Below are 144179 nucleotides of genomic sequence, written 5' to 3' on the forward strand. Positions count from 1 at the left end.
ACCTAGGATGAGGTTTATTCACCACTGCAAACTCTTTAAAGAGCTGAATCTATTGGTTTGTTAGCAACAACTGGACCTACATGACACAACTTAATTGGCAAACTCTATAGTGTCTCACTCAACCATTCTACATCCAGATCTGCTAAGTGTCCATTTAATGGAGTTGGAGAAGCACCCTTTACTATGCAACAGTTATTGGTCCAGCTCACTAATCAATGATATCCAAATGATTGGGAACTGTGAGCTTCTTTGTTGAATTGTATCCTTGCCTCTTTAATCCACCCCGGGCAGAATTTATTCTCCAGAGACGCACTACAGACAATGTTCGGAAAAAGGTCCCCCATTGTACACCAAGCCCAACTACAAGTGACCATCTTATGCTTCTAGATCTAGATACATATATATATATATATATATATATAGATTTTTTACCTGTTATTATTCTACTATTTATATGCCTTTATCTTGTTTTTCCTGATTTTATATTTACCAGCAACTAGTTTTACCTGTTATTATTCTTGCCTATTTCCATTGTCCTTATTACCTCTCCTTCTATTATTCTTTGCCTTCCACGCCCTATTTGGTTATTGTCCTCCATCTTGCTATTGTCTCCCTGCTTATTCTTACCTGTTATCCGCTGTCCTTATTACCTTACTGTTCTGCTATCATTCTTACCTGTCTTCATTGTCCTTATTATCTCACTGTACTGTTGTTCCATACCCTCCACGCCCTAATTCGTTATTATTTTCCACCTTTTCATTGTCTTCCTGCCTTTGTTCTTACCTGTTTTTCACTGTCCCCACTATCTCACTGTTCTGTTACTCTCTCTCCCTACTATGCCTCCCCGCTCTCACTCCATACCCATACTCTCCCCCCGCCCTACCTCTCCCGTTCCTCCCCGCCATCCCCCGCGCGCTGCTCATCTTGCTAACCTCATCCCCATTTCCCCCCTCTCCTCTCCCCCTTTCTTCTGTGCCCTCTGGAATGCCAGATCCGTCCGCAACAAGCTGACTGCTATCCACGACCTCTTTCTATCCAACTCCTTTAACCTTCTTGCCGTTACTGAAACCTGGCTCTCCGATTCTGATACTACTTCCCCCGCTGCCCTCTCCTATGGTGGCCTCTCCTTCACCCACTCCGCCAGGCCTGGTGCCCGCCCTGGCGGTGGAGTTGGCCTCCTCCACCTGTACTTTTCGTGTCATTCCCCCTGAACCCTCCCTCTCCTTCTCCTCTTTTGAAGCTCACTCCATCCGCCTCTTCTACCCCATCCATCTCCGCGTCACTGTCATCTACCGCCCCCCTGGCCCCACCTCCCTCTTCCTTGACAACTTTGCTAGCTGGCTTCCTCACTACCTCTCCTCCGATCTCCCCTCGATCATTCTCGGTGACTTTAATATCCCCATCGACAACCCCACCTACCCTGCTTCCAGCAAACTGCTCACCCTCTCTTCCTCCCTTGGTCTCACCCAATGGACCTCCTCCTCTACCCACTGCCTTGGTCACTCCCTTGATCTTGTCTTCTCCTACCTATGTAATCTCTCCGACTTCTCCATCTCTCCCTTTCCTCTATCCGACCACCATCTCCTCTCCTTCTCTCTCTCCTCTTCTCCTGCTCCCCCCCCCCTGCCCAAACCTACTCTGTCCATACGCAACCTCGATGCTCTTGACCATGCCTCTCTGTCCTCCTCTCTCGATACCCTCCTTTCTCCCCTTTCCTCCCAGGCCTGCCCCAACCAGGCGGTCTCCCTCTACAATCACACCCTCACCTCCGCTCTGGACGCGGTCACCCCTGCCCACTCCGTCCACCCCCGCTGCTCCAAACCCCAACCCTGGCACTCCAAATTTACCCGCTTCCTCCAAAAATGCTCCCGTTCCGCCGAACGTCACTGGAGAAAATCCCACTCCCTGGCTGACTTCCTCCACTTTAAATTCATCCTTTCATCCTACAGCTCTGCCCTCTCACTCGCTAAACAATCTTTCTTTAAATCCCTCATCTCTTCCCAGTCCTCTAACCCCCGCCGCCTCTTTGCCACCTTCAGCACTCTCCTGGCCCCCTCCCCTCCCCCCACCCCCTCCTCCCTGACTGCCTCTGATTTCGCCTCCTTCTTCTCCTCTAAAATCGAGGCCATCCGACTTGAAATCTCCTCCTCCACTCTTCCACCCCTCCCACTCTTCTGTCCTCCCCCCCCAACCACCTTCCCCTCCACTCCTTCCGTCCCACCACCGGCGAGGAAGTCCACTCTCTCATTTTATCCTCCCCCCCCACTACCTGCCCCCTGGATCCCATCCCCTCCCACCTTCTTCGCTCCCTTTCCCCCACCACCTGCTCCCACCTCGCTCACCTCTTTAATCTCTCCCTCTCCACTGGCATCTTCCCCTCCTCCTTCAAACATGCTCTCGTATCCCCCATTCTTAAGAAACCTAATCTCGACCCCACTTCTCTCTCGAACTATCGCCCCATATCTCTTCTCCCTTTTGCCTCCAAAATTCTTGAGAGGCTCGTCTGCAGCCGTCTCACCTCCTACCTTTCTGAATACTCCCTCCTTGATCCTCTCCAGTCTGGTTTCCGCCCCCTCCACTCCACTGAAACTGCCCTGGCTAAAGTCACCAATGACCTCCTCTCTGCAAAAGCCAGGGGCCACTTCTCTCTTCTCATCCTCCTTGACCTCTCTGCAGCCTTTGACACCGTTGACCACCCCCTCCTCCTTCACACCCTCCAGTCTTTCGGCCTCTCCGGCCCAGTCCTGTCCTGGTTCACCTCTTACCTTACTCACCGTTCCTTCTCTGTCACCACCTCTGGGTCTCTCTCCCCCCCATCCACCCTTCCAGTTGGGGTCCCTCAGGGCTCTGTTCTGGGACCCTTACTCTTCTCTCTATACACCTCCTCCCTGGGTGAACTCATCAGCTCCTTCGGCTTCAGCTACCACCTTTACGCTGATGACACTCAACTATACCTCTCCTCTCCTGATCTCTCTCCCTCCCTCCTCTCTAGGGTGTCCGCCTGCCTCTCTGCCATCTCCTCCTGGATGTCCTCTCGATTCCTCAAACTTAACCTTGCCAAAACTGAGCTCATAGTTTTTCCTCCCTCTCATACCCCATCCCCTTCTGACCTCTCCATCACTGTCAACAATACCTCTATCTCACCTGTCCCCCAACTTCGCTGCCTTGGTGTCATCCTCGACTCCTCTCTCTCCTTTGGCCCCCACATCCTCTCTCTTGCTAAATCCTGCCGCTTCCAGCTGCGCAACATCGCTCGCATCCGGCCCTTCCTCTCCCAAGATGCCACCAAATGCCTTATCCACTCTCTGATCATCTCCCGCCTGGACTACTGCAACCTCCTCCTCACTGGCCTCCCCCACTCTCATCTCGATCCCCTTCGATCCGTCCTTAACGCTGCAGCTAGGCTTATTTTCCTCTCTCGCCGCTCCTCTTTTGTCTCCCCCCTCTACCTAGCCCTTCACTGGCTCCCATTCCCCTTCAGAATCCTCTTTAAGCTCCTCACACTCACCTACAAGGCCCTCGCCAACTCCACTGCGCCCTACATTTCCACCCTCCTCTCTATTCATGCTCCATCCCGCCCTCTCCGTTCTGCCTCTGACCGTCGCCTCTCTTCCCCCCTTATAACCTCCTCCCACGCGCGTATCCAAGACTTCGCCCGCGCTGCCCCCCTCCACTGGAACAAGCTCCCTCCCTCCATCAGAACTTCCCCTAATCTGTCCGGCTTCAAACGGGCCCTAAAAACCCACCTTTTTCTTAAAGCCTTTCTGTCTCCCACTTAACTTCCTACCTTATCTTCTGCCTCTGTCCCCCTACTCTCCCTCTCTCCCCTGCGTCTCTCTGTCTGTCCACCCCTCCCCTTAGATTGTACGCTCCTCTGAGCAGGGCCATCTCTCCTCCTGTTTCCACCACTTCTAACTCTGCTCTCCAGCTACTTAGCCCTCCTCCTCAAAGGTCCTCCACCCCACGTCCACTTTCGCTCCCTCCTCCCCCCTGGGGGTCTCCCTGTCTTCCGCGCCCCCCTTCTTGGGCCCCGTCGTTTTCGGATCCTCCCTCCCCTTTCCCCGCCCTCTCTAGCTGTGCATTGAGCGTACTGAGTTGCTGTGTTTACTGTACTGTGCTGTCTCCCATTGTATTGTGATTTTGTTTGTCTCTGTACGGCGCTGCGGATGCCTTGTAGCGCCTTATAAATAAATATTAATAATAATAATAGATACATAATATGCATTCAACAAAGTGGACTGGAGAAATATGAAGGCTGACTATGTGCCTTTTTTTACTGTGGAAATCAGCTACTGTTTGAATAAACTTCAAAGGATAAACAACCGGACTGGTTTTTGGGTACCCTGTATAATTTCCTATAGCTAATGTCACAAACAGGATAGCATCCTATCCCCCCTGTTGTTTGCTCTCTGTATAGAACCTATGACCCAACTGGTTCATTCCAACCCAGACATACTAGGCCTTCAGTTTGGAGACCATAAATATGATGTCTCACTATTTGCCGATGACACACTACAGTTAATCACTAGGTAAATGTCCTCCCTATCCCAACCTTTTCTTTTTTTTGAATAAACATTTTTTTTTGTTTTATTAAAGAAAAAGAAAACATAGGAAAGAAAACAAGCGAGCCAAGCATACATGGTAACGATGCCCAGTGGAGAGAGAAATCCCCCCAAAAAACAGACAAATACAAGGCTCAAGACACAACACATAATGTTATGCATAGGCAATCATCATCATTTATTTATATAGCGCCACTGATTCCGCAGCGCTGTACAGAGAACTCTGTCCCTGCCCCATTGGAGCTTACAGTCTAAATTTCCTAACATACACACACACTCACAGTCAGAGACAGACTAGGGTCAATTTTGATAGCAGCCAATTAACCTACTAGTATGTTTTTTGGAGTGTGGGAGGAAACCAGAGCACCCGGAGGAAACCCACGCAAACACGGGGCGAACATACAAACTCCACACAGATAAGGCCATGGTTCGGAATTGAACTCATGACCCCAACACTGTGAGGCAGAAGTGCTAACCACTTAGCCACTGTGCTGCCCCAATGTGACAATGGGGGGAGTGTGAAGAGAGAGAGAGGAGAGAGGAAGAGAGTAGAAGAGGGGAAAGTCACTGTTTGTTGAATTGCGAAGATGGTTGAGGCAAGGAAGATGTTGACTATAAGAAAAAGCCAGGAATTTAGAATGCCAGAGGTGGGGGGGACCCATGATACGCAGTCCAGGGACTCCATACATTGGTAAATTGGACAGAGGAATAATGTAGTATGCTTGTAATGTATTACATGTGGTAAACCTGCCAAATGCGATTGATAATGGAGGGAAGAGGAGGTGGCTCTGGATTTTCCAAAATAGCGCAATTTGGCATTTCACACAACTAAGAATCCTATCTAATCTCCTGTCTAAGCTAGATAGGTATTTTTATTTCCACTCCATTTTAACACAAAATTGAAGGACACAATGTTATCAATATTTCAATAACATTCTAAGTTAACGCTTTCTCTGATTAATTGAGTAGTAATGACTGTATGTGCAGGTCTACTACTTCTAACACTACTAGGTCCCCACTCTGTGATAGCACTTGCTTCCTTCATTCATATTGGAGTTCCTACATCGTCTTACTGAAATCAAGGGTTGACAACACTTAAAAATAATTTTATAAAGATGTCTTGACAACCAACATTTTTCAGACATATTATCAATGTAGTTTCCATTACTACTACAATAACTGTATTCCGGCAGGATCAGTGTTCCCAATGACAGTCATTGGAAAGGATTCCATGACGGCCATTAGAACGCACAGAACGATAACGACAATGTAACAATGACCTTTATATGGGTTGTCTTTTACTTATGGGCAGTTTGGCAAATTGCAGTGGGTGCAAAAACAACTTGCCCTGACACTGTATAGTGCCCACTATAAGACATTATTTGTTGGGATTCCTGTTGACAGCACCTGAGCAGAATGCTAAATCTAGGCACTGCTGGGCATAATATGGTGACTGTCTGTCAGAAAATTTACTTAAAGTTGGCTACTATGATCAGCGCTCATTGCTGTCACTTCTATGGATTTCTACACCCCTCATGTGCTCAGTTCTACATGTACAACACTCATCCACAAACAGTGAACATATGTTTGCGTAAAGACAAAGATCCATGGTAACAGATCTGTAGGTTATCATGATTCTTGTACTTCCCTCCTATATGTAGTACAAGAACAGCAATAGACTACTAGTGTTTCTGTGAAGGAGTCCATCAAATGGGAGCATTTCAAACATCATTTCCTTGTGTTCATTATATTAAAGACACAGAGAACCGCCTTTATTTCAAACCACATTCTGATTTAAAAGTGTCTTTATTGGGAAGAGTGTCGATTATCAAGAGCATAATTTTCCCTAAACTTACATATTCTGCAAATGTTCTTTCAGTAATTAACATTACTGAAAGAGATGCCCACGTGTACAGCTCTTTTTAACAAATATATACGGCAGAAGAAAAAGCCTAAAATAGCGAGACACAGACTTTATTTACCAAAGCAGAAAGAAGGAGTGGGCTTCCATGATATTCTGACCTTAAACAGGGCAGCAATGTTTAGATACATCTCGGTTTGGTTACTGCATCTTCAGCATTTCAGGAACAGGGTTCTGGAGATCTTTTTTCCGTATGCTTCAGCTGCACTTCTCCCTCTTCCCAGACATGATGTTCCACCCACAATATCCCAAAATATTCTATTTCAGGATACGTATTCTGCCTGGTTAGTAATAAAAAGCTGAATAATAACCTGAAATTCACTAAGTATCTGCCTTCATGGTGTAATCTTGAGTTCTCTCCCTCGCTATCTAATGTACACGGTGTGGAAGGAAAAGGGGTATACTATCAGTGAAAGAGGTTTTCGATCCTGGAGGTGTGATTTACACTTTGCAGCAGTTACAAGAGACACATGCGCTTCGTTGTTATCATTTTCATCTGTATTTGCAAGTTCATTATATTCCAAATAAACAAAGAGCTATATCGCAGGACCACAAATCTCTTGTGGAGAACCTTGAATCCTTATTGGGTTTCTTCCGAACCCACAAATTTAAAATTAGATATCTATACTCTGATCTGATTACTACAGACATAGCTTCCGTGTGGTCAAGGGTTTAGGAGGATGGAGACGAGCTCTCCCGGATCTTCGACCTACGGATGATGCGTTGGCCTATACGGAAAACACTATGAAGGCCCTAAGTTCAGTGAAGCTCCAAGAAATCCATTTAAAGACAAAAGAGCATATATATCACAAGGGCAGAGGAGACATTTGGTGGATTCTGAATCTGGCCTTTGCTCTAAATGTAGGATACACAATGCTACTTTACTACATATTTGGACTTGTCCAAAAATCGTTAATTTTGGAATAGAATAGTATCTTTCCTTATCGTTACCTTTCATTTACAATTACAACCTCACCATGAAGCATTGCTTTTTGCTTCTTTCGACACTTGTAAGGAGAATTTATCAGACCTTAAGCTTGTACCTGTATTAACGATTATTGTCACGCTTGCAAAGAAAGCCATTTTGGGGAAATGGGTCTCACATGCGTCTCCAACTGCTACAGAAATTAAGGTAGAATTATTAGATATTTTGTATTTTGTTAGGCACTTACATTCTCTGATCTGGAGAAGGGTATTAAAAGTTGTTATACTAAATGGGGCATATATATTGAAACTTTAGATAGCCACACACAAACCCAAATCATTAAAGTATTTGAAGGAACCAAGTGGTTTCTTTCAAGGCAATTACAGTGATGTATGCTGAATTGTTATGTTAATTAATGTTGCTTAATTTAATTTATGCTGATGTTTTACATGGTCCTCCTTCTTTCTATGGCCGTGAAAGTTATATAAAAGCATATGTCTGAATGTATGAAAATAGGCTAATTGGAATTTTGGTTCTCTTTCTATCTCTTCTCCTACACCCTCCCTTCCTTACTTTTCTTTATTCCTCACTAATTCCCTTATTTTTTTCCATCCCCCTTTCTCCTACTATCAATACCCCTTAACATTGTTATTTGTACAGTTCATTATTTTTCTGCATACCAATGTATGTTATTAGAGTATTACTGTTACAGTTCAATAAACAGGTTTTGTGTTTTTTTAAAAAAATGCATATTCTGAACTATATTAGGGGTCATAGGGATTGTCAGCACTTGTAGCTGTAAATCAGAGAAAAAGTAAGGTACAACACATATCCAAAACTAAGGATGCTAAAAAAATATCATTGGGGAAAAAAGTGCAAAATTATGTTACATTAATCTACAGGAGAAATACAGAACATTATACCTCTTTTTTTATTATTTCTTTGGGAACAGAATAAAAAGTCAAGTATTCCTTCTGTTGAAGTTGTAGCTTTATAGAGCACTTGTTGCTACACATAGTGTAGGCATTCATTCTGTGGGTTCATTTAATATGTCAGCTATTCATTTGGTACTAGTAATATAACAAGCACACCATGACTATTATTCATGAGACAATTGAGGTCATTTCTGAAAGTGAACAAATGTAGGTTTTACACATTATTTACATACTTGTGTTTTACAAAATAGTTTGTTACGTGAACATGGCAGCATCTACAGTGGGTACATGGTGCACCTTCTGAAGACATTTAGTTATCCCTCGTCAGGTTTCACGCCAGACAATTCCAAAATGTTGTTTCGCATCACAATATTAACCATACATGATATTCAACAGATGGGGACCACACAGGTACAGGGATTTTTCCAGTTTATGGGGCCTCAGAGCATCTTTCCTTGCAAAAGTATTTTACCTGCCCTCAGAGGTGGCAGAAATTGTATGTACCATCATACTAAAAGAAACATTTCTAAAATGGGAGAGATGCAAAACACTTCCACCTGCAACTCCAATGTGAGTACACCTATGTATGCGAAAGGCAGATCAATAGGTACATTTATAGGAAACTGGGGTCACAGATTCGATTTCTGTGTGGAGTTTGTATGTCATCCCTGGGTTTCCTTCCACACTCCAAACACATACTGGTAGGTTAAGTGACTGCTGTCAAAATTTACACTAGTGTGTGTTAGGGACTTTAGAATGTAAGCTCCAATGAAACAGGGACTGATGTTAATGCACATCGCAGAGGAATAGTTGGCGGAATATAAATAAATGGTGGTGATGACGATTTATACAGTTTATTATTCTTATGAATATTGATTTGGGCCAGACCTAGGCTGCTTCCCCTATGTTTAGATGACGCGCACCTTGATAGCCCAGGCGGGCTTTGCATTTACATATTGTTTTTTTTTTCCTGATGACTAGCCTGAGGGAAGACCAGATATTCTGCACACAGTAAGCCCTACCTTGCAACTCATCAGGAAATATGAATCTCTTTGGATAATCTTTAAAGCTTGTTTGATGCTCACTTTTGACCAGCTATAAAAACCGCATTACTATTGACACAAGACATACATTTGTTAGGGCTAACTTTGCCTATCTTACAGATAATTATGATGTCAGCTGGTTGTCAGATAAGGTTGATCAGGTAGAACATATATAAATATGACCAGATTATTACTTTGAAATGTAAGAAACTGGTTCTTATTTCCACCCCAGCATTGTTTCATTTAAATGTAAGTGATAAGTTTTGCCAAAATGGAGTGAATTAGATCTTCAACTGAAATTTACGTTTATAAATGTACTGGAGAAACTCACGTTGTTCGGCACATAGGTTAAACACGCGCTACATTGAAGTAACTAATGCATGCTTTACCTATGCAGCCAAACATCATGTTAATTTAATGTGTTTAGTTTAAATTTCCATTGCAGCTTATGTGTAGAATGGATTATTTATTAGCCATTCAACACAGGTTCCTTTTTTTGCATTGTTTAAAAACCGTTTTTTTTTTTTGTATACATTTACCATTAATATGGGAAACTCATAACTAAGCAAATTGTGTGTTTATTTGAAAGTAATTGGCCATGTTCATGACCTAAACTGGCAGAGTATCTTGGAGCATTGATTTAACAACTATCAAATTACAAAAACAAAATGTGTCATCAGAAAGGACAAGTTTAAAATGTAGACATTGCACTTTGATCCAATTATACATTCATACTACTTATTTCGAAACCTGCAGTATTTCGGGCAGAATACCATTCATGTATGAGAGTTTACAAACATACCACCTAGTTTCCAACTGGTGAGTGGGGTTTAGCCTAATAGGGCTTAAACACGTCTAACTGGGGTACAGATGTATTTGTCCTCATTTTGCAACGTTGGGAGATATGCACAAGTAAAACATTTACAAGTTGTTAGTTTATTTCACTAATGGTTAATGATGGTATTCCTTATTAACTAATCATTTCAGAAATGAACACAAGCAAATCACTGAGCAGCATTCTGAATAATATAACTATAAGACACTGGTAACTCAGAGTGAAGATTGCTTGCTGCAGATGTGTGTAATAACAGTACTGGTCTGTCAATGATTTCTCTAATCATGTAACAGTTTAAGCTTCTAAACAAGGTAAAACATTCGTTATATATATTTTATTCTATAGTCTAAAAATGTGTATTTTTAAAATTCATAGTGACATCACTGCTATTTAGTGACTAGACATTCCAAAGATAATAAGAACCTCCCAAGTAATAAGAACTGTCACTTAAATACGAAGTTCTCTATAAATGTCACATATGAATAACATGTACATTTGAAACTGAGGGCTAAAATAACAAAAGGTGACACCCCATTTTATATAGAACAGTCACTTTGCATGGTAATAGCTGCTAACAGTGCAGGCTTCCCCACTCACCTTGAACTTGGGAGACATCCTCATTCCCTTACTGGGGTTTAGACCGTATCACCAAATCACGTTGAGTGAGAGGGGGGAGACATCGACATCTAATTAGCAGGAGAATCTGTTTGATAACAGAACCCCTACACTGTTAGGCAGCCACCAGAATGAGAAAGAAGTTTCTCTTTTTCTTTGTTATATACTGCCCACAGACAGTACATTGCTCACTTTAAAAGTATTATTTATTTTTACATTGTTTGGGCGGAGAGCCCCTTTAAACCAAAGTACTTTGCAATGCTGTAATCATTTTATGAGGAGTCTTTGGAAAAATATATTTTCCTTTCATACACGGTTACTCATTTACAATAGAAATATTCAACAAAATACAATGGCTTATGTTTTTCCCTCCCCCTCATGCATATACTTCTAGCCTCTACAAGGTATTATATGCCTTTGGTATTTAATGGTCACTGCTTCCAGACCTATAGTGTGGGCAGCTATGTCTCAAAATACAGTATTAAGTATTCTTAAGCTAAAACCATGTTAAAACTGTAAAAAATATACATTAAAACTGCTGCCTGAATACGTCACGAATAGCAGTTGTCCACTACAGAAAGAAGAATGGATTCTTTCAGCAGATACTTTGTAAATGAGAAGAGTTTCACATCTCCAGCTGAGGACATTCACCTCCAGACTGACACATGAGCACCATGTTAGTTGGACGATTAAAGATGGGTCTCTGGAGCTGTTAAACTCAACTACATCATTTGGGGGAAAAGAAGAAACAAAAGTGTGTAATATAGGTCTCGATCTACAATTTCTAAGTGAGCCATGTATCCTAAATGAATGTTTGAGTAAAGCAGCATGAATCTTTAACTAGGACCTCTGTTAGAGTCCATACCCAGTTATGTCTTCATACATTTTCTGTATTGTGTTTACAATGCACCTTGGTAAACAGTCAACACTGCATAATGCCATGCACTATTATTGAGGATTTCTTCTCATGTCAGGTTTCATGTGTTTGCCATTGGGAAAACTACATAGGTTGGTATAGACCCTTAAGGGAAGTCTTCTAACAAAATTAAAATAAGACACATACTTCAAATGATGAGAATTATTATATTGTAAAGAATATACTCCACAAGCATAGTAATGCAGTCAGCTCCGTCCCTAAGAGGTTTCACTAAGGCATATCTTATCTTGTAGGACAATGGACTGCAATACTTGCATAATGCATGCTGGGTATTACTGAGACACAGTCAGGACACAGGATATATTTCTTGATGAAATCTGTGTGTTTTAAGGAATAGATACCTTAACCAGCATTGAAAAAGTAAGGTATGAAGGTGTCTCTTTGTGTTCAAAATAAATAGGTTTCTTTTTCATATCACCGATAAAATGTATCATGTGTAATTAGCAATGGAAGGGCTACCCACTGACATATTACATACAAAGGCCCAAAGTGGGGCCATCTTAAGATTACTGCATGCTGAAAATGAAAAAAAAAATTGCCGACACCTCCTACAAACAGAGCCTTAACCATCTTGTAACATGGCCTAGCCCTATTATTAATGACAGGTAGGTTCAAACCCGTGCCGCCTCTTTTCAATCACTTTATTGATGTCACAACTGCAAAAGAAAGACTTTGCCAGAAGTGAATGTTCCATGCATCACTTTACATTGTTTGCAAGAGCGCACTTACTGTTTTAGCTACCATTTATTTACCTTCATTAACATGTTCCTTCTCTATAATAACATGTAAAGATCACAAACCATAAGAATAAAATTCTGCATAGCACTTTTTATAACTAATAATGAATGGTATTACTGTACAGAGTACACGACACGGGCGCTACAGGATTGTTTTTATGGATGAGAACTATTCTTCACATCTACTCCATGAAATGTTCTTTGTGACTGTACCGAGATCAAACAGCCAGAGCGAGTAGAAAGCCGATAATAAAGGCATAACATACAAATGCTGTGGTACACGTCATGCTCATTTAAGAGTTGTTTCCATACAATTCTTACTTTGTCTTGTTGCCTAACATATCTACCATGGATACATGTAATGTGTTTAGATTTTCATTAATTACTAAGTGTTGTACTAGGGCATGTAACAACACCAAAGCCCTTGGAACACAGACTAACATGTTACATAAAAAAAAAATATGGAAAACTGGATATACATTATCCATCCCCCAACACCCTCTCATGACCAAAAAACAAAACAAAAAACATGAATATTGGTGAAAGGTGCATCTTTGGACAAGAGAAGCAATAAGGAATGGGAGCACTGCCCTACTCTATTCACAGGGTCATGGAAAACCTTGCAACCCCTGCTCATTACATTGCCCAGAGGATAGTGTAATTTCAATCTTTGGTCCACAAATGGCTGTGTGAGAGGATCACAGAAGGAAGAAATTAGACTAATTTGGCTCCAACTGTATTCTACATCAATTCTGATCCTGAGCAGAGAGGGTTAAAGGCTTCCAGTTTGGGCAGGTAGGGAGAGGGTTTATTACAATATGATCCCATCTACAGAGGCTATTGTTTCTAACAGAATAGAAGAACAGGACCTATATATTCTCTAGAGATAAGTGATTGGTATTCAATTATGTCCTGCTGAAGACTTGTGTCAAATTTTAAAAAGGGTGGACCGAATGTGGGGGAGGGAGAAATAAAAGAAGAGAGGAAAAAAAAAAAAAGTTGCAAATTGACTCATTCCCACCAATGATTGTACTTTCCAGCTCAGACCCTAAAAGGGTAGCATGTGGGGAATGTAAGAAAAAGAGGGAGAGAATAAATTTGCCAACACCAGTACAAAAACAAGGCACTTTGAAGACAGACAGAGGAAATGGATATATAGAATGTAAATAAAAGTACTGGTATATAGAGCTAAAGATAAAGGGTTTGAATATGGCCACCAACATACAAACCTAGCAATGTCAACTGACTCCAAGATGAGGCTACTGGTCTTTCATGACATTGCATAGATTCCCATTTTATGAAATGAGTGGCAGACTAAACTTCTCAAGGAACGGCAGTAGCTGGGAGCCCATGAGTCTGAATTTTGCAAAGGTGTCAGTACACCAGTGGCCAGAGCTGGCATCTCCTCAGTATGACATGTGTCTATGCCACCACCTGTCTTTTCTCTTAGTTTGAGGACATTTAGGAAAGCGAGTAGCAGAAAGATACAGACACAATGTAACAACTCATGGAAGAGTCCATTGTTAAATTAGAAGCAATGGCTTGAACTCTATTAGGGAAAGGGCAAAAAGTGTCCATTAAGAAAAATAGACAAGAAATGAGAGGCTTTGAAAAAGACAGGATAAAAGGAGAAAAGTGGCACAGAACAGCTGGCTGTAAACGTTTCTCTTTGTTAATAAATCTAACAGTTTTCTAAAGTCAAGTTACAGAGTTGAACATTGAAAGTGCGGACTAAAGGCGTTGGGGTTCTCCCGTCTCAGGAAGCTGATGCAAGGTTCGCCCTTGGTTTACGTTGTGGTAGGGCCTTATTATCAGGATCTAAAACGCCTGTTTGGACGGACTCTGAGGTGGCAGCAGGTCCATTGGCCCCAGAAGGATAGGTGGACGTCCGGTCACTTGGCTGTCGCGGTGCCTGGGGATAGTAGCTCTGGTTACGGGAGTTGGAATGATACCAGGAGTTGTTCCGGTTGCGATTGGGGTTATCGTATCTCATGTTGTTCGTGTGGTAGTTTTGCCGTGGGCCCTGAGGTCGATAACCCTGTCCTGGTCTTTTATTCATTGGAAGTCCCTTAAAAAAAAGTGAAATTGGGAAAAATCCTAAGTCAAAAGTCATCTGCACAGAAATACCTATTGATCTGTACAGGTGACAAACATAGGGACAAATATAGGTCACTCACAAAGAATAGTTTAACATTACTTTATATGTACATTATCTAGTATGTTAAGATGTCATGTAGGATTAGATAATTGTCAATTAAATTTTGAAACACATATAAATCACTGAACAACAGTTACTACAGTTCAATAATGTTCATTAGCAACTACACAATCATTAGAAGACAATAGTGCGTTATCTGTGGGAAAAAAATAAAATAAAAAAATGCTTTTCCAAAAAAATAAGTGGTACCTGTCTAGGTGGTGGATTCTGCCTAGCACTAAAATGACTGGTTGATGCCGACAAGTCTCCTGTGGCTGTAGGCTTTCGATTGGTTGAAATAAGGCTGGGTGTAGAAGACGGTTCTGGGGTAGACGGAGTGGAGGGGTCACTAGGACTAGTCAGAGAACAGCATCGAGACCGAGTAGAGTAATTGTTCTTTGGGTGGGAAACTAAAAGACAAATAGGAGATACATTCAGATCACAGCATGCAGTATGACATTACCAAACATATCACACACAGTAAGAGATGGAGTCCCCTCCAGTCAACATTTTGCACATGCTGTGCTAACCTGACTGCTGTTGTGTCAGCATTAAACCCCATGCTGCTCGTTTGAAGAGTTAATTCTTTCTATACTGTCTGTGGGCTTTTTCAATGTATAAAGAGGACAATAAGGAATGTAGATTGTGTCAGTTATAAGTCTCTGTCAAATAATCTGAGCATTAAATAGCAATGTATAGTTTAAAATGCAGTTTGTCAAGGATTGAGGCATGTTATTAATACATAAATCTACACAGTTCAGCCACACGAGGATCATGTGATTTCTACTTTAAAGCAGCTTGCAGTTTCCTAGTCATGAAAATAAAAAAAATAAAAAAAAATATATTGCAGGTTACAATAAACGTGGAATAAAATACGGAATGTTACAGTTCTGAGTGTCCTAGCCACCCCTACATATTAAAAATATCATCTTTAAAAAACAACAACACCCCCCCCCCCCCCCTAAATGTGCATTCTAGAGAAGCCATAAATACAAAAAGGAGTTTTGCGAATAAATGTGTATAAATCCTAATCATGTTTTTCTAATCCTTACATATCTGGTAATATTTTCTTATACGTTAGTTCTCTGCTATAGATATTTATTTTATTATGCTATACGTAATTTTTATACAATTGGCCAACCAAAATAAAAAAAATACATAAATAAACAAAAAGGAAAAAAAAAGAAAAAATGTGGACAGCACATGTCAGCCTTCTGGAGCAGTCTATATTCACTGGTTAGAATCAGAGGATGTCTTTCTTAATGTGCTTCAGTAATGTCGCTAGTTCCTGATGAGTTCCAATTGATATTGGTTCATAAAATGTAATTACTTGTGAGGAGTATTATAAAATGGAAATCTGCAAAACGTGGGGTTGTGTAACCTGCAAAAAAGTGTATTGTTTTACATGCTAACCAATTAGCTTATGTTTAACTGCTATTGGAGCGACGAGATACAGTATCAGTTCCAGATCAGAACCATAAAACACCTACACATTTCTCTGCATAGACAGTGAGACTGTGATTAGACTGGTGATCTCAGAGAAATGTACTCTAGCAGCTGCAGTTAATGGGTGATGAGCTCTGTATCTAATACACATACACGCACATTGCCTGGGGACGTTCATCACTTTTATAGTAGCAGAATACAGGATTTTTATCACTCCGATAATGGAAACAATTAGGGAAACATAAAGCTGTCAGGGTAATGTAAGCAGCAATAACAAATATCTGATTGATGCACAGTGGGTGGGGGCTGGGTAGTTATTACTTCAAGACTACAGCAGCAGCTGCATTCAGTAAGAATTTACTGCATCCACAATGTTCCCACGTCAGATGGTCACACATACTGCAACTCAGCATGTTTGTTATAGCAGTTGTCTGGGCGTTACTGGTGGTACATAACCTAATGTTGGAAGTTACACACCGAAATGTATATAGACTCAGGGGGGTATTCAATTGTTAGCGAGACGGGTGAAAATCCCGCGCTCTAAAAATATTACCGTTAATACGGTAATTACTCGCTGAATTTCAGCTCGCAGCAGCTGAAATCCAGCGAGTAAATTACCGTATTAACGATATTTACATGCAAATTACCGTATTAACTGTAATATTTTTTCGAGCGCGGGATTTTCACCTGTCTCGCTAACAATTGAATACCCCCCTGAGTGTTAATATTTACCAAATTTAGGCAGCGGTGGTCAATATGTTTTTTTTTAGAATTAACAGAGAATTGTTATTATTTTCACCTACAGAAAATGGACTATGGACACTAACCTTGTCCAAAAGACTCTATGCTCTTCTTCAGGGTTTCCAGGTCTGCGGTGAAGCGTGCAGCGCGGCCCAGTTCCTCATCATACTTCCGCTCACTGACAAAATGCTGAAAGACATAAGCTGTGATGAAGCAATTGGGGCTGCATTTAAGGTGGGTGTTCAAATGTTGCATGATGGTGTATAGACAGATGAAATGGTCTGAAGAACCACTTGTGCGACTGGTAGTCAGCGTGTCCCACTTACAGCTAGTTGTCAATCTGCAAGGCTTAATGCCAGTTTTCTTGCTGAAAAAACATGGCATATTAAAATGCCAGTACAACACCAGCCAGTTGTCCTGGTATAGTACTATAAATATTTAGCACACTGACAATGAGTAAAATTCAGAGCTTGATTACTTTAGACCACAGAGCACTAGTAAGCTCTTCAGGTCACAGATTTATTATCAAAGATGGCAAGTCCCATTGATTTTATACAGTAGATCTTGAGCCTCATGACCATAAACAAAAAAATAAACAAACCTTGTAACATTCTACATTTTCCCTAGGATTTAATGGCATTTGAAAATATAACAGTACAAGGCATAGGATCATATTCAACATCAGGATTCCCAACCTTAATTTCTGCGCGTAGTTCTGATAACTGTTCCTCAGACAAACGCACAGCCACATCTGTGAGCTTCTTCAGCTCCTCTGCCTTCTTCTGTCGGCTGTCCAGGATCTCCACTGGGGAAAGATGAAGGTGGAAGAAAGGTCAGAGAGGAAACAAAGTTGGGACTAATCCTTCTTAGCGTTTGCTGAAGAGGAATGTTCTAAAGTTGTTAAAATAAGGAACAGCTTTTCTCTCTTTGGAAATATATATTTTATGCTTTAACTTTGCTAATTCATAAGACAAGCTCTGAACAGTTGAAGGCAAAAAATAACTCCAGCCCTCCACCCCAACTACTGGAGAATATGGTGTACTATGTCTGTAAGCTTGTGTGATGGGAAATTAATGCTTTGAGCAATAGGTGCAGACCAAAAAATGACAAACAAACCCCCCCCCCCCCCAAATCTTCCCTATCCTTTACAAATTACTCGAAAGTTGGTGGTGATTTAGTACGTACTTGCTTCTGCTTTCACCTTGTCCATTTCGCCAAGAAGTGTCACTTCTCTGTCCATGAGGCTGGAAATTTAAAGAGAAGAACAATAGCCATTATTTAAGACCAAACAATAAAGAACACTATCTTTTCAATAAATATACTATTGGACAAGCCAGTAGGTGGCAGCACACCTGCAGTTTGGGAGAATGAATATAGCCAATTTTTCTTCCAGGCAGAGAAAAAGAAAGTTTGCAGCTAGTCTTACTGTTGGAAAGATAGATCTGCACGTGCCTCAATGTTTTCTTCTAAAAAAAGATATTTGAAGACCCTTACCCTTAATTGCAGCAGAAAACAGCAGGTCACAATAATCCAGAGAACATCTTATTCATCTTATTTGAATGTAGTGACAAACTCAAATCACATTTGGCGCCACAGGTCTGTCCAATAAGTAACAATGGCATGTCAGATCGACATCTCCCATCTTGGTTGTCAATGTGGGGACTAGAAGCATTGTGATGCTGATGGAGCGCTATAATCAACTTTGTGGGACCAGGAAACGGAACCCCACAATTCTGATAGTTATCGGGAGGTAGGTTTTAAGTGTACATAAAAAAAAATTGAATTAAAGAAACTCATTTGATCACTTCCTGATGAATTTTGACCATTTTCCACCTATGGGGGTTAGGAGCTGCTATTTTTCCAGTATTTTGGAAACACAAACTTGGGTTTGACTATATATGCACATTGAAGGTTTTTCACGTGGTAAATGCCATCTAGACAATATGGTCATGAGGAATATTTTTTTTTTTATGTATAACAAGCTAGATCAGAGATATCATTGGTCTATATCACCAACTTGCTCTAGTCACTTCACGTTACAGAATGTTTACTACATCACTGGTAAAAGTATTCTGCTTCTCAAGCTGTTCTTGTATCGTGGCCAGAGGCAGATTTTCACACAATTCCCAAAGAGCAAAATAAAACCAAAGTTTACCTTCAGTTTGAATTAACAATCGACTTTCTCCAGAGCCTGGACACGGCTGAAAGCTGTTTCAAAGAAACTACCTCAACATCAGGTATCAGACATACATGAAAGGAACACCTGGCTTAGCTTCAGCATGCTCAGATATTGGTGAGATGTCAATTTACTGGTTTAATCTAAAAATGCAGTCTTTAATTATTTGAGCAAACATGCTGCTATTGTATCCATTGTGCAGAAAAGGGCAAGCCACCACCCTTACTGGAACAGCAACGCTATGAAATCCGGCTTGTAGTTTGAGCAAAAGGAGCTCTTCCCTTAATATTTATTGAAGGAGGTTCCAAGCTGGCAGAGTGCCAAAACAGCTGCTAGAAGTTTAGTTTTCTCCATTATAAGGAACTGGGCTTCCTGGTTCATACTTGCTATGTATGTTAGGAGCTGAAGCATCTGACAGTGCACTGGGAAGCACAGATGTCTGCAAGCATGAAAAAAAAAAAAAAAAAGAGAAGAGGTACATCCCCTTCCAATTTTATTTTTTTCTTTCAATAATGCAGGAAATACAGCACCTAGCCCTTACAAAGTCTAAAAGTTGCTCACCCTAATCTTGTGTGACAACAAAAAAATAAGCCAACATACAGAACCCACCACCTCTATATACAAGCTGAATGTTTTCAGCAGTTCGGTCTGGAGCATTCAGATGTGTTAACTCCATGCCAAGGAGAAAAGACATCTGCAATTGATGTAAGAGAAGCAACTTTTGCTGCTCATCAGTCTGGAAAGGGTTATTAGGTATGTCAAACTACCCAGGTAGTAGAACAGTATAGAAAAAAATATCTAAACAATACTAATAAATCAATCTTGTGATAACATGTAGATTGGTGTTGATAGTAGAAGGGTATATAGACTTAAGGGGAGATTTTGTCTCTGGAACAGTCCATGTAGACACACTGACGCAATGTTCACACTGAAATCTCTGCTCATTTTTCCTGGCGGCCTATAGAAATGAAGGGAGATTCCTTAATCGGCAGCAGTGCGCAGATCCAACATAGTGGAGATTTCCAGCCCCCTCCAGCATTTCTAGTTTAATTTCTCCCTTAGGGGTCTATATCAGCTTCACCTAGAAACTAAATGGGACTGGTAATCCGGACAATGCAATGCACTAAAGAACACTGGTATGTTGAGGATAAGGCAGCAACTATGAATAATCTGTTTAGAGAAAATCATAGGTTAAATCGCAGATTGTCCAGGTCAATAGAACATATGTTTTGTTGTTCATGTTTGTCAATGTGAGGAGGCGGAGGTTATCATGGGTCATAAAAATACTCCCTTGCACAATGCAGTACTGGCGTGGCAGGTTCGTGTAACAAAGGTGCTGAAGAAATGTAACAGCCCAAGGCCATGTTTCCTGACAGTCAACACGTGAGCAGCAAGAAACGAAACAGAGGAAACAAACCGTGAAAAGAAACTGAGGAAAAGAATGCTGACAGCAGGAGTTCCAGAAAAAGCGGATTTATAGCTAAATGGCAAGTACATGATAAACAGAAGAGCCACTGAAAAGGACACTGCATTCAATGAAACAAGCTTTAAAGCTCAGACGACTACACTGGTCCATCACGTCTAACTATCGGGATACATATTTTAAGGTGCATTATTTTTTTCATTTTAGTTTTATTTTCTTTTTAAGGCCATGAGTCGTACATTGCAGAATACTGGAGTATCATGGAACAACCTGATGGAGACTAGTACAGCAAAAATTCAACAGTCTTATTACCAGTCTTATTAAGTGCAAAATGATTATCTCAATTAAACACAAAGAATGTTTTAAGAATAATCCAGTAATTTGAGGCCAGAATAATTGGAATGGGGATAATAAATCCATATACACCACAAATTATACAAAAAGTAACTTATTGTGGTAAACACAGTTTTCAGAATAACAAACCTGTAGTTGATATATTTAACACTTAGGTTAACGACCATTAAGGCCAGGCTAAATTTCCTTCCCATTGCCTGCATACAGCATGTTCACCAATTTATCATACCAGATTTTTCATGCTATCTATGCAAACTTCTTCTAAAGAAAAGCAATGGCAGAAAGCCTCTGGCTACCGGACCCACCGGTACCCAGAGCGTTTGCTTTGCATAAGAATGATAAAGTGATGCGTGCTCTAGGTAACAGCAACAAGAAAAACAGTTTTGTATAGCGATACCAACATACACTCTGCTTAGTGCACCACCAGCGAGGAGCAATGTTTACCCTCTAAGATGCTCTCCTGTTGAGGCACACAGTGTAGTATTTTGTAGGAATGTTCTTCAGAAGACAGATATATGCTACCCTGTGTAGTGTTTTCTATAAAAGGTAAATTATACACTTTATCTCAGCATGAGGGCAACAGTCATGTTTAGTGGAAGAGGAACATCCAGACATACACTATGTCCTGAAGTAGAGGATTTTTATATATTCTGAGTGAGGATTATCATTTTACGGTGTATATTTACCATAGTAAATGATCAAACAGCATTGCAGAACTTGTTAGTTAAAGAAAACATTTTCAACACATTGGAGGCACCTGCAGGCTTTTTACAGATTTCACTGTGTAACAAATGTCTAGGGTCCCAAAATGAGATGTAGATGCTTAAAGCAACTTACCAGCTCTGCAGTTCCGCAAAGGTCTGCTTCATCTTCTTGATAGAGGCGTCCATTTCTTCCTTCACCACCATCCGATAACGTGCCAGAGACACTGAGCAACGCTGCAGGTCTTTCACAGACTTCTCAATGTTGGCACCTGTGAAATACAGTACCTTAACATAACAAAGCCATCATGGAAAGAAGTATTAAAGCTCAACCCCCTAATTACCATTGATATTAAAAGCTATGCATTACTAGCTGAATAAAATGCCAACAACGGGTGAATACATTTAACTAAAAAAAGCCCTCCATGCCCTGTCTCAGCCCTTTGTAACCATCTGCGACATGAAATAAGGGTGATGATTCCCTATCTACCATCATTCTGGAGCAGTAGAGTGGTAGGCTTATATTCAGTACTGCTCTGTTAGCTTCCTGTGACCTCTGATGTTATCCATGGGCATCAATCCACCAAGTGACAAGCTGTGCTTTAAAGTTTAAGATTCATCCTGCATCATGCTAGATCTGATGGGATGTGGCTTAAGAGGTCTTTAATAAAGTGGGAGGGACTTGCTTAAATACATTTTACTGTTCAATAATGCTGATGTGGAATGTCAAATAACAATGAGCAGTGCATTTGCTCTCATGCTAATTACGTAGAAAGTTTTACATTTGTAGGTTATGCAGTCCTTTAAATTTACATACAAACCCTGGGAGCTGACCTGTGTCCGTACATAAAACAAAATGAAGTGAAGGAAGCCAGTCATTAAAATGATTAATACTGGCATAGATAAGTGTTTCTTGAGCAGAAGGTGGCGACTAAAGCAAAGCTCCTCCTCCGTCATCAATGTTTATGTGGCTGCAAATATGACTTGGGTTCAAATTCTTTTTCTTTCAAAAGTTTCAATTAGACCCATCACATTGAGAGGTGACTGCACAAGCTCTGAACAATTCTCATTGCTCCCTCACCTTGTGATAGAATAGCTTGTTAATATGTAATGAAAATGGTGCTAAGCTGAGAAATCAGTCACCTCTATCAACAATTCAAACAACCTGGAGAGGACCTTACAATACTGGAGTGTGGGATGTGAAAAATCGAACAATAACAGTAACATCTAGTAACATCCAGTGACCTGAAGTGACAAAGTACTTGTGGACCAGCTATCTGAAAGCTTAGAAAAGTGCAAACAGATGACAAAGGGGAAGTCTCAGTGTTCATATTTGCTTATAATTATTATTGTTTATTTATAGGGTGCCACATGAGGTCTGAAGCACTGTACAGAGGGAAAACAACAAGACAGTACATCACAGTAAACAAATAACACTACAACTCCCAACACAGCTACTGACTAGCAAGGGATATATTCAGCACAGGCTAAATCCTGTGCCCATTCGTGTGGATGCAACAAACAGGTTTAGAGCCACAGAAAGAGGTGCAAACACAATGGAGGAGAGGAGTCAATGGGCAGAGAGCAGAAGGGGGAGATGCACAGTGTAGCAGGTGAGGAAAAGTTATAGGTAATGAGAACAGGAGGGAAGAGGGTCCTGCTACTAGAGCTTACAAGTTAAAGGGAAAGAGGCAGACACATGGGGGTGAGACAATGTAAATGGACAAGAAGCAAGAGTGGAAGAGATGGAGGATGAAAGGGTGAGGTATACCTACATGACGAAATGGAGGACTGGTAGGCTTTTCTAAATTGGTGGGTTTTCAATGACTGGTTAAAGCTATACAGGCTAGGGGATAGTCTGATAGAATGAGTGAGATAGTTCCAGTGGTGGGGGGCAGCACGGGAGAAATTTTGGATAAGGGAGTGAGGTGTGGTTACCAGAGTGGAGGAAAGGCGACTGGCCGACTGATTATAGGTCACCATTCATATGTATATTGCCTTGCGGCTTTAGTATCACCCCTTTGCCATTCCAGGCCTTTTTATCATCTTTTATTCAGAAACGTTCATTTTGGATTCTTAAGACCAAAACCATTATTTCAGCCTCTGCCTAAAACCAATGTCTGCCTTCCATTGTTACCAGTTACTGTCCGCCCCCTAATCCCACTAAATTAATATGTCATTATCTCTTACCAAGCTTTTTAGATCCTGAGGATGAGTGAGTATCCTCTGCTACAGATGAAGCCAGTGACTGAGAGCTTGATACACTCCCAGATCGGACTTTGTTTGAGTGCCTATGGTCAGATGGAACAGACTTGTGGTGGGAATTCTGAGGAAGGTGAGAAGCTGTCAGTTTCAGCTCCAGATCCGGACGGCCATTATGAAGCAACAGGGCTGTGGAATGAAGACAAGAGGTTTTGTACACACTAGTAATGTTGGTTAGAAGTATTTAAAGAACAGACTTTATGCGATCACTGTTCCTGAAATCCAAGGAGAAATTAACTGAAGATATTGCATATTTAAACTTGTCTATTTCATGACCTTGCTTGCATTCTCCTTAATTAGACAAATGACAAAACTTAGCTAGTATTGCAGAAATGTACATAACACTATTTGTTTAGGTATAAATGTTCACCATCTTTTCTTGTACATGGCCCTTATGTAAACAGTACAACACAAGCATAACCTTGTCATATTATCCCCTTTGAAGTTTTTTTTTATTCAAAATTGTGAATGGCCAGTCTTTTTGCCAATGTTAAGTAAAAAAAACAAAAACAAAACAAAAAAAAAAAAACAGATTCATCCACTTAAAACAATGCAGGTTGTACTTCTCAGCGTTGGCACGTAATTACATTTCCCTCTCACCTGGAGGATCTGACACATCAGGTGTAGATGGCTCAGAGTCTTCCAACTCCCTAGCATCTAAAGAAAGAGTATCCAAGCCCTCACTGAGGGAATCCGCTGACTCCGTGTCATGAGTAGAACCATTGATGTGATAGCCATTGAGTCCACCTTTCTCAGAGGAAGCTACGCTTTGTTCCCCCTCAGGTGCTATTTTCCCAGTATCCACTGCATTGGTCTGAGCAGCCGCTTCTGCTTTAGGCTTAGTCTTCTTCTTTTTGTTCTAAGGATGGACAAAGCAGAAATTGGAACAAGGCTCATGCTAAGAAATAGATATAATATACTGTCAAAGTAAAAAAATAAAATAAAAACCGAGTTTCATAAATGCAAACATGCAGACTAACAGCAGGTTGAACCCTATAAGAACACAGACGAAAAAGCTCATGTAAACTATTTAACAATACAGAGAAGCACTAGAAAACATCAACATATTGCCATAAAGATCACCTAGTGAACATGTATTACGTTTAGACACAGGTTCAATGGTATCTTCCCGACAACCAGTCTAAGAAAAGTGCCAGTAGACTTGTGCAAAACATTTAAACATCAGTACATACAACATAACTTTGTACATATGAAAAGCAAAATAAATCACTTATTACTTTAGACAAGCTCACTTGCACAGCATTCCAATAAATAAGTGTGAAACACATGTATGACCATTACTAAAGCCGCAGGAACACTTTAGTTACAGATTCCTATAAAGTGGGTGCATTTAGAAGTGGATATAGTAGTGACAGGAAGGCTTGTGTCTAGTATACTAAAGCAGAAAGAAACGATAATAATTCTAATTGTCTTAATATACCAAGGAAATAAAGACATAAGATCAATCAATAGGATTATAGAAAATGGCTGTGCAGTGTTATTCAAACATTATTGTCCATACTGCCCCATATTAGATGAAACTGCACAATCCCAACATATACAGACATTTTATAAATAAAAATGGTAAGGATATTAATAAGCACTGCTCTGTGAAGACGATGACACAAATAAGTTGATAACGTTCAAAAGATAGGTATAGACTTATTTTTTAATATCTGTTAATGTTTTTACATATATACAAATATTCTTTAAGCACTTTTTGTCTTTGTCTTTTAAATACTGTATGTGTAGCATCACCATTCTGTGATTGGTTCTATATGATTTTGAGATGTAATTTAACTTATATTCCGGTAGTGCAGTTAATTGGTGAATAACTACCAGGTGATTTCACAGTGGTATGGTGGGAGAGGATAGAACATGTATTATGCTTCACTTGTTTTGTATGTCCCAGAGAGAGGGTTCAAAGACATCCAAAATGTCTGAATAAAAAGACTATTTTCAATGTTATGCTGGAGAGTGACAATCATATCAGTAATGCAGTGCAAGGTCCACTGGAACAAAGCAAGTATATCATCTTATGCTGAGCCCTTCACAAACATTGTGCAAAGCATAACAAGTAATAGACTATTTCATGCACAATCATGGTAAACAGGATGATACTTGAGGCAAATCAATAAATATATCTAACTTTATTAGCTACCTGCATGGAAATGGAGGACTATTAAAAGCAAACTAAAGAAAAACTTCCAAGATAACCAATATATACTTAAAAACAAGTACATATAGCCCTTTCTAGAATACAGGGATACCCAAACATGTTATTCGACTTACCATGTGAACGAATGGCTGCCTCCACTGTGTATAAACCACGGTTATGCTTTAAAGAGGTATATACAAAAAGTGTTGTTTACCTTTTTCTTGCCCAGCACAGTCCACTCTTTCAGTACTTCCACTGCGTTACCTGTGGGGAAAAACATACAGAACGGAACAATGGAAATATGTAGCGATATATAGACAGCATGGAAAACAAACTACTTCTATTTATGTTGTTAGGTTTTTCCAGTACTATAGGATATGATATACGAGTCAAACAAACTGAATGCATTTTAAATTATATATGTTTTTTAGAGTGGATACATTGATTGAGGAAATTGTTTTATTCCCAGTGACAATATTAAGAACATGTGTGGAACTCTACTTTGACCATTGCAGATATAAATGAAATACAAATAGTAGGGAATAACCACTAGTGGGGGCTTTGAAGGAAGGAGTCCCCCATAAACTACATAGATAGGGCAGGTAAGGTAAATAATGGGGACTTATGAAGTGGACTTATCACGCCATTGACTTTAAAAGGATATGAGAATATACTTACAGAACATGATCCTAATTCTGTGAAAGTAACCTTCTGGATATGTTGCAATGTACCTCATTCAACGCAAGGCAAGTAAACGCACTACATTTATAACTGTATATTACTTTAATACTGCAGTAAGATCAAATTATGTAATCTACTATTTAAAGGAGGAAGCAGGGGTTGATCTTCTAACAGCAACTTGTTTTCATAAAACATGTGTTATCCCCAGCAACAAATTCATCTCACTGACCTTCCATGAAGGCTTGCACTGTCCTGTCCACGCAGTTATCAAAGTGTTGGAGCACCAAGATGATCTCATTGTTACTCTTGTTGGGGACAATGGCACGTACTGCATTGATCTAGAACAAAAATGTGAAACAACATTAGAGACCAGTACTGGAAGGCAGTAGTTCATTGCAAAAAAAATGATGTGTTCATTGTCATATAAAGGAAAAGTTATTACTCACTACAGAAATGTAGGATTTCAATTTTATCTGACTATGGAGTGAATAGAAAACAATGAGGCTTTCTATATATGCTAGGACAAAAATAACCTTGTGGAGCCTAAATAAGAACTGAAAATCACAGACTTCTGAGACACTAATTACTAAAATTATTAGATTTGGTAGCAGAGTGGCACAATGTTATGATGCAAATAAAAGTGGAGAGTCTTGCTACAAATGAAAATGTACTGTTGGTTGGGAGACCGGTATTGCTGCAGTTGTCTTCAATCAGATCAGTTATGAAAAAGCCACAGATGTGGCAGTCACATTTGCAGATTTGGTTGTCCAAGACGGTTCCATTTTTTTAATATAAAAAATTAATATTTCATTAACAGTCAATTATAATCTAAACATTTCCAATATAATCAAATGAATTGACATGCAATTGGGAGGCACATACAGGGCCATTCACAACCAATTCCTTATACAACAGCATAAATGGGCACCAAAATCTAGCCTTGTGTGTGACACAATCAGAAACCAATATTTTATGTATTGCAAGGTTATACTAATTGTTACTAGACAATCTCAATGGATTTCAGCCAACACCAAAATACATACATCAGGAGGATCTGAGTATCTTACAAAGTTTCTTTAAATGCAGTTGAATTAATATTTACTAATCAAGAACAGCAGCGATTTGACATTATGGTCCTATTAGAACAGTCTCTCCTGCAAACACAGTGGAGATGGGTCAGCTGAGAAGTTTGATCTGGGTCAGATGGTGCGAGTGGGACCTATAGTACCTGGTTATTCAAAACACCACATTTAAAGTAAAAGTTGTGGTAGGTGTACCCACATTAAAGGGAACACAAGGCTTGATGCTGTGAAGGAGGCCTGCGGACCTGCAAGAGTGACCTGTCACAAGTCATCTCTCCCCATGTTACATAATTGCTTTTAGGGGAGAGCTTTTCTTACGTGCAAAAATAAAAGCCAAACCTTGGTTTAAAGCACTTAACTGCATCAATCCTTGCATAGGTGCACATATAGCTTATCCCTCTGCTCGCGAGAACTACCCAATTAGATTTTAGGGAAAAATTACCTGGTATTGCTATAACTGTGTAAAAGACCACAGGAAGAAACATGAAATATGCATTACTTGTGCCCATTTTGTCTTTTATAATGTACTTAAAATAAAAAGATGAATTCCCACATTTTACGAAAAGAAAGTTCTACTTATCCCTCCCCAAAAAACAGTGCACAATTAATTTAATTTTGGTACACAATAAAAGGTTAGAAAGATATAAGAGATATATAATTTTGTTCACATTCAGTAATCAACGATAATTACACAATATAGTTAAAGTTAAGTTGCTGTCCATCGACAAGCATGCACCTAGTTACAAAGCAAAACCCTCCTAGACACTGAACTACTGTTATCCAGCACAAACCGCCATACAAATCATCCTTTTAATTGTCAGAACAGAAAGTTATACAAACATGCCTTAATATACAGTACATAATATGCAATACCACAAAAAGTTACATTAGTTATTAATCAATAAGTGTTCATGTTAATTCATACAAGTTCAGAATGTTCACTGCTATACTTCTTTCTTCATTGAGACATGTATAATAGTGATAGCATCCCTTCAAGTATTTTGTAATTTTACAGTTACTGGGTGGAGGGAGGATGTCTGCTCAACCAGTTGCCCACAAAATGCAGCCAACAAGGTTCTTTTGGAAGCACCAGACTCACGGAACCCTATAATGATTCTATTGCATGCAGTATTTATAAGAGTCGCTAAAGGAAAGACTTTAAAATATGAAAAAAAGTTAATTTAATCCCCCCTGTACTTTTTTTCACACATCCTCACAACAGGCTTGTATTTACTTTTAAGCCATGACCACTGACCAAGGACTTACACAGATCATTTTAATAAGTACATTGAGATTATTTACCATGAGGAATGCAAATCAGGAAGAAGGCACCTCAGGTATGAGGTAAGAAATATCACAGAGGGGGGGGGACTGTAAACGCACCATTCTGGCATCTCCACAGAAGATTGCCAACGCTTCCATGAGTACTATTTCGAATTATTCAAACTTGGTGCGGACGTTCATTCAGATAATCAGCATGACAGATCTCCCCTGAGGAACTCACTCAGGCTATTAAAATTCTAAAAACACAGGAGGTCCTAATGTTGTTGGATTTCAATAAATCAATATTAAGAGGGAATAAATTGAATGAGGCCGCCAATAGGGCAGCCATTTGCGAAAATACTGTCCACCAGGTTGGCTCTAGTCATAGCATCATTTGTTTACTCAGGTTAGGTCGGTTTTGTTCCAGTCCACCAGACATCAGATGATATCAGAAAAGCTATAGACCCTGGGGTAAATGTATCAATATGCGGGTTCTTCAACACCCGCGTGTTCAGCCTCTTCCGCGATTAAATTTCAAGCGGCGCTGCATTGTAAAGGGAAGTTAACCCTTAAATTTAATCGCGGAAGAGGCTGAACACGTGGGTGTTGAAGAACCCGCATATTGATACATTTACCCCCCGATCTCTAACCTCTGAACTGGTGATGGGCCTGGAGTCAGAAGGCCTTTGACAAGTTTGCATGGTATTTTAAGTGTCATACCTTACTTTTAAGTGTCATACCTTACTTCCAATAAGCCTTGCTGGTCCATTATTCTGTGGTGTTTCAGCCCTCTACTACAAACCCTCAGCATTGGTGCTCTATACTTAATTGGTTCCCACGTGACGTATTTCAAAATAAAAAAACGGGACAAGTCGGGGATGCCTCCATTTTCCCTGCTAATGGAGCCGTGTGCCATCAAGAAAAGCAAAAATCAAAATATTGACAGACTGAGAAGTTCAAAAATGGAGGTGCAGTAAAACAAGGACATTTAAACAATTTCCAAAATCTATAACTTTAAAGAAGTTGGACATTCTAGAAGTGTACATTTAAATAACATTTTTAGATTAGTAAAGTTATTCCTACAATCCACCCACTTTTCACTGAACTCACTACACCACCAACAGTAAACAATTCCAATATGATGCAGCAGTGTCACAAACGCTACTCCCCCGATGGGTAACTAATGAAATCTGATATGTACAAAAACCCACATCCCATAAACATATCCTTAACTGAAATATCTTTCATTCTGATATTCCTAAAATGTAGAGAGTTTAAGAACAATAAACTGGGTAATGCCATGCTTGCGATTTATATTGTGCGATTTGTATCTATTGTGCCTTTTGAGGAATAACAGGGATCTTTTGCTACGGACTATGTCCTTAGCAATGACATCATAAGATGCAGTCTGTCACAATGATTCGATTTGGTGAGGTAAGGGACAAGTAGCATGAGTGCATAACTCCCAACACTGAGAATCCTGAAAGCAGGACAAACTCCACCCACTTTCTCATTAAGCCCCACCTATTTTGTGGCCACAACTTGGGACATTCCGCCAAAATAAGGACAGTTGGGAGGAGAGTAAACTTAACATGCGTTATTGTTACAGGAGCCAAAATCCACCGGCATAAATGCATCATACCAACCTTTTCTTTCATATTCTCGTAGGAGCCTCCTTGAGCCATCACAGTGTTAGACTGAACATCAAAGACAAAGCCTATAGGATCTGTGAGGAGGAAATGGTAAATTTTTTTAATGTATTTATACAGATATGACAAATGTATAATATGTACGAGACATATGCAGTCGTTTATTTTTGTTTTGGAATGAGAAATAAATAAAATGTTAGAAATTAGCAAATGCCTGTAGCCCACAGGCCAAAGTTTTTAGATCTTCTACTGCTAAAGCTTGGTGTGTTCGTTCATACAACACAGCTCCTCCTCAAGGGTTAGTTGATCCACCAGCAGCTTAGATGACGTAGAAACTGCTGCATGCGTGGCCAGACTATAGCACAACCTGGAAAAACTGGACAGTTCTGTATTCCATTAACCACCTACATTCCCCTTCTCCAAGTTACAAAGCACATTCATGTCTTGCTCAGAGAGGATCTTCTTATTACAACCAATAGCCAACATCTCACATATTTTGGTTACGCATAGTGAAGCATTTTAACTGTAAAGAGCATTCACTGTGTACACAAAGTAAAACGGCAGCTGGTGCAGCCACTTATTATATGTAAAGAAGCAGAGAAAGGCAATAGGAGATTGTTGCCCAAACAGCTGCAACTCTATGGCTCTCACATATTTATCATGTTGTGTGAAGCACTGCAGAAGAACTACACTGCTGAATGTTGTATAGTTATAGAACAACAAAACACCAACCCCTTACCCCCAGAAAATAAGACAGACTATACTAGTGCTTATGGACTACTTTTTAAAAAGAGATATAACAATTTAAAAAAATCATATTAAACATACAGTTGAAAAGTATACACTAAATAAGTGGATCATCTATACATAGTTAATGAAGTCTAACATGCCCTATCACTCCTCTGCAGCAGGCTGCTATGTTAGGCAGGAGCTGCTCTGCCAACATGACATACAGAAAATGACTGACAGTTTGGCAGACTTGGTTTTCAGAAATGCACTGTGGGAATTGGAGGATTCATACACAGACTCAGGACCAGTATTTTACCTTCATGCTGCATATACAAACATTTCAATTTGGGGTTCTTTAATATTTGTTATGTAAGCAAAAACATTTTGGCTCTGGTGCAGAGTTTTTCATGGTTCATTTTTCCAAATAAAAGTATTTCCTTGTTAGGTCATTATTGACCTATCTACTCTGCATGCCTCTTTTATAAACATATTGGACTTGCACACAGTGATTCTAAAGCAAATGGAGATAAGAAATATTAATTCATTATTTTTTTTTTATCATTGATAGCAGGTCTGAAAAACATACAATTTGTCGGCAGATAAGAACAAATTGGTCCATCTAGTCTGCCCATTTTTTAACCTATGGTAACCTCAAAACATATTTAATTATTTGTAAGGTTATCTTTATGTCTATCCCAAGTATGCTTAAATTGCTCTACTGTATTAGCCTCTACCACCTCTGATGGGAGGCTATTCCACTTATCCACTAACCTTTCTGTGAAGTAGTTTGTTCTCAAATTTCCTGTGAACCTACTTCCCTCCAGTCTCAGCGCATGTCCTTGTGTTCTAATAGCACCCTATATTCAATCAACTACATTTCTTTCTCAAATGGGGAAAAGGAACATCAAAAATTTGACAGTGGTGGTGGTCTGCTTGTGCATATGCATCTGTTTTATAGCACAGTTATGTTAAACATGGACAAACGTGGCCAGGACATGATTTTTAGTTTATACTACAGTATGTTCATTCCTGCTCTAAGAGCAATGAAAAGGAAGTAATTGTAATGTAAACACCTATGTTTTTATTTGTACGGCATAGTTGCCATAGTTAGATTTGACGTAGCACAAATGCCCCAGGGTTATGTCTCCTGTCACTGGTGTCATCTACACTGTCACATCTACCACAAACCTGACATTCTGAACAAGAACGCGCTTTAGTTACAATGTGTGCACGCAACAATACATTTTAGGTGTATAATAAATCATATCATACACAGACGGGAAGAGAAGTATGAAGGAAAACTGGAATGCAGGTGGGCAACTTGTCAAAATCATTCTTGCAAATATAAGTGCAAAGTCTTAAAAACAAAAATACAAAACATGACTTATCTGAAACAAGAGGGGTGAGAAAGAAATTGGAAAAAACTAGCATTGATTCAAAGTAATTTAGAGGAGGGTTGGAGTCCGAACATGCCAATTATAGCTGCTCATATTTACTATTACAAAACTGCATGAAGAAAGAGTCCAAAGAGAAAATTTGCATGGGGTTAATATTCACACAATTGGCTAGCCACTGAACACTATAGACCTAGGCTGCAATCCAGTTAAATGCTTGCACACATAATACGTGGCCGGTGTAGCTGGAAGGAAAGGCAGTTGTAGAAAGACCTCTGAGGAAAGAATATTGGTAAAGTGGAATTAAAGATAACTAGATGATATTGTAGAGGGAGGTTTCTAACATTAAGCAGATATTACCTGAAACGCACAGCACAGCTCTGGAATGTCCAGTATCTGCAACATGTCTACATTTATAGGACACTGCTAGAGGCAGTGTACAGTAATCTTAAAGACCAGGAAATTGCATAATTCTAACAAAAACAAAAGTCTATACAACAAAATATATGCAGCTGTCTGTGCACCTGCAAACCTCGTAACTCTCTAATTCAATCATCTAGCATTACATGATTACTACATGGCTAAACAAGCGATGGAAAAGCAGAAAAAGACCCTAGACAGTCACACACATACAGTTTTATATAGGTTTGTATTTTTTTTTACATTCACCCTCCCTCTACCAGTGAGTTATTAAAAATGTTACTGAAAAAATGGCAGTCATTAATTACAGTACAACTACAGAATGACAGACTCCAGGCACCCCAGTACATGCTGCTGCTACTTACTTACCACTGAACAGTGTCTGACGATCTGCCTGGTGAAATTATGAAATCACAGCAGTTTGCTGGGTGACAAGGTACAGTACAGAAAAAGTGAACAAGTGAACGGTACCTTCTGCGTGCACTGTGCTGTAATGGAACGTGTCACACATTTTTACAGGCTGATGCTTTTTCAACCACGCCTCCTCTCCTGTCAAAAGTTCTCCTTCCTACCATCACACTGGTCACAGTCAGAAGATAATCCGCACCCAAAGTAAGCACAACTATCCCTCATCATAAACGCATAGCATGCTTGCTGACGTCAATTCAGCTGGGAGGAGGCGTGGCGTGACTTATAAAACACTGGACTTGGAAACGCAGGTTCAACTCCAGCTGCAAAACCTTGTATTTTAGAAGTAATCTTATATTCTGTGCTCAGAGGTTCGCAGCACAACTGCAGTAAACAAAATGAACAAACTATTTTCATTGCAAAGATCAGCCAACATTTATAATGATATAACAGTTACAGGATGTTCAATTTACAACTCGCTTATGTATTAAGAAAACATTTGATGAATGTGAATGTCTAAAAAGTATCAAATCAGTTGTCGACAAAAAAATAAAAAATAATACTAAAAGAAATATCCATCACACATTGCCCGGTGGCACCTTGCCTTTGGATGAATGAATGCTCTGAGAATCTTGAAGTAGGTGATCCCAAACACAATTTAATGCACACAGCAAGTGCCCATCTGTCACATTTGTGCACCATGTGAGCCATAACTATGAACAATTCTTCTCACATAGGGGTACATCTATCAATGTTCGCATAAAGTGAAAAATAGTTTTTAATCCTTATCGCATTGATAAGGATTGAACCATTTCTCAAATTTATGAAGAACCCAACACAGAAACAGCAGTTCCGATAAACTGCTGTTTCTGTGATAAAAAACAAAAAAACAAAACATACTTACCCCGCCTCTTCAGAATGCGCTGTCTCCGGATCTCCTCCTTGTCCTCTTTCTTTTCTTACTGCAACAGCGCATGTGCAGTTTGAAGAGCTGCACATGCGCACAAACATCTCCGCTCTGTCTCTGCAACTGGTGAGTGACAGAGAGGGATCATGTGATCCCTCCACACATGCGCTGTCCAGCTCTGCTCTTCGGAGCAGAGCTCACAGCACTGAAATTTTTTAATTATGTTAATGTATGCCAGCTTCAGCTTGTTAGATTGCGTGAGGGAATAGTCACATTACTATTGAATGGTGACTGCTCCCAAAAACAAAGCAGAATGCAAAGCAGCAGATATCCACGATATCTGCTGCGATGCACCGTTCTTAAATATGCGGGACACACAAAGGGCCGTGGATTTTACGGTAAGTGCACGATATGTGTACCATCACTAGTTGTTAAATATGACCCATAGACCTACAAATCTGGGATTTTTTTATGCAATATCAAACTGAACAATAAATTTAACCTAATATTTTTTCTTTTAAGCAATGTCAGTGGGAAAGACCCTAACTTGGCATAAACAGAAATGACACAGCATATGAAATGCAACTGTCTGAGACATGGTGGTCGACAAAAACTTGTATGCGAGTGTCCTTCACTGACCCCAATGTGCCTGCTCCATTTACTTTTGTTTACCACATGTGAACAGTGTCAGCAATACGTGCAAAAAATGCCCAAACCCAGGTATGGATCATTAGAGCCAATGGGTTCCATTCTAATACAAATGAATATGCCATTACTACCGCTAGAAAAATGCTAGTGAAAGCATGTACATTAAACCAATAGATATGAGGCTCTATTATATGAGCATTTATGTCATCGATGCTTCTTGCAGTTATGGGCAGCACTGTGATTAATACTGCTGCATCACAGCACTGGGGCCACGGGTTCAAATACAGCAAGGGTACCATGTGTGGAATTTGAATGCTCTCCTCCTGTTCACATGGGTTTCCGCTAGGTGCTCTGGTTTCCTAGCACACTAGTGTGTGCACACAGGTGCCTTCATATGGTAAAGAATACAGATTGTGAGCTCCTGGGACAGGATGTGAATAATAAAATATTCTCTGTAAAATGCTACATAATGTGTAGGCTATAATTTAATAAATATATATATATATATATATATATATATATATATATATATACACACACACATATACACACACACATACATACATACACATATATATATGTGTGTATGTGTATATATATAATATATATGTGTATGTATGTGTGTGTATATAATATATATATATATATATATATATATATATATATATATATATATATAGAGAGAGAGATATTGCTTATAACATTCTACCATATTGTGACAAATTGTAGGTGACAGGTCAACTTTAATGCTGTATTTACACAAACAGCGGAGGCAGCCATTTTGAGGGCTAAATATTGTTGAGAATGTGTTCAGTAGAAGTCAGGCCTTGTGAGTATTAGTCAGGCTGTACCTTAGTGAGGCCACTGCTTCTCAGCAAATTGATAGACTGCACATTGGCCTTTCCTACAAAAATGAATTCCTCAAAAAGCATAGGTCCATTTTCACACCAATGTGGAACTCCTTCCTTTGTAAGAGGTTGTACATCTTCAGATAACTAATTTATTGGCTTATACATTTCCTCCTGCAATTATCTTAAATATATTGCTTGATCTTTCTGAATTCCTCGTGCTGTGTGTTAATACCAGGCATGGTTACTTCTTATAATGTTAGTAAAGGTGTGTTGTTCCCAGTGTATTTAGAAGCAGTTATCACATGCATCTGTTTCCTCTTAGCCAAGATCTGCAAACTCCTGAAATAATCGGTGCTGCTGTGAGAATTCCGATAAGTGGATTCACAAGTTGTTCTATTCCTGTCCATTCCAAAACGACTACACACAAAAAGATGAAAATATATAAATATATATATATATATATATTTATTTTTTAAAGTGCTCTAACCAAACTCAAAAATGCACCTGAAAAGCTGAAAGAGGGCACATACAAGCCTATAACTTAAGCCATCTGTTTTTTTGGGGTTTTTCCCCAACCATCTGTGTTCCTTATCAAACCCTCAACACTATCAATATACTTTTTCAACTACAATGCAATAAACTGTCTTTATAATAGTAACGAACAGAGTCCACTTAAAATAATAAAACATACATACAATAATGCAGCAAAGCCTCAGATATCTTCGAGGAGGGTCGGAGGAAAAGACAAATGTATTTGCAATGACCTGAACTGAAACAAAACCGGCAGCAAGTTTTGGTTCAGGTCAAAACTAATGAGTAAACAGAACCAGTTTTTCTGCTGGGCTGTCTTTCTGCAGCAGGTCACAATGCCCACAGGATGACTTGGCATAGAAGTACTGGATTCACAAAATAATGCATCATTGAATACACAGCAAAGTTTGCTTCACAATACAACTTTGATAACAACAAAAAAAATATTCACTGAACTAAAATAAAAGCAAACGCTAAAAACGTAGAAAACACACCAGAACACCTCAATCAAAACTACTTATTAGAGAATCATGTAATACATACTGTGCACAAGGAAATAGACCTTGTAAAAAAGAAGTGAAAACACCCTAGATAGAAATTTGAATATTCAGGAGACCCTATTTTTAGTATGCAAAACAAGATTTTGCTAATCTAGAGACTAAAAATTTACAAGCAGAAATCACTGCATAAAAAGTTACAGAAACAAAGAATTATGTACTTAACTGCATAATGTAAAATTACATAAGATAATTCTGAATGTTTTATATGTAAGGCAACATTAGTGATATCCTGAGTTTTTAAAAGAACGCTAAAGGTAACATACAATATATATCTTCCCCTTCACTCCTCCTGTATCTGAAGAGTGCACTGCGACTATAAAGACTGGTGGACCACGTCCATCTATAGCTGAAAAGAGAGCTTTCTGGACAACCTTTACAACAAGTTTATTGCAAATATCTTCTGAAAAGGACCATAAAAAAACAAAAAAAAACCACAAAGAATATTAGTCTCAGAGGAATCACATCCTAGTCACTGGTGTAATGCAGGATACAAATGTTAGAGTATACATAAACCATAGCAGATTACGGAAAGGTAAATTTGTTGTCAGCTTTGAATAATGAAGGTTGTTCACGCAATATACAGAGAGTAGATGAAAACACTTGTGTAAAGTAGGGACACCAAGCATGTGGACAGCAAGGGCTTCCTGGTGTGGCTCATGGTTAAATTAAGCAAATATCCCAGCATGGTCAGGTAATATAAATGAATCCTGGACCGTCATGATTGCCTACAACAAGGAGAGCATGGCTGCAAGAGAAGACTAGTGACTTTGAAAGAGATGTGATAGTTGGGGCGCTGCGAAAAAAATCCATCAATGGCAAAAAGCAATAAAAAGTGCTGCATGACTCTTGTACAACTCATGCAGTTGTATATCGACAGCACTATTAAATGACTATTATATTGCCATTTATTTTTTAGCAACTACCAGTATATACAACAGGCTTTTACATCACGTTTGTTTTCATACAAGTATTTCAGTAGAAACATTGCATGGATAACATGAAAATGGCAGATTTTATAGTGAATATTTTAAATTTGATTTTGGTGTGTTACAACCACACAAACTGTTCACTGGAAACCTAAATGGCTTAGTTTAGAGTCCACAAACTGGACTCCAAAATTGCCTCTGTTACATCACAGGTAGGTCACCCTGACCTATCTGACATAAAAAAAACAATTTACAGGCTACGTGATCAATCAAATCAGCAAGTGTGGAATTTTTAAAGAAGTACACAATTGTTTTAGTTATAAGGTATTATTTTCTTTAAAATGTTTGTTTTCGAACAATGCTAAGAATAGTAAAACAAATCAATAATTAATTCTGCCTGTTTCATTTACAGAAAAGATATTACATGTGTAGCTATCACCGGTCTGTTTCTGAACCCCAGGAAAATGTAACAAGATAGGAAAGGAGAATGCTATTATTGTGTTATCTTTTTAAAAATAATAAACCGGTATGAATCACGATCATTCAACATCATGTTACGTGAACAATAGCTTCATTGCAAAACAAGTTGGGAGAAATAGGCATAATGGATACAAACTGTTATAATAAACTTCAGCAACACTAAAAGGATACAATAATCCAATGAGGGGCAGTGTAAAATAACTGCGCGGCCCTCCAGCCATCAGAGAGAACGCACAGATGTCACACGGCATACCAAGAGGAGGGAGTGCTCACCCTGCACTGGGGGGCTGCTTGTTGCCCATTGGTGCCATAATTCTTAAAATATGGCTTTGCAGACATAGCAAAAAGCCAAGATAACGATACATCATTTGAAGAGGGTCAGGAGCTTCCCAACTGCATGGCAATTGGGAATTTATTTTTCACAATAGGAGTGGGGGGATGGTAAGGGGGATTGGTGACCAGGTTACAGTGCTAATGAAAGTCTCAAGTGTTGCCCAAAGTGGTCTACAGCCAGTTCATCCGAAATAAATGGAACATTTTAGCCTTGAATAAAACCACTGATGGAGGGGAATCCATGATTGGATGATTACCTTATAAGCTGCATTACTGATGGCTAACCAGAGCCTCTTCCCTCCCCTAGTTATTCTTTGCCACAGTGGGAAGACTGTGGATTGCCCAAATCTTTAAATCTTTTACCTATCACTAAAGTGTTCTGCTCAAGGTGTATCCCCATATGCAGTAGTCTAAGGCAGTTGTAACGTGACTGCATTTAAGATGACAGTGGGAATTTGAGAGGCCAGTCAGGAAGTGTCTATGAGCGGCAAAAATACCTTGAGAAAAATGTAATTTTATGTACTGGCTAGAAACACCTTGGACCTAACAGAGTGCACATAACAAAATTTTTATAGAGTGTGATGGAAAATAGTCTAACCATTACGCTATCCCCATACGTATGGTGACAAGGTCTACCTGTTCCTGTAAGTAGTGGTAGTGGGTTGCTTTGTATTTACTGGGAGAAAAGGGGATTATGCTAGTCAAGATCTAGGAATATTCTAATTCCACTGATGCAGCACGGTGACTAAGTGGTTAGCACTTCTGCCTCACAGCACTGGGGTCATGAGTTCGATTCCCGACCATGGCCTTATCTGTGTGGAGTTTGTATGTTCTCCCCGTGTCCCTCCGGGTGCTCCGGTTTCCTCCCACACTCCAAAAACATACTGGTAGGTTAATTGGCTGCTATCAAATTGACCCTAGTCTCTATCTCTCTGTGTCTATATTAGGGAATTTAGACTGTAAGCCCCAATGGGGCAGGGACTGATGTGAATGAGTTCTCTGTACAGCTCTATGGAATTTGTGGCGCTATATAAATAACTGGTGATGATGAGGAAGGGATTGTAGCAAAACCCCATTGAATTAGGGTGTATAGTCCTATTTATAGCCTGGACAAAAAAAAAAAATGTTTCCTTGTTGTTATATCTATGAGGCAATAGGGAAAGATAGGCTGTCATGCAATATCTTTTACATTTTTTTTTAAAGATAAAACATTTATTCTGAAACATCCAGCACAAGATATTTTTGCTAGAAAGCTTGAGAACGTTTAGAATTTCTGCATAAATTGGACCTCAAGTGTTCAGATCTTAATCTAAAAAGATAAAAAATAAAAAATTAGAGCCCAATAAATCAAAGAACAAACAAAGGATAAATGTCTTCATTCATTTTTTGATCAAAATGTACCAACATTAAAATTTGTTTGTCAGAAAAACCTCAATCTTTTCTGCACCGCTATATATATATATGGTCATATGGATTTAAAGGAGGCACAGTAGTCTGGAGTCATTCTTGTGAATTTCCTCCAAATACTCTGGTTTCTTCCCACAATTCACAAAATACACTACTAAGTTAAATGTGCATGCTCACGATAGAAAACTATGTTGTACGCTCAACTGGGGCAGAAACTGAGGTAAATGAAGATATTCTATGATTATATTATTAAGTAAGTCTATCACTTACAACCCCTTCATAAAAGCACAAGAGAAAACTGCATACTAATAAAAGTAATTGCAAAACAAACATCAAGTTTGTTTTGGGAACCGGATATTCACACAGATCATAGAAAGTGAAGCGTGTCCTAGTTTGTCATATCTAAGTCCTGTAATCTTTACAAAGAAGCCAGTGTGCACTGTCATTCCATTTCTACAGAGATCGTCAACAGATCTGTATCACACATAAAACAAAAATACAAATAGAAACTAACCTCCCACATTCAACAGCAGTCTGTAATATCAGGATACTGGAAGCAAAGTAAACCACCTCCCATTACTTTAATCAAAAACTGTTCATAGCATTTCACATGTATGGAGGGAAGATGATAGGAGAAGAAGAAAAAAAAAAAAAAGGTACTTACCATCTACATGACTAGCCAGATTTATTTACTTGTGTACTACCGCCACTGTTTATAGCCTCACACGACTGTTATTTAAATTTTCAAAAAAATAACCCACCCTGCTTCTTTGTTTATATATCGCTTTTCTACAATGTGTACTTTGAAAACAGCTAAAAAGACAAAACACGTTGCTGTAACTGTTCCCTGGGCACTTTTTGCAGTGACACTTGCTACCCCTAGGCATACCTAGGTGCTTGCCTAGGCCACCAATGTTTAGGGGCGCATAACACACTGAATGAGTGACATACCCAAGAGCATCCACATACCCGCAGAAATCTCAAGTCAAATTAGCTTTCTACATCTCTCCATGAGTTCTCTGATCAATTTCCACATTATCCTGTCCTTATCTGGCAGTCCCAAATATTAAATCAAATCTTAGTAAAACAGCCCTTGATAGTGGCTTTAGCTACACTCTCTCTGCGTCAACCAAGAGTGCAACCGTGGACCACTAAGCAAACATGCTGCCTTCAAAAACTCTCCTGTAGAGTATAACTTCACTCTGCGTATATCTCAAGATTTCTAAAAATATATTACCTTCTACCAGTAACTCTGGATACTGCAAAAAAAAAAACAAAAAAAAAAACCCAGACCATACTATATGGACAAAAGTATTCAAACGCTTGCCCATTACACCAACAGGGATTGTAATGACATTGTATTCAAATGCATACTTTTTTTTTTAAATACATTTTATTAGTAACATCTTATCTTGAACAAATGCATATACTTAATATGGAGTTGGTCCCCCTTTTACAGTGATAACAGCTTCCACTCTTCTTGGAAAGCTTTCCACAAGATGCTGGAGTGTTTATGTGGGAATTTGTACCCATTTGTTCTGTAGAGCATTTATGAAGTCAGACACTGATGTTGGAGGAGAAGGCCTGGCTCACAATCTCCGTACCAGTTCATCTCAAAGGTGTTCGATGGGGTTGAGGTCAGGGCTCTGTGCGGGCCAGTCATGTTCTTCCACATCAAACTCATCATACCATGTCTTTGTAGTCCTTGCTTTGTGCACTGGGGCAGTCATGTTGGAATAGAAACGGGCATTCTCCAAACTGCTGCCACAAAGTTGGAAGCATAGCATTGTCCAAAATGACTTTGTATGCTGAAGGATTAAGATTGCCCATCACTGGAGATAAGGGGCCTAGCCCAAACCCTGAAAACAGCCCCATTCCATTATCCCTCCTCCACCAAACTTCACACTTCAATTCTTCTCCTGCTCCACCTTCTCTTCATTTGATCCCAAAAATAAAGAGTATGCATATACTCTTCACCTCGTACTGTACTAGCTGTCCACTTGACACTTTTCCTCACAATTCAGATGATTGCAGTCTCCTATGCTCAGCCAAGTCTTAAATTCTGTAACATCTAATTCCACTGATAGCTCTCCTTCAATATGAGGTAATTACTATTATTCTGGAAAAAGTAATTTTCACCCAAACTTACAAATCACCATCCCAGGTCTCAACTCCAATGCTCCTCAAAGCGTCTTGAGGGACTTGCATATACTCTCCTTACACACTTTTCCTCACACAACCTATTGGAACTTCTTTAGTTAGTCAGTTTCTGCTGATTGTTGGGGAAAAAAGCCTAAAGGTGATAATCGATTTCCTTACTGCTATATCTAAAATGCTACAGAGGCCCAGGAGAATTTGATGTCACCAATTGCTTTGAGATTGTTGACCAGTATCCTCTCATACAAAACACTATATTCTGTTAGTCTTCAATAGAAAGTCCTATTCTGTTTCTCAAACCACTGCTTTAGTGTTTGTTTCTCTGGATCTAGCTTCTCTCTGCTTAGTCTATTAGTTGGAGAACCCCAAGGTTCTGTGCTAGATGCTCTGATATTGTCCATCAATACCGCTTCTCTTGGAAACCCAATATGCCCCTTTGGGATTTCATCTTCATCTCTATGCAGATGGTACTCAAATTATCCTCTCTTGATCTCTCACTATCTGTATTGGCCTGTGTTATGGAATGTCTGTCATTTCGTCTTGGATGTCCTCTCTCCACCTCAAACTCAATTTTTACAAAACCCCAAAACAAAACACTGAGCTATTACCAATCAATATAAGCAGTCTACTTTACCTATCTATATCTGTAGACAACACAAAAATAAACTCATGAAACCCACTGCCTAGATGTTACCCTTCACTCAGAATGGTTCTTTGTTCCAAACATCCAGTCTGTACCCAAACCCTGTTACTTACATCTACAAAATATTCAAACACAAAAAATAAATAAAAAATAAGATATATGCACTCATACGATGCTGCAGTTACCTCATTACTGGTCTTCTCCTAACCAAACTTTTCCCCTCTATTTTGCAGCTGGACTAAATTTTTCCCTTGCAAAATACCCTACTACTACTGTTCCACTCAGTCACGCCCTACATTACCAAATCAAATACGAAACAGCCTACTTCTACTAACACACAAGCCATTAACAAAACTGCAACATCTCCTCCCGTCTCAAAATCTCAAGCCATAGATTTGAGCATCGCATACACATTACCTGCTTCCATTATAGATTACAGGACTTCGTTGGGCTGCACCGCTTACAGCATGCCATCCCTCAACAAGATTTTCCTTTGCATCCAAACCTTCAAGCGCTCTCTGAAAACTAATTTCTTTAGGCAGCTTAAAAAAAGAGTCTTCTTAGCCTACCTAGACTATTCTATCAGATTACCCGCACTCTATACAGTCCACAGAAGCTTACATATATGCTCCTTCCATATTCAAAAACACTTTGACCCCTGACTGGATCTCTTTGCCCTGAAGTAAGGACTTCTTCCCAACACGCAGTCTGGCTGGACCAATACGCAATAGATGACACACATGCATCAAACTCCCATTCCCAAAAGATTAGAAGCTTGTAAGCAAAACCCTCTTTCTGCTCTATTCTTTAATATCCATTTTTAAGTATGGTGTTTGCAGAGCTTTACAATCTGGGAACAGGGTATGCTGCACTATATAAATAAATTATTATTACTGTTACTCATCCAGTGTTCTTAATTGCTCCGCAGAGCTTCCCACAGGGAGGTCAGGACACTGATGCAGGAGCAGCATCCAGCAGCTATTTACATGTAAAGGTGCTGGCTGCTGCTCCGATGACTGTGATGGTCTGGAATTGTGACACTTTGCTATGTGCTAAGTGCCAGACTATCAGTCCCAGGGAGAGAAGATTGCACCTCCACCCTCCATACAAGAGGGGTGTGATCAACTTCCAAAGGGTAAGGGGGAGCACACCAAGTGCTTGCACCAGCCCTGACTTTATGCTTATGATGTAATCAAAGCTTTTATCTGTCTGTACGGTCTATTCTCTTGCATAGATAAGCTTCATAACGGATATTTTTTTTTGTTTTTACACACATATTTATATTATATACACACTTGCATCATAATGATATGTTTTTCCTAAACTAATGTTCTGATACATTTATATAATTTTATGTCTACGAAGAACTTTCTGCATTCATATTTGTGAATGTCTTCATGGCAGTTTCAGGCACTGGGGGAGTTAAGTAACCAAGTAAAATGCTGCTCATAAGGGAAAATACTCTTCAGATCCAAAGTAACAGGACACTCACAACAGTCCAAATATTTACCCTAACCAGTGTGATTACCAACTCCAACAGTCTCTCCCTCCCTGTAATTGCATTGTGCTTCCGCCCGCTTTCCAATTTATGTCAGGCACATTGTTCCAAATGTATTTAGTTGAAACCCAAAACTAGCACTGAAGAGGAAGCTGTAAGAATCTCACAAGAGACTATTGTATACGCAGAGTTTATGATCCATTTAACAATTGTGATGGGCCAAAACAAATTGAAATCCACAGACATTTGCAAATTATAACCAAGGAAACGAATGACATTGTAATACAATCCCATTTTAGCAGCTATACCTGTCACATGTTGACTTATAGATGGTCAGTACAGTACTTGTGTTCATTAGACATTTTGGATGCAGAGGATGAGTAGGACTAGCAGAAGTTAAGGTTTAAAATAAAAACCCACAAAAAATAAACACCTTGTAAGCTTGTAATGACATACTTTGTTTTCAAAAGATAAAATAAATAAATAAAAATAATCGTAATAAAAAAAGGGCGGACTTCTCTTTTTCCCTTCAGTGAGTTGTAATAACTCGGTAGCAAAAAGGAATTCCTACAGCCAAGTGGAATGCAACAAATCCAAAAAAAGAGTACCCAGGAGGAACTATGACATACATACAGTATATATCAACAATTAGTGTTTCAGATACGCTTTTAAAAAAAAAAAACCAAAAAAAAAAACCCACCCACACACAACCATCTAACAAGCCCACTTTGGTTGCATGTAGATCTTCAGGACAAAAAACTAAAATCTTTGCAGTCAGTTTACCCATCTGGCAACAACAGTTCTGTAAAATAGAATGGTCAGGATTCAACAATACGTTGTGAAACTTGCACAGCTGGGAATTTGCATCTCCAGATGCTCTGAGACTGCATACAGAGACCATTGCACAGTTCTTTAATACAGAATTATACATTGCAGACAGTCAGTAGGTGATATATTGCCTTCTAACCATGCTCCTCTAGAATGTGTTTTAAACAAGATTGCCTTTGTATACATTATATGGAGGGTTTCTTTTGGAATCTATATCTAAAATAGATCAGATATCTCCTAATTTGTTCGGAATAAAATAAAAATAAATATTGGTCTAGACGTAACCTTAGGCAGGAGGAGTGAGGCTATACATCAGGAAACTGGTGTATGAATGGCTAAGAAATTAATCTGCCTGCTGAAAAAAAAAAGCTCAGACACAAAGCAAATCGAATATAAAATGAAGTAACGGTTTATATGTTTATTAGGCATGACCTGAAAATCAGAAACATACTGTGCAGGGAATTTGGGAATGATTGACACTTAAAGGTTTTGCTAATACGGACTCACTATAGCAGGAAGCCTCAAAAAGTTACCCTATCCTAAATTGTAAAACAAGCCTTGACTATTAAATTCCATACAAAATGGAAGTCACGAAAACGGTTTCTCAACTCCTTACAGGAAATCCACCATGCTGGATTTCCCCTCTTTACTACATGACAAGACCAGCAAACGTCTTCACCTCACTGTGCGTGAAGATGCACTCTCACCTGCTGTTCCTAAACAAGCTCTGCACTGGTGGTGCCCTGATCCTGCAGCTGAATCAAATTTAGGAGATGGTCCTGGCACTTGCTGGACGTTCTTGGGCGCCCCCTGAAACCTTCTTCACAACTATTGAACCTCTCTCCTTGACGTTCTTGATGATCCGATGAATGGTTGATTTATGTGCAATCTTACCAGCAATATCCTTGCCTGTGAAGCAATTTTTGTGCAAAGCAATGATGATTGCACGTGTTTCCTTGCAGAAAACCATGGTTAACAGAGGGAGAACTATGATTTCAAGCACCATCCTCCCTTTAAAGTTCCAGTCTGTTATTTTAAGTCAATCAGTATGGCAAAGTGATCTCCAGCCCTGTCCTCATCAACACTCTCACTTGTGTTAACGAAAGAATCACTGACCTGATGTCAGATGGTCCTTTTGTGGCAGGGCTGAAATGCAGTGGAAACATTTTTGGGATAAACATCATTGTAATGTCAAAGAGGTACTTTGATATTAATTCCAATTCATTTGATCAATCTTCATGACATTTTGGAATATATGCAAATTGCCTTAGTAAAAACTGAGGAAGCAGACTATGTTAAAAATAATATTTGTGTCATTCTCAAAACTTTTGGCCATGACTGTACTGTAACATTTGTAATAGGATATATAAACAAACAGACACTAAGTCAAACAGGCGCAAAAACAATCAACGAAAGGCAGCTAGTAGCAAATAAAAATAGGTAACACCAAAACCTATCAAACCAAAAGATATAAAAAATAATAATTTGCTGACAGACGCCAATCAAACTAACCTATCGAAAATATGTAAAATACAAAAAACAGTAAAATGTCCCAAAAAGGAAAAGAACAAATATAAAAACAAAAAAATTGTAGTTTCAAAGAGGTACAAAGTCCATGAAGTTCATCAATGTCCCTCAATCCTGGAGCGAGGACAGCTCTTCAATAAAGTTTCAAGTACTTCATACTCTTCTCATATGCATGTAAAGAAAAAAAACAAAAAACAAAACCATAGTGCAACCTGTAGATAAAACGAGGTTCTATTTAATCCCCTTTAGTGCCCGTGCACTGATAATGATAAAATGAACACCACGTGATCTGTAGGGTAGGTTTAACCCCTCAAGGGTATACACTCACCAGATCATGTATATAATTGAGCGTCTATATCAAACAAACTGCTCCCATAGGGTAGGTCTTCCAAAATGAAATTCCGCTTAGGTAAAGTTAGTCCCAAAAGGAAAGAAAATACTTCAGTGTAAAAACATTAAACACTTTATTGAAAAAGATATACAAGCTTCCTAAATATAATTTTGATCTGGCGGTTTTATATAAGGAAGCTTGTATATCTGCAAGAGTAACATGGTAATACATTCTTAACTACCCAAGGAGTTTTCCCTTTGTAATGTTACAGCAATAGGAGACATCATGCAGTACTTTAGTAAAATGCAATTACATATTTTGCTGAATGGCAAGCCAAGAGTGGAAGCGAATATTGCCAACTCCAAGCAATGCATGTCATTTGGAAAATATTGAGTTTTAAGAGTTCTGTGACTATTATAAAGCATCCTGCACAAAGACCAACATGCTTAGACAAGTACCTAGGATGGAAAGGATTTATGCTCTAAAAGCACTGTATATATCAGGTGTTTGTGGCCAAATAAAACAGTGCCTTAAAAAAGTTTTCAGGCAACACATTTTGTTGTTGTAGATTCTTGTGTCAAAGAGACAAAATATTAACTACCATGTGAAACTAAAATATTTTCACTTTTCCACAAATTACTAAAACTGAAAAAGCAGAAATTGGTAAAGTATTCATACCTCTTGCTAACGCCTCCTGAAATCTGCACAGGCGCAATACATTACTTACAGCAATTTGTACATAGAAACTAACTGTGTAAGAAATGAGTGAGCCACCTGTTGCCAAAAAACTATACACAGTTAGATTGGGCTTCTTGAAATGCTGCATCCTCTTTATTTTCAAAGGGCAAAGAAAAAAAATGGAGGAAGGGTACAAGACCTTTGCAAAGGCTTTGAGCTTCTGTGGGAGCTCTGTACAGTCCACTATACAGAAGTTTAGGGAGGTTTAGGTAGTATGGCTGCAGTTTCATACTGTTTCCACTTAACTGCCAGACAAGAAGGCAGCTGGTCTCTGTGGGAAGCCATCAGAATTGCAGGGGAATGCTGTATACAGAACATTAACAGATGCAACAATTTCCCCATGTCACAGGGATTTCAAATACTCAGCACTATTAGCTCTATGCGCTGTTTTGAAACCCCAAAAGGCATCACATAAACGATGTGGCAGAAAATGTTGCCTGTATACAGAGTTTCCGGCAGTACAAGTTTTTTTTTTTTCTCTCAAAATAACACACATATAGAAACAGAAAACCTATTCGAGAGTACATCTAACAAATTAGAAGTGCCGGGTAGGGAAGGTCTTTTATATGAAACACCTTTAAGTCCTAAATCATTTAAATTATATATTGATAATGAAGTTAGCTTTTAAATATAAAAGCTGTTTGTCACCTGTTGCCACATAAGCCTGCTTTGTATACAGAGTTCCTCTGTGGTACTTTAGAAATCACAAAATGCATATTCTGTAACATTCTGATTAGAATTTGAAAGAACTTATTTCCAGCTTGGCAAATAAAGGCATGAGGTAGGGAAGGTCTTCAGGGATCAATGCTGCTAGTCACACACAGGTCTGAATAAACTATTCACAAGTGATTAGGGATGGATTTCCTTTGAGCTACTTACAACGTAGGCACTTTTTGGTTTTCTTTGTTACTTGAAATCTATCAGCAGAGTTAATCTGATCTGTGATTGAGACATTCAGAATGAAAAACAGTTACAGGACGACAAAAAGCCCAGAAGTTGGAATAAATGGGCATTGTATCATATTCTGTTCAGTCATGTTCCAAAGCAGAGCTTTCCTTCCAGATAAACTGTACTAACCCTTTACAACACAAGGAATAGTGCTCCAATGTGTGGTTTGGTGAAAACATGTTTTTGGCAGCTTTGCAAGTGTGCCATACACTATATGGACAAAAGTATTTGGCTACACCTGTTAATATGGAATTGAAGTGTTTCCAATCAAACTTGTTGCCAGAGGTGTATAAAATCAAACACCTAGCAATGCAGTCTCCATTTGCAAACATTTGTGATACAAAATGAGTTTTTCTGAAGAGCTCAGTGACTTCAAGCGTGGTACTGTAGGATGCGACCTTAGCAATAAGACCGTTTGAGAAATTTCAACCCTGCGGGATATTCCACGGTCAACTGAAAGTGATATTATTAGAAAGCGGAAGTGTTTAGGAACAGGGCAACTCAACCACGAAGCGGAAGACCACATAAAATAACAGAGCAGGGTCAACGACTGCTAAGGCGCATAGTGCGTAAAGGTCGCCAAAGCTCTGCTGAATCCATAGCTGAAGAGTTTCGAACTTCCACTGACATTAATGCAAGCAAAAAAACTGTGCGACGAGAGCTCAATGGAATGGGTTTCCATGGCCGAGCAGCTGCATGGAAGCATCACATCACCGCGACCAATGCCTGGCATCAGATGGAGTGGTGTAAAACACACAGACACTGGACTGTGGAAATGTGTTCTGTAGAGTGAGGAATCACGCTTCTTTGTTCGGAAGTCAGATTGGCGAGTCTGGGTTTGGCGGATGCCAGGAGAACGTTACCTGTCTGACTGCATTATGCCAACTGTGAAGTTTGGTGGAGGAGGGATAATGGTATGGGGCTGTTTTTCAGGGTTTGCGCTAGGCCCCTTATCCCCAGTGAAGGGCAATCTTAATCCTTCAGCACACCAAGTCATTTTGGACAATGCTATGCTTCCAAATTTGTGGCAACAGTTTGGGGAAAGCCCTTTTCTATTCCAACATAACTGTTCCCCAGTGCACAAAGCAAGGACTACAAAAACATGGTTTGATGAGTTCGGTGTGGAAGAACTTGACTGGCCTGCACAGAGCCCTGACCTCAACCCCATCAAACATCACTGGGATGAACTGGTACGGAGATTGAAAGCCAGGCCTTCATCCAACATAAGTGCCTGTCCTCAAATGCTCTACAGAATAAATGGTCACAAATTACCACAGAAACACTCCAAAATCTTGTGGAAAGCCTTCCAAGAAGAGTCCACTTGCTGTTATCGCTGCAAAAGGGGAACCAACTCCTTATTTAAAGTATATGTTTTTGAATAAAACATCCTTACAGTATCTGATGGTGTCCGAATACTTTTGTCCATATAGTGTAGTAAAAGTGGATAGCTTTTCCAGTATGACAAAAAAAAAGTAATGTACTCAGTGTGGTATAATAAAAAAGTGTGCATTAGATCCAATGGTCCTCTCACATGCCACCATATAGCTTATATACCCCAATAGTCTCCCATGTCCCCATACTTATCTTATAGATACATGGCCCCATAAGACTCCAGAGAGTCTCATGTGCCTCCAACATAGGCCAAGGTACTAGCATCTGCATAGCTGCCCGCTGGCTCTATATTTAAAGAGTAAGTCCAACTTTATCCCTGTGATTGGCTTTACAATGCTACAAGGCTGCACTTCCACAAATTCCAGATGGGCTGAAGTTTAGTAGGAATTACTTGCACTGCATTGTGAAACCAATCACACTGTTTTCTTCAGTATCAAACGCTTTTCTGAGAGACAGATACATTGCCCCAATCCATGAGGGACCATATGACTAAGCAGGTCTACATTAAAGTGAAAGTAAACTTAAAAAAATTAAAGCATTTCTGTTGTAAAAAGCCTTGTATGAATTCATATATGTTGAAGTGGTCTCAAAGTCTGTGGAACTTTGAGTAAACTATTTTAAGTTTTTGAAAAACATATAGTGAAACAAAAAGACTGCCAGTCCAGCAGCACAAAAACCATTTAAACCACAGCATGACTTGAGAGAGGACAATAGTATACAAGTCCATACTGGGTCCTGTATGGCATGGTTAATGCAGTCTAATCTTATAAAAGGTACACCTACTACCCTTACTTTCAATAGTAAGTTAAAACTACATTTAAAAACAGGGACAAGTCAATCTGTAATAACATATCAGTAGAAATCTTAACTGTAAGAAACAAATCTGACAACTTAACGCAACTTCCGGATGATCAGATCTTCCATCAGCTTTTGTAAATTAGGCTTAAGGTTGGAACAGGCAAAACACAATTCTGATGAGTGGTTTCCATCAGTCCACCTGCTGAGCTTTTTGTTTTTAATGTATCCCACCACAGAAAATTTTGTACACATGCGTAAATGCGAGGAATCAGAAACAGCTTTTCAGCATATATGATGTCCTGCCTAAAAATTCCTTACATTGCTTAAATGAAGTAAGAATCACAGAGCTTGTTCACATGGTGGAAGGTGGGAGACTACATGGTGCAGGCTGCATGCCCCTCTTCCTTAGATGTGCTGCTGCCGATGCATGACTTCTCAGCACGGTGTGGAGGGGCCCGCATATATTCAAAGGACTCTAAGGTAAAAAAGCGTCAAGGCAGGCATTTGGATTCAGCATGTAATTTAGCTTCTGCTTAATGACATTAAGACTTGTTTCTAGGAGGATGTCATGAAAAAATGTGTGTGTATATATGTGTATATATATATATGTGTATATATATATATATATATATATTATATATATATATATATATATATACACATATATACACATACACACACACACATATATATATATATATACACATACCGTATTTGCCGGCGTATAAGACGACTTTTTTGCCCTGAAAAACATGCCTCCAAGTGGGGGGTCGTCTTATACGCCGGGTGCAGGCAGTGGAGTGGTTTGATACAGAAAGCTGTGCAGCAGAGGGCGCTGCATTCGGGGCACACCGCGCATGCTCCTAATAATAATGGCTCCTACCGGTGATAAGAGGAAGCGGGAAGACGACAGAATGGCGACAGCGGGGATGCGAAGAGCTCACTGGAGACACAACATCCCCTCTCCGGGTTCCGACTCAAAACTCTCCTGAGAGAGTCAGCACGGGACAAAACCATCTTCCTGCACGGACAGGTACCCGGGGGAAGAGTTGCGGGGTTACACAGCTGACTGAAGACAATGGGCGGCGTGTATCACTGGCGCGGCGCGGGGGGGGGGGGGGGGGGGGTGTGTTATGTCACCCCATTGCTGTCCAGAGGTACAGATCAGGGGTGGGGAGCAGTATCTGCAGGACTGGAGCAGCAGCTTAAATAGGGCTCAGATCAACTCAGCTCTGCTGCATGGTTCAGATGGAGATGCCTGCACCAGTTCTCACCCTGCACTGTGTGGCTGAATGATGGTGGTCCTAGTACATACACTGGTGATCACACTAATAGCTTTAACAAAACTTTTCAATCATTTGTGAATAGGACAGCTGATGCCTAACATATTACAGTCATGTCTATTGATATAGTAGATGCTCAGCTTTCCAGTCTCCATAACACAGAATTACATGTCACACCAGCCTGTCTTACCACAGATTGACGTCATTACACGTTGTAATGAGAGAAACGCGCTCCTGCCCAACATCCCCTTGTTGTCATTTTATTAGAACATATGGGGGGTATTCAATTGTCCGAGGTTTGTTTTTTTCATCCGCAGCTGTACCGTATGGTGTGCGTAAGAGGGGGTAGTCTTATACGGCGAGTATATAACAAACTCTATATTTTGAGTGGAAATGTTGGGGGTCGTCTTATACACCGGCAAATACGGTATATATATATATATATATATATATATATATATATATATATATATATATATATATATATATATATATATATATATATATATATATATATATATATATATTTTTTTTTTTTTTTTTTAAAGATAAGGCAATGTAGACAATTTGCAAAAGGACATCCTTCGGATCGTACATGGCGGTTTGTCACATCATGTGTATTTCTGCACGAATACACGGGTTATGCAAAGCACACGTAGATATGTCAAAAATGGCAGCATCTTCCAGTAAGGGTGCAAAGTTTTGCATCTAAAATAAGAAATATGTCAGTGCACTGTATTGATAAATAAATCAGTGCCAATCAATATTTATGTAGCACAACAAAAATAAGGCGGCTTTGGTTAATGCCTTAATCAAACTAGTTAAGATCACAAAAATACAGTTAAAAAAAAGGTTTAATCCCCCCCAAAAAAAGTGTTAATTTTTAAGCCATACCCAAACAACTTTTTATAGGCTGACTAGATAACAGACATTAGCATGATCTGATTGGAGGAGCTGAATGTGAATGAGCATTCAGAAATAAATGTGAGCTAGCCCATCGATGTTCCATGGTTCTGCCCATATTCAAAAGGGACAAAATTATTTAAATAAGATCAAAAAGTAGAGACTGTGCATATACAGGGCCACCACCTGAACCTGCTTTTTCTCTGGGACAAGGCTTTTAATGAGACACCATAATAATGTATGATAGCAATACAAATATAGTGCAGACATCAATTCTCAATCATAATGTAAATATGAATTAACTGAGCAATATTTTAGTAGTAAAATGGAAGATTAATGAACTGTAATCCTAAAGTGGCTGGACTAGGTACAGTTCCATCTAGAACCCGTTTATACACAAGGTGAAGAAATAGCTGCATGTACATATTATCATGTTCCTAAATGACCTCCAGTGCCCTGTAATTAGTGGTAATGAAAATTAATACATGTCAAGTCAATGGTTTTCTGTTTTACAGATATCTAGATCTCTAACAATGCTTTTAAAGCAGCTTGGTCCCACCTGGTGATATCTATTGCTTCATTCACTCAACTAAGCACAGTATTCTGATGACTATTTGTTAGATAGAATGGCAAGTGACAGTTCCTAATCCAATTGCCTACTATACACATGTGCCACCATCTGCTTGTTTGTAAGTCTACAAACATCATTGATGCACAGTACTAGGGATCTTTGTTGAATCTTAACATTTTGGGCATAATTTGGGCATACAGACAAAAGGATGATTGTTCAACCCTGCCAATATCTGTCAAACTATTTTTAACTATGAGTTTTGGATCTGCATCAACCTTTTCTGTACTACACCCACCAATAACCAATTATATGAAGAAAAAAAAAAACAATTGAGCAGACATCTATGCGTACAAAGTTTTTGCTGGGCTCCACCTAACCCCGATTTAAACATTATAAGCTAATTAGGGGAAATACAGCAACCTACTGCTTTGCCACATTGAGAAATGAGACAAGCCATTGAAGCAGAAAACGCTGTAGGAAAAATTAATAAAAGGAAACCCCAAAAAAACAACACTACAAAAACGACAGAAAGCAGGGAAAAAACCTCAAACACTTTTGTTGAGAACAAACAGATAACCATGTCCGCCTTTAAGCTAGATTTAAACATCAAATCATACGTAATCCCGATGACCATGTACACTTAAAGGTTTATATTGCTCTTAGGGACAATAATGACTAATCTATAATAAATGTATTAATGGTATTTATTCAAACACTCTTACTTATCATTCCTAGATAAACCGGTCAGTGGATGCCAGCCAAGACCTCAAACAACGTAAACCTTGTGCTTGGTCATGTAATACCTAAGTTAGAGGCACAAAGTAGCGAGCCAACTAGTGCCATCATTTGATGCCTATTACACCATATAGTCAAATACGATCACAATTCAAGCCAAGTAAAAGGTGGGGCTGAGGAATGGTTAATCAGTAGATGTGCAATTTTTAAAGGAAAAAAAACAAAAAACAAAAAAAAACCCCAAAACAAAACCCACAAACCTATAAAGAAGCTGTGTATAGTTGATTGCTATTCTGAATAATATAATTCTTAACCAAAACACAATAAGAATATTACTCAGTTTTAGTTAAGAAACCCCAACTTACCCTTATTACTATGCTTCCGAGACATTTTTAGGAGTACAGTAGCAACCAAAAGCAGAAAGAAGTGGCCTCGTTCACACGCTTAACTGTTGAGATGTCAAGTCTGGGGGAAAAGCTGGGACAGCTGCCAGGAAGGTGCATAAATGCTTCTTTACATTAGTCTGCTAGGTTCTTCATCCGCGTCTTCTTGGGCTCTGCAAAGAGAAGATCCATTAGTCTCTTCACACTTCTCAAAAGTAGCCTTAATGTCTAGATTTTGGAGATTATTGGCTAGAGTCAAAGTCTGCTACATACACTAAAAACATATACAGGAACAATTTGATACGAAACAATAAACAGTGCTGCAATACAGTCAATGAAAATAACTAATTTTGGTAATAAATTATGTTAAGTAACAACGAGAATTTAGAACAATTTAAAAAACAAAAACCAAGTGAGAAAGCCACTATACACACACTGAAATGTACATTCTGCTCACAGAACCCACTATACATGGTGAAACGGGTTTAGTACCTACCTACACGACAAGAAAAGTTTTACATTTCTATTTGTATTACTTTTATTTTCATTTAATTTTACCTTACATTTTTATCTGTATTTACCTGCTTATCTCTTTAGGTTCATCATATTTAGTCACAATTTAATTTCTACAACTATTTTCTTTTTATAAACTGTAATTTATATATGCTATTCTATTACTACTAATTTGTTTCTAATTTCATTTGTTAGTTATTTTTATTTTTGACCTTTACTGTTATTTTTATTTCTATTTGTAATTTTATTTACACTTTACATTTTTATTTGCATTTTTATTACTCCTTACTCATATATCCTTTCACCTCCATTCACTTATATTTGTGGTAATTTATATTGTGTGCATCTTCAGTTTTTTTTTTCTATTTCTCACCTCCTCCTACATTCTTTACTCTGTCCTATTTTACTGCCACCTACCATCTGATTTATTGTCACTCCTAGCCATAACCTTTATCTATATATCCACTCCTGGGAGTAAATGCATTAAGGTCTGATTTCTGCAAGTTTTGCGGTTTTAAATTTTGACTGCAAAGTCGACGAATATCGTCGATTTGCAGAAATCTAATCTTCATACATTTACACACCCCCCCCCCCCCCCCACCCGATCTTGTATTGGCATGGTATAAACGTACTTGCATCTACACTTTTGTCTTCACTTCACACCTACTTCTACTCCATTTAAGTTTCTACCTATGACCACATCCCTACTTTATCATACACTACAATCTCCATATATCTCAATTTTCACTTCTCTGACCCCCTTATGTTCACCTCTATCGACTATATATCCTGCACCACCACATTCATTCAAAGCAAAATTAGACCCTCCACTCCATTTACACCTCCCTCAGGAGCTCAACACCAAGCTCCAAGAGACAGAAAATAAACCACTTTCATACAGAGTGGAAAGATTATTTGTTTACTATACCCAAAACAAAAGGTTTGTGCCTGACCTGTCATTTAAACGTAGCTATTGAAAAGGAAGGGTATTTGGAGAGCCATTTAAAGTCTACATATGCAATATGATATGGATTTTCCTGTTGGAGTAAATTACAGAAGATTAAGCATTAAAGACGCCTCTAACGCATTTCAATGCCAACTGTAATTGTATCACTTCATGGGAGCAGAATACTTGCTAAGAAAAAAAACCAAAATTTACAAAAATTATATTTATATATTTTCAATTATTAAGATAATGGCCAGAGGCATTTTAGAGAAAGCAGAGATGTGGTTTTAGGATTTATTTTTTATAATGGTTCCATTATTTAGAATATTCAGATATTCAGAGCAACTGAGGATGGACCCCAAAAATAGGGTTTTATTTTCGCTTCATTGAGACAACTGACCTGAATGACACATCAGCGCTTTGCGTTTTGCTAGAATGGTACGTCTGCTAAAGAGGGGCTCAAAATCCTACTGCTCGTGGGGTGAACATTTTTCAGCAATTCAAAGACATAATAAAACATCTAAATTGCCAATCTTTTCCATAACCACTGATGGAGCCACATAATTCATTGCTCCATGCAAATTGGAAATTCAGGAAGCTGGGAAACAATCAACTGGCTTTGTGTGGTAAAATGTGGAATATGAAGAGAGTCATGGATATTCCACTTAAAATTGTTAATTCAATTCATAATTACAAAAAAGTTTCCAGTTGTAAACCCTTCGGTCAAAACTGTAAGAAGACCAAGCAAAACACTATGTCCTATGGCTAAGCAGGGGAAAATTTCTGCAGAGGTATCTATTGCCTGAACTTAGTTTCTGGTCTCCAGAAATGTGGAGAACAAGCAGTCTAAGTATGGCTGTAAATTTAGATTTTCCTTTAAACTGATTGCATTCAGTTCATTCAAAGCAGCTATAAACAGTTACAAGGAAAAAGTGAAAATGATGTTGAAATAATAAGGCTGTAAAATTCTTTTAAACAGCTGTGTTTGAAAAGTGTTTGAAAAGTTTGTAATGCTGCAGACACAAAGATCCGATATCCAAATTAGACCGTCAAAAGAAAGATCATACACTGCTTGACATTGGTAAATATACGGAACAGATACATTACATCAGGAGACCTCAACAGATGGTTCCAGGACTTTGCGATACTTGACCCACAAGTAAAATTGTTATGCTCCCCTCCCCCTTTGAGTACATTACATAAAGATGACATCATGATTTCACATGGATTCTTCAGTTAAGAATGAGATGATAAACTTTACAAAATGACATCTACATAGTCAGGGCCTCTGGGGTAAACATACCTACTGGCTGAAGACATGTATAAACATAATAGTAAGATACAGATGTAAAAGGTGCTCTCACAAGAAAAAAGTCAGAATACTGGCCATCTCTAATGACCTAGAAGCCTGGTTCTGGTTAGGAATCAACATGTGTCCTCATCTACAGATGGAATTAGTCCTTAAAAGATGTGAACTTTCACCATATGGATGCCACATGGAGTAACAGTTACTTGCAGTGACTTTTACGAAGTATTAAAATTAACAAAGCACAAAGTCTGAATCTGTAAGAGAGCGAAGGTTTCTTTCCTGTTATGGGCACACATATGGAAAAGTAGGTTTCTTAGTGTGACGAATTTCTCTATTTGCATATGATAGTGTTTATTATAAGTATATTATAATGTATTATGTGCATAAACTCACACAAGTTTGTGTTGCAAGGTATGGTGTTTGCAATTGTGCATACAGTGCACAGAAACCCCTCTATACTAAACATTTCTGCCTCAATATGTAAAGTCAATATATGGTCTTCACATGCAGAAATAGGTCTAGGTGCAGACTAACTTATATTTAAGCCAGCATTTTAGCAAAAGTATTATTTACCTCTGTCCATCAAAGAAATTCTTAAAAGACAAAAAAGCCAGTAGCAGCACAGAGACAAATCACTTTGTATACTGATTATTATGGTATGCAGTACACTAATTAATGCTGCGTTCACATTGCCCCAGCAATATCCCGGGTATATAAACCGACCACTAACCGAAGAATGTGGGCCAGACCCCGCAGTCACAGAGAAGCTTTCTGGTCTACTGTGGAAGCTTTGGAGGATGAGCAGAGGATGGCACACTTTCGCATGTCACATGGGACATGTACTGGACCTTATCATCCCATCACTTTCTAGATAGACCACAAACTGCAGAAACCCATTGCACCCAGTAGGAGACTAGGATTGTATTGAGGTGGTATGCTATCCCTGGCAAATACAAACTCCTGCTTGTTTGGATGGCTGTTCGATAGAGAGCGCCCGCTCTTCCTCCCTCTCCACACACACTAATAAAGTGTGTGTATAAAATAAATATATATATAATGCTTTTCTCAGCAAGCTAATGCAATTATGTATTTTTTGCCATTTGTTTATGGTTCCTGCCCATCTGTAGATGTACATCTTTCCAAATACGATTCTAAAATAGACAGCAGGTTAACTGTATCCTGTACCCAAAATATGTCTAGCGTGTATATGTTGTGGTTTTATTTGGGCAAGGTGATATTGATTTGCAAGATCCATAGGTGTAGTGATTGTTGTCAAAGTTCTAATATTCTCTGTAATGCACTGCAGAATATGTGTGCACTACTATAAATTTAATCTGTTGTACGGCTTTACAGAAATCCAAGACAGTTAATGGGGTGGAGATCCCAGTACACATCATCAGGGATGCAGCTTACGCATTGCGGAGATGGTTGATGAAGGGCTTCACCCAGCATCATCAACTTTCTACTGAACAAATTCGCTTCACCCATACCCTCAGCTCTGCTCAAATGTCTTTGGATGACCGAAAAAGGATGTTGGCGGTGTTTATTGAAGAGAAATGACATTGATACCAAGCTACTGCCTCATGTAGTTGCTGCATTTTACATATTTGTGAAACACAGAAAGAGCAGTTTCTACTTAAGTGTAACGTACACGAGTCTGAACTATCTGAGGTTTCTGCAGATTCAACAATATGTATCTCTTATTCCGGCACTGAGGAGTCTGTGTGGAGAGGACAGGAGCGATGCACGGAGCTCCGCCTAACATCTATACATCCATGAGAGGAAGAAATATATAAATATATCAAGGTACTGGTCTCGTGAAACATCGCCAGGAGTTGGTAAGAGACTCTGTTACCTTTGACATTTTTCCATTGGAGTTCCATTAGTATCCACGGAGGTGATCCTCCCCCATTACATCGTTCACAGCTCCACACTACCAGCTTTAACAATAAGGAAGCGATATTCCCCTGAGGTCTAGATCACAATCTTCACATCATAGAAGAGGAGCGGTTTTGCACAGTTGCTGGACTGTTATATATACAAAATCTGCATAGCATGTAGGTGCACCTACTTCGCTACAAGTTGAATCTGGCACCGATTTCGGCACACATGTGGTTCTAATTTGCAATTAGCAATTTTGGTTTTTAATATATTTTAATAAATACCTTTATAATTGTATACTTTGTGCATGATGGTTTTTGAGGCAGACCCGGTTATACCATCGCATACCTTGGTTGTTATATTTTTCTGTAGATTCAACAACGTGAGGGCGAGTGTACCGATACCTGTGCAGAAGTCATTTGCACTACCATCACCTCCAATCTATCATCACTAATCGAGCAGACAAAGGGTAACCAGCAAAAAAAATATCTTTTTTATTAAATCTTTCAAAGATATTTTTTACAGGTAACCTATTTAGTCATATGTACCAATATAAATACAAAAAAGTGTGTTTGTTTTTACAAAAGTGTGTACAGTATATCTTAAAAAACCTGTACACATATACAGTTTTGACAAACCTATGCCAACAAAACTAATGCCAGGTAAGCTATTGTGCCAGCGCTTCCTATACAAACATAGGTAACATTCTAAAAACAAATGCTACATAAACATTCAAACATTAGAACTTTAAAATATATAGTGCAATTACCTATAAGGGACAGTAATGGGAGTACTTAGGGTTATGTGGAGGAATTTGTTGAGGATGATGTGGGGTTTTTAGTGATGTGCCAGAGTTTGGGGGGGTAAAAAAAAATAATAATTTGTTGCCCTCTGTCATAGACGGGGCAAGTCTCGTCTAGGTTGTATGGAGTGTGGTGGAGGTTGTGCAAGCCCTTGCACTCTTGACAATAGGCGATCAATGAAAGCCTTTTCAGATTCCAGATTTTCCCTGCTAATCCGCTCATGTATAACCATTATTTCCGTAAGGAAAGAGTTCTGCAGCTCGCGTTCATTATCAAAGCAGCATTGGGGATGTGCGTCTTCTTGCGCCTGCATAGCCATATGCATTTACTTGAGTTGCTCAACCATTACCGAGACCATGGCTTTGCAGCTTGTTCCATCTTTGTGAGCCTTTTCTTCCGTTGAGCAACATTGTAAACTAGAAAATGAGAAAAAAAAAAAAAAAAAAAAAAAAACACATTAGGGCCACCGAGGAAGAATGAATGTTGCTGCAAAATAAAATAGCAGTGTCATAAGCCGATATGTGCTTGAGGCCTCCTCCCTCCTGTACACTAGCTTCACACTGCAACATATACATTTTGATATGTATTTATGCTTAGTTTTTTTTAATGTTAAAGCTAATAAAACTTACTGTTGAAACGTAACAGCTGGGTCTTTGTTGCTCGCGAAGATTGTCTCGCTGGCAATGGTTGTGTTGCTGGGGAAGATGGTGTCGCTGGGGAAGGTTGTGACTCTGCAAATTCATCTGCAAACGTATTCATGTCGTTTTCATTCACAGCACAAGAGTCCTTTTCAGCATTTTCTTGCTGCGGAGTCACTAATCAGCAGTGAGGACACGCTTGATTGACTGCTTTCAGGTGTTGGACCGTAAGCACCAGGGCAGCTTGAAGAGGACAGTGCAATAGAATTACCCAGGGCAGAGTTGCCAAACACCATGTTACACTGCTCATAAAATGGCCATTCCATACGGCCAGCAGCACTCTTTCTGCTCTTTTGAATATTGCTTTCTTAGCTTCTTCAACTTGTTCACTGCCTGCTGCTGGGTGCACTTTATCCCCCAGTCAGTCAGTCAATATTTTAGCAATATTGTAGTATACTGTGGCACCCTTTACAGTTCCAGTAATTTGCTTCTGGATTTCCTCCTCTCCTCTGACTGCAAGCAACTCCCGAACTTCTTCCTCTAGCCAATGTACCATGCTTTCTCCTCTCCTCTGCAGCATTTAAATGACGGCATGTCCCAGCGTCCCTAATCCCCCCAATTAGCTCCTTTCTGTGAGATCCAAGTTGAGACCCTCCATTCAGACTACCAATACATACCCAGGAATAACCCTGCAAAAGACCCAGGTAGATGCTGGCACCCCCATTCACACTTAGCCACGACCTGGGTCGTCGGGACAAGCGCTGGCAATATCCCAGATTTTTAGGGCAGTGTGAACGTGGTATAAGATTTTCGGACATATTAGCAACAAACAAATATATTTGTTAGTAAATGCATTAATATGTCAGTGTACCGTAATATATGTGTAAGCATAGTGGGAAGGCATTTCGGAAAAAAATGGTGCTAAGGCAGGGTTTCCCAAACCCAGTCCTCCCCAACAGTGCAGGTTTTCTGGACATGTGACATAATTAGGAGCACCTGTGGATCTGTTATAATGTGTCAGTCAGTAATGAATTCACCTGTGCTCCAGCAAGGAGATATGGAAAACCTGAACTGTTGGGGAGGCCTGAGGACTGGGTTTGGGAAACCCTGTGCTAAGGAATAAAAAGGTGGTATAAATATATGCACAATGCAAGTTAAACGCACATAAAAACGCTACCTATTACTTTATAAAAAGGTCACTGGAGATTTAGCAGCGAACACTGTTTTGCTCTTCGGCTTAAAAAAAACCCACAATGTCTTGTGGTAACATCTGGCTAATTGGCTTTTGAGTAAAGCTGTCCCTAAACAAGCTATTTTCAGCTTGTTGATCGAGTACTGGAAAAAAAGCTTGACATAAATATTAACTGTGCTGTTAATGCCATTGTAAATATCAATCTGTAACCTGAATATGGCAACTGAAAAACAGCATTGACTTAAGGCTTCTGAGCAGCTGGATTCAGATGACATACTCATGCAGCACCCCCACAAATCATATTATCAGCAGGGGTGTCTCCACATGAGCACCAAACACAGTCACCAACGTACATAACAGGAGTTACCATCATTCTTCGCAGGGCCTCTGGAGAAAATAAAACCAGTTCTGGTTAGTTTAAATGTTTCAGAGATCTCATAACATTTTGCTTATTAAGTAGTTTTGTACAAATTCAAAGACATTGCTGCCTGATATTATGGTTGTTCATGAAACAGAGAAAATTATAGCTTAACCAGGCTAAGTAGGAAATTAAAATAGTAATTTGGTCATGATACATCCTAAAATCTGAAGTGTGTTTAGATAGCTTGGTTTCCAGTGACCAGACATACATGGGGGCATATTTTTCTCACAATGTTTTATTTACTCAGATGTCCTCTTGTCATAAAAGAGTAATTAACCATTTTTATTGCCTAGTTAAGAGTCCCAAAGACCATAAAATCTTGGCTAAATTTATTTGGCCAGACACGTTGGGTCACAAGTTGAGTGTATAGTCATTATGAGAAAGAAAAAGGATCAAAGCAATACTTTTCATAATTCACAGGAAACCTATAGGGATAAATGTATCTACCAAAGAATCAGAACATAATTAGGTTTAAAAAAAAATAATATCTCTCTATACACACATACATACATGCATACACACATGTGAAAATACCAGGTTTAGTGAGATAAGTACCATATCTCTGCTATGTTCCAGAAGAGTCTTAAGATATATCTGTAGAACCCGTTACTGTGCTGCACTTGGATACAAGGCAATAAAATTGCTGTAAAACAGATTAGCCAGCAACATACCTCTTTCAGTGAGATTACAATATTTTAAAGAACCTATTTTGCTTGCATATTTCTGCATGTCCATTTGCTGTCCCCTTTTATTAAATAGGCATCGAGACACATATTAAGCTTTTTTTTTTCCTCGTTTTTTTTTTTTAAAAAACATTGCATTCCTGAAAAATTCACACATCAAATGAGCTAGGTTTTGAGGACACTACACTTATGCAGTATTTTGTTTACAGTAACTGATTAAATTAGGTTGGGATTCAATTTTAGAGACTGTTTGCTATCAAACTAAAATTTAGCGATAACAGGACTTTGTATTTATTAGACAGATAAATCCAAGCGATTTTGTTTTGAGTAACCCTGGTGGGTTGGGCCATGACACGTACTAAAAGATTTCATGACAAGCAACCACTGACAAATGCACTATATGACTGGTGCAGAGTGTCCTGCTTTGAAGACCTTACATGTATGACACTGATATGACAGGCTGCGTGAGAGAGGATGATGCTGGGTCCCGGTGCCCGGCGGATTGGTAAGTGTTTCTGTTTGTTTGTTTTTTTATGGCTGGCGCGCGGCACCCCTGGGAGCCGCGGCGCACAGTTTGGGAACCGCCGCACTAGAGTCCTTTTTTTAGCAGCCAATTAACCTATGTTTTTGGAGTGTGGGAGGAAGCCCACACAAACACGGGGAGAACATACAAACTCCTCACAGATAAGGCCATGGTCAGGAATTGAACTCATGACCCCAGTGCTGTAAGGCAGAAGTGCTAACCACTTAGCCACCGTGCTGCTCACAGGAGAGAGGTTCCCACTATAAACAAGATTGTTGCCTGGATGCAATGGAACACCACGTATCTGTCCTCCACAATGTCTCCTGTATTAACTACATGAGGATCCATGAGAAGGCTCAAAACTGTAATTTAAATAAAAAAAAAAAAAGGTGCTAAAGTGCTTCAGACTTAAAAGGCGTTTCTCTCACCAATACAAAAACAATAAAAACTATTGACTTAATCCCCAAAAGACGAGACAAGGTTGCAGCTCTCAATACAGGAAGTAAAAAAATAAACGTAAACTGCAAACTCTAAGGACCCCTCAGTTGGAGCAAATTAAAGCAAATCACAGTGTCACTGAGAAAACAAAATAGTCGTCACCTTAAAAATATTTTAATAAAATAAAACAGACTATTGGACACAAAATCGATCTGATAACCCCATTACAAAAATATCTAGTGTTCGCAGAGTTTCTTTAAAACGAACAATCCTCTTATTGCAGTAATGAACATTAATATTGCACTATCCAGAAATTAAACTAAACTTACATAAGTAATACGTTTACAACTTGCTCAACAACATTAGGAACACAAAATAAATGGCAAAGATTTAATACAAGAAGATTTTATTATCTTATTTAAGTTATCAATGGATAGATGTCCGTTTATTGGGAGTAGGATAGCACTCAGAGGATGTAATACAAGTCTGTTGTCCTGGATGAAATATATAGCCATACACCACCACATAAAGATGGCAATATTATATGGATTTTTTTCCAGAGTACTAAATAGGATCTCCATATTAGAGCCCTGTATTGGCAATACCGCTAGCAGGTGAAAGGTTGGGGTGGGGGGAAGCTTCCAAACACGGATGTAAATCAGTCCACCTCAAACAAACATCTTAATAGTAAAAGATACCCGACAATCATGGGAAATATCCAACATGCCGTATAGACCCCACAGTAATATTATGCGATTATCCTGTACCGCTTAGAGGGATCCTGGATCCGCTGTCCTTGACTGTTTCAAGCAGAAGTTATTCCATTCATTGGAGTTAGTCTCATCTCCTTCACATCCCATTCCTGGGTGTGGGAGGATAATAACCAGGTGTGCCTGGCTCAGAGGTCAGCCATCAGACCTCCTCATCATCATCAACATTTATATTGCGCAAGCAGATTCCATAGCGCTTTACAATTGGGAACAAACAGTAATAAAACAATACTGAGCAATACACACGTAGAGGTAAGAAGGTCCTGCTCGCAAGCTTACAATCTATGGGACAATTGTTTGATACACAAGGGTAAGTGCTACATCACATTGTGGTCCAGTGCGTGTCCTTTTCAGTGTGTGACTTATTGCTTTCAGCACACACTGTTTCCAGATAAAATAACAGACAGATGTAGAGGTCTACAGATCTCTAAATAATATCTGTGGTCACTTGCTAAATACTCCACACTAGCTTGACGCGTTTCTTCACCTAGAATGGCATGAAACGTATAGCTTAGGCAAGTTTAATATTGCACTATCATCATTTATTTATATAGTGCCAGAAAATTCCGTAGCGCTTTACAATTGGGAACATTAATAAAACAATACTGGGTAATACATACAGAGAGGTAAGAGGACCCTGCTCGCAAGCTTACAATTTATGGGACAATGGGAGTTTGAAACACAAGGGTACATGCTACATCATATTGCATATTGGTCCAGCTAGAACAGGCCTGTCCAACCTGCGGCCCTCCAGGTGTTGTGAAACTACAAGTCCCAGCATGCCCTTCCAGCTATCAACTGGTTGTCTACTGGTAAAGCATGCTGGGACTTGTAGTTTCACAACACCTGGAGGGCCGCAGGTTGGACAGGCCTGAGCTAGAATGTAAAGGTAAAAAGTATTTAGTGGGCTGTGTGATCAATCACAAAGCAATGTTGGTCAGAGGGTGGTTGTCTTGTGTTAGCTGTGTAGAGGGTGATAATAGGGTAACCTAGGGAGATTAAGATTCTGGCTGAGGAATATTATAAGCTTGTCTGAAGAGGTGGGTTTTCTGAGAACGCTTGAAGGTTTGAAGTCTAGAGGAAAGTCTTACTGTGCGAAGGAGGGAATTCCACAAAGTGGGTGCAGCCTGAAAAAAGTCCTGTAACCGGGAATGGGAGGATGTGAGGACAGTGGAAGAGAGAAGCAGAACGGAGGTGTCGAGTTGGGAGACAAGTGAGGAGATGTATGTTGGTGCAATTTTGTTGATGGCCTTGTATGTCAGTAGAAGAATTTTATATTGGATTCGTTGAAAAACAGGCAACAATGTAGAGACTGACAGAGTGGCTCAGCAGAGAAGGAACGGTTTGCAAGGAAAATCAATCTAGCCGCTACGCGCAAAATAAATTGTAGGTGTTCAAGTCTAGTTTTGGGAAGACCAACAAAGAGGGAATTGCAATAGTCGATGCGGGAGATGAGTGCATGAATTATGGTTTTTGCAGGGTCTTGTGTGAGATATGTACGTATTCTGGAAATGTTTTTTAGATGTATGTAACATGATTTAGATATAGAGTCGATGTGGGGAACAAAGGATATTGTGAGTCAAGGGTAAGTGCACCTAGGAGTGAGCTTGCGGGGTGGGATTTATGGTGATGCTATCAACAGAAATAGAAAAGTCAGGCAGGAAGCTTCTGTTATTTGGGTGGTATTATTATTAATTCAGTTTTTGAAAGATTGAGTTTGAGTTGGCGAGAAGACATCCAAGGTGAAATGGCAAAAAGACAGTCAGTAACTTGAGACAGCACAGATGGTGAGAGATCAGGAGAGGATAGATAAATCTCTATCATCTGGATAGAGATAATACTGAAATCCAAAAGGAGCGCATTAATTTACCTAAAGAAGTGATCTAGATAAAGAATAGCAGAGGACCTAGGACTGAGCCTTGTGGTACTCCAACTAATAAAGGAAGCGGAGCAGAGGTGGATCCAGAGAAATTAACACTGAAAGAGCGATTAGATAGGTAGGAGAAGAACCAGGATAGGACAGTGCCTTCAAGACCTAGAGAATGTAGCGCTTGTATGAGGAGAGAGTGGTCAACAGTGTCAAATGCAGCAGAGAGATCAAGGAGAATTAAAAGAGAGTAATGGCCTACAGTTTTTGTTGTGATGAAATCACTGACAACCTTGGTCAGCACAGTCTCTGCGGAGTGTTGAGAGCAAAATCCTGACTGAAGAAAATGCAGTAGGTTGCTTGCTGTAAGAAAGTGTGTAAGGCGAGTGTGGGCAATTCTCTTGAGAAACTTGGAGGGGCATGGGAGCTGAGAGATGGGGCGGTAATTTGAGAGTTTGTCAGATTTTTTTTTTTTTTTTTTAATCGGTGTAATCTGTGCATGCTTGAATAGTGGAGGAAAAGGGGAGAGGGGGGAAGAGAGGAAAAGGGGAGAGGGGGAAGAGAGGAAAAGGGGAGAGGGGGAAGAGAGGAAAAGGGGAGAGGGGGAAGAGAGGAAAAGGGGAGAGGGGGAAGAGAGGAAAAGGGGAGAGGGGGAAGAGAGGAAAAGGGGAGAGGGGGAAGAGAGGAAAAGGGGAGAGGGGGAAGAGAGGAAAAGGGGAGAGGGGGAAGAGAGGAAAAGGGGAGAGGGGGAAGAGAGGAAAAGGGGAGAGGGGGAAGAGAGGAAAAGGGGAGAGGGGGAAGAGAGGAAAAGGGGAGAGGGGGAAGAGAGGAAAAGGGGAGAGGGGGAAGAGAGGAAAAGGGGAGAGGGGGAAGAGAGGAAAAGGGGAGAGGGGGAAGAGAGGAAAAGGGGAGAGGGGGAAGAGAGGAAAAGGGGAGAGGGGGAAGAGAGGAAAAGGGGAGAGGGGGAAGAGAGGAAAAGGGGAGAGGGGGAAGAGAGGAAAAGGGGAGAGGGGGAAGAGAGGAAAAGGGGAGAGGGGGAAGAGAGGAAAAGGGGAGAGGGGGAAGAGAGGAAAAGGGGAGAGGGGGAAGAGAGGAAAAGGGGAGAGGGGGAAGAGAGGAAAAGGGGAGAGGGGGAAGAGAGGAAAAGGGGAGAGGGGGAAGAGAGGAAAAGGGGAGAGGGGGAAGAGAGGAAAAGGGGAGAGGGGGAAGAGAGGAAAAGGGGAGAGGGGGAAGAGAGGAAAAGGGGAGAGGGGGAAGAGAGGAAAAGGGGAGAGGGGGAAGAGAGGAAAAGGGGAGAGGGGGAAGAGAGGAAAAGGGGAGAGGGGGAAGAGAGGAAAAGGGGAGAGGGGGAAGAGAGGAAAAGGGGAGAGGGGGAAGAGAGGAAAAGGGGAGAGGGGGAAGAGAGGAAAAGGGGAGAGGGGGAAGAGAGGAAAAGGGGAGAGGGGGAAGAGAGGAAAAGGGGAGAGGGGGAAGAGAGGAAAAGGGGAGAGGGGGAAGAGAGGAAAAGGGGAGAGGGGGAAGAGAGGAAAAGGGGAGAGGGGGAAGAGAGGAAAAGGGGAGAGGGGGAAGAGAGGAAAAGGGGAGAGGGGGAAGAGAGGAAAAGGGGAGAGGGGGAAGAGAGGAAAAGGGGAGAGGGGGAAGAGAGGAAAAGGGGAGAGGGGGAAGAGAGGAAAAGGGGAGAGGGGGAAGAGAGGAAAAGGGGAGAGGGGGAAGAGAGGAAAAGGGGAGAGGGGGAAGAGAGGAAAAGGGGAGAGGGGGAAGAGAGGAAAAGGGGAGAGGGGGAAGAGAGGAAAAGGGGAGAGGGGGAAGAGAGGAAAAGGGGAGAGGGGGAAGAGAGGAAAAGGGGAGAGGGGGAAGAGAGGAAAAGGGGAGAGGGGGGAAGAGAGGAAAAGGGGAGAGGGGGAAGAGAGGAAAAGGGGAGAGGGGGAAGAGAGGAAAAGGGGAGAGGGGGAAGAGAGGAAAAGGGGAGAGGGGGAAGAGAGGAAAAGGGGAGAGGGGGAAGAGAGGAAAAGGGGAGAGGGGGAAGAGAGGAAAAGGGGAGAGGGGGAAGAGAGGAAAAGGGGAGAGGGGGAAGAGAGGAAAAGGGGAGAGGGGGAAGAGAGGAAAAGGGGAGAGGGGGAAGAGAGGAAAAGGGGAGAGGGGGAAGAGAGGAAAAGGGGAGAGGGGGAAGAGAGGAAAAGGGGAGAGGGGGAAGAGAGGAAAAGGGGAGAGGGGGAAGAGAGGAAAAGGGGAGAGGGGGAAGAGAGGAAAAGGGGAGAGGGGGAAGAGAGGAAAAGGGGAGAGGGGGAAGAGAGGAAAAGGGGAGAGGGGGAAGAGAGGAAAAGGGGAGAGGGGGAAGAGAGGAAAAGGGGAGAGGGGGAAGAGAGGAAAAGGGGAGAGGGGGAAGAGAGGAAAAGGGGAGAGGGGGAAGAGAGGAAAAGGGGAGAGGGGGAAGAGAGGAAAAGGGGAGAGGGGGAAGAGAGGAAAAGGGGAGAGGGGGAAGAGAGGAAAAGGGGAGAGGGGGAAGAGAGGAAAAGGGGAGAGGGGGAAGAGAGGAAAAGGGGAGAGGGGGAAGAGAGGAAAAGGGGAGAGGGGGAAGAGAGGAAAAGGGGAGAGGGGGAAGAGAGGAAAAGGGGAGAGGGGGAAGAGAGGAAAAGGGGAGAGGGGGAAGAGAGGAAAAGGGGAGAGGGGGAAGAGAGGAAAAGGGGAGAGGGGGAAGAGAGGAAAAGGGGAGAGGGGGAAGAGAGGAAAAGGGGAGAGGGGGAAGAGAGGAAAAGGGGAGAGGGGGAAGAGAGGAAAAGGGGAGAGGGGGAAGAGAGGAAAAGGGGAGAGGGGGAAGAGAGGAAAAGGGGAGAGGGGGAAGAGAGGAAAAGGGGAGAGGGGGAAGAGAGGAAAAGGGGAGAGGGGGAAGAGAGGAAAAGGGGAGAGGGGGAAGAGAGGAAAAGGGGAGAGGGGGAAGAGAGGAAAAGGGGAGAGGGGGAAGAGAGGAAAAGGGGAGAGGGGGAAGAGAGGAAAAGGGGAGAGGGGGAAGAGAGGAAAAGGGGAGAGGGGGAAGAGAGGAAAAGGGGAGAGGGGGAAGAGAGGAAAAGGGGAGAGGGGGAAGAGAGGAAAAGGGGAGAGGGGGAAGAGAGGAAAAAGGGAGAGGGGGAAGAGAGGAAAAGGGGAGAGGGGGAAGAGAGGAAAAAGGGAGAGGGGGAAGAGAGGAAAAAGGGAGAGGGGGAAGAGAGGAAAAAGGGAGAGGGGGAAGAGAGGAAAAAGGGAGAGGGGGAAGAGAGGAAAAAGGGAGAGGGGGAAGAGAGGAAAAAGGGAGAGGGGGAAGAGAGGAAAAAGGGAGAGGGGGAAGAGAGGAAAAAGGCAGAGGGGAAGAGAGGAAATAGGAAGCAAGATCCTGGTCACTGATGGCAGTCAGAGGGTTTGGGGTGGGTTGGATTGGAAATATATTTGTTTTGCAGTGTCCAGAGCATTTCGATAGGAGTGGTAGATAGCTGTATAAGTGATGAAATCATTAGAGATACAAGATTTACGCCAGTGACGTTCTGCTTTATGAGAACGTTTTTGGAGAGTTCATGTTACTTTAGTGTGCCACAGTTGGCAACGACGTCTACGCAGAGTATGAAGAGTCGCTGGAGCCACTTGATCAAGGGCAGTTGCTAGTGTTTGGTGAAAATGAGACACTGCCCTATCAGGGGAGGAGAATGTGGAAATTGAGGAGAGGTGTTGAAAATCAATAGTTCGTATTCCTCCCGGTGTGAGGAGGCTTGGAAGTGTTTGACAGCGGGGAGGGTAAAGAACTGGGGGTGAGTGAGTAGCTAATAAGGTGATTATCTGAGAGGGGAAAGGAGTGTTAAGGAAATGAGAAATTGAGCATAGTCTAGAGAGAACAAGATCAAGACATCCTGATGAGTAGCGGAATCAATCCACTGGGAGAGGTCAAGTGAGGATGTTAGAGAGCAATTTTGAAGCAGGGAGGAAGAAAGGTAGGAGAGGATTGTAAGATGTACCCCTTTTAGTTTCTGGTGACAGGGTGAGGCCGTTAAACTTATTGAATTTAAATAGAAAAAGAGTTCATGAGTGTTAACTAGAGGTGAGTGAAGTAATAAAGGTGCAAAGTGGATAGAGGTGTGTGTTGCAGGACAGGTGAAGAATGATATAGTCCTTAAGATAATGCCATGAAAGGAGATGAAGAAAAATAATTTGGCAAACATTGGGATTTATGAGTAAAATAGGAAAAAATGAGGGAGTTAAAAGAATTACCTAATGCAATGTTCAGTGCTATCAGAGAAGTAGTGCAGAGTGAGGCTGCAGTAGATGTTTCCGGATGTCTGAATAGCATGGAGTAATGGATGTTGGGAGCCATGTGGGGGAGTAGGTGTAAGTGTTGAATGGAGTAATAAGGCGCAGGTGATGGAGTAGCTGAGTTATTGCAGTTAGAGAGGAGAGTGGTTCAAACTCAGTTTCATTTCTTCATACTTGTGATGGCAGAAAGCCTTGACTAGAATTGAAAGTACAATGATGAGAGAGACGTCTGAAATAGCTGTAGCATGGGTAGGGAGTGGATGAGCAAGTAATACAGTAGGTTGGTTAAACAGAAGGGATGTTGCAGGGAAAATAAACCAACAGATAAAACAAACTTCCATGAGCTGAGTAGACCATAAGATCAGAGTCGAAAACAGTCTTCTTGGGGTGTGAAGCTTGTATCCAGGGAGGAATAAACATCAGGAGTAGAATGTGGAGTTTTAGGTGAATACTGAACGTTGTCTTTGTGTAGCTGTGGTAATAGGCAGAATTACCTTCTCCTGTTTCCTCCTGTTTAACTCCGGTATAAAGTTTTTTACACTTAAAACTATACACACAGCTATTCTACAATGAATATATATGGCTAAAAAACACAGTTGATCAGTGTTCTTCAATTATGCCTCCCCCAACAAATACTAGCAATAAAAGTTTTAAACAAACAGTGAAAGGACAGCATACCATTAGAAATAAAAATGCACTATCCAAATATAAAATGTTCATTACTATAAAGCTATCCAATAAGAGGAGTGTTCCTTTTAAACATGAATTCTAAAAACACTAGATATTTGTAATAAGGGCATAAGATTTGTATTAAATGGTCTATATATTATTAAAATATTTTTAAGGCAATTGTGTTTTTTTCTCGATGACAGTGTGTTATTTTGCTACAAATTGTAATAGCAGCCATGTGAAATAGCCTACTATTCTTTCAATTTTATACCAGACTCTAGAAAAGTCAATCCTGTCTGACTTCTCAATGATTGAGTCATAGTTTAGGGACCATCACAGAGGGAATTCACACCAGTTTTGCTTTCTTTTTCAACTGCTGTGTTTCTACGGTACGGCCGGGTCTTCACTTCTGCTACCTAAACAACCTTATGTTCAATGGTGCTCTTCAGTAGGTCATGAGCATAAGGATATTTCGGGCTGATCCTTATAAAATAATCTCTGATGTACAAGAGATTCAAATGACCAGCCCCATCTTACTCTCTGAAAAATAGGTTAAGCTTTTATTACACTGTTGGCAGACCACATCATTCATACTAATGTGTACTCCATGTACCCCTTGTAGCAGTGGTTCCCAAACTGTACAACTAGGCTCCCTGGGGTGAATTCCCTCCACTGTGTGGCATAACCATACAAAAAAGTTCTAGGTATGACATAATTTGGTATGTTGTACTTAATCATTGAAAGCTTTGCAAGGCCTGGACAAATCAAAAACGATGGAGCCTGCAATACAAAAAGCAAACTGAAGGCCCTCCAACTTTGCATTTAGGTTGAAAATGTGCACTAAACCGTAGCACCCAGACACATGTTTTCATTGTATATACTGGCACTAGACAGATAAAGCCAAGTGTCTACTGTGGTTCAGTGTAAGTGGTGCACCTAAAACGCAATGTAAATAATGTCTAGCATAGATATTCACTTATGCATAATTAAAAATGAAATTTTTATTATTTTGTCCCAGATAATTAATTATCTTGACATTGTTTGTATTTGGAGAGCTTTAAATGAGGCATATCAAATATTACAGTGTCAACCTTGTAAGGAACATAAAATCTGACATTTTACTGATTTTTTTTTTGGGATATGGCCACTGGTAATGTAAAACTTTTTTCCCAGTGCTTAGGAAGACTAAGTGCTCTTTTTAGTCCTCATCTAGTGCAGAACTCAATATCCAGCTAGTAAGACAACACAAGATAGGACACTATATGTTACAGGGCTAAGGCATACTAGACTAGACTAGACTCAGGGACACTAGAGCCAGGACTCTGTGTGTGTATGTATAAGTGTGTGTTTTTTCCCATTAAGTGTATAGATTTATTTATCTCACAATGACACAGGTGCCCTGAACTCAGAGAAAAAAGGGTGCTAGGGTTACAGTGAAAAAAAAATGTATACACTTAATTTTTCACACAATTGTACAGACCACTGAGAGATTTACAACTTTCATTATGGATCACCGTTAAAGAATCATGTCCACCATTGAATCTTTATTAGAAGAATCGTATAGATCTATTAGTAGGATGGCACAATGGAGCCTAAACTTCTTCCACAATAGTAATTGTGCTGGTTACCAAGTGACTAGAAGTTAATTAATGAGACACACCAAGGGCTAGATTTACTAAACTGCGGGTTTGAAAAAGTGGAGATGTTGCCTTTAGCAACCAATCAGATTCTAGCTGTCATTTTGTAGAATGCACTAAATAAATGAAAGCTAGAATCCGATTGGTTGCTATAGGCAACATCTCCACTTTTTCAAACCCGCAGTTTAGTAAATATACCCCAAGTGTATTCACAATACAATCCACAATGGAGATCTCTTCTCCTAGCTCACTTCGATCCCTCTATATGTCATCCAGCAGCATGGCCCAAACCACCACATCAGCAAGTGATTCTTTTACAGTGCTCTTTCCAGCTCTCCCACGGCTGACACCTCTTGCATCCATACTGTCTGGTAACACAGGCTGGCTACACACTACAGGTTTTTCAATCACAAAATAAACGATCGTTAGGTCAGATATCGCATTAGTGTGTACGCTCCCATGATCATGTTTTATAATACCAAATCACATCGTATGGTTTCATATGATTTTATAAACAGACTAAAGGGGGCATATGCGAAGGGAAAGCCATGTTGTTGTGGTACCATATTAACTGATGGCATGTGCAGCCATGGCACAACTGCGATGTCCGCAGGTAATTGAATGTGCCTAAAAATATCTAAGCGATGGAACGATGTTGGGCAAATTCTGAAATGTGTAGACACTCACAACCAGTAGAGTAGGCAAATCTCTAGACTGAAATTGTGTGTAATGTATACCTAGTTTAACACACCTATTTTTCCTCACAAACACACAACTGAAGATTTCTTTTTGCAATGATATTCTCTCTCATCTAAGGTAAGCTCATTACTTCCTTACAAATATATTTGTAATATTTAACAAGCTGCAAATGGAAGATATGTATCTCTAGCAACATATTACAGTACAAGTTAACCCGTGCATGATACTCATGCATTCTAGTCAAATCAAGCTACTTAAGGTGTTAAAAAGGTTCTTGTCATGCATTTGGGCCATAGCCCAGGCCTCAACCACCAACCACTCCCCACTGTCACCCCCGGCAACCACCAACCACTCCCAACTGTCACTTCTCCTTCAAGAAATATATAGATATTTTTTTAAAATCTTTATAAACACTTTTAACAATTAACAAATTAAATTAACAAATTAAAAACATCTTAGTATACCAAATTTGAGCCCTTTCTGAGTTTTTTTTCCCACACACACACTAAGAATTTAGTAGGTCAGTGTATAACTCCGCCCAGCAGGTGGCGCTGCAGCTTGGTTTTATTTTTTCCACACACACACAGACAGACTAACACACGCCACTAGACATTTATATTATAGATTATACCCGAAAATCCAATATGGGGGGCTTTTGCACCTGAAGGTACTGTCTTCAGGCACTTTACTTCCTTATCCTGTTGCAAAGAGCTCCCCTTGAAAAATAATTGGAGATTTAATAGGCATAATTGATCCCCAATGGGCTGCTCACAAAAGGACACAGAAATACTGCAATACATTTAATCTACAAGGTGTATAATTCTCTGGTCTATGGCGTGTTGGCTAGTTTATATTAATACACAAAATTATACCCACTGAAGAGCTCTTGATCTAAATATCATTGTGCACCAAAACATGACGATACAAAAAGCAGTTTATATAATATATAATGATCATATACAAATTCGTATCTCTACACCTTAAAATAAAAACTGGGGCTTGGCTCCATCTTAACAGTACTTCGAATTTACAGATACGGGGGGAGACTTCCACTGCTAACTTGTGAGAGTGAAAATCAAAGGGAACAAGAATGCATCATGTTCCCCATTAAGTGAAATTGGAATTGTTAGACAATTGGAACCATCTTTCACAAAATGATCCTTGCTCATAGTTAAGGTAATTTGGGGAAAAAAAACAAAGAAAACAAAACATTATTATGAAGACCAAGTGAATGTTGGCCATATACTGCAAGCTTCTTGAGAGCACAATCAGCTTCCAATTTGGACTCATTAAGAGGAGAGAAGGAGTACCATGGAGGGCGAGAGTAAAACTGTGTGCAATGTATAAAAAACATTTAGGATAACATGATGGTTTTTTCCTAATGCCTGGTCGGAACAGCTTTTATTGATGTCAGATGCAAATAACTGCATTCCACCACCACGCCTCCCTACCCCCAGCTAAGGCGTTACAGAAAATTTCCATACCTGGATATGTCATGAAAATGGAGCTACAGCATCCAATTGTACTATTAGGTTTCCCCGTTCACATGTAAACAGCTAGGTGGAGTGAATGACAACAGTCAATAAAGACCAGCATTGTGTGAACTGCTAGAGACACACTGACATATACCTTTTAACTTGGGAGCCTGTAGCTCCTGTCTTTATAGCAGGGGTGTCCAACCTTTTAGCTTCCCTGGGCCACATTGGAAGACGACGAGTTGGTTTGGGCCGCACATAAGATACACTAACAATAACTATAGCTGATCATCCAAAAAACCATAGAAAACATAAAGTGCATTTAAGCCAGGCATTGTATATCAGGGTGCCCTGACCAGGCCTGCGGTACCTGACATATACATCACTGTGACCCCAGATTGTGACCTGTTTTGCTAATTACACCACTATGTTAGTTAAGGGATAACAACTTATAATGGGCCAAAGAGAATAATATATAATGCCCCATTAGTATTACAAGTAGAAGTATGTAGCAGGGAGATAAGGTCCATGATGCTCCAGGACCAGGTGACTGTTATTCACTGGTCAGCGTCCCTTGAAATAATAAAAAAAATCCCCCTTAACTTACCTTCTAATCGGCATGTTCTCCTGTCCTCTTCTCTTCCTTTCTCCAATTCTGTGCTGCTGATTGTTCTTCTCGCGCGGGTGACTTCTCTGTGCTGCGCTCCGCAATGGATGTTGGACGTGATGATATCACGCCCGACATTCACTGCGAGCACTGCACGGAGGAGGAGACAAGGGAGGGAGCCGGAGTACCAGCTGACGTGACCGCGTGACCGCAAGGTAAGTATTTTCTTTTCTTTTTTGCAGGATTTTTTTTTCCATTAACAGTGCTGCCCACTTGCCACAACCAAAACTCCTTTTGGGCCACATTTACAGACGTGCTGGGCCGCATGCATCCCGCGGGTTGGTCAACCATGCTTTATAGCATTCACACAAATGGAATGGCTATGTAACGGCCCTAATAAATGAACCCTTATTTAAATCAACGATCTGCTGATGGCACAGATCACCAAATTTAGTGAGAAAAATAGACATTCCTTAAAATGAACAAGCCTAGAGATTAAAACACCCCTCTTCCGCTGGTACAAACACTTTGACAAAAGGAGCGGTCAGGGAGAGAGTTGTAAATTTGGAACATCTAAACTTCATCTTCAGAATAACAACAAGGAAGTTGAATGTCTTACTGTCACGAAAACGCTCCCAGTTGCCGTGACTTTGGGGGTGTTTGCTATATGAGGTCACACAAATCCAGCCAGAGTCTCTTTTTACCTATCACACAGGTTATAGACCTACTGAATCACCCCAAACAACACTCACACCTCGCACACTGCAGGTTTGCCACCACCTATTAATACGGGCAATAGCACCCCAATATACTGTCCCACAAGGCTACTAGCTATCCACAGACTAGCAAGACCCACACCAGCAAGCAAAGGGTTAACTCTTCACACCTCCAGACTGTTACACAAATGTAAATGCAAGCACACAGCTTGTTAAATAAATGTATTAACAAATCACACACTGGCATTCAAAGTGTTAATTTGGTCAAGCTATATTCTTCTTAACAAGCTAATGGATTCGCTAAGAATATCAAGGACGCAACATATTAAATTATAGATTTAATATACAAAAGTTCAGGGCATACAGATTTAAAAAATAATGAACAAACAATAGATTGACATAACCAGCAAAACAGTTTAAAATAAAAGGGGTTATATTCAGACTAGCACTTACGTGAATTGCCTTTTCTGGCCAAGGGAAATTGGCTTGGAAGATGGACAGCTTATCAATGTGAATTGATTTCCCAAAAAGTCTGATAATTTGCTGTAACTGGTTTCAGCTTTTTAAAGACACTTACACACCTCTTCCTACCCCCATGGGGTTGTGGCCTCTGACTTTTTCAATCACTATTTGCATGTTGTCTGATTTACTACTCAATTCTACTATTCTAACTTTTCTGCGGCACGTCACACAGACCCAAATTTTATTATTAATAAATCCCTTATGACCTTGTCCATCTTTTGATACCAAACATGATGAAATTTTGAGTGTGACATACCTTTTCCAAAGATATGCGATTTTAGCTGTTCACGGATAGCCCCCGTACCTGTCATTCACAACCCTGGTGTGATTTCTGTTCCTCAGTATGGAGTGGCACCCGGATTTCCCAAAATATTAACTATGAAGACATTTTCCTTTGAAGCTCATATTTCTATGTACCTGTATAGGCCTTCAAAATGCTGCTTTGGGCTGCAAGGATGTCCAGCTGTGACCAGCCCCACAAAGTCTATTCAGGTGTCTAAAAACTAACTTGTGTCAGGATATATCTCACAGCAAGAGTTCTTTGAAGCTGCCATAGGTGACACTCCTATCTTCTCACACTGAAATGTGCAAATACGCATACAACAGACTTTCTATCTTCACATTTGACACTTTAGTAGCTGAACTTCTCAATGGATTCATTTGATATAACATATTTACACTGCAGTTATGATTTATCCCTTACTCCCCACAATTATGTGATTGATTGACCCTTAGAAATAACTGTAAGCTCTCTATGTTCACAACATTTACACTTACTTAAATGTGCATTATAATATTTTGCATTTTCAGTGTTCTCCCTAGAAAATTTTGCCAGCCGGGTGGCATTAAGAAGCAGTCCAGTAGGGGCAGATGTAATACTTTGCAATAATAATGAAAAATGTTGGAGGTCACTGCCCACACCTGCCAGGACTGGTCAGGCTGGTGGTCAGTGGTCTAACACACCCTGCTGGCTGTAGTGCTCACTTAGTGTCTGTTATAATAGGAGAAACAATGGTATATTCTATTATAATAGGACTCTGTTGGGCTCCAAGAGCCGGGTGGCAAGTAAAAACATCCAGGTGGAGCACACTGGAAAAAAAGGTGCTGGGGAGAACACTAAGTTTTAGTTTATATACACCTTTGTGGGAGACATGATATGCAGAGTTTCTTGGCTCATAATACAGGAATGAGATCTATTTTTCGGAAAACTTGACACTCCAGGTTTTCTGGATGAGATTTTCCCCCATAATTTGTAGCACAATGCATAAAACGTAATCTAACATTCAAAAAAGTACTCATATCTTCCCCAACACTGCCTGACATTTTCATCCTCATTAAATTGTTTAGCAGTGCTGCTCAAGTAACTGTAAGAGGATGCACTTGATTGATCATGTCTGATTTGTAATTGAGAATTGCCCTTTTTATTAAATCCATTAAGAAATGTTTCATTCTTCATAATTTGGCACAAATGAATGTCAAGGAATTCAGAATATGAACATCAGAAAAACCAATGTTGTCATGGTGGTTGAAGGTAAAAATCGAAAGACAAATTATATAATGTGTGTATACAGTCATTCAATAATTCCAAGTTTCCAATAAAACATATTATAAAAAAATAGAAAATGTTATTAGTGTAGTTGTGGCATTAGACAGTATGTCTAGACTCAAAATCCTTTTTCTGCAGTCTTACACAGCGAAATGAAACATTGGATTGTTTTAGTGGTCTAAAAATACCTCAAGTAAAAGCATCATTGCTCTCTGTAACAACAGAATGCTCCAGTCATTTTAAAAATGGCACTTTGTGGGTGGAGCTAAGCGAATGGTTATATTACCAACTGCTTGCAGTAATCAAACAGACAAGCAACACTATTTTCCACATATAACCCCCATATCTTGTGCACCCTGACTGGCAGTCTGAGGATATAAATAAAGAGGACTGTATTTGACTGCAGGGAAAACAGATGAGGAATGGGGAAACAAATAATCTGCCATACTTACAAGGAAGTAGCCAAAAAGATGAGCAGTTGATTTAAGGCCTTGGCTTGTACAATACATGTAGAGTAACAATGAATTAAATTATATTTCCAATGTTTAAATCTTCTATTCAACAAAACAATGGTGTCATATATAATATATTATATAAACAAACCACTCTCACCACCTGCTATTTATATAGCGCCACTAATTCCGCTGTGCTATACAGAGAACTCACATCAGTCAACAACCCATTGGAGCTTACAGTCTAAATTCCCTAGCACACACACACATAGACAGAGAGAGACTAAGGTCAATTTGTTAGCAGCCAATTAACCTACCAGTATGCTTTTGGAGTGTGGGAGGAAACCAGAGAACCCGGAGGAAACCCACTCAAACACAAGGAGAACACATAGACTCCACACAGATAAGGCCATGGTCGGAAATCAAACTCATGACCTGCTGTACTTCTGCTGTGAGGCAGAAAAATACTAATCAATAAGCCACAAAGCTGCCCACTGATAAACTGTCCATTTTCCATGGCGATTTCCCTTGGCGCAGATTATAAAAAACACGTATGTAAACTGAAATACTGAAATGTAGCCTTTATTTTTCGATCTGGTTTGCAATATATTTTGTCATCTTTATTAATTGTTTTATAACTTGTAAGCATTGTACTTTTTTGTGCATTAAATCTAAAATTTTATAAGTGTTGTCCTTATTGCTCTAAACAAATTCACTTCCTGTTTAGAAGAGATAGATTGCTTGGCTTTGTGAACCCTTTAGCTACCAGCATGTGAAGTGTTAACTATTTTAGCTACCAAAGCAGAGAGAGTGCGCAATTGGATAATTAAGTCATAGGCGTTCTACGGGCCTTATACTAAAATGGCGGCAAAACAGAAGTGTGTTAGAATTGTGGGAGCGGGTGCCTGTGTTGGGGAGGGACCAGTTAAATCTGTAACCTTAGAGATGAAAACGAGATTTAGGCTGCAATTCTGTGTCCCCCTTACAGCTAGCTTGCTAGTCACGAGTGCACAGAGGGTGGTTTGAGACAGGTAAAGGCAGTTAGGAGCGGCTTCCTGACAAAATAGAGGTGATGTATTGTATAACCGTTTGAATATATGAAAAGATATTAGATTAGGGAACGGATAGAGGCGGCTATCCCTGACAATTGGTTGGTCTTTATTTTCCTTACTTTTTTCCTCAAGCTGTTATTAATTTATAGATTTGTCATGTTACTGGTATGCAAACACAATCATATGGAACATACTGTAATGAGGTTTGGAACACCCCTTATGAGCATGCATGTTCTCAGCACAATTCACCGGCCCACCTCATTCCTCTCACTCAGATCAGGTGACCCGCTCATAAGGAACAAGCTTGAATGCGAACAGTCAAATGCGTTCCAGCTCAGAGACTATTTCATACAGCGGCAACCACTCCAGCGTCTCCCATAATCTTTTCAAAGGTAAGACCGTTCTGGAGAGGCATCATAAAAAGAAAGAAAAAAAAAAAAAAAAAGGGTCTATTCGGCATCATGTTAAGCAGATACAAAAGACACACACGCGTATGTAAGGTCGCAGCTGAGATATATCGCATTGCCTACATCCCCATACATATTGATTCAGCCCGCAAAAAGAATGCTTCCTCAATGTAATATTGGGGACCATCTGTTCAGATATGCAAACAAACATAAAATAAATCAGTGGATACACTATTTTGGTTTCAGAATTACAGTATTTAAAATATTAAGAATAAATAAAATGACACAATGACCATTAAAAAATTACCTGCAAACTTAAAGCCGTATAAAACTGCAGCCAAATAATAAGAGTTTGAATATCATAACCAGTAATCCCACAGTTGGCACATAAGGGTTGCTAAAATACAAATCCCGGACAGCATCCCATTGAATTCAGCTCTCATTCTTCAAAACATGTTAAGAGGGAGGGGGCTTTTTTTTGGAGGGAGGGGGGGGGGGGGGGGGTCGTCGCCATCCTTCTGCCCCTAAACTCCCATTCAATAACCATGACTGGGAACACATCGCTCCTGTCTGACTGAGCAAGAAAGCTGAAACCAGAGGCACTGACTGCCCAGCTGCACAAAGAAGGCTTGTCTAGAACTAGCCAGTCTACCTGGAAATAATCCCAGCTGTGTCAAAAGGGCTAGAGAAGTTCAAAAGTAAAAGGAGCTTTTCTTAACCTGATATCTGCTGGAATGGCCATCATGTGTTAAACTTAGTAAAGAATATTTGCAAATGGCAGAAAAGTAATACTGGAAGAGATTAGCAAACTATGACTGTGCTTTTTTTTCTTTTTTTTTTTAAATAATGATGTGGAGTTTAATGGCACTGCTCTATTCCAAAGGGGTTTACAGCTCAAAATCTTAGCCGCCCATTTCTAAAGCTCTTGTCTGCGTGGCAGTTCTCAGCATAGTAAGGAGGCAGCAAAATTTTAATACAAGTCTAACAGGTAGACATACAGAGCCAGAGGGAAATTAGAGGATTTAACTAAAGTCACACAAAGGATAAGCGTGACGCAGGGGCAGCCTTTTCCAATTGCTATTTTGTAATATAAGAGAGCTGCATGTCTTTGTAGAGGATCTAAAAACAAACAGGAGACAGACAAAAGGAACATTGCTGTAAAACACAGGCATCTTAAGAAATCATTGCTAAGTACAGATTTTCACACTATACTAGAAGCAAGTGTTGGCAGATCTGACTGGATCCCACGAGACAAAACCCTGCACGATCACAACAGGGATCGGTAGTATGTTATATCCACAAGACAAAAGTGTTCAAAAAAAAAAAAGTTTATTTTGTCAGAGTAATCTGCAAACATATTTGGTACACAAATAACATCAATAGACATAACCAGACCATCACAGTGCTTTACATTAAATTTTCCAGGATACAATCAAGAATATGACTAGCTCCTAACTTTCATATAATCCTCTGCACCCATTCTATAGCTGCATATGGACTGCAACAACCCTACTCAATTTGGCTTCTATCCAAAACAGACTGCAGTTACTAACAAACTTCAAATACATTTTTATCCAGAGATTGCAAAAATATCACTATATTAATATGAACAAAGCAACACACACATACCAATGTTCCTCTGGTCCCTGGAGTGCAACAATAATTTCAGAAAAACTGGTTTCAGATCCTACAGAAACCAAATTTATATTTGCATGAGTTTCCTTAAATAGCCCATCTGTAAACTCACTAATGGGTTTTCCCATGTTAGCCAATATTTACTTATTAATATTTCCAATGTCCAGCAGACAGCTAATGACATCACTTGGATGAGTGGAAGACATTTTATGGAAACAAGAGAGCTCAGTGTTGAAGGTACAATTATGTGTCTAAGCCCAAATAACTTACTTGTTTAAGCAAAAGTAGCAAAACTAGGACCACAAGTTACAACTGCACCCAAGAATAGTTTATCAGAGTAATATAAAGAGAGATATGAACATACAGTACATTCAGTGACACAAATCACATACTATATCGAGAGGCAACTTGTAATGCCATAAAGGTGGAGAGCACAGTGTGGCCTGGTACATCTAAGGCAGATATATGCCTTTTATGTACTATACTAGAAGCTTACAGGCAGGAATAAAAGAGATTCAGTATGACTGCTGTGCAACAAAATCCATAGCTAGTATAGCCCCACATTTGGAAGTTCAACAGAATTATCATTCAGTGCGTGAGCCAAATGACCAGGTGACAAGGGATACAATATAATATAACCGTCAGCTGATGAGGGTATAGTTCAGTACAATCGTATGGAGACATAATCTATCATTTTACATGATATGAATGTCATACAATCAGAATGAACGGGACAATTACTTTGATTACATAGTTGGTTTTGCTATACCAAAATTTGCCTAAATACGCCCAACTGTTTAAAAAAAAGATCATTAACATGCAAGAGATCAGATATAGGTTCAATTTTATTTAAAATAAAATAATCTTGGTGGACATTTTAGGTAATAAGCCACACATTAAGTAACCCTAGCTTAAAACAAAAAATAAATAAGTTTGCAGTGCTGCTTATATTAGATGCACTGCACTGACAGAAGTTATTCTTTCACATTATATCCTTATTTTGATTAGATTGCACAAGCTCTCAGACAAGTCACATTGTCATGATGAGGATCAGTGTATTACAAGGGCTGTCAAAGGAATTACCCACAAACACTTAAGACTTTTGCTGCTGAATCCCGGCTCACACCCCCTGCAGCCCCATGCAGCAGTCACTGACAGTAAAACGCCATATTACACACAGGTACCTAGCTGACAGCCCCTTATAATAGAAATCACAGTCGTCTTGTCTGACACTTCGCCATAGTCGCGCCTCACAGGATTCTCCCAGCTAATGCAACAGCAGCAATTCCACATTAACAACGCACCAAGTCCATTTACAGCCAGGTCCTTCTGCCGCCCTCTCACTGCCTTCAGCCCATGCACCTCAGCCTGGACAGGATGAAACAACAACGCCACCCATAGGACCAGTGTACTGAGGGCTCTGCACCTCCATCCTGCCCTGCAGCATCTTCTGCCCTTCCTCCTCCTCTTACACCACCACTCCCTCCAGCATCCTCACAGCTCTCCTGCAGCACCTCGCACAATACCCTGGAGCACGGCCCGCGGTCACACAGCGCTGTGCGCGGCCTGCTCTGGCGATCTGTCCCACTGACCGCGCTCGGTGATAGGCTCAGGCCACAGCTACACAACACAATTGAAATACCGTGATTAATCGGTGAGGGTGCGCTGGGTCTTAGGAGCTGGATTGGAAGCGCCTCTACCGCCTACAACTATAAGCCCCGTACAGCAAATACCTGGCTCATACCGTTAGCCGCCTCCGTGGTGTCCGAGTTGCCTTAAGGGGAGGTCCGGTGCCGGGTCCTCTAGAGCGGCTGAGGTGGAGGTTTTTTTTTTTTTTTTTTCAAATTGGGAGGAGCTGTGGGTGGGGCGATTGAGTTGCGAAGGGGGCGGGGGAACACATCCCACCAATTGAAACACTGCATTACTCTACGCACAGGAGGCGTAACTGACACGAGAACAAAAAAATAAAAATCGTAGTCCCACTGGCAATTTTAAAAGGAATGATGGTATTGGATGGTGTGTCCGGAAATAGACGAGGATGTCCGAGTACCGCCGAAGAGTGGCGGAAATAGCCGAAGGTGTCCGAAGTGAGCTGGAGGACTGTAATCTGCTCCAGAGGAAACAAATTGAGGAGCTGTAGACAGTTTCCTTCATATGAAAGGAAGCGTCTGCCTATCCTGTAGGAAACTGAATGTGTATGTATTATCATAATGTCATATGTTCATTCACTTGATGGATCCAATTCAGTGTATTAAATAACGTTGGATAAAGGGAACTTATAGATAAAGTAATTATTGCTATATATAATTTCATAGGTTATTGTCAGGGCTTCAAAATTGTGGCCACATCATTTCAGTGTGGAAATGGATCTTGCTACTCCAGTGAACACTGAGGTAAATAATTATGTAATTGGCATACAGAGTGGTCACCTCTACATTCAACTTCATGTGTCTCCAAAAATATTGTGATCTAGCAGATTTGGTGCCACTCCCATTATTTTGAATATAAAACACATGGATACACCTTTGGCACAAATTTTAATTGGTCTGTAAAGCTCTCATTTGAGTATAGCTTGCGAAGTACTGAAAAACCTGTTATTTAACTTAAAACCACTACTGACATACAGTCCATTCAGATGTTGTATTCTGTAGTCACTTGGACTGGGACTGTGAGCATAATGGACTAATCTTGTCATTGGCATTGGAATTCATTTAAGAGCCACCATCAAACTAACACCTTCCTACTTTGGGGTAAATTTCTGATAGTGTCTCCATAAATAATTACTATAAAACATGAATTTTAATGCTATGTCAAGTTTTTGCTTCATCCCCATTGAAAAGCATCCTTGGGCTTGTCCCATATGAAAATTATGTATACACATCTGAAAAATACCATGTTCATGACGCTCAGTAATGGCAGCATACCAGGGGAAGCTCTTCCAGTCTTTCTATTTATTCCACCTATTGGATTATAGTAAACTCCCACTCCCACAAGGAAAGTGGACAAATTAAATATAATAAGGGTGTTTTGCTTTTTAAATATATGTAGCGCTGTTGCCCCTGGGGCCTGGAGCCTGCAATTCTCAACACCCAGATACAGCCATAGTCGCACCTGCCAAATTTCCTGATTTTTCAGTACATCACCATTTTGAGGAGACTATTTTATCAGTCTGCAAGTTTGTCCCATTGTCCCAACATGGAAGCAGGGAGGTATATGTACCCACTCACCAATCTTTTTTGCATGTTACATAATAAGAAAAAGATTGAAAACCCCTGATATAGACATAAACTTAACTGTATCTAACTTCTGTAAGTACTTTTCATTCCAAATGTATTGTTTAAATCATAATGGAGAAGAAACAGCTTTTGAACCAGACAGTCAAATAACCCATGATTGTGCTGATTAAAAGCCATTCTAGTATTCAAGCTGTACAAGCCCCCATTGCACTGTTCTTCCATACATTCAGGTCATACCTGTTTCAAAAGTGATGATTCTGGCACTGGTGTATAATTGAACCTTTGTATATGTGAAGGGGTCAGGGATATCTGGTGCTGTGGAAGCTTCGCTATGGAGATGGGTGTTTGCTTTCCATTTTCTCCTAATTATACAGCTTGGTATAGCCTCATTTATGGTTTAAGCATGAGAGTGAGATGACATCATAATTGTCTTTATTACCTGTGCCACTTTTTGTGTTTTTACTTAGAGACATATGTTGCCACATGTGCGTGCCAAATAACTGGATTTCCTGTCTCACATAGTGTGTGTGTGTGTTGGGAGTTGCTATAGATCAGGGGTCGGCAAACTTTTTCTACAAGCGCCAGCAAAAATCTCCTCATGCCCAGGAGTGCCAGTTGTTTATACACATACACACATATATTGTGGTCGCAGTTTGATTGTATACAGTGGTCTGCCATACGCCACTTCTCTTACTGTTTTGATCGTAAAAAATATTAAATATCCTCTTTGCCCTCTATGTATATATATTTATTTATTATTTAATTATTTCTTATTTTATCACACTAATATCATTATAACATTAATAGTAATGGGACCTACAAATAAACATTCATGTTATACCACACAATATTGTCCCCAGTTAATATTATGCCACATAGTTGTGCCTCAGATCCTATTATGCCTCAAACCTGTGCCCCCCCAGTTTTATTCCATAGAGTTGTGCCCCCAATTCATGTTAAGCCTCACAGTTGTGCCCCCAGTTCCTCCTATGGCTCATAGTTGTGCCCCCAGTTCCTCCTATGCCTAATAGTTGTGCCCCCAGTTCCTCCTATGCCTAATAGCATGCGCAGCAGCTTTGTTTTAGGTATCTTCGGCTTCTTTAGCCTGACAGCTGCAGCGCCCGCGTGCCAGACAGAAGAGGTCGACGTGCCACGTCTGGCACACGTGCTGGGGGTTGCTGACCCCTGCTATAGATAGTAGACTCAGTGTCGCTTTAGCAGTTATCAGCTCACATGTCAGAAATTTATGACGGTTCATACTGAATTCAGAGAACATGATCATATCTATATTTTCAAATAAGAAATGTCCACATCAAAGCAATATTCTTCATAATTCATAACTGAGGCAACCTCTGTAGGTATGTACAATCAGTATGGATAGGTCAATCAAACATGCTGAGTTCAGAGATCCGCTTAATAGCAAAAATATATACAAATATTTTGCCCAAATAATCCACATTTTCTAGTGATGTTTCACGTCTACATGTAGTTACATTTATGTTTTGTTCATTGGAGGTAAATATTTGTAAGATGTACAGGGCCAAAGAAATTCCCATATAAAATCATAAGTAAGAAATGTGGTTTGAATAGATGTGTCATGCCCCCCACTCACATACACCCATACGCTACAAAGAAATGGGGCATTGGGGGGGGAAATGTGTTTTAAAATCCCAGAGACTGAAAGCAAAAGTGTTCATTTACTCAGTTTTTTCATATATTAAACATAGTGAGTATTTTCTCATATTAAACCTCATTTACTAAGCTTCTGTCTTTGTGTTCTTACCTGAAAACAAGGATTTTGTGACTTTCATGTTAATCTAGATACATGAAAATATTGAATGAGGCACATGCTGGAGAATTTCAAGAAGTATATAAGCATTTAACAGATTCCGGTGTAAGCCTGCAGTACTATTAACTTATAATGCAGCATAGTATGTAAGCAGGTAAGCCAAGTATTTTTTAAGAAACATATTATTGAACATCAAACAAAAGAGTTACTGTAGCAAGCCAGTCGTACACATGCATGCCCATATGGCCAGGACTTATGTGCCTACCTGCTGCATAGTCTTATGGTGCATGTATGAGTCACAGGGCGTGTGCATCCCACCAGACGTTTGAGGCTCCAAGTTGGCTCTTGGCACCATTTGTATGTAATAGATGCCAAAAGAGTCTGCAGACACAGCCCAATATAATGTAGTACCTGAAAACCAATGACCTTTTCTGTAAACACCTAAAACCAGGCTTATTTCTGTGCTGCACCTTTTTAGTTCCTGACAGAGGATAGTTAGTAGTACTCTGTTGCCCCTAGAACTTTAGTACAAAATTTCAGGTGTTTACTGCTTAGGGTCAGAGTGCATGCAAGTGATGAATGGAGGAGAAGGCAAGGTGAAAAACTGCAAGAGACCCCTGGAATGTTGGTTATCACCTAGTCTGAAAATATATACAGTCATTGCCAAAAGTTTTGATAATGAAACAAATATTATTTTTCACAGTTTCTTATTTTTCTCAGTTTTTTATTATGGCAATTTGCATATACCCCAGAGTGTCATAAAGAGTGGTCAGATGAATTGCAATTCATTTCAAAGTCCCTCTTTGCCATGACAATAAACTTTTTCACAAAAACAACATTTCCACTGCATTTCAGCCCTGCCACAAAAGGACCAGCTGACATCAGGTCAGTAATTCTCTCATTAACACAGGTGAGAGTGTTGATGAGGACAAGGCTGGAGGTCACTCTGTCTGGCTGATTGAGTTAGAATAACAGACTGAAAGCTTTTAAAGCAGCGTAGTGTTTGAAATCATTATTCTTCCTCTGTTAACCATGGTTAACTGCAAAAAAACATGTGCAGTCATCATTGCTTTGCAGAAAATGGGCTTCACAGGCAAGGATATTGCTGTTAGTAAGATTGCACCTAAATTAACCATTTATCACATCATCAAGGAGAGAGGATCAATAGTTGTGAAAAAGACTTCAGGGCACCCAAGAACGTCCAGCAAGCGCCAGTACCGTCTCCTGAAGTTAATTCAGCTGCGGGATCGTGTCATCACCAGTGCAGAGCTTCCTCAGGAATGGCAGCAGGCAGGTGTGAGTGCATCTACACACACAGTGAGGTGAAGAATTGAGGATGGCCTGGTGTCAAGAAAGCCAGCAAGGAAGCCACTTCTCTCCAGGAAAAACATCAGGGGCAGACAGATATTCTGTAAAAGGTACAGGGATTGGACTGCTGAGGACTGGTGTAAAGTAATTTTGTCTGATGAATCGCCTTTCAGATTGTTTGGGGCATCTGGAAAACCGCTTGTCAGGAGAAGGAAAGGTGAGCGATACCATCAGTCCTGTGTCATTCCAACAGTAAAACATCCTGAGACCATTCATGTGTGGGGTTGATTCTCAGCCAAGGGAGTGGGCTCACTCACAGTTTTGCCTAAGAACACAGTCATGAATAAAGAATGGAACCAAAATATCATCCAAGAGCAACTTCTCCCAACCATCCAAGAACAGTTTGGTGACAAACAATGCCTTTTCCAGCATGATGGAGCACCTTGCCATAATGCAAAAGTGATAGCTAAGTGGCTCAGGGATCAAAACATCGAAATTTTGTCCAGTAAACTCCCCAAGCCTAAATCTCATTTAGAACTTGTGGTCAATCCTCAAGAGGCGGGTGCACAAACAAAAACCCACAAATTCTGACAAACTCCAAGTGGCCTAGAAGTTGATTGACAGCATGCCAGGGCGAATTGCAGAGGTCTTCAAAAAGAAGGGTCAGCACTGCAAATATTGACTCTTTGCATAAATTTAATGTAATTGTCAATAAAAGCCATTGACACTTATGAAATGCTTGTAATTTTACTACAGTATGACCATAGCAACATCTGACAAAAAACACTGAAGCAGCAAACTTTGTGAAAACCAATGCTTGTGTCATTCTCAAAACTTTTGGCCATGACTACTACCTGTTCTTCATTTCTCGCAGTGTCTCCTCCTCCCTCCACCTGTCTGCACTCTGATCTAAAACTCTGTACTAAAGTCCCTGACAGAGTACCAGTGAGCATTGAAATTGGGAAAATAAACTGCTGTACTGCTGTAGGTAAAAACATGGATAAGACTGTTTTTTGAGGTTTACAGGAAGAATCACAAATTAGTAGAGATTATAGTTATTGAAAGAAAGAACCACATTCTCGTGGAAAGTATGCTAATGGTTGCCAATCTTCCAAAGAAATTCTGCAGAGAATCATAAATCACATCAAACTTCTTCCAAAATTTGTATGTGAACAGAAAGTAATTTAATAGGATACAATGAACACAGCAAGGCTTACAGAATTCTTAATCCTAAATCCTGCAATGTGACAGTATGCTGTAGTATATATTTTGAGTGTTATTTATGGCACCAGCAACTTCTAAAGAGACAGTGCCAATATGTATGACAGTATGAGAATAGCAAATCAGTGAAACAGATCAACCTGTTAACCATGTTATTGTAAATCCATACAACAGTCCTCAACAACCAGAAATCACAGAGCAACTAACCGGTGGCAGCCCATCTGGATCACAATAGGGATATCGGATAGTAGACTCTCATATAAGATATATTGGAACCTAACTATTGGGGGAGGGAGGAAATCAGCCAGCCAGCAAAGACGAAGCCAAGGAATGGTAAATGGCAGCACAGGAGGAAATTGATTTCTTGCATAAATATGAAACATGGACATTAACTCAATTACCCTAAGAATTAAAAGCAATAAGTTATAAATACATTTAAAATCAAGTACAACACAAATGGAGAAATTTAGCATTACAAAACTACAGTAGTTGCCAAGATTGAGGAAGATAGATGCGTTTGCAGAGGTGCACAGTTGGATGGGAAGAGTTGACTGGAATAATGTTATTCCTAATAAAGTATAAAAGAAGCTCTGGTGCCACTTATTTTGCTGAGCACTGCAAAAATGGGATATAAAGAGATCTAGTTGGAGACGGTACATTTTTAGGGGGGTTCCATGCTGTGTACATTGGCATATTTCAAGATTGGGTCTTGTTCTATACTTTTAATGAAACTCATTTTGTATCTCCATATTGCACTTTGGTAGAGAAATGTATATGTATACACACTCTGCACAATGCAAAAATAAAAATTGGACACACAAAAGTATCGCTTGTACAGTCTCAATGTCCCTAGAGGCTAAAAGAAGGTGAAAAATTAAATATTTATTTGATTAGAAAGAGAAGAAGATTGCACTTTGATGTGACATTTGATTCTTATGTTTCATCGCATATTGAGGAACACTTATACTTTGCGGAGTGGTCCATGTGCACCTTGATGAATGCTGGGTGAACCATCGAGGAACACCTGGACATAATCAAGGAGTTTCATGGTGTGCATCAGGATGGCTTCTTGAATAACCTCCCCTGCTTTAGAGTGAGTACGAGTAATAGAGGTGAAAGTTTCCTATAAATCAGTAAAACAAAATTTGGGATAAAATAGCCTGTTCTTTAATGTAAGATGCAAAGAAAGTAAAAACGCACTACAGATGAATACTTAAAGGGTGAAAGAGAGGAGACCTTTCTTCCAAATAACCATCAATATTGAAAGGTCATTGGCTAGCTATTGTTCATATCTACAACATATTTTGCTGCTGCATATTGTTGCTGCAATAGGAATACTGTACACAATCTTAACACAACTGTAATGCTGCAAAGCATGTCATAAGGTATATGAAAGGGACTACCGATAGCAAAATGCCTATTACAAATTTAACAGGTTATGTAGGTGCAGACTGGATCTGTGAAACAAAAGTCTGCAGTTAGAGCAGTAGAAAATAAATAACAGTGGCACTTTAATCAACTGAAGAATATATTGCTGCAGCCCAAGCTTGTCAGGATGTAGTTCATAAACTTTATATTGCACATACATAATTTCTATACAATGCAGAAGTGTCCTCTGTTCACTAAACTTTCGGTGTGACATGTCTTTAATAGAGGAACTATTCACAGCACACTTTGAATGCTGCTACTACATTCTCATCACTTTATTCCTTCTCCTGTCCCCTGTGCTGTCACCAATGATGCCTGTCCCCTGATCTTCTGTCCCCTGCACATTCCTTCTTCTGTCCCAAAAACTTTTTCGTCTGCTTCATTCCTGTGTCATGCTACTCCACTACCCCACAGTTTCAAGCATCATATCTTCTGCTCCACGATTACTTGGCTTGCTTACGTCCTTTTGCCCCAGGCACTGCTGTTCCCACATTCTGCCCCCTTACTTACAGTTCCTGTTTTCCAAACTGTGACCAATGCAAGCTCCATCTCCCTGTCACTTAGACCATATTGTCACCACTGCTGTCTCCCTCTCATCATTTACTTCCTTCTCCTGTACCCTACTCTGTCACAGGTGATGATATCTCTGGCCCCTTACCTTTGGCTCCAGTTCTACCTCACATTTTTTCTCATGGCTTACAGTTCACATCCTTCACACTTGCACCACTGGTGCCCATCTGTTGCTTATGTCCTTCTCCAGACCTACAATTTCAGCCTTCTTATCTCCCTGTGGCCAATTACTTTCCTTGCATGCATTCTCCTTCTATCCTCTGCTAGGGCACCTCTGCTGAATTCCTCTACTTACTTACAGTTTCTGTCCCCCACACTTTCACTACTACTACTTCCCTCTGCAGGCTTATGTTAACTGCTTAGTTCCTTCTCCTGTCCCCTGCACTTTCTTTGCCTCCTAGTTTTTCCTCGCTTAAAACTTCTGGTCCCTTTGCCCACTTATTCCACTGCCTACTTTCTCCTTCTCTCACACACAGTAACTGCCTAAACCTTCTACTGCCTAGTTGCTTACAGCTCCCGTACCCCACGCTTTCAATAATGCTGACTCCTCCATTCTCCTGTCCATAATAACTCTGTCTGCTTACTTACTACATCTGTCCTACGCACTTTCACTGCTCTTTCCATACTCTGTCAAATGACTCCTACCGAATACTCTCTTCTCCTAGCTACAGCATTTTCACGACTGATGCCTCCTTCTGCCCACATTCTAGCACCTCCTGTCCCATGAATTTTCACTGTTCCTAATGCTGCTGATTCCTTCTTGCTTACACAGATTTCATCCTACATTGTTGCCTTGTGCCTTGTCTGCATTATTCACAATAATTAACACTCACACCAGCAATTTTTTCATTAGCCTTTACTGTTTCATACAGCCAGTAGCTATACAATAACTGCTATGATTATAGCCTTATCAAAATAATTAGGAAAATAATATATTATTATGGTCAAGTTCAATCCTACAATTTGAAGGTGTTGTATATAACAGTGTGGAATTTTAGCTTTATTCCAGATAGGCTGAGCAGCTGTTAGTGACATTAACAGACAAATAGTCCATGTTTAGGGTTGAAATCCATTCTGGCTGGCTTTTATTGGCACCAAAACAAAAGGTACTATGTTTTTGGTCTGTGCATTATCAAACAGTAACACAGGTCATTCCATCATTCCTCTCAACCACATTCCATCATTTCTCTCAACCATAGTTTTAGAGGCATACACTTCTTATAAGAGATCAGACCCCAGGTGATCTCTAACTTAACCAAAGCTTTCTAAAACACAAATAACAATGTCGTGAGAAAGAAGAAAAAGAACTTCACAGGCTTTACCACTCACCATCTCACAATGGTTTCCAATAAAATGGTTTCTATAGTGATGAAATTAGTTTGTACATTGACAGTTTTTGGGGAACAGTCTGCTACTCAGAATTTCCCCAGCTGGCAGATTACATGTAACGAACGTTCGTGTAGTTTTTCTGTTACTGGGATTTTTTTCAAAGAAACGATTTTGCATTGATTTTTCCGTGTTCTGTTATCACCATTTTTATTCCGTGTGACTGTGATGATTATGTAATACATCTAATGACTGATTGTTATTTTCTGTTGAAGTCATGTACGACCATGTGAATATTTTATGTAACCTCTCAAAGTATGCTTTGCTGACTGACCTAGGTGACCTATGGAATTAACAAAGGGTCTTTTGAAACTAGCCAGATAGATAAGAATCTTGGAGGAGTTTAAAGGGCCAAAGTTGTAAACCATCTAGTCACTCAAGCAGAGTGCTTTAGACATTACATTGTGCATTTTCATGAGGAAGTTTATCAAGACTGAAATGTCCTATCTTCTTCCATTGTGTTCCCTCACACACATCAAGTCTACCTAGTAAGTAGTACTCTATTTAGCTAGTATTTTATTTCCTATTTTATTTTTTAAAACTCATTTGTGTAAACCTATTGTATGTCTTGTTATTAATTTTTGTAAATAAGCCTTGGAAACATTTCAGATTAAATACATTTAATCTAGTGTATTCTCCATGATTCTTTGTGAACTTACAAAGCCCATGCTACATGTGTATGTGATTTAAGTGTGAAACATTAATAAGTGGTTTTGGTGAACGTAAGGACACCATAATAAATCCTTTATGGTGTATTCATTGCTAAGTGACTAAGGTGACGCTAGTCACGGCCAGCTGTTCAGATTGCTGTATCTGGGACAGGCTGGGCATTCGTGATAGTGAAGTTTTGTCATATTAAATCCCACTTAATAATGTTCTGTTTTTGTTTTCTTAAAAAATTGACATGTCAGAAAAAGTTGGTTTTTATAATACTACATTTATGCAGGGAATTATTTAGTTTACAGTAGCTCTAATTAAATGAGGTTGTAATTTCATTTAGAATAAGTGAGTGAGTAACTGAAGACTTCATAAGAGTGCCAACTAAATTTTAGTGGTAGCCAGACTTATGTGTTTAATAGTGAGCGTGAAATAGAATTTTTGAGCATTTTAGTCATTTTTAGTCAGAGCAGGTATATTTGTTTTGATTAACCCTTGCACATCCTCATGTCATGCATGCTCAAGTGGATCTTGTTGTGTCAATAACCCTTTACAAATAGGACTAGTACTTTGAGCAGCAGTATTCCATTGCAACACATACTTTCTATAAATATATGTTTCATAAAACACATACAAGTATTTTTTGATATCATTAAAAACCTGCTTGTCAAGGTACACCTTGACACAGAGCTGTAACAAACAATTTTGATGCCTGGGGCAAGACGAAAATGTGAAGCCCCGTAGCCCTCAACTGTAATCAAATTAACCTAAAATATTAATTAACCTGCACCCATCTTCAGCTTTGCGTCTGGACAGTAGTCTCTCTTTCATACAGCTGTGACATGATAAGCAGGCTTACTATGTTTATCCAAAACATTAATTATATATAAATCTGCCTCCTTCTACCCCTGTTCTAACAGTTCCTGCTCCTGCTGGTAACTGCTGCTTCCTCCTTGCTTACCTACAGATTCCATCATATAGTCTTGCCTTGAGCCTTGTCTGAATTCTGCACAATAATTCACAGTCACACAAGCAATATTATCATAAGCCTTTTCTGTTTCATACAGCCAGTAGCTATTCAATAACTGCCATGACAATAGCCTAATCAGGATAATTAGGAATATAATATATTAATGTGGTCATGATCAATCTTAAAGGTTGACGTTGTTGTATATAACATGGTGTAGGTTTTTAATTTCAGATAGGCTGAGCAGTTGTTAGTGGCATTAACAGGTAAATAGTCCACTTTTAAGGTTGATATCCAGACTGTCTGGCTTTTATTGACATCAAAACAAAAGTTACCATGCTTGATCTGTGTATAACATAGCATAATATAGTAACACAATTATCATTAGCAATTTTAGTGCCTGAGGCAAGATGGAAATATGGAGCCCCATATCCCTCAATTGTAATCAAGTTAACCTAAAATATAAATTATCCTGTACTCCCTTCAGCTTTGTGACCTGGACAGTAGTTACTCTTTCATAGCCGTGACATAGTAAGCAGGCTTAATATGTTTATCCAAAACATTGATTCATTATAAATATGTCTCCTTTTGCCCACTGTCACGACTGAGTATAGCGTACCTGCTATCGTTGGCACTACTCGGAGGAAGGTGCAGAGTCTAACGTGCCCCTGGTATTCACCAGGGACCCCCGCAAGGAGGTATAGACTCAGCTGCAGGGAACACGCAGGTCGCGGTCCTTCCACGAGTCGGATAGCGAAGCACGAGTGAAATGTCAGACAGGCCGGTTCAGCAATGGTGCGGGCAATGCAGGTACACAAGGAGAATCCGAAGGGGTGGTGAGTCAAGCCGGGTCGGTAGCGTTCTGACAGCAAGGTACAAAAGGGAGATCCAAAAGAGTGGTCGAGGCAATCCAGGTCACGAGGGTCACAGGCAAACAGCAATAATCAGAAGGCAGGCAAAAGGTCAGGAGATAGGATATCACAGGAATACACTAGAAACGCTGGAGGACAGGAAGACCTGAAACTCTGGCACTGGAGGTGGGATCAAGAGAGGCTTAAATAGCACAGGTGCCCAATCCGCTTCAGCGCCGCAGTGCCAACCTATTATTAGCGCCGTAGCGCTTCCTGGATGTGGCGTCCCATTGCCTAGCGTTGTACAGCAGCCGGGCGGCCGAATGGAGAGGAAGTGACACGCAATCAGCGGGGCGCCCGTCCGGGATCCAGGCGGCGCCTGACACCCACATTCTAACACCTCCTGTCCCATGAACTTTCACTGCACCCAAATTAGACTTTGCATCCTGGGCAGTAGTCTCTCTTTTGTACAGTCATGATATGGTATGCAGGCTTACCATGATTAGCAAAAACATCCATTACATATAAATATATGTTCTGTCAATATATAAACAAGAAACAGAAACCCTGTTCAATACATTTCCACAATATTCTATTAATAATTTTGGGGGTCCAAACATTACATACTCTTTCTGCATTTATGCAATATAAATTACTATATCCTCTATCATCCTTCGTATAAATGTACATCTATACACATTTTACACCACAGCCACTTGAAATGAACTATATTAACCTATTGTCACTCTGTCCCGATCCCGGCACTTCCGGGTGGTGATCCGCCTGTCGGGGAGGGTATTTTGAAAGTGCTCTCACTAATTATATGATGCAGTGACACGTTGCCTGTGTCAGTACAACTTAGTTGTTGAGCGTCTGACTCCTGTATCCTCTGGGTGCCCTTCTCCCTGTGAGTACTGCTGCTGGATCTCCTTGTACCGTTACCTGGCTTGTCTGACTATGTTTGCTGGATCTCCTGTGTACCGTTTCTTGGCCTGTCTGACCCTGTTCGCTGGATCACCTGTGTACCGAACTTGACTTGGCTGATTACGCATTGCTGGATCACCTGTGTACCAAACTTAGTTCATCTGACTAAGCATTGCTGGATCACCTGTGTAACGAACTTGACTACCCATTGTCTGACTACCCTTGTACCCGATCCTAACCGGTCAGTACCTCTATGCCTGATTCATTGTACTAGATCCCTGCCAGCCTGTTATTCTGTGTGCATCCATACACCTGATTCCTCCATTATCATTATATCTGCATTATCTTCTGGGAGTGTCATCCTCTCTTGAGGCCTGTGTTACATCCTGAGACAGTCCAGGGGGCCGCGATCTGCGAGTTCTTAGCAGCAAAGTCCATCCAGACTTGCGGCGGTTCTTGGCGAACACCAGGGGACTCGTTGGACTCCGTGCCCCTGGCCTACCTGTGCCAATTAGGATTAGCACAAGTCTTTTACCTGCAGATTGTAAGACCTATTCTTTGTTTTACCAAGCTTCTAAGATGCCTGTTTCAAGAATTTGCTGGCAAATGTCTCCACTGTTCTCTCCACAGTCAAGAACTCATAAAAGGACAATATTAACCTTTGCCTGTTTAAACAATTCTGACAGCAGGGTTTGCATTGTTCTTGTTCCTCATATTTATTTCTTATATATACAGTAAGTAAGTATATAGTTAAAATAAACATCTAATATTCATGGAAGTTTTCAAAGTTAAATTATAATATTTTGTTTGTTACAACATTTATCAAGTTGACTGCTCCTTATAAAAACACTTCAGCTACAAAACAACATTTACTAATTCTCTTAAGGCTTTCCAACAAACAGATACAATTTAACAATTGCAATTATTTTTAAAAATGAAATTTCATCAGGTGCACACGACAACATTTTAATATAACATTTTAAATATGCCACCTCCTCACAATTGTCTGTTCTGTGCATCTTTTTTTGTTCAATAGTAATATTTAGGAGAAATCTAACTTTAGAATACAAGTTGTACATCATATACCAAATAATTGGGAACAATTTCAACCGTTTACACCACACTTTAATCTACAACAATGTTATCTACTGTGCGTGCAACGAGATGCCATCGTGGGGTGACCTACCTAAGTTGTTGCATTAACAAACATTTACTTTAAAATTTAAGTGTTATCATTGCGAACAACAATACCTGTCATCCTAGGCAAATAACACATTCACATTCAGCAAGAACTATGCTCTTATTATAACAATTGACATTATAATCTATTAATTCCAAATAACATTAATGATGAAATAAGATAATTTTCACTTTATAAAGTGTATTTAATACACCTTCAACAAAGCTGAAAACAGTTAGCATTTGAAAACATTGATGTAACACTTCCTATACCTACATTTTCTACACCCTCACAAAATTTACATAATTGCTTAACACTTGCATGTAATCAAGAGTAACAGATTTATCCCTGCAACAAATAAACACAACTACTTTATATGAACAAATCATGACTCAAAATAAACTACTCACACAGTTGAGAAACGTCCGACAAATTCATCATCATCAACTATTTATAATGTCATTAAAAATTACTATGTACAAAATACTCATAGAACACAACCTATTACTACTCTTAATGACCTTGGAAAAAACAAGAAGACTTATAAGTTGTGGAATAAATCAGTATTTGGAGTGAGAAAAACCACATTCACATTTATTTGGATATCAGGCATGTACTAGGGAGAACATTCACACCCAGGGCCGGATTTACCGCTAGGCAACTGCCTAGGGCCTATCGGTCCCCAGAGGGCCCAGTCAGGACTGGCGGTGAGCGGGGTAGGCAAGGCGGAGGAGCGCTCCCCTCCGCCTGCCATCCCTCTCTGTCCGCCGACATACTAAAATATACTGCGGCCGGAAACAGACTTAAAAAAAAAAAATGAGGAGGAGAGACTGCTTAGACCTGAGACTTCCTTATTGTTAAGTGCTTGTAATCTCTATTCAACGAGAGGATCGCGAGGACATTTATAGCTTCTGTGCACTAAGCTATCTCTTAACTTTGCTTACAAGAGGAACCATCGTCATTGGTAGTGATTTTCTGTCTGGACAGATTAGTTTGGTGCGCACCACCCAAAGGAACAACTGATTTCAAGAGCCGCTGGTGCGGTAATGAGGCGAGAACTATTCTTCTCTTGTCCCAGAGGCCGGTAAGCCTTTTATGCTTAAATATATAGTGGGCTATTACCGCTAGGACTGCTGAACAAGTGGTACTCCATATACCTCTTATACGGAGGAATGCTGTTTGTATTATTTGACTCACACTGAGTGTCACATTGCCGGATACAAAGTATATAATGACTGTGGAGTTATTTAAACCTCTCATTTTCTAAGGAGATCTACTGATGTTCTATATATCCATACCAATACAGGATGTCATCATACTTGGTCATATGGAATGAGAAAGCTTTCCCTCATATCATGATATGAAGTCAAGATCTTAGAGTCTGCTAATTGCAGTTTTTCAAAGAGCACTCATTGGTTGTTACTTATGTATTTCAAATTTCTCAAGAGGATATACTAGGATATTTGTGTATTTTTTACTTGTGTATATGTGAGATCATTATAGTCTAATATTTTATTACTATTAAACTTTAATTATATGTTTAATAAGAAGTGAATTTGCGCATTCTTCTCTTTGATATTGTGAAGGGGCAAAAGTGGCAATAAATGGGCAGTGTGTGATGATTGAGGGACAAAAGTGACAAGGGCACATCCTTGGATTTATGGTATTATTTTTGCAAACAACTTAAGTATTTCTGTCCTGACTTAAACACTTATTAGGTTGTTTTGACCCAACTACTTAGAAAACAGGACTGCTCGGTAATTATTTAGGGGTGCCTTTTTCTGCAGCAGGGTGGCCTTGCTCTTTTCACATGTTAGGTATGCCCCCAAAGATAAAAATAACAAATTGCAGTACGCCCTCAAATCATAAAACACTGGCACTGTAATGGGATTGTTTAAATAATATAATTTATTAAAACAGATACATAAACTTATACTTATACCAGATACACGATATTTAGATGGTATTGACCACCATCTCTTGAGGATTTTGATAACAATATAGGTGCACCTATAATATTCCAGATATGAATTCCTCAAAGAGCAAAAAAATGGTGGAAACTAGACCAGGCTCATAGCCTTTATTCAGCCAAAGATATTCATAAAGGAGCTCAAAAAACACACATCATCAGTTCTTGATCCTTGTAAATCTCCATAGGAAAACCACTATGATAAGGTGCGGGTAAAAAAGTCACTCCAATTCCCGAACTCCTTAAACGGTATCACTTTAGTATAGATATACAATAAAGATGGTGATCCAGTATACCTTAGTAACTACACCCAATATTGTAGTGTGGGGCAGTAATAATACTCAAAGGTATTGACCAAAAAGTCCCGCAAAGTTGGTATAAGCAATCAGTAGGAGGTAGGTAATGGAGGTATATGTTTCATTAGCAGTATAGATATATCCAAAATAACAATGTTCATCGGGTTATTGGAACAGATGTATAAATTCCTTACCAGATACCTGGAATATGCGGTGAATCACCCGGTATATATCCACTCCGTCCTCGTATGCACCACGATGAAGGGTGCTAATGAAAAAACCTTCCTCCCAAACTGATTTGCCTGCTTGGGGGTTCTGGAGCGTAGTCGGTGAGATTGCCTCTTACACACACCTTTCCGATATTGTGGACTTCACAGTGTGTAGTGAGAATCTCCTACAGCGATCGTGTACAAGACACGGAGCCTTAAAAGAATCTTGCAGTAGATTAAAGCTGGTTAAAAAGCCTGTATTAGCGTGTACATTCAGTATATAGCACTAGATCCCAGAGTCACATCGAACGCGTTTCATTGCAACAAGCAAATTCCTCTGACTACGCTCCAGAACCCCCAAGCAAGCAAATCAGTTTGGGAGGAAGGTTTTTTCATTAGCACCCTTCATCGTGGTGTATACGAGGACGGAGTGGATATATACCGGGTGATTCACCGCATATTCCAGGTATCTGGTAAGGAATTTAAACATCTGTTCTAATAACCCGATGAACATTGTTATTTTGGATATATCTATACTGCTAATGAAACATATACCTCCGTTACCTACCTCCTACTGATTGCTTATACCAACTTTGCGGGACTTTTTGGTCAATACCTTTGAGTATTATTACTGCCCCACACTACAATATTGGGTGTAGTTACTAAGGTATACTGGATTACCATCTTTATTGTCTATCTATACTAAAGTGATACCGTTTAAGGAGTTCGGGAATTGGAGTGACTTTTTTACCCGCACCTTATCATAGTGGTTTTCCTATGGAGATTTACAAGGATCAAGAACTGATGATGTGTGTTTTTTGAGCTCCTTTATGAATATCTTTGGCTGGATAAAGGATATGAGCCTGATCTAGTTTCCACCATTTTTTTGCTCTTTGAGGAATTCATATCTGGAATATTATAGGTGCACCTATATTGTTATCAAAATCCTCAAGAGATGGTGGTCAATACCATCTAAATATCGTGTATCTGGTATAAGTATAAGTTTATGTATCTGTTTTAATAAATTATATTTTTTAAACAATCACATTACAGTGCCAGTGTTTTATGATTTGAGGGCGTACTGCAATTTGTTCTTTTTATATATATATTTAACTTACGGGTTTGCAGATCCCGTGCAGTTGGTCCTTCTTATCATATCCATAATCTTGTGCCATTATATTTGTTGTTTTTTGATGCACCCAAAGATGCAAGCCACGCCCCCACCTCCTTTGGCGGCGTGCTTTCACTTCTACTTAACTATAGAGGTATATGGTAGGCTGCAAAAATATAGTGCGATGGATTGTTTCAGGGAGGGGGCCCAAAACCAGTATCCTGCCTAGGGCCCCATGAGGTCTAAATCCGGCTCTGTTCACACCTACAAAGATACAGTCAGAGAGCAGGGAAAAAGACTGGAACACTGGAGCATAGGAAGACCTAGAAACTCTGGCGCCTATCTAGTTTTAGGACCATGTTTAAATAGAGGTGCCAATTCCCTGATTGGTGGCAGTGGGACCGGCAGTCAAAACAGCTGACCGCCGACAGGAAGTGCAGAGAAGCGTCCCGTTGCTTGGCAACGTAAACGCAAGCGAACTGCACATGCGCATGGCAATGTGAGGCTCAGAGGAAAAAGACTGTGTCCTGTTGCCTAGCAACTGGACAAGCTGCCAGCAAAGTAAGGCGTCCATCCCCGGCACCGATGGAAAGTGCGGGGATGGCGCCTGACAAGAACGTAGCCACGTTCAATTTCATCTTCGAGTGAAAGGCACAATTGCTACAGCCTATGTTTTCAGGGAGAGAGCAGGAAGATGCCCGTAGTCAATGTACAGTAAGGGCGTACCAAACTGAAGCGCGCGCAGCAGCATCCGATTCAAGCTCTGGACATCTCTCACATACTTGTTTTTCAGCTGCATCTCTTGCTGCAGCTATAGCTCTTGTCCAAGTGCTGATTACTAGTGATGACAGCTGAGTATGCTATTACATGTATTTGAAATCAGGAGCAACTGTAAAAATGTATTTTATGTACAGTAGACATTCATAACATCCAATAAATGTATCTTATGGAATAAAAAAACAACAACACTTTTTTTTATTTTTGAATGCTTCATCATTAATGCCTATATTATTGACAGGTGATATTAATTGGATAGTTTTTTTGTCCTATGAGTTCTTATGTGAGTTAATATTCCACATAGTGTATGTATCGGATGCATCCTTCAGTGTCTTGTCTTGTAGAGCAGAGTAGATCCATATCCATCACCACACATATCTTCACATCCACTCATTGTTGAATTTGGGCGTAAGTATAGTCTATTTACGTGCTTTTTAAAACAAATGCACATTGTTCATATCTCTCTCTTAATTAAGACCCCTTTACTGGCCTGCATAAAATCTAATGTCATTCTGTTCTGCATGGCCACAGACATTTCCAAAGTCATGTTTTGTAATGTGTTAACCTTTTCTATCTAAATAACAGCTTCTGGCCGGTCTATTGGTAATAATAAGTAAGATTTTTATTCTACAAATACAATAGTATTCCTGGTAAATTGTTATTCCTTTTGTTAAATCATGATCTCACTTAAACAAGGTGGTATTATAAAATGTAACACTTAAATTGGTCCCTACAGAGATATTACATTTACTATTATCCAATGGGGGAGTTACTTTGTTTATGAGGCCAATTAAGTTTGAAGCAGAAGTGGCTAATTGTAGCTTGTGACGAAACAGGGTCCCACTGGACTGAGGACTTTTTATTCATCACCCATTTCTTACAGTTTAATGTACCTTTTTAATCTTTTACCCAGCCTTCGTATATACACCAGAATGTCTGTGTATTATGTGTATTGTTATTTCATGCTATTATGTACATTTTGCCCTTGCTAATACCTGCAATATTGTATGTATTGAAAATATAAAAACTGTAGCTATATTATGTGAAAATAGGAAGACAGCAGTCATATTGCATGACAGGATGGAGAGCAGTTGTCTTAACTAAGGAAATTACTATTTGTCTCGAGGAGTGGCTTACATCTGGGTTGTTAGTAATGTAAGCAGAACAATGTCTGAGTGACTGTTAAGCTAGCTGGCAGCCCAAGTTAATTAGCAAGGTCAACTGATAATCTTGGAGGTAATTGGACTAGAACTTTCAGATGATGTGTAACATGTCTCCACTGTACTATACTGGCTGTGACAGCATTGGTAAATGTATTAATATGTATCAATGCAAATGTTATTGTTTCAAAATGTATCTCATACTTCAATTGTGCAACACTGCAGATACAATGTGTCAAATGTCTTAATGTTTCATGCAAGCGTGAAGTGTCATTTTATTCCCTGAGGTAATATTGTAATTCTTTGTTAAGTGTGTCCAGCCAAATAACTAATTGAGTCAAACCATTCCATTGTAAAATTAAGGTAACAGAGTTGTTAATGATTTAAGTCTCTACTGATAGACCCTGCAGAAAGGGGGGAGGGGCATCTTGACCCTATTCTCTAGGTAGACAGCCAGGTATATAAGGAGAACCGTATGTCAATAGATTATATTCTATCTTGAAGGATCCAGGTGTACGTAACACCAGCACAAAGGACTCTGGACCAGGCATTGCAGTGCCAGGAAGCCCTACCTGAACAGCGTCTGTGTGAGCCAGTATCCCAGGCTGGTCAATATAGAACTGACTAGCTAACGGTAGCAGTAATATCAGGGGCAGATCCAGGTTGGTGGGGGGGATCGGGCAAGCAGGTGCCCTTCTGCTGAGAGGCAGACAGAAATCCTGCCCGGCTGTTCTTATTTTAAAGACAGAGACAGGGGCATATATATATTGAACGGCTGGAAAAAAAATCTAGGTCCGTCCCTGAGTAATATTGTGGGAGGATAAGACTCTAAAGGACTTCAGAGAAGCTGTGGAGGTTATTACTTTTGGGTGCTGACTCCATGCGTTTGCTGGTATATGATACCCTTTACCTTGTCCTGTGACTGGTTTATTGTGCTTTTGCTGTCAATAAACCTATATTTTGGATATATCCTTGTCTGCCCAAGTGAGTTGATTCACACGTAGAGTAACCACCTTCCCAGCTACAAGTGGATTCCTCACATAGCTATGCAGTTTTGTTAAAATATTTGACTCGTTCATGATGACTTTTCCAGTCCATCTGCTGTTGCTCCCATGTTGCTGTGACATGTCGTTTTTTTTATCCTGAAAGAGTAATGGTAAAAGTCTGTCCAAGTAAACAGGACAGGCACCAGTGATATAACTCTCTTTCGAAAGATTAGGAATGTGAGCACAATATTCATTTAATTTGATCAGGGATGTGTAAAGGTTTGTCTTCCAAATCTATATGTGGCATAAAAAGGTGTCTTGTTGATTGCATGCAATCATGGACTTAACACTGGATACCTGACGAGAGTAATGTTCGGAGAAGACAGTAATTTAATTTCCTATGGGTCTTTCTGACATGGAGCACGCTCTTGTTTTTAATTTGCAAATGGGCGGGGCCTGTTAAGGGGGAGGGAGGTAGCAAGCTGACAGCTGTCAGTTGCTCCCAGTCCCCGGACAGTGACATCACACACTGTCCCTGCAACCTGCAGAGCAAGGAGGAAGAGTTCCAGCTCAGCTTAGATAAGTATGTGTCTGGGGGGGTATGCTGTGTCTGGAGGTGGGGGGCATGCCGTGGCTTGGGTTGTATGCAGTGTCTTGATGTGGGGGGTATGCTATGTCTGGCAGTGGGGAGTATGCTGTGTCTGTCCCCCAGACATAGCATACCCCCCACATCCAGTATGCTGTTTCTGGGGGGTAGGGATGGTGTGTCTGGGGGGTATGATGTGTCTGGTGGGGTGGCGTGATGTGACTGGGGGTGGTGTGTTAAATGTTATGTTTTATTATAATATATGTATTATATACTGCATGATCTGTGTTTTGTACTGTGTTCACTTATTATTTTCCATATTTCATGTACCTATATATTTTCCAAACAGGTTCCAACATTCCAGAACAAGAATTCAGTATCAGGTTGTGAAAATTACAATAACAGGTAGGTGAGAATAACACCATTTTAATACATAATGGGGGGAATTCAATTGCTGGCGATGTGACGCACAGACATCACGCTGCACACATTGCCGGCAATTGCGTTACAAATCTCTACTCATTTTTCCTCGCACCTCTATGGGATGCAAGGAAAATGGAGTGTAGATCTCTGTCAAAATCTCAGCCGAAAAGTGTTTCGCGGACATTCCAGAGACACTTTGCAGCTTATTGAATTCCCCCATAATTTCCTGTGCAAAGAGGCACAGCCACAGCCCATGTTAGCCACACCCCCATCACTATGTAGCAATGCATTCCTTCTCCTGCTATGTGTACAGGGCCGGATTAACCCGAGGTCTAACTGGGCTATAGCCCAGGGGCCTCGGGCATCCAGGGGGCCCTTCAAACTCCTCAGCAGCATTATTGATCGGTCGGGGGCGGGGGCGCCCCCGGCCCGATCGATGCTGCTGAGTACTGTCAGTGCAGTCCTCCGTCCCGGCGCGCTGTAGTCTGCTTACTGAGGATATCTCGCGAGAGTTCATGAACTCTCGCGAGATCTCCTCAGTAAGGAGCTTACAGCGCGCCGGGACGGAGGACTGCACTGACAGGTAAGTGCTTGGGGGGGGTCCTCGCGGGGGGTGGGGGGCGGCGGACGGCTCACATTGGGGGCCTCGCGGGGAATGGAGGGCCCCTTAGCCCAGGGGCCTCCATTCCCTTAATCCGGCCCTGTATGTGTATAGGGGGGGGCAGAAAGTTGCTGTATTGGGGCCCCAAATTCCTCTAGGCAGCCCTGAGTGTGAATCCATAGCAAGAGATGCTGATGATTCCACAATTGTAAATATGTAATACAGTTGTGTTTGTCTCCATGTAACTGTGTAAGCATCCTTAAAGCAATGCTCTCCTTTCCTTGACACCAAAGAGTGAAAGTGATTTAGAGTAGCCACAGCAGGTGAATAAAAAAGTCCCTGATGGATGTAAAAAGTTTTTCTGCTTTTCTGTCCCAAGGTAAGGGTTCCGGGGTGTTTATATCAGTAAAAGAATGAAGGAGTTTGACACTTGAAGCATAGCCAAGAATCAATCCAAAGTTTCTCATGTGGAAGGCAATGGTAAGCCTTGGAACCTTGAGAGGGAGTGATCATCTACTGAACCTGCAGATATACTAGAGCCCCTGATAAATTAATACAAACAGGAATTGGTTGTCAGTTGTGAATAGGTATAGAAAAGAATGCACAGCACATGTCAACCACCATGAATTAATATTTATAGCTATAAATTTATAGCCCAATTTAGAGCTAGGGGTAAATTCAGATATTAGATGCAATATTGCACCTTGACAAAACCATGTTGCACTGCATGATGGCAAATTTAAAACTTGCAGGTTTAGAGTTGGGAGGTGGCACACCCTAGTTCAAATAAGAAATTGCACTATAAAATATAGCTTCCTAGTAGTTTTGTGCTAGATATAAAAGCAAGCAGCATTTTCCCTGCATGCAAATAAACAATATACTAATTTGGTGCTCATGCTGACCTCGGTTGTATGCCTATTTGTTTAGGTTAAAATATGTACATTATTTCTGCGCATGCCCACAAAAAAGCATACACCTACATTAATTTACAGATTTGGACGCATCTGATACTTGCTCCTCCTTACTCTTGTAGAGTCAGAATGGGGGAGGGTAGGTTCAGAATCCAGGGACAGGCAAAGGACATACAAGGTAAATCAATCTAAGGTTCAACACCAAACAATAGCACAGGAGCAGGCAGCAATACTGGTAACAGGACGCTATAACCGGCAGTGAGGCTCAGACCTCACTGCCTTAAATAGTACTAGGAACCAATCAGGACTAGGTCTTTAGAGTAATCACAGGTTTTGACTAATGGCAGTAGTGCAAGTGGCCAATAGGAATGCAGTGCTCAACTGCATAATACCTACTAATGTGCCCTAAACAGCCATAGGTAGCTGCTGGTAACTAAATAGCCATGATTGGCTAAACTTAATGTAATCTGCGCGCGCCTGTCCCTCTGTTAGCCAGCTGGCCTGGTGCGGCGGCAGAGGGTCCCGAGCGTCCAGGTTGTTGCCCAGGAATTTGTGGAGAGTCGCGGCTGTGCCCGCGACTTCTAACACCCGCACAGGATCTTATGGTGTTGAGAGTCGGAAACCTAAACATGAATCACAAAGCTACTTTGGATGGGTCTCCATTATTCATGTGCATGTACATGTATACCAATAGTGTAATAAAAAAGATTCTAAGGCCTCTTTGTCAGGCAGGTTACAAACTAAACTTAAATTATATAATTGGGGCGCTCCTTACTGCAATTAAAACACTTTCTGAGGTTCCACATTGAGAGGATCGTGCCAGGCATATTGAAAATAAAGATTATGTCTGCCTGGCAATCCCCTTTTTACCCTCTTTCCTTTATCTCATTACTGTGTTATATGCCATCCATTTCATGCATTTTTGTTGTGGTATTTGCATGTTACTAAATGTTGAAAGGTGGATTCTGTAGAACCACTAACATTTTCCCTGAGACAACTATTTATACCTGGGTTGTTATTGCACCCAGTCACCCAGAGGCATGTTGAAATGTTGCGCCAACCACTGGCTAAAGAAAAGAGTGAATAGAGGGATGAGCAAGATACTTATTGGAGTTATTCTTTATTGCCTGATAAATTGGTACCCATTGTTCTCCAGTGAATTTAGACAGACTTCCATGAGACATTCCTCCCTCAATCGGGTAGAGGCTTAGTTGCCACTCTTTGTTATGTAGGGTCCATGAGGGTAATGTTATCTGGGATTAGCCCCACCGAGTCCAAACCACCATGAGAACCAGATCAGGTTTAAAAGCGGTAGCATGCTGTCTGGTTCCTGTTTTACATCCTACTTCAGACAGGCTAACTAATTATGGCTCCTGTTGGACTGGGCTAAGAACGTACTCAAGATCGGATCTGCTATGCCTCCATGGACTTTACTACTTTGAGGACATTGGGCTTGGTCCCTGTCTTGCCAGCAGGGGAGTGAACAGTGTTGCTCCGTGGCAAGAAGAGCACTACAGAGTAACATGATTATAGCCCCTTTAGGGTAGTCTAGTAGGATCTCTGTTCAGTGAACCACACCGTGTGATATGTAAATATAAATATCTATTTTTGAAGGTAAATTTGTACTTTTAAATCTTTTAGAGTAATTTCGAATTTATGCATGTACCGGGTATGTGTACCACCTAGGCTGAGTTGACAAAAGAGCTACACATAAGCCCGGTATCCTCACAAGGTGCTTCTCTGGAAGGGTATGATTGAAGGTTTATCGTTTTAATTGTCAGTCTGATGGAATATGGCTGTGAATTTCGAAAGAGATAAATATTAATTATAGGTCAACAGATGTTAAAATTACCCCATATCTATCCAGTCCTCGTATTAGAGATTATTTCATTAGTCACTATTTCAAGATTTTATTATGATTGTTTTGTTTTTTAAAACCCAAGTATGAATGCTGTAGAAGTGTTAACCAGTGTAAGAAGTAATCAGATTAGCCGGTGGGTTATTATCTCTTGATCAGCAGCGGTACCAAATATTGGACCCTCACTGTTCAGCCAATTGTGTGAAGGGGTGCTTAATGTCAAGTTTTGGAGTATACTAATGTCAAGCATTGTGACATGCTAAAAGGAATGACAGCTCAGTCTGCTTAAAGAAATGACAATTGAATATAATGATAGCAAATGAAACACTTGTGTATATTCCAGAAAATGTCACCCCCTACGCGTTCTATCTTCCACACACTTGTTGCCAAGATACTTTGTCTTGTTTTACACATGAAATGATGTGGAATGACAGCTGTTTTTATAGGGAATGCCAATAAAAAATTACTTACTTTGTAGTGGAGATGCAGATCAGACTGAATGGTGATAGAGGTTGGCCTTCCTATCTCTTCAAGGCCTGATTATACAATAGGATGACTAGGTTGCAGCCTAGAGCACAAGGTTTTTGGGTGCAGGTTTGCAAAACTTTTGGGGTTGCAACATTGTGACAGGGATAAACTGAAATGAATGTTAACATGAGAAACATTAATTAAAAATGTAGTAAGGTTTTAATCTTGATGTGTTCCTATTGGTACAGGCTTGGGTGGGTGCATGAGGATAAGTGTGTAGGAGAGTCAAGGATTAAATTAAGGACGAGTTTGTTTATGCCTACTGCAAAGTGGAGTGGAAGGCGAGGGCTGCGAGCGCATTATCCTAATTTGGCCTGAACCCTTAATCAGGCCCTGTATCTGTCTGATAAACTCAGTAAACAGACAGGTGCAGAAACGGGTGGGCTGGACCGGGGGCAGAGGAGCATATGCCTCCCAAGTCGGACAAATGGATTGTATTTTAGGCCACATGGTGGTCCAGTGGTAATGCGATACAGGCCGCATGTGCTGTCCGTGCATAGGCTGTCACATCGCATACCACTCAATGTGGCCATATCATTCATTCATAGAATATTGTACTACAAGCTGTAGTACAACAATCTGTGAATGAATTATGCGGCCGCAGTGAGTAGTATGCGATGTGACAGCCCATGCACGGACCGCACAGGCTGCCTTCATCACATCTCTTGTATGGCAGTGGCTATATATCCTTTAGAGTATGACATCACCAGCTCATGTGGATGCAGCAGTCACATGTTACACAGTGCAGGAGCTGCTGGAAATCTTCAAGTTCCTGTGCAGATGGTGTCACTGGTGGAGGAAAAGTTAAGAAGAAGGGGTAATGTACTGGGGAGGGGGCATGTGCAAGTAATGCATGTGAGCAGAGGAGGCATGTGCGTATGTAAAGCATGTGGGCAGAGGGGGCGTCTGTGTAAAGCATGTGGGCAGAGTGTGCATGTCTGTGTAAAGCTTGTGAACAGAGGGGGACATGTCTGTGTAAAGCATATGAGCAGAGGGAGGCATGTGTAAGTAAAGAATGTAGGCAGAGGGTGTGTCACGAGGAAGATTGCGGCACCTGCTGGTATTGGCACTGCTACACTAGGAGGCGTGGAGTCTAACACACCGCTGGTCTTCACCAGGGACCCCCGCAAGGAAGTTTGGACTTTGCAGCGAACGACGTGCAGGTCGCGGCCCTTCCTGGGAGCTACCTGCGAGATGGCAGAGGTAATCGAGGTCGTACAGGCTGAAGTCAGGAACCGTGCGGGCAGATAAGGTACAATATCAAGAAGCAGAGAATAGTCAACAGGCCAAAGGTCAAACCGGAGAGTATAATGCAGGACCAAGGGAGAATCCAAAAACAAGGTCAGGGAGAGCCGGGTCGGTACACTGGAATCAATAATCAGGATATATATAAATATATATACAAACGCTGGAGGCTAGAAGGAAACTAGTTGCTCTGGCACCCTAGTGGTATCAGAGCAGGATTTATATATGGAGGAGTCTGCTCTCATTGGTGGGCAGTGGGTCGGCGGTCAGATGCGCTGACCGCCGTCAGGAAGCGGGGAAAGCGCGTCCCGTCGCTAAGGCAACGGGCACGCATGCGCAGAGACCCACCGGAAGGAGCGTCCCCTAGCAACGGGGCACTCCGTCAAAAGAAGTCGACCGTCCCCGGCGAGCGAGGAGGCGCAGGGGCGGCGTCTGATAGGGTGCATGTGTAAGTAAAGCATGTGGGCAAAGGGGGACAATGTGGTGAGGGGGAAACAGTGTGACAGGAGACAGCAGTAATAAGGGGCAGCTGCGTAATGAACGGGGCAGCAGTGTGATGAAGGGAGAACAATAGGATGATGGGAAAGACATCTGTTATTTGTTGCGCTTATTGTTGGTATCGTGTAGCTATATAGTGATATATATATATATATATATATATATATATATATATATATATATATCCCATTATATACAGCTAGGTATGCAGACAAGGTGCTGTAGGGAGAGGATACACAAAATGAAATGCAATATAAGGTGGGGTTTGTTTTTTGTTGCTTTATTTATTTTCATTATTTAAGATTTATCATTTATAATAATAAAGTATCGCTGAGTTAAGCAACACTAAAATAGCATCTTTTTTATATTGATGAATATATATTGAACCAAAAACCTTTAAGGATGGCCTGCTACAGTTTAGGCCAAAATCTGAAGTGAACTGGCGGATTACTAAGCGACAGAGCAACGGCACAAACACACAGTTGTTTCTAACACATCTATGAAACATTGGCACACAACAGTGGCAGAAAAGAAAAGTGGTGAAAGATAGAAATGTTTTTGGGCCCTCCCTCCCACCATTATGTTGGATATTAAAATGGATATGTACAGTTCAACAACCCAAGCACTTCAGCTACAAGGACTGTCACCTTTGTGGCTGAAGTGCTTGGTTTGTTTGGGCCCCCACAAAACAAGCTACCATTGGGCTTAAGGCAGCTAAGCTAACAGTGCTGTCAATGAACTCTACAGTGGCAAGATGTTGTCATAATCCTCACACAGTATTAATTCATTTCCGCTGGAATCCACCATTACAGAAGTCTCTGTACCTTGATGTAATGTAATTGCCGGTAAAGTTCACTTTGAGTATTATCTTTTCCACATTTTTAGGAAGTAGCCTCATAGGCCCATAGCTCACAAGGTTCCCGGCTGTGCTGAAAACTCTTTCTGAGTACACACTGTAGGATGGGCAGCTTAGGTATTACAAAGCAAGTTTATACATGGGTTTCCGAATTGCCTTTTTCCCGCAAGTATGTAAAGGGACTTTTTGACGTGTCTGTTTGTATGCTGTCGTTAAAATCATCTTTCACCATTCTATGGATGTTGATAGTAGGATCAGGTGAAGTTTCGGCAGAGGTGTCACGGTTTTTGGAAAGTTCTTTTAGACCAGACCAGAAGTCACAATCTTGTGCTGTCTCATGTGCATACCACTGAGTCTCTTGGAAAAGGTATGTTTATTCCTAGCAGCAGTTGCCTGAAAAACTGAAGGAGGAGACGCGGTCGTGTCACGTACCACTTGAGCTGTCAACTTGCTCACCAGGAGCTCCTTGCATCTCTTGAGATCTGGGTGAGTTGGAAATAAAGAGAAGACATAGCTCTGTCACACGCTGCTCATTTGGCTTCCACAGACAAAGACTGAGACACTCACAGGTGTCTCATTAACAGACTTCAAACCTCCAAGTTCTGATCTGCACAGGTGCAGACTGATTACCTGTCTACTTCTAATTAGATTCCTATTGGCTCCTGCGTTGGCTCCAGACTTGAAAAGGCACTTCCTTTCTTTCCTCTGGGCCTGTTGATCATGTTACCAGTCTGATTAGGTTCCTACCTACTCTGTGAGCTCTCACCTGGATCGTCAGTGCCTTGCTGTGTTGCTGTTAAAGACCATACAGATCAAACTGCAACTGTCTCTGCTGTATACTACTCCACAGACTATTCAGCTCATGCTGCAACTATCTCTGCTGTATGACACTCCACAGGTCGTATCATCAAGCTGATTGTGTTGCTGTTAAAGACCATACAGATCAAACTGCAACTGTCTCTGCTGTGTACTATTCCACAGACTATTCAGCTCATGCTGCAACTATCTCAGCTGTATGACACTCCACAGGTCGTATCATCAAGCTGCTTGTTGTTCTTTTCTCTGGCTGAACTGTTCATGTATTATTGAAAGCATTAAGGCATTATTTGGTTCCTGATTACTGCCGCATCTATTGTGCATATACTGCTACCTGGACAGTTAATCTCTCCTCTGATGTGGGCTGCTCAACTGTGATACCATTTACCTGCTGCCTTATTCTTTCCACCTTATTGCTGGGCTGTGCATTCAAAACCATATATAACTATATGCTGATTGTTCATATTACATGTGATATTGCCGGTGGCTCCGCCCACCTTGTACTACGCTCCTAGTGTGTGTATATATATATATATATATATACATATATCAAGACTTTCCTGTATATTCATCCAGTCATCATTAAACCTCTGATTGTACTTTTATCCTGCATCTGGCATCTATTTGAACCTCAGGCTATCATTACCACTTACCAGTGTATTACCATATTCTCACTCCCCGAGGATCTGTTCCCACAACATCTATGAACAGATCCAGAGTCCAAAATACCAAACCGTGACAGTATCAACAGGCCACAATGGACTCCCCTGGGGAACCGCCGGCTAAACAGACTCTGCGGCTGTTACTCCATAGGATAGAACAACAGGATGAAATTCAACACCAACTCCTTCAATGTTTCCAGACATTGGCCTCTAGAGTGGATTCTATTCAATCTGCTATATCCTCACTTCTTCCACTGGCCCCTCCATCGGAACCACCTGCACCAGAGCTACCCAGTAATTTTCATTCTACTCTCCGGATTCCGTCTCCTGCTAAGTTTGATGGCGACCCTAAAGCCTGTAGGGGTTTCCTCAATCAGTGTTCGATTCAATTCGAATTACAACCTCAGAACTTTCCTACTCAAAGAATAAGAGTTGCTTACATAATATCATTATTGTCTGGCCAGGCTTTGGCCTGGGCCTCCCCCTCTGGGAGCGTGATGATCCTCTCCTGTCCGACAGCTCTGCCTTTATAGTCACATTCCGTAAAATTTTTGATGAACCTGGTCGTGTTACCTCTGCAGCTTCAAGTATTCTCAGGCTTCGTCAAGGGTCACGATCAGTGGCGCAATATGTGATCTCCTTCCACACTTTATCATCAGAACTACGTTGGAATAATGATGCTCTAGTGGCTACTTTCTGGCACGGCTTATCTGATAAAATCAAGGATGCTCTTGCCCCCCAGGAACTACCTGCTACTTTGGATGCTCTAATTTCTTTGTGTAACAGAGTGGATCTACATTTCAGAGAAAGAGCCGCTGAAAAGGATAACTCCCGTCGTTCTGTATCCAGAACATTAACTCGCTATCTCTCTCCAGCTTCTGGAGAGGAATCAATGCAATCGGAACGATCGCGCTTGACTCCGGAGGAGCGCGATCGAAGATTTAAAAATAAATTATGTATTTACTGTGCCGATCCAGGGCATATCTTTAATAAGTGTCCCAAGAAATCGGGAAACACCAAAGCCTAATTTGTTCCGGAGAAGTCAAATTAGGCAATGTCAAATCTTCTCCTCAATCATCGTTACCCACTGTGTGCTCGTTTCCAATTATATTATATGGCCCTTCTGGCCCTGTTCACTCCTATGCCTTGCTGGATTCAGGAGCTGCTGGGAACTTTATTTCTTCTTCTCTCGTGTCCCAAGGGTCCTTACCCGTATCCTTCCTAGAGCATCCTGTATCTATTTCTGCAATTGATGGATTTCGTATCTCCAATGGTCTCGTCAAAAAATGCACTCCGCCTATTCTTCTACAAATAGGAGCATTACATAAAGAGATGATATCCTTCCATGTTTTGCCATCTTCTACTAGTCCTGTCATTCTGGGATTACCCTGGCTCCAACAACACTCTCCTCAGATGGATTGGACCACTTCACAAGTGTTATCCTGGAGTTCTAATTGCTTTAAAAATTGTCTTTCACGTGTTCATCCACTGGCCTCTACTAGCTTCTCGTCTGAATCTCAATCCAACTGCCTTCCAAGTCAGTATCTGTCTTTTCGGGATGTGTTCGACAAGGCCAGATCTGAACAGCTTCCTCCTCACCGAACATGGGATTGTCCTATTGATCTGTTGCCTGATCAAATCCCTCCGCGAGGTCGTGTGTATCCTTTATCCTTGCCAGAGACTCAAGCCATGTCCGAATACGTCCAAGAAAATCTTCTTCGTGGATTCATTAGACCTTCATCTTCTCCTGCTGGGGCCGGTTTCTTTTTTGTTAAAAAGAAGGATGGGTCCCTTCGCCCATGTATTGACTACAGAGGTCTTAATGCCATCACCATTAAGAACCGGTACCCCATTCCTCTCGTCACCGAACTATTCGACCGTATAAAGGGGCGAAGATTTTCACAAAACTAGATCTCAGAGGAGCTTATAACCTCATCCGAATTAAAGCCGGCGATGAATGGAAAACAGCGTTCAATACTCGCGACGGCCACTACGAATACCTAGTGATGCCTTTCGGTTTGTGCAATGCCCCTGCGGTGTTTCAAGGTTTTGTGAACGAAATCTTCAGAGACCTCCTCTATGATTGTGTCGTTGTATATTTGGATGACATTTTGATCTTCTCCCAGGACATTCATTCTCACCGCCTTCAAGTGGCAGAGGTTCTTTCACGTCTTCGTAAGAATCAACTTTTTTGCAAGCTAGAGAAATGCTTATTTGAAAAGTCCCAAATGTCATTCCTTGGCTACATTGTCTCAGGCTCAAGATTAGAGATGGACCCAGAGAAGGTTCGAGCTATACTCGAGTGGCCTCTTCCCTTAGGATTGAAGCCTGTGCAACGCTTCTTGGGGTTCTCTAATTATTATAGACGTTTTATCAAGGGATACTCAACTATAGTGGCACCCATTGTGTCTCTCACCCGAAAGGGTGCCAATCCCAAATCCTGGCCGCCAGAGGCCTTAAAGGCTTTCGAATTTCTAAAAGAAGCATTCTCCTCGGCACCTATACTTCAACAACCTAACATGTCTTTGCCATTCTTCCTCGAGATTGATGCTTCAAGTGTGGGAGTAGGGGCTGTGTTATCTCAGAAGTCTCATCTTAACCAGTTCCATCCCTGTGCATTCTTCTCCAGAAGATTTTTACCTGCAGAGAAGAATTACGCCATCGGCGATAAAGAATTACTGGCCATAAAAATAGCATTGGAGGAATGGCGTTATCTCCTAGAGGGAGCTAAATTCCCGGTTACCATCTTTACGGATCATAAAAACCTATTATATCTGCAATCCGCTCAATGCTTAAATCCTAGACAAGCTAGGTGGTCTCTCTTTTTCTCTCGCTTCAATATTCGAATTACATTCAAACCTGGTGAGAAGAATAAACGTGCAGATGCTCTTTCCCGAGCCTTTTCCTGTGATTCCAAGACCGAAGAGGTGAAACCTTATCCTATACTAGATCCCAAGTGTATATTTACTTCTACTTTGTCTCCTGCCTGTACACCACCACCTGGGAAGACTTTTGTACCACCGGATTTACGAAAGAAACTGTTGACTTGGTTCCACTCTACTCGTTTTGCTGGCCATACTGGTATACGTAAAACCATTGAGTTGGTCTCCCGTAATTATTGGTGGCCAAAATTTCATCGTGATGTTAAGGACTTTGTTGCTTCCTGTGAAATTTGCAGTCAACACAAGTCATCTCGCCAATCTCCTGCTGGACAATTAATCCCACTTCCTATTCCGGACAGACCATGGACCCATTTGAGCATGGACTTTATCACCGACCTACCCCCTAGCAAAAAATATAATACCATCTGGGTTGTGGTAGATCGGTTCTCAAAAATGGCTCATTTTATTCCACTTATTGGCCTACCATCGTCATCTGTTCTTGCCACATATTTCGTTAAAGAGATATTCCGGTTGCATGGCTGTCCCGCAGAAATTGTGTCAGATCGTGGAGTTCAGTTCGTGTCTAAGTTTTGGCGAGCCTTGTGTAAAATTCTTGGTATCCAATTAAACTTCTCATCATCCTACCATCCCCAGTCTAATGGACAGACTGAACGTGTAAACCAAGATTTAGAGACTTTTATTAGAATGTTCTCTGCTGCCAATCAGGACGATTGGGTGGATCTTCTACCTTGGGCAGAGTTTGTGCATAATAATGCCCTTCATGAGTCAACTTCTGCATCACCATTTTCCATTGTGTATGGGATTCATCCATCCTTTCCCAGGTTTACTTCCCTCCCGCCCACCCAGGTTCCTGCTGTTAATCTCGTTCAACGGAGATTTGTTTCTATCTGGAATCAAGTGAGGAGCTGTCTTAAGAAATCTTCCAAACGTTACAAGTTTGCGGCGGATAGAAAACGTCGGGCCGCACCTGCCTTCAAGATAGGTGATAGAGTATGGCTCTCTACAAAGAATATCCGTCTCAAGACTCCTTGTATGAAGTTTGCTCCTCGCTTTATTGGTCCTTATACGATTTCAAAAATTATTAATCCAGCTTCTGTGAAATTATCTTTACCAGCTGCTCTTCGGATCTCCAATTCGTTTCATGTCTCCTTGTTGAAACCATTGATCATTAACCGTTTTTCGTCTACCCATACTTCTTCTACAGCACCTAAAGTTCACTTGGATCAAGAATTCGAGGTCAAACAAATATTGGATTCAAAAATCTCTAAAGGAAGTTTGAAGTATTTAGTAGACTGGAAAGGGTTTGGTCCTGAGGAACGTTCCTGGATCCGTGCTGCGGATGTTCATGCTCCAGTTTTCGTTAAGAACTTTCACAAGAACTTTCCTTCTAAGCCGAATCCTAGGTGTGCGGTGCCCACCTTTAAAAGGGGGGGTACTGTCACACGCTGCTCATTTGGCTTCCACAGACAAAGACTGAGACACTCACAGGTGTCTCATTAACAGACTTCAAACCTCCAAGTTCTGATCTGCACAGGTGCAGACTGATTACCTGTCTACTTCTAATTAGATTCCTATTGGCTCCTGCGTTGGCTCCAGACTTGAAAAGGCACTTCCTTTCTTTCCTCTGGGCCTGTTGATCATGTTACCAGTCTGATTAGGTTCCTACCTACTCTGTGAGCTCTCACCTGGATCGTCAGTGCCTTGCTGTGTTGCTGTTAAAGACCATACAGATCAAACTGCAACTGTCTCTGCTGTATACTACTCCACAGACTATTCAGCTCATGCTGCAACTATCTCTGCTGTATGACACTCCACAGGTCGTATCATCAAGCTGATTGTGTTGCTGTTAAAGACCATACAGATCAAACTGCAACTGTCTCTGCTGTGTACTATTCCACAGACTATTCAGCTCATGCTGCAACTATCTCAGCTGTATGACACTCCACAGGTCGTATCATCAAGATGCTTGTTGTTCTTTTCTCTGGCTGAACTGTTCATGTATTATTGAAAGCATTAAGGCATTATTTGGTTCCTGATTACTGCCGCATCTATTGTGCATATACTGCTACCTGGACAGTTAATCTCTCCTCTGATGTGGGCTGCTCAACTGTGATACCATTTACCTGCTGCCTTATTCTTTCCACCTTATTGCTGGGCTGTGCATTCAAAACCATATATAACTATATGCTGATTGTTCATATTACATGTGATATTGCCGGTGGCTCCGCCCACCTTGTACTACGCTCCTAGTGTGTGTGTATATATATATATATACATATATCAAGACTTTCCTGTATATTCATCCAGTCATCATTAAACCTCTGATTGTACTTTTATCCTGCATCTGGCATCTATTTGAACCTCAGGCTATCATTACCACTTACCAGTGTATTACCATATTCTCACTCCCCGAGGATCTGTTCCCACAACATCTATGAACAGATCCAGAGTCCAAAATACCAAACCGTGACAAGCTCATAAACTTAGAATCAAGCACAGCGGCTAAAATGTAGTGATCCGATTTCAAGATGTAAATAACTCTTGGATCCTAGCGAAGCGAATAAAGTACTTGATCTACAAGTCCGACATACTTAGTGGAATTGCTTTGTTTCATCTCCTCCTTCAATTTCTCGAGCTGCTTTTCCAATAGTCTAATTAGGGGAATCACTGGACTCAAACTTGTAGTGTCTGAACTCGCTTCACAAGTGACTACGTCAATGGTTTCAGCACCTTGCACAACACGGAAAGTATTCCACTGCACTAGACTAAAATACATTCCCCCTCCTTTCGCAATGTCATGACTTGTTGAGTAAGCGTGGATAGTTTTTCGCTATTGGTTGGTTTCAGTTGGTGGCAGGACAAATTAATTCTTCTAGCAGCTGCTGCAGTCTCCTACATGCTGTTGCAGAATGCCGAAAATGTCCCACAGAAATCATCTCCTGCACGTCTCTGTCATTAAAAAGCTTTGTAGCACCAAGTGAGCAAAACAGGGAATGTGATGGAATTCACCCAGCTATAATACTCTGACAGTATTAGTGGTGTTATTAAATCAAATATCATGAGGAGAGTCCAAATGGGATAAGCCATGTTGCAATGACATCCGTTAGCTTTTCTAACAGGTTGTCAGCAGTATGCCTCTTAGTGAAGCCGGGGATACACAGAGTAGTCTGCCTCTGAAAGATCAGGGGCTAAATGTATCAAGGTGAGAGTTTTCCAGCGGGTTTGAAAAGTGGAGATGTTGCCTATATGTCACGGTCACAAACAGGAGTACAGCTAGGAGTCACGAATATGGTGAAAACACTCTGTTTATTTGCAGAAAAGTATAAATAGCAGGTAATTGAGAGCAGTAGTAAATACCAGGTGCAAGCTGATGCAGGAAATGATACGAATGTTCAGAAACCAGCAGGTAAGCAGCTAATGCAGGGAAGCAGGAAGTATGAACAGGTTCCAAGCAGGCATGAACCAGAGGATCAAGGCAGGAGGAAGAATCCACAGGTTACAACAAGGATATGACATCACAGGATGGGACAACAATAACCAGCCATGTATGCTGGGAGTGACAGGTTTAAGAAGGGACACACCCAGGTGCAAGGAATAATTACAGGGCAGGTTAACCCCTGATACAAACAAGTAGGGCACAATAGCAGCACCTCTGGTGAATGAAGGTACTGCTGCAACACACAAAAAGAACAAATAAAAAAGTCCAGGAGGCAGGAGCTGCCAGGCAAAGCAGTAAGCTGTAAGCAGATCGTTACACTATAGCAACCAATCAGATTCTAGCTATCATTTTGTAGAATGTACTAAATAAATGATAGCTAGAATCTGATTGGTTTTTCAAACCCGCCGGAAAACTCTCACCTTAATACATTTAGCCCCTGATGTTGTTTGTTAGTTGTTGCTGCTGCTGCTGTTTCTGCTGCTGAAGGCGATTCAGCAACCCAGTGGCTGTCACATTCATATAATCTTTAATTTGCCCAGTTCCACTTGTCTACATATCTGTGGTTAAGTGTACAGTGGGCAGGGCCAGATTAAGGGAATGGAGGCCCCTGGGCTAAGGGGGCCTCCATTCCCCCGTGAGGGCCCCCCCATGATCTGAGCTGCCCGCACCCCACTTACCTCCTTCCCCGGCACACTGTACGCTCTTTACTGAGGAGATCTCGTGAGAGTGAGACTCACGAGATCTCCTCAGTAAGGAGACTACAGCGCGCCGGGGAAGGACCCCAGTGAAGGTGCTCAGCAGCACTGATCGCGCCCCCGCCCCCGACCGATCAATACTGCTGCTGAGCACTTTCAAGGGCCCCCTGGATGCCATAGGCCCCTGGGCTGTAGCCCAGTTAGCCCTATGGTTAATCCGGCCCTGACAGTGGGTAGAATAACCTCCTGGTACAGGTGAGTAATTGCTTGTCTAGTAAAATGGTGTCAAGATGAAATTTGGTAACACGGACACAGGACCTCAAATAGCTGTCTAAAAGCTGCTGCATCAATGGTGGATATTGGTCGCACATATATTACTAGCATAATTGCCATGGTGCCTGTGATCTGCTGTGCGACTGGATGACAGCTGTCATATTTTCTTCCTCTTTCAAAGGATTGTTTAACAGTCAATTGTTGTAAACTACAAGTAGTCTTCTTCTTGGTCTGTTTCTGGGATGACGATCACCCCCAGCAGTAGCAGCAGCAGCTCAAAGATTCTTCAGAGGAATCCTGGATAGGGGAGGAGTCATCTAGCATTAGCAACTTGGATGCAGGACTAATTCTGATCACTACTGAGGATATTGATGATGAAGGTGTTAGCGGTGTAGATTGCAGGTGCTGGGATCTAGCTGAGATAAGGGAGCTAGCTGAGGCTGGACTGCTTGTTATTTTTTTAGTATAAGTTTCTGATTTTCCCTAAAGCTTACCATGAACTTGCTTCAAATGGTGTAACATGGTTGAGGTTCCTAGACGGTTAAGGTCCCTACCTCTACTGATTGTCACTTTACAAATGCTACAAATGGCTACACAACTATTTTCAGGATTTGGGTAAAAATAATTCCACACATAAGAGGTGGATTTTTTGGTCTTATGCAAAGGCATGACAATGGCCTTCTTATCATTGGCAAGAACTCTTTCACTGGTGAATCACTTACACAAACAACATTATTATCATCATCAACATCCTCGTTAGCGCCGTTGCCAGCTACACAAATATCCCCCTCATCCTGTTGCAAATCCGAAATGGCATCCTCCATTTCTATATTACCAGCTACAGTTGTACTAGTTGTATTATGCATACATTATAAATTGCACCCAATATAGGGCAACAGAGAATTAGTACTTGTGTCAGTTGGTTGTTATTAAGGCAGTACAGATTTTATGGTAAAAAAATCAGGGGACATAACTGTATGAATCAGGATTGTCCCTACAAACTAGCAACAGCTATCAATAATTCCTTTGTTTCCTGAGCTATAAGCTATAATGTAAGTTTTTTTATGCATGATGCAAAAATAGGACATAGGATGGAACATAGCAATGCATCATTTTGGGTTGGTCGCTATTAATACAAAGATATATATTTACTAATCTGTGGGTTTGAAGAAGTGGAGATGTTGTCTATAGCAACCAATCCGATTTTAACCTGCAGTTTAGTGAATATACCCCAAAGTGTTGTATCTAATTACAAAGAAGAGATGTTAACAGAGACATGCTGTTTAGCTTTTATATTTTATTACTTCTGTTTCACTATACAAAATGTGCTACAATCACAAATGACATTGATTTCCCTTCAACCTATTTTTTCTAATTTTGTTTATCTTTAAGCAAACTGGATTTCGTCTGCTAAAATGCTAGTAACAATTTTGTATAAGCCGCACAACTTGATTTTAACAATTCTTCCATCCAGTTTTGAGTGTGACAAAGCTATTCCTGATGAACCCTCCTCCAACATATCAGTTGTACCAAATTTACTTTTTAGTGACAGAGAAGTAAGATTTGTGTCAGGGTGGCCCTTTATAGACAAGAAATACTATTGAGCCTCAATGAGCCTATGTCTTGATGTTTGATTGTTGGGGATCCCATTGTGGGCAACCAGTACCCCCAAAGATAGAAGGAACTCTGACATATCCAGCTGTAGATAGTATAATTTCAGAAGGTTTTCTTTCTATTTTACTTATGTTTCACAATTTTGGTTGTATTATTCATTTATAATACACGAGTAGTACATTTTAGTATTTTAATTACCATTGTGTTAAAATTTGTTTTGATCTCCGTTTTTTTATTTAACCGTTAGCAGGGGGGTAGTTTGTAACTTTATGACATGACACATTTTAGCCCTTTTGCTATGGACTGGTTAAACGACAGTCATTTCTTTATTCATTAGGGCAGTGATAGGCAACATGAAAGAGGTGGATGCAACCTTCAAAAAGGTCATACAGAGGAAGGAGGGAGAGCACAGTGCACAGGCTTGTCCTCCAGGTATGTGGATTGACCTCACTGCACTGTGCAGAAGAGGTCACATGAGGTAGAAGTTGGCAGCCCCTTCTCTGATAAGCTGAGGAGCAGCCGGGTTGGGGGCCCACAGGTTGCCCACCACTTATTTTAGGGTATTGTACATTGTATTCTTTAGGTTGTGCTTTTAGAACAATAATTCTTTTTTAGGGTTACAAAAGGTAAAAGACAAAAATAGTAAAAAAAAAATGTTTTCCTTTATTATATTTGATTATTTTTATTTTCAAGCATTTAGTGCACCTCCTTAAATGTGTTCCCGTATACCTCACACTTATTTTAATACCTATTTTGCATAATTCTCTAGGGAAAGTTATAGTGGTTAAAATTAATTTGGGAGAAAGGGGGTCATTTTTTGGGGGTTTTTTTTGCTACTTTTTTTGCATTTCTATTAGCTTTAACTTGTATTATTTATTATGTCAGAATATTCCTTTCCCCAGTAGGCTAGAACAGACCTTGGAAGACTCTACAAATAAATGTTTTCATTTTTACAGCAGTTAGAGTTGAACAAACAGTTAACTTTCAATATTTTTTTTTTTTACTGTGAAATGTAATTAGGGATTTCTTAGATGCTGGCCAAAGGGTTTTTGTGATCAGTGTAATGTCAGACTGAGGTATTTGAAGGAACAAGACAATAATGAAGGATACAAACTGTTAGCATTGTTCAAAGACAATGTAGGAACAAATATATATTGTAAGTATATTATTATCTTTGTAACACTAACATGGATGAGGAATGTCTTACCATGGCCACCGTAGCAAAATATATTATCTTTGATGACTAGTGTTGCGGTGGCAGAAATAACTTTTCTTGTAGAGCTGTTTATACGAGGAGTCACATAAGTCATGAATTACAACCCACTACACTTTTAATATATTTTCTTGATGCATTATTTTTTAGTTAGAAGAAACAAGGTCAGGATTAGAAAGTCTTTTACTCTCCAGCTGTTGTTGAACTACAGATAGGGAATACTCAGGGGAGGAACAGTGTATAATCGGGCCCCTTAGCAGGGGCAGGCTGGGCTAGGGGGCAGGGGGGCATCTGTCGCCCAGGCCGGTCCCATAATGGGCTACCTTGTGCTAGGTCACTGGGCCACCTGCATTTTTTCCATTAAAATACACAGCTGAATCGAGTTTTTCCCCCCGGGCTGAAATTTGCCTGCCCTCCCCTGCCCCTTAGCCATATTTGGGTAGGGGCCTGGCCATAACAATTTAACTGCCCAGGCCCCCCGCTCTGTTCTCAGAAGAGCAGAGTGAGGCCCCTTCTGAACATGTGCAGTCTGGTGAATGCACCCACTGTGCATGTACCCAGCTCAGAAGCAGCTTCCGTACTGTTCTTCTTTTGAGAATAGAGCGGGACCACAGGGTTTTGGAGGGGGAGGGTGAACCTCATCTGTGAGGCCTGTAGCTGCCACGCCACACCACCTGTAGTTCCACCACTGGGCATACTGACACTAGTAGTTTACCAACACTCTGAAAACTAAAAGCTGCCTACAAATGTAAAGTGATATTTTTTAGATGTGTTATTGCCTTTTCTAGTTGTGAATTCTGTCATTGTCCATGATTCTTGATTTTCCGAAGCCGTGTGAGAGATTCATAAGCTGCCTGTATCTCAATAAAATGCTCTTCAGCTTCTGCAGGTTGGTGCCGGTTGTGATCTGGGTGCCAAACTCTTACCAGATCTCGATAATGGCGATTTATTTCTTCCAACGTTGCATCAGAATTCACTCCTAAAATCTGGTTTGAAAAGCACACAAGAAAATACAAGGAGAATGAACTGATGTTGATATTAGAAATGCAAACATTTGTGGCACAAATGGATATATATTTCATAATGCTTAACTGTTACTGTGTTAGTTTATCAGTATGATATTATTAGGACAACAGATTGTCTAGTACAGGTGACCTTGTTACATGTCCATTTACAAAGTTATTTATCTTTTTCAATGTGTCTAACATATCCATGCTTACAGCATCTGCTCTTTTTTTTTTTAACTTTCTATTAAAGTTGCAGATGTGTTCTCTATACTAGATGCTCATTTAGGACCTGTACTGTTGCTATAGGACCCAGAAGTAGGGACATGGCAAATGCAGACGTATGTCTATCTTAATTTATTAAGGTCAGCTGCTCCAGCTCGTGCACTTATCCCCAACTGATAGATAATTTCTCCTCCTTTCCACCTCTCTAGTGTGCTCAGAGCTTCTGGTGACATTGTGTTCAGCATTTCCCTACGGCTATACTATAGGTGAAGTGTCAGGAAACCTTTCCACTAGACCCTAATCTGTGGCCTGAAAATCTTTGTAATGCATATTAGACCGGTCCAAGGGATAATTCGGCCTTGTAAATGTAACTCAAAATAACAATACACTGTACTAGTAACAAATACAATTTACACTAAAGTGCTGAGTTTTAAAAGGATAGGTGTTAAAATTTAGAAATTATGGATAAATGGTAAAAATATATAGACTAGAAGGGGTACTTTTAAGAATCCACATGAGGTGTGCAAATGGCTAAGTAATACTAGTATAGTCAAAATGTAATTCTAATCCTATTTCTGTATACTCTTAGAGATGTTTCAACGAACAGGAAAGGACAGCAATGTGATCCAAAGCAGGGTTTTCCTTTTGCAGCGCACATTTAAAAACAGGGAAAGAGGTGGAGAGGGCAGATTTTTAGGGGCATTCCTTGCTTTGCAGAGGGGTGAAAAACCATTTCCCCTTTTCAAAAAAAAAAAAAAGACTTGAATTTTACACCAGCTGAGAGCTGGAAATCTTCAGATATCTTCCTGTACATTTAATAGGAACCATTTTGTAATATAACCCCACGTGTAATAATAGCTGCCCCTATGTGCCCTCAATCTCATGATTAATTTAAGGCATGAACGGGGCTAAAACAAGGATAAAATAGTTTAATTTAATGAGAGGGATGATAGGAGGCTGGACTTCGATGTGACATGTACATTCTTGCACAGTGCTCCTCTGGACATTTCTCACACACCTAGGTGCACTTGTAGGCTTCAGCACCTTGATTTGCTCTGAGTGGATCATCCACGCATATATGTGCATAGGCTAGGTGTTTTACAGTGCGCATTAAGTGTGCTTTGTAAATGACCTCCATTAACTTTATTGAACCTTAGCATTGCACCCTAAAGAATATTTGTATGAAAACTGCTTCTTCTGCATACTCAGCTCTGACAGAACATTTTACATATTAATTTTCAGGGTCAGCATACCTCCTCTGAACTGCTATTTTCAAACAGTGGAAGTCTCGCTAGTCTATTAAGCAGACCAGTAACACTACACTGGTGATTGGTGAAGGGAATTTAGCCTGACTGGAAGTGGAGGAGAGGAAGACAAAGCAAGGGGATGAGCAGGGTCATGTCTGGCGCTAAGTTCGGCAACGGTCTGGTCACGCTGTAACAGGGAAACGCGTTATGTTATAAGCTTGTTCAGCATGGGGCTGAATTTCCTAGTAGCATCGAGGCTGCAAAAAAAAATAAAAATGTAATTCACCCTCTCTAGGAAAGAACAGGATCCTCCCAACACCTGTGTGTGGTGCATTTTGGGGTAATAAAGAGTAATAGAAATAAGCATTTTTGTATGTGGAACTACTGGTTCCAAGCCCTGACAACCATAAACTGCTTGGGCATGCTGGTGCTTATAGTACTACAAGTACCAGCATATCTTTGTATTGGTTATTGAATTCACAGAGGGGCTCCACAAAACAGCGGGTATGCAGCATCTATCGTTTATTTTATTCCTTATCGATTAAAAACCTGAAGACGGAAGAGGATTCCAATGGATTTAGGTGATTAATAAATTGGTCAAAGAGGGTTTGGGGGGAATCTTTAAAAGTATTTTATCACAGTTTATGTTCTTTTCCCTAGTATTTATATAAGTGGCACTACAGGCCCCAGTGGGCCGTGTATGTCAGGGCATACTAGCACTTGTAGTTCTACAAGCGCCACCATGTTCTGGCAGCCCTGGGTATACTGTAGTTCTACAAAACCTTTTATGTTATATGCTATGAACGCAATTACTATGGATCATTTGCAGTCATTTTAGAATAAGGATGTCATCATGATTACTGTAATATAGCTTATGTATGCATCATTAGCTATATCCTGTTCTTTCTGTCAATCCTTGAGTCTGTCCATCATATTGCAACTCCGTTTGCATAAGGGATATGAATTTGTTACTCATGTTTATGTCTTTGTACACCAATTTTTTGGATTGTTTAGATCAGGCCTGTCCAACCTGCGACCCTCCAGATGTTGTGAAACTACAAGTCCCAGCATGCCCTTCCATCTATCAACAGGTTATCTACTGGCAAAGCATGCTGGGGCTTGTAGTTTCACAACATCTGGAGGGCCGCAGGTTGGACAGGCCTGGTTTAGATAACCTGTGGCAAGAATAAATATCTGGCAACCAGCCACTTTATACTATACCAGTAACATCCATCCTCACTTCATCACATACACTTTCACCTGCGCCTGGGAGATAATCAACTTTCTTCAGCTATTTCAACTTTGGGGATTAGGACGAGCCCCGTCACACTCCCAATGGCCGCACTATACATATAGGTAGAGAAGCGCGGATCCCATTTTTGTTTTCTGAAACCTAATTAACATAGCTAATACAGCAGGTACAACTTCTCGACACGTACAATTTTTTTAAATCTTTGCCACAACACACTCGACAGGTTCACTAGTTTGGGTGCTTGTCATCATCATCCACTACTACACATGTCCCTGACCAGCCAACTCTTACTGTACTTTGCATACATAAGAACAACTTTTTCCTCCAGTCACGCATCTTCAGGCGTAAAGAGTCGGAAGTTCCAAAAAGTCACAGGTCTGAATAGCTGCAGTTGCGTGTGTTTACTTTCTGAGCATGTGCAGTGCAAGAAAATGCAAAGGTACACTACACAAACAGGCGTACATCTTACTCTGAATCAAGGTACACTACACAAACGGGCGTACATCTTACTCTGAATTAAGGTACACTACACAAACGGGCGTACATCTTACTCTGAATCAAGGTACACTACACAAACGGGCGTACATCTTACTCTGAATCAAGGTACACTACACAAACGGGCGTACATCTTACTCTGAATCAAGGTACACTACACAAGCGGGCGTACATCTTACTCTGAATCAAGGTACACTACACAAACGGGCGTACATCTTACTCTGAATCAAGGTACACTACACAAACGGGCGTACATCTTACTCTGAATCAAGGTACACTACACAAACGGGCGTACATCTTACTCTGAATCAAGGTACACTACACAAACGGGCGTACATCTTACTCTGAATCAAGGTACACTACACAAACGGGCGTACATCTTACTCTGAATCAAGGTACACTACACAAACGGGCGTACATCTTACTCTGAATCAAGGTACACTACACAAACGGGCGTACATCTTACTCTGAATCAAGGTACACTACACAAACGGGCGTACATCTTACTCTGAATCAAGGTACACTACACAAACAGGCGTACATCTTACTCTGAATCAAGGTACACTACACAAACAGGCGTACATCTTACTCTGAATCAGGCTCCTAATGTCATTATATCTGGACAACAGCACTTAATTTTGTTACTCATATGATAGTGTATGCTTTAATATTCTGTATCATCTAGCTAATGCCTCATCTTTCACTGCATTCATCTACTGTATTCTGTATTTTTAAATTTTGCATATTTATTTTTATCTTATGAAGGCAGAAAGGACAAGGTGTGATATTCACAGAAGGCTTTCGTAAAAGTGCTTTCAAAGGTCAATGTGGCAATGCTGTAATTACTTCCTGTAATATTCTGTGCCGTTTGGTTTAGTTCAGAAAGATCTTGTGGGAGTTAACACTTTAAATATCATTAATAAAGACTATACTATATTAGGCTATTTTCAGGTAAAGTAATTCTCAGTGAAAAATGCTGTGATATTAATTATATTTTACATGCACAGTTCAGTTACCTTGCAGGCCATCTCTTCCCTTTCATTCTGGAAGCTCGCCACAAACTCGTAAATCTTTTCCCACTCTTTGAAGTATTGGTCCTGGAATCCTCCCCCTCCTGTAAACAGTCCCCAAGCCCTGTATGGTAGTAGGAGAATCCTCTCCATCAATGAACTGAGACTGGGGAAAAAACTCAGCCAGTCAAGCAAGGCCCCAATGCATCCAGCTACATAGCTGACAGTGCGGCTTGTATTAATGAGAACACTATAGGCCAGTGGACCAGTAAAAGCCAGGTAAGCTAGCCCAAAACGATATAGACGCAGGCTAAGATTTTCAGGCTTTTGCTGCTGCCGACGGTAGAACCTGTTTTGTTGAGAGGTGATGCTTGCGGTGAGACTGATTGGGATCATGGAAATAGGACGGCCGTAAAATATTGGTGATGTCAGGAATGCAGCTACAAGTGTGCTCTTCAGGTTAGAGGTTTGCTCACCCACACACGCCACAAGATGCACTCCCAAACCAACAGCAAGTGGCAGCGCTACCATATAGTAACTGGTAAGGCTAGATAATCCAATGGCTGCTGCTAGACCAAAATAAATGCCAGTGGTTACCTGTGCCACAAAGCGAGAGGGACTTGCAGGAGGTTTTCCTTCCTTTATTTTGTTTGATTTTTCATCCTGTTTATTGATTTGTGATACAAGTCCAGGAATCTTCCAGAAGTCCCACATCCATCCCATACCAAACCCTCCCAAGGTAAGCATTAAAAGCATGGCATGGCTGTCTCGTCCCAGGTATATGTGGTGCAGTCCTATCGGTCCACCTATGGCCCAAAGACCGTAAGCAACTATTAGACGTTTTCCCATCGTAAAAATCTACAGGTCACCAGATTACTTGTGGAGAATAAGTTGCTTTGGACATGTTGCTTAGTGTAGAAGAGAAGTCACATTTCCGCATTGAGTGATTGCAGTGGCTCATGCTGAACTGCCTTACTCAGACATGCACACAGACTTTGCTCCTCTCACCACGGACCACATGGAGTAATTGTCCCAAAGGTCACATCTTACTCTGACTAGACCTGCCTCCAAACACAGGCTGATAAATCACCGCTCAGGACATGCAAATAATTCTTTATGCCAAATACACATAGCATCTAACCAGCAATAAGAGATATTTAATTGTCTCAGACTATGACATGTTTACCTACAGAGCTTGTAAAGGCTTCAGATGTAATATTGGATAGTTTAGTAATGTAGCACAATAATACTAGCTGTGGAACACTTGCAAACTGTAAATGTTGCTAGTTTGATTCTGCACAGAACAACCAGGTAAATGGTTGACATTGAAAAAATTGGTATGGAAAAACCCCCCACAAAGGCCCATGAATATTTGCTTCGGCATGTCATCAGTATTTAAAAGTATTTTAATCTGAAAAAGTAGAATAAAAACTACAGCTGCTTTAATGCATTGCATATATGTGAACATCTATATGCTTTTGAGAATGAGGACTGAAAGGTTGGACTTAGGTATTATTGATTTGTTTTGGAATTCCTAGTCACCCACTGCAAGTGTCACCTGTGCACCACTGGAGGGCCCCTAGTTGTAGGAGAATAGTTGTTGCTGGTTAGTTTAGCCATATGCTCCTGACTGCTTACTTTGGATCAGGACTGTAGAGGAGCAGGCAAAGATGGAGAATGCATGAAAGTTTTAGCATATGGCCCAGTAGAAACTTCCAACAGTCAGCAAGTCCAGCTGCAAGAGGGCAGCATCCAACATAAAGAGTAGTAGCTTTTGTGTGCCCTTCCCAGGACTTTTTGGCATATATACTGGCACTGTGAGAGTAACTCTGCAAACCACTGATTCCACATCTTGGAATCTCATTGTGCTAGTTTAGTCTGTTTATTACATCTTTGCACAGACTACATTGTATCTATTTTTCAAGAGGCTGCTGTTTAATTATACTCCAGGGACCGCGCTCTCCCTCTTCATGTGGCCCGGGTAACAAACTAGATCGCACCATTGATACCATAGTAAATTAGTTCATTTTTATATTCTGTATCCATATTGTGCATGTGTCTAATTTATTTGTATGCTCTTAGTTAGTTCAGGGCGGTGGTAGTCTTAAAAGTTATGCTGAAATGCCTGACAGGGCACGGCTGTACAATGTGCTTCACAAAGGCTGTACATTGTACAGCCGTGCCCTCCTTAAATTATCACCTTTTATGCAACAAGAATACAGTCGGCCTTCACAGTGACATCAGTCTAGGCGACCGGTATCTTTATTCATCGGAATAGTTTGAAGTCTGGTTTGCAAGCAGTCGCTCTGAAGAGTGTGTCAGGGATTACACCATCACTGTCATGAGTCATGGTATGTGCTGTCGGGCTTTTCAGTGTCCCTTTCATGTACCCAACCCGTTCAGGGTCTTCACATGTAGGTATATGAATGTATGGAGTTTGTATGAGAACATTCCCTGTGTTGAGTGATTACTCACTCTGGGGCATATTTATTAAGCGTTAAACCATGTGGAAATGGCAGTTTTGCCCATAATTTTCAATAGGGACAATTTTATCAAGTTCTTGACCCTGATGGCTAACGCCATTCTATCATATGGGGAAAGCATCGCAGGAGAAGGATCTTCAGATCCCTCTACAGCAGCCTTCCTGCTTTCCCTGCATTAATTAATGAAAAAATGACCTCTGCGCTCATCGCGCATGTGCAGTGATGAGTCAGAACCCAGAGTTGTCAGTAGGAAAAAGTCATAGCCGTAGCAGCCTCCTATTGGAGGCGCTGTCCTGACATGACTTTAATATTACATTTTTAGGAAAAATAAGTAAAATAAAAACCTATAATACCCTGGTTGAATAAGTGTGCACAACCTTTCATAATGTGGTTGTAGTTGTGTTGAGATTTAACAGTCACATTTAAAATCACGTTCAAAGGTAATTAGTGATACGGAAACCATTTCTCACAAAAAAGAACATATAAAGCCAGTCTATTGCAAAACAAAATACATTAAATTACCCAAACCTTATGGGAAAATATCTTTTGACCCAAAAAGAGCAAGATTGAACTGTTTGGCCTTAATTTTACAAGATGTTTTTTTGTGTAAAATCAATAGAGATCATCACCCAAACAACACCATAATCACTGTGTCATGGTGGTGGCAGCGTCATGCTTCGGGTTGCTTCTCCTCAGCAGGGATATGGGTTCTAGTCAGTTTAGAGGAAGTAATGAATAGCTCCAAATATCAAGATATTTTGGCATAAAACCTGCTGGCCTCTGTCAGAAAGCTGAAGATGAAGAATAATTTTACCTTCCAACATGATAGTGATCCAAAGCACACATCCAAGTTAAACAGGGAATGGCCACAGAAAAGGAAGATCAAATTATTGAATGAGAGAGTCAGAGCCCAGAACCAAATCCCAATTAAAACCTTTGAAATGACCTAAAAAGGGTATGAAATCCACGCACTGCGTGTTTGGACTAAAACACAAGGACACCTGTGATCCATCGCCTCTTTCTGTGTACTACTTTACAGTTTATTGCAATCTGTGTTCATATGCGTTTGTTAACATGCGTTTTTATATTCCATGCGTGTTCATGCTGTTTGTTATATGTTAGACAGATTTATTCTTAAATGTCACCAAGTGGAATCAGTTACTCAGGGGTAAGACAGAACAAGATGTCTGGGCTAAACAATGAGCGCAATCAAATACAATATCATCAATCTTGTCATTTGGCCAACAAGGTCTTTACATAATAGCACTCTGGGCAGGGCTATTTTATCAACATTGTGGGCCCCCAAGCAAAGCAGTGCAATGGGGTCCATATATGTGTGTAAAATAAAAAAGTGACATATATATATATATATATATATATATATATATATATATATATATATATATATATATATATATATATACATGTCACTTTTTTTTACATGTGCGCACTCAGCCTCCCCTTAACTTACCTTACGATCCCCTTCTCTTCTTTTTTCTGAGTCCTCAATCCGTGCTGCGCTCCTCCATGCTGCGCTCGCAGTGAATGTCGGGTGTGATGACGTCATCATGCCCGACATTCACTGCGAGCGCAGCACAGAAGAGGGGACCAGGGAGGGAGCCGGATCGTCACATAACCAGACCGCAAAAGGTAATTTTTTTTTTCTTTCTTTAAACATAATTTTTTATTTTTGTCCTGCCTAGGGCCCCCTTTCCCGCTGGGCCCCCGGGCACCTGCCCATTGTGCCCAGTCGGAAAGATGGCCCTGACTCTGAGCCAGGCTCCTAGGCACCCTCTCCACATAGAACCAATGGTCACCAGCGACCAAGGGGGACACTACGGGGTTAGCACTATCATCTTGCCACTTGTTACTGTCACAAACTGACCCGCTCCACACTCCTGTGTTGCTGATTTCTTCTCCCTCTGTGTACAACTCAGCACTTCCTAGATCTGGCAGTCACGTGGCATAATCTTTCTGCAGAATATATAAACCTCACTTTGTGCCTGTAGCTGTGTCAGAGGAACAAGTGTCTCAGCTTGTCTGACTCCCAGTCTTTGTTTGGTTTCTGTGCTTTCACTCTTTGAGTTGCTATCCTGTTCATTGACCACTTTTGTACCAGACCCTGGCTCCGTCCTGACACTCCATCTGCCTCCTGACTTTACCTCATTGTCCACCTGTGTACCAGACCCCAGCTTGTTCTTACACTGCACCTGCTACCAGGGCCTATTATTTATTAACCAGTCTTATTCAGACTCAGTTACTCTGATTGCTGTCACTTGTTTCTTCCCTCTCGTACTGTGTTCAGTATCGTGTGTTACACCTAGTGGCAGGTCATGGGACAGCAACCTGCAGGTTCTCGGCAGCTAAGCCCATCCCGCCTTGCGGCGGTTCTTGGTGAAAACTGGGGAATCCTTTAGACTCCACACCCTTGGTTGGCCAGCACCAATCTAAGTTAACACAAGGAATCCTACCTCTCAATTCCTTACAATTGCAAACTGGCTACTGCCCTAATCGGCTTCCCATTAGCTCGTTCACTGTGGGAATAAAAAAGGGTATATAACCTGTATGGATGCTGATTATTGACTAGAAACTGCGCTTCCATGACATGAATACACAGTACTTGTAAGGAATTCATCTGCCTGGTGACCTCTCGCCTGTATTGCCATGTAATCAAAAAACTGTGATTTGTTTGGAACAATCTGCCTATGTGATTTTCAAAGAACCAACCAGGACGTACATTGCTCACATTTGGCGGCAGCTACAGTGGGATCACCTAGTACACAACTATATGCAGACACCCGTGGCCAACAACATCACTAAGGAACGGCACAGGGGAAATGGCTGGATTAGAACAGGAGTACAAAAAGATGCGCAAAAGGACACTTACAGGAGAACTGCAGAGGCAGAGAAATTGCATGCATGGAAGGTGACACAAAGGATGTGTTTGTAGCCGAGAGCGTCCAACAGCCCAATCTGGGAGGATATGGAGGAGATGTCGGAGACAATGAATGGACCAGGGAATGCGTCTGGCAGCAGTGTGAACTCAGGTCAATACTTGGTGACCCAAGCTGAACAGATGGAGGCTATGTTTAAGGTCCCGGAATCAAACCACAAGGGCCATGAAAGGAGCTGCATAATGGAAGCAGTACCGCATGTGCTGGTGTGGTTGCCTCAAGGAACCAGTGGAGACGATGAACAGGTGACCCCGGTTGGAATATTGGGGCAGTAATAACCTTTAATGAAAATACCACGGACATCGACACACATGTGCAAGTTTTTGACAACATGATGGTGATTCATGGCATCAAAGAGGAAGACTGGCCGTGTTACTTGGGTTCTATTCTAACCGGGAAAGCCCTAGAAGCATATCACACGCTGAGCCCTGCGGCATGCCAGCAATATGAGGAGGTGTGGTGCGTACTATTGGCACGGTATGCAGTTGTGCCGGAAGCCTATAGACAGAAAGTTGCTCTACCGGGGCCCCAAATTCCTCTTGGCAGCCCTGTTGTACCGGGTAGCTGAGGCATAAGTGGTAGGTGAAGCTCACAAGCAGTTAGCTGTGCCCGAAGAGTATAGGTCCCAGTTACTATCGATTTGAAGAACGTGACAGTGACGGAAATATACTTCATGCCTAGAGTAGGTGAGCTCTTGGACCGGCTGGGAGCCGCTCACTATGTGACCACGTTGGATCTTAGCAAGGGGTACTGACAAATTCCCCTCACCAAGGAGGAGCAATCTGTGTTAATTAAACACTTTTGGCAATTTGAATTCAAAGTAATGTCCTTCAGTATGAAAAACGCCCCATCCACATTTCAGAGGGCAGTAGTTGATATCACTATATTCATTGACACGTGGGAAGACCATTTAATACATGACACCCATTTGCTTAGTCATGTAGCAGATGCTTGACTGACCATCAGGCCTCACAAATGCCAAGTGGGAATGGCAGAGGTAAATCCGTATGGTGTTGGTATGGCCTGCTGTCACCATCAAAGGGTTTATGACAGGTACTCCAGTATGGGTAAACAAAATGGAAATATATCCACCATTTCAGATATGGTGTTGAAGGGAACTACGTACCTATGCCAAAAAGGTGTCTTGCAAGCCAATCAGTAAGGAAGCCTCATTTAATTGCAAACATGCGGTCGGCAAGCTTCTTTCGTACTGAACTACAGATCCTGACTAAGGTAATGGATCACTTTTCAGGTATGTGCAATATGCAATGTGGAAAAAAATGCAGTTTATAGGGCTGCCGGGATGTATTTGCAGAGAGTGGGCAGTTCTGTAGCTGCAGCGACCTCCACAGGAGAGCGCCGCAGCTCCTTGCAGAAATTAGGAGGCAGATTGCCAGGCATAAGTACACTATTACAAATAGCAATATAAGAATTAAGAGATTTATCTTGACCATGTAGTTATCCCAGTGTAGAAATAAAGTATTATATAGTAATGTTGCTTGTAATACCCTTCACACTACAAGGTACAACACATGCTCTGTAATAGTGATTTGTCAGTATTATCGTTACATGTTAGTTTAGAGACAACTGAATATATTTAATTTTAATAAGACATCCTATGTCAAGTCCGTATGCAAGTGGTGTAGCGGTGTTTATAAAAGATTGCACAATGGTGGAATAATGCTACATGTGTGATGTTAGTTTGTAAACATACAATGAAAGGAAAATGGGCGTAACAAAATCACATGTACAAAAATTCTACATTTCAAAACAACTTTCAACAAAAATTTATATATAAGATAACATTTTTGAAAATAATAATGTGCAAAATATTTTTTTTTCAAACAGAATGCCGCTATCGGTGGCTTTGCCAGAGGGACAGGTACAAGGCCCTGGTGAAGCTAGAGGAGGAGGCCCTGGAGGAGGTCCAGAAGGAGGCGGGAACTCCAACCCAGGCCCTTGAAGAGCAATGTAAGTATCTTTATTTAATATAGTAGTATATTTTAGGGTGTTGTTTCTGTAGAAAAGTATAGGCCTCATAAAATATTTTTTGTTGATCAATCAATAGCCTAGCCAAATACTGCTATTATATAAGTGAACATAATAACGGTTTGGCCTTAACTAAAACAACCTTAGCACAACTACATGTGCCTCCAAAATTCAGTCCTCTGGTTACTACTGTGGTAAATGAAGGAGAAAGATTCTTTTGTATTATTTATAGTAATGTAGCACCTGTCAATTCTGTAGAGCTAGAGCAATGATTCCCAAACTTTTGCAGTTCACGGCACTCTTAGAGTCTCCAAATTTTTTCAAGGCACCCCTCCAAAATAATTACTGAGCAGTCCTGTTTTAGAAGTAGTTGGGTCAAAAAATTGTAATAAGTATTTAGGTCACGACAAAAATACTTATTTAGTTGTATGCAAAAATGCCCCTCTGCATCCAGAGACACTGCCCCCTCTGCATCCAGGGACACTGTCCCCTCTGCATCCAGGCACTCTGCCCCCTCTGTATCCAGGCACTCTGCCCCCTATGCATCCAGGCACTCTGCCCCCTATGCATCCAGGCACTCTGCCCCCTCTGTCATGCTGCCCCCTCCTCTGCCCTCTCTCACGCTGCCCCCTCTGCCACGCTGTCCCCCTCCTCTGCCCTCTGTCACGCTGTCCCCTCCTCTGCCCTCTGTCACCTCCTCTGCCCTCTGCCACGCTGTCCCCCTCCTCTACCCCAGGCACGCTGCCCCCTCTGCAGCCCTCTGTCACGCTGCCCCATCTGCAGCCCTCTGTCACGCTGCCCCCTCTGCTGCCCACTGTCCCCCTCCGCTGTCACACTGTCCCCCTCCGCTGTCACACTGTCCCCCTCCGCTGTCACACTGTCCCCCTCCGCTGTCACACTGTCCCCCTCTGCTGCCCACTGTCGCCCTCTGCTGCCACACTGTCCCCCTCCGCTGCCCGCTGTCCTTCTCCGCTGTCACACTGTCCTCCTCTGCTGCCTGCTGTCCCCCACCGCTGTCACACTGTCCCCCACCGCTGTCACACTGTCCCCCACTGCTGTCACACTGTCCCCCTCTGCTGCCACCTGTCCCACTCTGCTGCCACCTGTCCCCCTCTGCTGCCACCTGTCCCCCTCCACTGTCACCCTGTCCCCCTCCTCTGTCACCCTGTCCCCCTCCGCTTCCACACTGTCCCCCAACGCTGCCACACTGTCCCCCTCCGCTGCCACACTGTCCCCCTCTGGTGCCACCCTGTCCCCCTGCGCTTCCACACTGTTCCCCTCCGCTGCCACACTGTCCCCCTCCGCTGCCACACTGTCCCCCTCCGGTGCCACCATCCTTTTCACTCTGCCCCACGCCAGACATAAAAAAAAGAGAAGACAGAAACTTACCAATCAGCGCGGCGCCGGGACCCAGCAGCCTCCTCTCTCCCGCAGCTGTCACTGAATATAGACGTCAGTGACAAGCTGCTGCGGGAGAGAGGAGGCTGCTGGGTCCCGGCGCCGCGCTGATTGGTAAGTTTCTGTCTTCTCTTTTTTTTATGTCTGGCTCGCGGCACCCCAGTGACAGCGCCGCGGCACCCCTGGGACACTTTGGGAACCGCCGAGCTAGAGAAATGTGGGACTAAACCACACCCATAGAGCATACTTGCCAACTCCCGGAAAGAGGGGGCGTGACTGGAGGGCGGAAGGGGGCCCCCTCCCACCCTCCAAAATGGCGTGAATCACCGAGAATCGCGTCAAATGACGCGATTCTCGGTGAAACCTGGGATGCGGGAGAAATGCCTGCTCGCCCGGGAGACTGACCCGAATTTTGGGAGTCTCCCGGACTTTCCAGGAGAGTTGGCAAGTATGCCATAGAGCCAAAATATGTTTCTAACCAGTAATAATGTCGTGAGGCTTACATATAGTACTTAATATTTTTTTTGCTTTTCTTTTCTCCAGATGTAGAACCAACACCCATGCCTATTTTACTAGGCAAAACTGAAAAATAGCAAATATATTTTGAAGAAATTCAAAAATATTGTTAAATATATTTTTTGTTTAAAATTTCTTAAATGTTTGATTTTTTTTGTTTTACAAAATTAAGTTATAATAAAAAGTGTTGTGTTTTTTTTATGCAGGAAAAGCACATGTGTAATAATGAGACATATTTTATAGCGAAGGATGTGAGAAAGGAATACTAGTTGGCATGGAATAGTGCAGGTTAATGAAGTAATGCAGTGTAAGGGTTAATATTATTAGGCAGCAGCACTTTATGACTAATAAGGGTAAGTAATGAAAAGCACTTAGGTGTGTTCTGATGTGGATTAGTTGTAAATAAGCATGTATTAAAAAAAAGGACACAAATTTTGCACCAGCTTAGTGCTGGCAGTTATCAGGTCTCATCCCTTTCTTTGGGATTGGATGTATTTTCTCTTTCATATCGCATTTCATCAGAGAAACTTATTTCTAGGCACACACTGGGCAATGTAATAAAAAGCATTACTTGTGATGTCACGCCCAGCATTCACTGCGAGCACAGCACGGAAGAGTGCAGAAGAGACTCAGTGGTGCGGTTAAAAGGAGAAGGGGATCGGACTCAAGGTAAGTTAAGGGGCCCATATATATATATATATATATATATATATATATATATATATATATATATATATATATATATATATATATATATATATGTATGTATATATATATATATATATATATATATATATATATATATATATACACATATATACTAGAACAAAGCACAGGCAGGGCGCCTCATAGTGTTATACCAGGACAACAAAGGACAAAATGTGTATATATATGCGTACCGTCAGGTAAAGATGTATGATCTAGACTCGAGTGGATCCTCTTTGAGAACTGTAACACTGGATCTCAACTCGGGAACAATCCAGGAATGTGGAAAAAGGCAAACATAGCATAATATTGTAATGCAAAGGATAATGCACCACGTGGGCAGCACAGTGGCCTAGTGGTTAGCACATCTGCCTCACAGCACTGGGGTCATGAGTTCGATTCCCAACCATGGCCTTATCTGTGTGGAGTTTGTATGTTCTCCCTGTGTTTGCGTGGGTTTCCTCCGGGTGCTCCGGTTTCCTCCCACACTCCAAAAAACATACTGGTAGGTTAATTGGCTGCTTTCAAAAATTGACCCTAGTCTCTGTCTGTCTCCCTGTCTGTCTATCTCCCTCTTTGTCTGTCTGTGTCTGTGTAAATGTGTGTATATATTAGGGAATTTAGACTGTGAGCCCCAATGGGGCAGGGACTGATGTGAATGAGTTCTCTGTACAGCGCTGCGGAATTAGTGGCGCTATATAAATAAATGATGATGATGATGATGATGATGATACAGTTCTCAAAGTGGATCCACTCGAGTCTAGATCATACATCTTTACCTGACGGTACGCATATATATATACACGTTTTGTCCTTTGTTGTCCTGGTATTACACTATGAGGCACCCTGCCTGTGCTTTGTTCTAGTGACTATTTTCTTCTGGATTGACCATCTGGATACAGGCTTATACGTGGCTGCCACTCACACATGAGTGAAGTGATTGTGTACTATCGATTATTATATCTGATACTATATAGTGTTGTGAACTTTTATATATAATACTGACCGATGTGGTAGATAGCGCCAGAGTATATCAATTGTTGTGGATATATATATATATATATATGTGTGTGTGTGTAAAAAAAGTGATTATATATTTAATCACTTTTTTTTTACATATATATATACTTTTTTACACACACGCACACACACACACTAATATATATATATATATATATATATATATATATATATATATATATATATATATATATATATATATATATATGTAATTTTTTTTTTTTAGGGGCCCGGTGCACTGCATTGCCCATTGGGCCCATGAAGTAGTTAAGGTGGCCCTGCACCAGCTTGCCTTCTCTTATATTGGAGGATGATCTCCCATTAACTGTAAGTTCTGTGACGGCACTACTGCACACATTCACTTCCAACTTAATGTCACACATCAGATCTTCCATACAGCTATTAGTTATCGCTGAACTAGGTGAGAGAACTAAATATATAGCAGCTCATGTAGAGCTGGAAATAGATGGGCTTTTTGCATAAAATATACATTTCCATACACACCAAAAATTAGCATGTCAGTATGCAGATTTGAGTACATTCTACAGTTACAGCTCCTTACCCTTAGAAAGACACAGAGACACATATGACAGCTACAAGGTATGTCTCTTGCAGGTGCTGGAGGGTTGAGGCATAGATACACACTGATGATGATGATCAGCAGAATTAGCTACGCCGTGTAAGTGGATGATGGCATTTTGCCCCCCCACACACACACACACATAATTGATTAATATGGCTGTTATATTATATGAAATTGCTGTCATCTATTTATATCACTTAATATTTCCATTTGGATTACAGCAGGAAAGAATACTCCCATTTAATTTCTAAAAAGAAAAACAACAGATTTTTATATTTAATTAAATTTCATTTGTACTTTTATTTTGTATTCATATCTATATTTAATTATATTTTACATAGCAAATGTGACTTTTGAATTGATAAATTACACTGTCCAGACACTATTCTATTTTATGTACGACATCTTATTACAGTATTATATTGTATACAAATAAGGTAATGCGAATCTCGCATTCACTACTACCACAGTCAAGCCACTTCTCTATGCTATGCTTACAATTTCTCTGCGATATCGTGGTGCGTAAGTTTACACACTTGTTACTCCTGACGTAAATCTGGCGCATATGGTAGTGGGTACTTGTGTACCTTAATCCACTCTGTTATATTCCTTTGCAAATACACTAATGCACATTTACCTCCTGGATACCCACTTCAGCCCTTGTTGTCTCTGTTTCCATTGGTGACTTTATGAATTTGTCAAGAAGCATCAGATTCCTACCACTGCCAAGCCACAAACTATTCCCCTATTGCCTCTGGGACAGTATCCGAGGAAACTGTACCTTTACTTCTATAGTCCCCTAAGGGAGACTAAGAAGTGCTTGTGTTAGATGTTGTTCAAGCTCAATATGCCAAGTACCTTGGCATATTGAGCATAATCGATGTATCAATTGGATTACTAAAGAGTTTTTATTCACTTCAAAATAAAGAAGTCTGCATTGCTTACTGACCCCAAAAACTTCTATAGTTATGATTTCTGTCCTTTCAAGCAACAATGAAATTCCTGAACCCTACCAAGACTTTGATAAGAAGCAAGGTGATACTCTACCTCCACACTGCTCATGTTTGTCCTATTGATTCGATTGCTTTGGAGCACATCTACTACTTGTCGAACCATAACTGGCCACCTTAAAGAACTGTATTTATGATAACCTTCAGTGATATTTTATTGCCTATCTCACTGTTGCATCTATTTTCTTTGTGCTTAAACAGAATGGAAGGCGACAATTCAACAATCACAGTTTATACTGGGGTAATTTATCAATCCTTACAAAGCAGGATAGTGGCATCTACAAGAAAGATGTGCTGTCTTTCCAGAATGAAGTTTCAATATTCAGAACTGCAAGTTCAAACAGATGAATTTCTTACTTGGTTCTCGTATCTTGATCCCAAGTACTGTGCAACGACAAAGGGTTGTGCTGCAATACCACCCTTCCAGGTTAGCAGGACACCTGGGTACTTAGAAGATTCTAGATATTACTGGTGACCAAAGTTTGCTGGAAATATTCAGGAATATGTTTCTGGTTACCCGGTTTGTGCCAGTACCAAAGCACCTCACTTACCTCCAGCTGGGCTTCTCCAAACCTTCCCTATACCATCTGCTCCATAAAATGATATCTTCATGGATTTTATTACCCAGTTGCCATCTTCATAGGGGATCGCCACTATCTTCATAATAGTAGACCGGTTTACCAACATGGCACATTTCAGAAATTACCTTCAGCACTTAATTTTAAAACATACTTATAGGTTACATGGATGTCCACAATCTATTGGCTGTGCACTGAAGGAGCGTTTAGAAAGGAAGTAAACTTAAAAAGAACAGTGCTGCAGAGGCTAGGGGAGTGAAGGGTGGCCAGGAGAAGAGAGTGCTTGGAATGATCAAAAGCAGAGAAGCAGCAGCAGAATGATCAGGGAGGATGAGTAAAGACAAGTGACCATTCAACTTGTAGATCATTGATAACATTAGTAAGGGCTCTCTTAGTGTAGTGCAGAGGGTTGAAGCCCAATTGCAAGGAGTTGAGGAGGAAGGCTCATGCTTAGCTGAGCCCCTCTTTGCTGTTTTGCTGCAGTGCTACTTTCATCCATTTGCATGAGAATTGCAAATCGGGAATTCGCTCAGGACACCACACTGAAATCATAGCTGCAGCTGAGGGAACAGTTCAGAATTCTGATATGCACACATATTTAGAGATGAAAGGTAAAATGTAAGTGGAATGGGATAGGTAAGCATTAGTGGGGAGTGAGTGGAGTTGGGAGGAAACAGGATAAAGGGGACAGGTTGAGTGAAAGGGAAAGAAAGTAATTTGAAATTGTTGTCCTCAGTAACATGAGAGAAAGAACTGAGGGTGAAAAAGACCATATTTTTTCATTTATCATTTATAAATTGTAGTTTATATGGCTTATTCTGGGTATTTAATGGTTAAATAGTAACTGATTGTATGATCTAATTAGCTATTATAAATGTAAAAAAATAATCTACACTACTCTGCATACATCTCTGAGGAAACCACATGTTGCTGTGACATGCATCTGTGGTTTACTATAATCAGCGAGAAGAATCTGTTACTATGTATTTGTTATATACTGATGGCTATCTAGATATTAATATTAGGATGGCAACATGATTTCTGTCAAAGCACATACTGAGGATCAAGGATTAAGATGCAATGGCACTTTACCATTCTGCTTTTGGGTTAACCGATCCTAACTAGCTTCCATATGGAGTTTTCGAACATAAGCAGTTTCCATAGATTGCAGTAAGATGATCCATCCTGCTAAAGCCTCTGGAGGCCACAGCTGTGAGTAAATTATGTGCATACCTCTTGATACTCCTCATATACTTATCTGTGATTAATACAAGACTGTCAGTATTTCAATGGAATTCATTTTTTTTTTAACTTCAATGCTTTTTGTTAGAATTTTGTATTTTAAAATTTTAAAAAGAAAAAAGGGGGATACAGAAATGAAAAAAAGGGAGGGGTTACAGAGTGGGGAGCACAATAAATATCTAGCCACATTTTGTTAAGCTCAATATACAACATCAAAAGAAGACAAAGTGTCACACGCTGCTCATTTGGCTTCCACAGACAAAGACTGAGACACTCACAGGTGTCTCATTAACAGACTTCAAACCTCCAAGTTCTGATCTGCAGACTGATTACCTGTCTACTTCTAATTAAGATTCCTATTGGTTCCTGCGTTGGCTCCAGACTTGAAAAGGCACTTCCTTCCTTTCCTCTGGGCCTGTTGATCATGTTACCAGTCTGATTAGGTTCCTACCTACTCTGTGAGCTCTCACCTGGATCGTCAGTGCCTTGCTGTGTTGCTGTTAAAGACCATACAGATCAAACTGCAACTGTCTCTGCTATGTACCATTCCACAGACTATTCAGCTCATGCTGCAACTATCTCTGCTGTATGACACTCCACAGGTCGTATCATCAAGCTGCTTGTTGTTCTTTTCTCTGGCTGAACTGTTCATGTATTATTGAAAGCATTAAGGC

The 144179-nt window shown here is 40.7% G+C and overlaps 2 protein-coding genes across 6 annotated transcripts; both read right to left on the reverse strand.

Moving 5' to 3' along the window:
* Positions 1-11198: 11198 nt before the first annotated feature.
* SPATS2 (spermatogenesis associated serine rich 2) lies at positions 11199-84507 on the reverse strand. Of its 5 annotated transcripts, none has more exons than XM_075199617.1 (13): positions 84382-84507; positions 54955-55145; positions 30641-30720; positions 26879-26987; positions 26183-26232; positions 24411-24669; positions 23739-23939; positions 21685-21820; positions 18080-18138; positions 17590-17699; positions 16981-17083; positions 14918-15117; positions 11199-14578 (listed from the first exon to the last, which is right to left on the reverse strand). In XM_075199617.1, exons 2-13 carry the CDS (start codon positions 54977-54979, stop codon positions 14267-14269), a joined length of 1644 nt encoding a protein of 547 aa, XP_075055718.1. In that variant the 5' UTR covers positions 54980-55145; positions 84382-84507; the 3' UTR covers positions 11199-14266. The 5 variants fall into 5 exon arrangements, with proteins under 5 accessions (XP_075055718.1, XP_075055717.1, XP_075055719.1 ...); XM_075199616.1 differs by having other exon boundaries at positions 84393-84501; XM_075199618.1 differs by lacking the exon at positions 84382-84507 and adding an exon at positions 83953-84100.
* A 38265-nt stretch (positions 84508-122772) lies between these two features.
* DNAJC22 (DnaJ heat shock protein family (Hsp40) member C22) lies at positions 122773-130077 on the reverse strand. Its single transcript, XM_075199620.1, has 2 exons — positions 129034-130077; positions 122773-124780 (listed from the first exon to the last, which is right to left on the reverse strand). The coding sequence occupies exons 1-2, from the start codon at positions 129874-129876 to the stop codon at positions 124595-124597; spliced, it is 1029 nt and encodes a 342-aa protein (XP_075055721.1). The 5' UTR covers positions 129877-130077; the 3' UTR covers positions 122773-124594.
* Positions 130078-144179: the final 14102 nt, after the last annotated feature.

Source organism: Mixophyes fleayi, chromosome 2 (genome assembly GCF_038048845.1).
Source record: "Mixophyes fleayi isolate aMixFle1 chromosome 2, aMixFle1.hap1, whole genome shotgun sequence".
Lineage (NCBI taxonomy): Eukaryota > Metazoa > Chordata > Amphibia > Anura > Limnodynastidae > Mixophyes > Mixophyes fleayi.

Coding starts and splice junctions, on each gene's coding strand:
- SPATS2 (XM_075199615.1), bottom strand. CDS start 33,697: ATGTGTGACACGTTCCATTACAGCACAGTGCACGCAGAAG. Junction 30,721..33,657: donor CAGCACAGTGCACGCAGAAG/GTACCGTTCACT, acceptor TCCTCCTCACAG/ATCCTATAGGCTTTGTCTTT. Junction 17,084..17,589: donor AACTACGCGCAGAAATTAAG/GTTGGGAATCCT, acceptor TATGTCTTTCAG/CATTTTGTCAGTGAGCGGAA.
- DNAJC22 (XM_075199620.1), bottom strand. CDS start 129,876: ATGGGAAAACGTCTAATAGTTGCTTACGGTCTTTGGGCCATAGGTGGA. Junction 124,781..129,033: donor GGGAAGAGATGGCCTGCAAG/GTAACTGAACTG, acceptor TTTTCAAACCAG/ATTTTAGGAGTGAATTCTGA.